Source organism: Poecile atricapillus, chromosome 16 (assembly GCF_030490865.1).
Source record: "Poecile atricapillus isolate bPoeAtr1 chromosome 16, bPoeAtr1.hap1, whole genome shotgun sequence".
In the NCBI taxonomy this organism is placed as follows: Eukaryota; Metazoa; Chordata; class Aves; order Passeriformes; family Paridae; genus Poecile; species Poecile atricapillus.
Genome location: NC_081264.1, coordinates 11,606,473 through 11,747,250, shown reverse-complemented (window position 1 = coordinate 11,747,250; position 140,778 = coordinate 11,606,473). Strand labels below are relative to the sequence as shown.

Sequence of the window (140,778 nt, the reverse complement as noted above, 5' to 3'; positions counted from 1 at the left end):
TCTGGTTTTGGGTTTTTTTCCTATTTCTTATGTCCTTTGAAAGCATGAACCCCAATCAGGCATCGACGGCTCCTCCCCGGTTCACACCCAGCACAGGATTTTTGTGATTTCCTTAGGGTTTCATGATGTTTTCCTTCAATCCATCTCATAGCATGCTGTTAATCTCTCCTGTGTGGAGCATGATTGGATTGGGCACAATGACAGAGATACCTTGGGACACCAAGGGCCAGCCCAGAGGTGCTGCCTTTGTCAGGGCAACTGAACCCTAAATTTACTCCGGGGTTTTACTCTACATCAGAAGAAAAAAAATCCTGGCCCATTTTATAGGCCCATCAGAGGTGACTGGGCAGTCTCAGCTTCCTTTCTCTTCCTCTGCAAGATGTTGTCTCATTCATGAGCAAAATGCAAGTGCAGTGATTTAGATGATTTCCACCTTTGCTGCTGCTCTGGGTTTTTTCAGTCCCTGCTGTGTTGATCTGATTCATACTGATTTCTGCCACTTGAATTTTAAGTTGAAAAACAAAAGAGCAGCAATGGAAAAAAGGTAGAATGTATCATGGTATTTTCATGTTAAAGATTCCAAATATTGCAGTATTCACCTCATTTCCTTACTGGGTTGTTTCTGGTGTATGACCCCCTCCAGCAGAAATGTTCCAGGTGATGACTGGATGCATCTGAGAGATGAAGCCGTTACATTTGTAAGAACATCATGCTTTTATTCCTGCCAAAAAACTCTCTGGATCTGAGAAATGGGGCTCCCTCCAGAGGGTCAGGATGTTTCTAGTGACATTGAGAAGATCAGAGAACATGGGAGGGTTTTTTTGCTTGTTTGCAAGATGAATTTATTAGAAAGCTTTGTATATTGGTGCGTGTTCCTCCCCGATGGACACTGATAGCTGTAAGTGTTTGGCTTCACTTGGAAGGGAACAGCAACAAATGTAATAATAATAACTGGTTTTAGTCAAGGTAAGCATAGCTTTTTCCCTTTTTGGGAATTTAGTACTGCAGATCCTATCCTACACGTTTTGGGAAGGCTGCAACAAATTTTCTGGCATTTTAACATTGTCTATCTTTAATGGAAAATTAATTGAAGAACTGCTTTAGTTGAGGCAGTTGTACTCCAACATCTTCTATCCAGAGATCTTCCTCCTAAAACTGCTGAATTGCCTCACATTTCTCCTTCTTTCCTTTCTGTCCCCAAGATGACAAAAAGATATGTACAGCTTGTTCTAGGTACAGAAACTGTAGCACTCCTATTGGTATAAGGACCTTAAAATCAAGCACAGAATAGATTGAAGATCTCTTAATTTTCAGTGCCTTTACCATAGCAGCTTCCTACCTTTCAACCTCATCTGGACATAAAGAACGTTTTTGAATGTATGTTTGTGTGGTGTTACCATGATAATAGGATACAATGATAATAGGAATATTTTTTTAAAAGTAAAAGTAGAACTGCTGGGAAAGGTTTAAATCTCTTTTGGATAATAACGGTTTTAAAACCAAGTTGCACAGAAGAAGAAACCACAGAAGTACAGCTCACATAAATTCCATTCAGGACTTGGACCCTCTTCCCAAACCTCTCTGCCATAATTCCAACACTCAGATTGTCCTTGTGGGAGGGTGAGTGCATGAGCCATGCCATCAGTTACACAGGCACAAACTAGGAGGGAAACAAAAATCCAAACCAAATTTGCAAACAAAATCCAAAGTGGAGCCTACAATAGATCCATCACTGCAGGGTCCTGCTGAAGGCAATGGCAGCTGGGCAGATCCATTCACCAGCTCACAACTCTGCTGGGCTCCAGGTCCTCTTGCACACTGTCCATGTCCTGCTTTTCAGCCTCAGCCTGTGCACACAAAATCTGCACAGTGAAAGGCATTAACTACATTTCTACACCTTAGCTGCAACGTTTATTGTTCCTGTCTCCTGCAGCATTGCTCTCCTGCAGGTGCGTTGTGGACTCATTTTGGTAAAATCCAGATTATAACATCTGCCTTTGATTTTTAATTCAGTGTTGAACTCTTTTCACTTCAATTCCCTCGACATTATTGGAAATCTCCCCTCACTAAAGACTCCTGAGATCTGCCTTGTTGTAGTCTCTTTTAATGGCATTGGAATTTGCTTAAAGAAATGTTAATTTGAAAATTCATTTGGGGGAAGGAGTGAGCATCTGTCTAGCTAATCAAAACCTGTTTGCATTTATTTGTGACTGGATGGCTCCTGTGGGAAATCAGCCCAATTTTATTGTAACTCCTTTTGATACATGTGCTGCACTGAGCTACCAAATGCATCGTCTCATGGCAGCTTTCATGTCTCTGCAAGAGGATATGGGGGAAGCTTTAGTAAGAAGATGTTAACAGGCTAATCTTGGTGAGCAAACTAGGTGTCACTTCTTGGCCAGTTCATTAATGTTGGATCAAAGCAGAAAAAAGGGTAGGGGATTTTTTTTTTAAATGCCTAAAGACCTCTATAAACAGACAAAATTACATTTTAATGTTTTCTACTTCTTAATCCTGAGGGAAGAACCACTTAGAGTTGTATTGGGTTGTTTTGGTGAAAAGACGTCCCTTTGTGAAAAAAGCTAATTTCTCTGAAAATAGTTGTCTACTTTTTGTGAATACTCTTTTGAAGGCATTACTCAGGAAAGCTGTAACAAGGTGAAAAATCCCTTTTTTTCTCCTATGCTCTGAATAAGATCTGATCAGGCTGAGAGGCAGAAAAATCTACCTTTTAAGCAAATAGCTGTGCCTGGCTGCTAATGCAGCACCCAGAGGGGTCCTGCTGGCCCTGAGCTGGGACAGCTCTGCTGCTGTGGGTGCCCCACCGAGCAGGTTCCTCATCCCTCCTCAGGACAGTGTTCCTAAAGCCCTGCTGGCTCTGAACTCAGCCCACCAGAACTGTTCTGGGTCACATTCTCACCTAAAATGGAACTGGGCTTTTCAGTACGGCAGCAGCAATCTTGCCTGCTTTACAATATTGCTGAGAGCACCTACCACAGGTTTAAGGAGGTTTTTAATCCAAAGCTGTGCAGAGGTGATTGGTAGCATCAGCACCAAAGGCAGTTCCTCCAGAATGGTTTCCCTTTTCTCTTCCCCAGGCCCACAGCTGGGCCTGTGCCTCCAAGAGGGAGAGCAGGAAGATTGCAGCACTGCCATGGAGTGTTAGTGAAGAGACACCTTCCACCCCTCTCACAGGCTCCTCTGGGCTCCCCATCTCCACTTCCAGTTCAGACCAGCCATTCTCTTTTCAGAATATAGTCTATCCATAGTCTGTCACCTCCTTTTCTTGCCTTCACTTACATTTAGGACTCCTATCTGTCCTATCTTTGTCTTCTGGGGGGATTTTTCACCTCTGCTACCACCTACTTGTCATTTTCCCCTACTACCCACTGGTGCACTTAAAATCTTTCCAGTCCTTTCAGCTTCCATTGTATTCTCTTGATAAAGGGTTTTATGTAACCCTGATCATACCAGAACAGTGGACTGTGGCTACCTGCCAGTGTGGGTTTTGTAACAATGGAATTTAGGATGAATTGGTACAACACACAGATCCTCACAAAAGGACCTACCAGCTAAAACCAAACCAGTTGGAAAAGGCTCCCTACCTCTCAGCCTACTAAGTAACAAAAATGCTTTGAAGAAAAGTAGCAGTTTTTAAGAGGTTTGTTGTGGCACAGACTGCCCAGACCCCGAGGGTCAGTTCCCCTCCTGAGTCACCATCTCATTTCTCCTTCCAGACGTGAAAGCGCCGTGTGAGGCCCTTCCTTCCCCCAGCCTGGAGCCCTTCCCACAGAGCTCCATCGTGGTCACCCTTGAGGACATGGGGCTCTGGATGAAGTTTCACCAGATAGGAACTGAGATGATCATCACCAAATCTGGCAGGTAAGGGGCACAGGACAGCTGCCTGCACACACCACACCCCTCTCAGCTGTTGTCAAAGTCTCTAGATGCTCATTTTTTGAATGGTGGCCCTTAAATTGGTTTTGTAGCCAGATATGCCAATCTTCCTGATCCTGGCAGAGGAATTGCACTTTCAGGGTGTTCTAGAAGTCCAAACTGTGAGGTGCAAAAGGTCTTTTGTGGGGCTGATGTGCTGAGAAAACTCCTGTACCCTTATCTCACCATGTAACACTGCTGTTCTTCCTGTCACTTTGAGGTTGCTCTGGGAAGAGCCCTGGGCTCCCTTTGCCCGGGTCACAGGCAGCAGCAGTTGAGCAGTAAATGCTTGGGTTTGAGTCTGTGTTTGCAGACAAGAAATGTGGCCCAGACTTGGAACAATCTGTGTGTGCAGACTCCACTGAAGTATAAATGAGTCATGTATTATGGAGCTTGCAGTGAAAGAAGATGGAATTGTGAAGCTGTAAAGTATTGTGTCAAAGCTGCTGTGAGCTGGAATAATCCCTTTGGGTAGGGAGGTAGCTGTCAAAGCTTTTTTGCAGAGTCAGAAGTTAAAAGTAGTGGCAGGGAATATGGGAACAGAAAGCTGGGTGTGCTCTTAGATGAGAGCATGTTTTCTACCCACACTCAGATTTAATCCATGCTCCAGGGCTGTGAGAGCTGCAGCAGACCAGGAACCATGTACCTCCAAATAGTTCCTTTCAAGTTTCCCACTGTTGTGTTAGAGGAATTGGAAGACCAAAAGCAGTAACAGTGTCAGACCCTCAGTGACTGCTGCCCTGTTAGTGTCTATCATGTCTAAACTCACAGGACTAGACAGTCCATCACTAAGATGGACAAATGGTCAGTGGCTGGCTGGAGAAATACTGCTCACAGGGCTTTGCACAGCAGTGAGTAAATGTGACATGCTGCTTGATCATTTACAGCCACTTCACAGAGAAACCTTTATACTCTATTTTTCATTTCTCCCTCAGACGAATGTTTCCTCAATGCAAAATCAAAGTCTCTGGCTTAATCCCATATGCCAAGTACCTCATGCTGGTAGATTTTGTGCCAATGGATAACTTCAGGTACAAGGTAAGTGCTTTAAATAACAGAATTTATGCTGTCTTTTCATCTGTTTGAAATAGCTTAATCTTTATGCTTCACTTGTCACACTGATAAATAAATTCTCTTTGGACAAAGTTCAGAAGTAATTGATGGATTTTATGCCTCTCTGGAGTTATTTGTCAGTTTTGCTTGGGGAGCAGCTGGAAGGGTAACTAATTTTCATTGTAAGCAGTACAGTTTTAATCATGATTAATGTCAGACTTTTCTGGCAGCCATTGGGAGAAAGGGAGGAAAAATGAGGCCTAAACTTGGAGCTGATTTGGTAACATGATCATGGCTTGTAAAAGAGAATCTGCTACATGTGCTTCAGAGGAGTGCACTGAACTGACTGTGAAGCAAACTTGCTGGGCCTTTTCTATACTAAAAGCATATTTTTTTAAGCTCCAGATTTCTGTCTGTCCCTTCACAGTGGAATAAAGACCAGTGGGAAGTTGCTGGAAAAGCAGAGCCCCAGCTCCCTTGTCGCACCTATGTCCACCCAGATTCCCCAGCTCCTGGCAGCCACTGGATGAAAGAACCTGTCTCCTTCCAAAAACTGAAGCTCACTAACAACACTCTGGATCAACATGGCCATGTAGGTTGTGCTGTGCTCTCTTGGAATTCATTGCAGATGAACTTTGTGGGAAATAGGCAGGATTTGTGAGAAATTAAATGATGTAGAAATCAAAACATATCCAAAACATGCCCTTTATTCCTCCCTCAGCCCAGCCCCTGTGCCCTCTTAGCTCCCTGCTAGGGAAGGTGCGGGTCTGTGCTGTCTCTACAGGGAGACACCAAGCCCAGCAGGAGTCCCTGGTTAGAAATGGGTGTCCTGAGAGTCTCCACAGGCAATCTGCAATGTGCTGGCAGTGGTGGCACATGGAAACCTTGTCCTTTGTCTGTCCCAGATCATCCTGCACTCCATGCACCGTTACAAGCCGCGCTTCCACATCGTGCAGGCAGATGACCTCTTCAGCGTCCGCTGGAGCATCTTCCAGGTGTTCAGCTTCCCTGAGACTGTCTTCACCTCTGTCACTGCCTACCAGAACGAGCAGGTAAGGTGTGCAGGCTCTGCTTCTGACACACTGTCTGTAAAATCCCTGTAAAGGAAGGTGTCTCTTTGCTGTCTGCTCATCCCAGGCACCTGTGGTGGACAGTGGGAAGAAATAAGCACATTGTGGTTCCTGTGGAAAACAGCTCTGTGATGAGATGAGCCATGCACCTTGATGGTATTGAGTGCACTGTCAGTGACACAGAACTCCAAATACAGTAAAAAGTATGGCTGCAGGTCCAGATACAGATGCTCACCCTGTGTATTTGTCAGTCAGATGAATCCCACCCAAATCCCTGCTTGCCCTGGCAAGGTCACCTCTCTCTGTGGGTCAGTTCCTGATCAATGATGGGAGCTGCTGGGAGAGCTGAGATACTGTGGCAGAGCCATGTCCAAAACTCCCACACAGTTATCTGCTGTGATAAATACTGAGGTGAAGGTCTTGGAACAGTGAAGAAGCCAACCAGTCACTGTGATGCTGAGTCTTGTTCCTTTCATTTAAAGATTACAAAGCTCAAGATTGACAACAATCCATTTGCTAAAGGTTTCCGTGAACATGGGAAGAACACTCGAAGGTAAAATGTTTTTTCATTTGAATTTGTTTATAGCTGGAATTCACTTGTGAATTTTACCCAAGGTCTTTGAGCAGGACTCTGCCAGCCAGCTCTGCTGAGCCTCCTGCATTGTGCACTCTGCATTTCCCTGTATCTGGGAGTGATGTCCCTCTCTGCAGCCTCTTCTCAAGAGACTTGGGGAGTGGGAGGTGACAATTCCTACAGAAATGTGGGAGGTGTGACAAATTTGAGACCTGCACTCCCTGGCACGTTGGAGCTAGACTGGAGTCTGACATGTGAATAGCAGTGATAACAGGAGTCCACAGCAGACCATTTGGTCTCTTGGAGATCAGCTTCTGACATTTGGAAGCTCCCTTGTCTCCTTTTCCTGTGGGTGGAAAAGTGTCTCTTCCAGTGGGAGATTTTGTCTGCAAGAGGGAAGATGGATACCAATACCAGTGAGATCTTCTGCTTGGTCTGAGGGCAGCCAGTGGATGACATGAAAAAAGGAGCTTAAATTGTGACCTCAGACTGGCATTAGAGAAGGAAAAAATGGAGGTTTTTTTCCAAGCAGAAAATGTTACGAAAATATCTGAGATTTTGTTTTGTGTTATTTTATGCCTGAAAAAAAAATCTCCTGAAAAAAAAATTCCTGATGAAAAAAGGCCAAATAAAAAAGACTCTTTTTTACTTAGACTTTAAAAATGTTGCAGCTTTTCTTTCTCCTCCTAATAGCATCCCTGCCTATGTATTCAGGCAAAAGCTTACATCCAAGCTACCTCCATGTCTTGTTTCTTTCCAGGGAAGGACGAGCCAAATGCCAGAAGCCCAGTCCAGCCAAGAGCCAGAAGAGGAAGTTGCCTGAGGAAAAGGAGCCTGCTGCTGAGGAACGTGGTAATATTGATCACAACAAACCCAGAGAATGATATTCAGAAAGTTTTTTAAGTTAAATCATTCTGTGCTCCAGCTCATGGTGCTGCTTACAGTAGCAGAGCTAAGGAGAGAGGACAGGGCAGGACTGACCATTACAGTATCTGGGCAGAAAAGAGCTGGAAGGGGCTATTCCCTTAGTACAGAAGGATTGCAGGAGGTGGCAGTGGTTTTCCTTCCACCATCCTGTGATTACTGCAACTGCCAATAGACCATTGTGAGCTTTGCCTCCCTCTTCCCCTTTCTCATTCTTTTCCATTTTTCTTTTCCCTGCTTTGAGTCAGATTTTGAGAAGGATGAGAATGTAGATGTGAAGGAAGAGAGTAACCCAGTGGTGGTGAGCAGTGGATATCCCTTCTGGGGCTCGGAGCAGAACAGCAGCCAGGCCTTCCCTGCAGCCTCACCAGTGCCTGCTGAGCAGAGGGAGGGTCTGGCCAGAGAGCAGCAAGTGCCAACGCCGTCCTACCAGACATATCGGTGAGTCCTGCCTTCTGCTCCAAAGCCACACTTTGGTTGGTGGGATTCCTCCCCTGCTGGGTATTTCCTGAGAAAAACAACCAGTTGGGAATAGGGGGAAGATGCCTTTCTGTTGGACAGCACATGTGGTTGAGAGATGGTAGATTAGTGTGTATAGGTCCAAGGAAAGCCTTTCTCTTCTAGTTCAAACCTGCTGGTTCTGGGCATGCTCATGTCTTTGTAATGTTCTTTATTTCCCAGTCCCAAAATGCTCTCTCAGGCAGCTCTGTGTACTACAGTTTACCTGTCCTTTGGAGGAAGTGTTGGAGGAGTGACAAGACTCCAGTGATTTTTCCTTTCTCATTGCAAAATTGGGTGTGAGTGAGCCCAGACGAGAACTTAGCCAGAACTAAAGTAGTCTGGACTCACCTTCTCTGGCATTTCATTTTTCTGTGAGTGTGACAGTGAGACCTGGGCTAAAATCCACAGCAGCACTAAGATGAAGCAGTAGGCAAGGGGAAGAGCCTTTCCCCAGGGGATCTCTGTGTTTTTTCCGTGGTTTTCCACCCTGCTAGGTCTGACTCTCTCTTCTCTCTGCCCTTGGGCCCAGGTTCCATGAGGCTGGGGACAGCCAGCAGCTTCCCAGCCGCGATGCCGCGACCTTGAACGATTTCCGGGCAAGGTGCCACGCCTTGGATCTCGCCATGGTGCCCGAGCACGACTCCAAACAGCTCCCAGAGGGTTTCACCAACCTGCCCCCGCTGCCCCCACCTCTGCCTCCTCCCCAGGACTACACAGGAGTGGTGAACATGGCTCTGGACTCTGTGGGGAAAGCCGGGGCCCGGGCACCCATGTACAGTCCCTATGGCACCGAGCAGGGCCTGGGGCAGTGGGTGGTGCCTTCCCACAGCCAGTACAGGGCAATGAGCTACTCGGCCTTCTCCACGGAGTACAACACACAAGGAACTCCAGGACATGCCCATGGCACCATGGCAGAGTGGAGCCAGTACCCTCTGTTCCCCTATGCCTGCTGGTGAATGGGGAGGACCCTTCCCAGTGAAAAAAACTGAAAGAAAATTGTAAATGAGATTGACTTTGCTCCGGGGTGTTGGACTTGTGAAGCTTTGCCTACACTAGGCAGAGGTATTGCTGCAAGCAGTAGCATGGGACACCTTCACTTCCTTGTCTCCTTGCACAACCACCCTCACCATATTTCACAAGCAGTGGTTGCCCCAGCCATGTCATTGTGGGTCAGGCTCAATGTGTTCTGCAGTGGTTTTTTTATCCCAGGAATAGGAAACCACAGGTCTGCAAGAACAGTATTTAAAGAGCTGCTGAACTCACAGTCTCAGTGTTGGCACCTCGCATTTGGCAGTTTCCAACATCCCTTCCTCCTGGGACTTGGTGCAAGGAGATAGGGGCTGAGGACTTTCAGTAAGCCATCCACGTGGCCAGAAAGCTGTAGAAAATATTGCAAAGATGAGCAAAGCAGCAATCCTGGTGAACTTTGAGCAACTTCCTCAGTTAGTATAGTCAGAGTAAAGCTAGTCTTGCCTTTCTTCCAGCAGCAGATGAGAGTAAAATGCACTGCAAGGTGTGTCTGGAGCACAGCAGTGGGTTGTGCAGGCAGGGGAGAGTTTGTTCCATGCAGGAGAAGTAGCAGCAAGGCTGTGTGTGGTGTCTTCCTGTCCCTGTGCCCATCCCTCCTCTGTCAGCCGTAGATTCGAGGTCAGTGAAATACTCTTCATTCTGTGGAGGTGGAGGGAGGTTGTTCATGGAATGTGGGGGCTCCTCTGGGGCTTTCCAAGGTTGTCAGAAGCAGGGCCATGAACAGCAGCGCTGCTGTGTCACTTCAACCTCTTCCTGTAGAGGGAAAGGAAATTTTCCACTGTGAACTTACTCCTTCTCCTGCTCCCTGCCACCCTGGAGAATATAATTTATAGTTGTGGTTCTCTGTGCTGCTCTGTGAGTGTGTGAAGTCATCTCACCACTCTTTGGGAGTCTGTAGGGATCTGTCAGGTATCAGAATGGTTCCAGCTCCCTCCTCTCTGGTCCCATCCTGCTCAGGAAGCAGCCTGTGCACTGCCATGCAAGCAGGCATTCTTTTCATCTTCCTGTTAGAAGGGGGAGGCCTCCCTGTTTGCCCAAGTGCAGATGGCCCTGGCTCTGGGGACTCGGTGAGACAGACTCTTTGCTTCTCAGGGAGGATAGACACATTCCTAGGGGTCACTTAGGGAATATTTTCATGTCACACTAAGATCTGCCGTGTGGCCTGCAGCCATCAGTGGGCACTGGGGTGTGTCATTTAGCCTGTGTGCCAGATGGTTTTCTGTGCACACACGTGTGAGTGTGTGTGTGTGTCTGTGTGTGTGTCTGTGTGTGTGTGTGTGTGTGTGTGTGTAGCAAGACATCTCTGAGCAGACCTGGGCAGGTTTGTGCCCAGTGCCTCAGGACCCCAGGACCCCTGTGCAGGGACACTGGGAAAGGCTGTGCACCAGGTTTTTGGGGCACCAGCTCCTCACTGTGCATCTGCATAGCCTAGGGATGTTGAGCCACGTTGTTATTGTTAAAATTACTGTGAAAAGTAGCCCTGTAAATTTGTGGACTCAGCTACAATGACTATTTCCTTATTTAAATTGTATATTGTGAGCTGCTTTTGTATCAGTTATTATATGTACAGAGCAGCTGAGTACTTCCCCTGGGCTTCCCATGATTTGAGGATGTGCAGCATTGAAATAAAGGTCAGACTTTGCCACAGTACATGTACATAATGCCCTGTGAGCCTCCCCTCTGATGGCACCCTGGCCGGTAGTGATTTGTACCTGCTGTGCACGACACACATGTGGATATGAACAACTCACTTAAAAAGAAATCTGGCTGGGGAAACAAAACGTGGAGCAGGCTTTTTTTAATGCCAAAATATCGTGATTTCCTGCTGTCCAAATGCCAGCTGTGTGAAGGCAGGTCAGCTGTAAAAGGCTATCTCTGGCCATTAGCAGTTAATTTTGCCACCAGTGTCCTTCACATTTTGGAAATGAGATGAGCAGAATGGCTGGGGAGCTGAGTGAGTGCACCACGGGCAGGGAGCCGGGGGTACCTGGTGCACGACACAGGATCGCTGCCAGCAGCATGCCCACGAGAGAGAGAATGCATCTCCCACAGGCTACCTGCCTGTAGCTGGGATGTGTTTCCCTGTCACTGAGCGCTAATGAGGATGAAAAGCTGCAGTGAGCACGAGTAACTGAGGACAGCTGAGCAGCACTGGGGAATTCCTGTGAAAATACGCGTGCAATGCTGTTTCTTTCAAACCTTTGCAGGTGCTGCTGCCCCCTGGGCCTGGCGGTAGAGCTGGTTTGGCAGTGGCTCTGCACCGGGTGAAAGACTCAGCTTTGTGCCTAGAACGAGCCATCAATTACTCACCAGCCTTCTGTTGCAGCAGGACTGCTTGCCCTTCTCCAGTGAATCATCCAGCTTGCTGGAGAAGTACCTATCCTTTCTCTCTGATTAGAGACTGCGCTCGGCTTGTTTGGGAAGCCTTTGGAGATTTTGCCTGTAGGTGTGCTCTGGACTCTGCTCCCGCCCCCTCCCTTTGCAGTTCCCACTGGCTTGTTTTCTTCAGCTGTGGCATTTAAAGTCCGTATGAGCTCCACTGAAATGCTGGTTTTGCACGCATGTGAGATAATGTAATGCCTCTGACAGCTTCAATAAAAGGAAATGAGACATGTGGAAATCAGGCCATTAAGACTAATAAAATAAACTCCAAAGTGTAGGTTTTGTGCATCTTTCTCAAGCACAGTGTGCTCTGCTTTAGTCATGTTACCTGGGGCCAGTTTGTACATGCATGACATGCTGTTGATCTCAGCATTGTTCTCCACGGTGTGTTCAGTGAGCCTCGGGTTATCTGCTCGCACTGCTCGATGTGACTCAGGCTCTTGCACCAATTCTTTGCAGCAAATTGTTTATTTTCTCTGTGTTTTCTGCTCCTCTCCTGCAGAGAAGTTACATAAGGAGGAGGGCAAATGGACTATAAATGGGATCTAGGTAAATTTCCTATGGGAAATCAAGATCTTGATTTATTTTGGTTTCTCCTACTGGTTTTTTGCAGCCTTAAGCCTTGTCTGACACTGTTTCAATGCAGATGGGAATGGCAGAAAAATGCTTTCTTGCCGATGCTGCAGTTCTCCCGCAGGCACAGCTGCAGGTTCGGGAGAGGCGGCTGTTCCCTGCAGAGCTCCCAGCTCTGCCCACAGCCCCGGCCAGACATAGCGAGCTCCCCTCCGGGCTGTGGCCTCTGCACTCGGCTCTGTACGAGCAACTTCCAGCTGCTTTCACGAAGAGCTTTTCTAATTTCCAGGTGCTGCAGGGACAAGGATGTGCCGGGCTGGTGCCACCTGCCGAGCTCCGGCCCCGGGGCCGCGCTGCTCCGGCACCGGAGCGGGCCGAGCCCTCAGGCACCGGAGCGGGCCGAGCCCTCATGCGTGAGGGGCGATAGGGCCCGCCCGGCCCGCGGGGCTCCCTGGCTGCGGAGCGGCCTGAGGCGATCCTGGGGAGCAACATTTCCATGCCCTGCTGGGCTGTTGCTCTTGAAACATCTGGTGCTGGACAGCCAGGCTGAGCAGGACTTCTGCCTTGCTTTGGGCTGACCCCACTGCCCGGGCCGGGGTGTCTCTCATGGTGCTCCTTGAGCCTCCCGGGAGACCGCAGTGCATTTCCTTGGACAGCCTAACTACCGGCTCACTTTAAGGTGATCCAAGCAAGCAGCGCAAACCCCCTTCCAGGAATAACAACATTCTTTTATTGCAGAGCTTAAAATCCACTTAATTCCCGAGCCCTGGGGTGGGATCCAAAGGCAGCCTTTGGTTGGAGCAACAAGCAGTGCTGGTCACCCTGTGGCCGCAGCTGCCCGCAGTGCTGGCCCCTCTGGCCGCTCCTCAGCGGCTGCAGCTGTCTTCATGTACCTGCTCGGCCTCCAGCTACTCGGTGAGCAGCCAAGAGCAAAGAGAGAGGGATAAAACTGTGCAGGGCCGGCTGGGGAATGGAGAGACTTCTCTGGCTCGTGGTGGGGGTGGCCTGTTCTGTGTCCCTCAGCTGCCCTGGGCACAGCCGGTCTCAGAGACACGACCTTGCTGCAGTGTCAGTGGCTGTGAGGGAGGCCTGTTCCTGTCTCTGGAGCTCTGTTCTCAGCCCTCTGCTGCTGGCCTGGCTCCCTGCCCCTCCAGGTAAGCTGCTTTTTATTGTCCTGCCTTGCAGAGCTGTAGTGAGGTCTAAATGTTCTTTCTGGACATTAGAGCAGGAGGAACACAGGGAGAGGCTTACAGGACACAGTGAAGGAAATAGGAACATGACATGCATGTCCCAGAACAAACCCAGAAGCATTCTTGAGACCTGGGCCTGAGCAGAAGTGTCAGACAAAATTTTAACCGAGGAGGAAGCAAACCTTTGATGGAGGGATGAGAAGAGGTGCTGCAGCTGTGCTGAGCAGTGTTGCTGTTCAGCTCAGTTTAGTGTTATTCCTTTTTTGTTTTTCCAAGTCTTGTGGGCTTGTTTTATGACCTGAAGCACTTTGCTGTGGGGCGCTGGATTGCCTCTGACACTTCTCTAATACTCAGTTTCTTTTCTTTGAACATGCAGGTGTACAACTACAGTGTTCCTGCCCAGACAGCGCCCTAGTTGGTGAGTGTAATGGATAGATTTAATTTTAATCTCCTACAGTTCTTTAGGGACATGCTGAGATTTTTATTTCCTCCTCCTCTATTTTTACTGAAGAGGGTAAATCATGTGCCTCCATAAAGCAGAGTGGGCAGCCAGTGATACAGGATGGGCACTCCCATCAGTCATGCACCAGGCATAAAGCACTGCTCACTTTCAGTATCTCTGCCTCTCGTTGTACAAATATGACTGTACATGTAAAACAGCAGCTGTTCACAGGAGAGACTTCCTGCATACTGGCACTGTCACTCCAGCTCCCATCTGTGGGGTCTCAAAGCACAGGCACCTGTGATCTCTGTAACATCCTTGCTGGGAGATGGTGCATTAAGGGTAATCTGTGTGGAAGTGCTGGTGCAGAGTAGACAGGGATGAGTCAGGCGTGATTCCTGTCACACCCTGGGGTCTGTCCCCATGCTGAGCCGACAGCCCTCTGCTCGCCCACAATCTGGTTTGGGCTCTGCTTTGCCATCTAGAAGGGGCTCAGTGGAGACAGAGCTCTCCAGAGCAGCTCCAGCTCTTCCAGCATTCGGGTGAGGGGGAAATGGGAATTGCTTCAGTAAGTGTAAGTCAGCCCTCCAGGGATAAAGGCAGTGAACTAGAGCAGTGGAGGGGATGTGATCAAACCCGCTGCTCGCCAAAAGGATGTGCTGAGCATTGCACTGACGTAGGCTGAATGACACTAATGTGTCCCTTTAGAGCCCCTGGGGACATGAGGGCATTTTGTAAATCCTGGATGAGAAAGCTCGACACGACTGCGGTGTTCTGCCCCCCAGGCTGGGCCGGCGCTCCTCCTGGAGCCACCGCATGTTCTTCATCCTGCCCTTATGGCTGTTAATGGCCTTGTCCTGCCTCCATCCTCAGGGAATAATTGCCTCACACTTGAGCAAATGTGCTCGGTGTTTGAAAGGAGTCTATCGATTTGTGCGTATTCCTGAAAGCCTCACAGGGCCCTGTTCCCTTTGAAGTGTAAAAGCATCTGTCTGTCTCTGCTTCTCGAGCAGTCTCCTGCTCCATTTGCATCTCCCCTCCATCCCATCTCCAGGAATCCATGCCTGGCCCCATGCCGTGCTCCCGTTTCAGCTGCTGAGAGGGCTCCCTGCCACGGGAAGATGGGGCTTGGAGACAAAGGTGCAAAGCTTCTGTCTTGGGAGGGGGTTGAGCTTAGCTTGCAGCTGGGGGTACTCAGCATGGAGCTGTTCCTGGAGGCCAGTTTCAGTAGACAGACTGGGAATGTTCTCGTTGGGCATTTATCCGTGGTGGGTGTGTTAAGTAGGAAGGAGAGGAAATAGCCTCTGGCTTCTCACGGTAGGACTTCACTTCCCATGCCAGACAGCACTGGTTGGTAAGGAAGGAGGTGAGACCTGGACTGCCTTGGATAATCCACCATGTGGGAGCTGAATTGCACAGGAATTGATGGTTCTCTGATGTGCATTTGAGCAAATACTATTGAATTGTCGTGGAGTCCCTGGTCTGTGTGTTGGAATTCAGCCTGTGATTCTCCCCATCCCATCTCCCTGGGACAGTGGGACTGGCCCTGGATGGGCTGCTTGTCCCTACCAGGGCATTTCCATGTAGGCACAACCTTGCAGGGGTGATTATTCCTGGAGATAGGACTCGGAGCTCTGACACTCCTTGGTCAGTGGTGGTGGTGCGAGCACAGTGCAGATAACTCCAGGCTGGAATTGCAGCCACTGCCATCCAGCACCTCCCAGATGGTGTGCTGGGTTTCCTATTTCAAGGGGGCCCCAGCAGAGCAGCCATGGCACCTCACTGCTGGAGGCAGTAAATGGGCTCCCATCTGGTTTTAATGATCAGTAGCACTTTGGTGCTTGTTTATTCCCGTGTTTTATGCTTCAGCAATAAAATACTGCTTCAGTTTGTTCAATCCATTCTGGTGCTGGATGCAGATGAGTTCACAGCCTCTGACAAAGAGGTCCCAGCGGTATACAGGATGTTGTCTGTTTTGTTTTTGTTTTTTTTTTTTGGATGGCTGGGCAGAATAAGATGATGTAGTGCCTTTTGAAATACAAACATCAGTGGACAGTATAGAAGGCAGGGCACGCAGCTTATCATGTCTAGCAAAGAAATCATGTCCTTAGACTAAAGAAGACTTGGTTCTGGAGCTGGAACTGTCTGCCCTTCTATCCTCCACAGGGCAGCACAGAGCTCTGGTGTGGATACTGAATGAAGTCAGTCCCAACTTTAAACCAGGTACCTAAGGAAATTTTAGTCCGAAAGCGCTGCCTGTGGCAGTCACTGAGCTTAAGCCATCCCACCACAGCCCTACAGTGGCAGTAGCAGGAGCACTGGCAGGGCTACATCTCACCATGGGCACACACCAGCTCTGTGACAGGTTCCTGGTGCCACCATGCTCGGGGCAGCTACAGGGCTGGGAGCTGTACAAAATTCTCTGGGGTCATTGCAGTCATCTATTAAATTAATCTAAAGGGGCAACTGTCTGTAAAGGCTGGTGAGGCTTTCTTCCTATCCCCAGCACACTCGTGTTCCCTGGCTGGTGTGCCTGGGAGCAGGGAGCAGTCTGCTGGCAGCTCTGGCACCGAGGGGATTGTCCTCCCAAGGGACAGGCAATAGCACCTGGCACATCTCTGGCACATCTCTGGCACATCTCTGGCACTCAGTATCTGGGATCCTGAATCAGTTCTGCAGGAGCCAGTTAAAGCTTTTCAGCGCCTCTGTTGCAGGATAGGTGGGGACACTAAGGCAAAGAGATAAAAGACAGTAAACTGCAGGGGGAGGAATGTGCTCTTTGTCTCCTTTCTGACTTTTATGGAAACTTGGAAACATTTTGCTTTCCCATCTAACATTCATCTTCTACCCTAATGGTGGAGAAACAGTCTTTATTTCCTATCTGTATGCTCCTTGGAGGATCTTTAACTCTTACCTCCAAGGAACATTGATTTTCTGCAGAGACCCTTTTCCCCCACTGTTTGTCAAGGCTTGGAGCTTTAGGTGGCAACTAAAGAGAAAAGGTTTTTAACAAACTAATTAACCTCCCTCCAAGTCAGTCAGGGTGTGTTCCCTCGGTGCCACTGATGTTGCATTTGTGCTAATTTCCCTTGCAATGTCTAATGTAGGGGGAGCGATTAAAGGAGGCTTTTCTCGGGCAGTTTTTACACAGCAGGAAGAGGGAAGGTGGCAGCGGCTGCTCTGTTTGGTTATTGCTGTCTGCAGGGTCCTCCACCCATCCCCTGCTGGAGCCAGAGTCCAGCTCCCTGCTCTAGGAACACTTGGAGTGCACCACCGAGACTGGCCAGGTCCCAGCAAGGCAAAGCTCACCAGGTACCCTGTGAAATGGGGCTCTGGGTTACACCAAATGTGTCACCCCAGCTTCCCAAACAAACGTGGGCTGTCGGTGTAGAGGGAAGGATCTTCTGCTATGGAGCTGAGCAGGTTTTGCCATCACAGTGTTAGAAGGGCTCTCTGCTTCTCTGGCTTTCAACTGCAAATGAAGCAAATGGCAAAGCATTGACAAAGGACCTCCCTGGCCTCTGCCCTGGCCCAGTGCTGGGTCCAGCCTCCCGACCCTGGACACATGCTGATGGTGTCAAGTCTCCTGGAATCAGGGCAGAACTGTGTCATGGTGCCTTGGAGAAAGGAAACCCTGATTCTTATGGATGCTCCTAGGAGCCTTGTGCTGCTGGAATCAGGTGAGGCTCTGGGTGGCAGGAGACCAGTGAAAGCAGGTGTGGGGGCACCATGCTCATCCTTGCGCTGCTCCCAGGCTGAACGTGGGGATGATAGGGAGAAATAACGCTGTGATTCCTGGGATGTAGGGCTGGGACAGCTTGTGAGCTGTGGCACGAACTCCTCGAGTCTAGACTATAAAGTACTTCACAGGCCTGTCCCAATTGCCTGGCCTATTAGTTTTATGGAGGGGCTATTGTAAAGATGCAGTTGGTCTCCTTTTGCCACAGTAATGAAAATATAACTGTGGTGGGGAGAGAGAGACCCTGGCAGGGAGGCAGTGGGAAGCCTGTGTTTGTTTGGGCATTGGGGTCACAACCTTGTGGGCTCCTGGGGTCCCCATGTATCAGTCGGTGCCACTGTGGGTGCACTTCGGCGAGGGGAGCCTTTGCCCCTCGGCCCAGCCGGGGTTCCTCCGGGCACCGAGGAGGCAGAGGAGGAGGCTGGAGCCGGGCATGCACAGGCAGGGGCACAGTGCCACCCAGTGACAGCGTGGGACCTGCGAGGGGACAGCTGGGGCTGCCTGCAGGGGGGTTGCTGCAAAGGTGCTGACGCCTGGAAGCTGCAGCAAGGGTATCCCAGGGCAGCATGGAAAACAGAAAGCCAAGAAAACATCTACGTTGTTGCTTTGTGCTTACAGTGCACAAGGGGCAAAGCTCTGGGGCTGTTGTGCTGTGTCTGGAGTGAGGGTTTTGCACAACTCGCTCAGGTGCTGACAGAAGCCAAGTGTTGGGCAAGCTGGGGCTGAAGCAGCTCATGTTTTAGGAGGCCCCTGGCAGCAAAACAAGGGGAGGAGAAGGCGGTTGCCTGGGATGAGCTGCTCTCCGTGGGGAGGATGTGTCCCTGCTTTGAGAGGTGCAGGCAGCTCTGGGGCAGCGTGTCTGGTCCCAGAGAGACGAGGCTGTCACAGGGGCTGCCTTGGAGCCCCTCAGCCTCTGCCAGGAAGGGATCCCTTGTGTCTTCAGCAGGTGACAGCCACATGTGGTGGATTTGTGAGGTTAATGCAGGACCTTTCCTCCCTTCTGCCCAAACCCTGCCTACATTCTTTGCTAGCTCAAGCTCTGTATCTTGTGTTCCTAGGCTGTAACAAGCATCAACAGGCAGGGGTGGTGGGGGAGAGGGAAAGGAGTCAGGTACAGTGGGGCATGGTGCCGGCATCTCCCAAGGTGGCTCCTGCAGGAAATCACTGCCCCAAGCAATGCTGGAAACATATCGGGGCATTGCTTGGGGCAGTGATTCCATATGTTTCTGTGTCTCCTGGAGGAGGCACAGACTGTGGCTCTATTTTGGGTGATGACTGCAGAGCCCACGGAGCATTTGGCAGCAGGGAGGGGTGTTAAATCAGCCTGTCCTTCTCCAGGTACATCATCTCCACCCCCCTCCATCTTCCACAGCTGTTCCAGTGCGGTGCTGCCGTGGGGCTGCAGCATGGGCTGAAATCAGGGCACTGCAGCGAGGAAGGCGTGAGCCCTGCATGGCTGATGGATGCAAGTCCCACGTTTTTACTGCCCTGCACACACTTTCTGTTCCTAGGCTGCTCCCCAAGGTGTCTTTATTTTTGTCTATTTAAATTTGCCAGTGTTGATCCACAAACACCACTGTGGGGGCCTGTGGGCTTCTGCTGCTGTACAGCACAAAGCCTTGCTAGAAATCCAGCACCAGCTGGAGAGCTGTTTCCATCCCATTGCCCACCTCTGCCTCGATCAGATGGTCACTAGTGACAGTGAGGGTGGATCACTGAGCCTCATACAGGTAGGAGCTGCTACTGAGTTCTTGGAGTAACCTTTTTGTCACTGCTGGGGTACATCCTGCAGTTTGGGATGATTTTGGGCAGCGATTTGCAACAGTGCTGCTTATCCTGCATGTGCTGGTCAGACCTGTGTTACAGCATTCAGCAGAATCCCAGACCTGAGTTAATTTTAGCCTTTCTGTTTCAGACTCCTGCTGATGTGTCCCATGTCCAGGCCAAGGTGCTATTTCTTGCAGGGAAATGATCTTTGTTAATTTTAGATCTAGTTCTCCAAAGTGCCGAGTAGGCACAGCTATTGCAGGTAGTCAGGCACAGTGGGAGGCATTCGATCTTTGTGGGATATGGCTCTTCCCTACACAACGAAGGCCAAGCCTGATGAATTACATTTCCTTTGTGCCCTGCAGAGCATGAGGCTGATGCTCAGCAGGAATCCAGCCCAGAGCTGTGTATCCGTCGTCACTGCAGACTCGGAGCCAGAGCACCAGCTGCGATACCTGGAAAGAGAAAAGCTCTTTCTCTTCAAGGTCAGTAGATTAATTGTATCACTGCTCACAAGAAGAAGGGAAAGAAGAGATGGTCTAACGTAACAGAAATGGATTCAGCAGGTATCCTGAACCACATAATCCAGATCAAAACAGAATAAAATAAAGTAAAATAAAATAAAATAAAAGTAAAGTAACAGAATACATTTGAAACTGTGGAAATTGAGTCTAGAAATACAGGGGTCATTACTTCCCAGTAATGAAAAATGGGCAAGTTTGATTTTTTTATTTTTTATGGCAAGGATAGCAACAGTGCACTCTAAGCCTGGCTGTGTTTGTCAGTAGTCAGGAGCATCCCTGGGGGTCTCCAGCTTGGCTGCTGACTGGAGGTGGGCTGAACAGGAGTCGAGTGCCAAGAGTTTCAAACCAAGTCCTGTTGTTCACTTATGTCAGTCCCTTCTGTCTGTTCAAAACACCATCCTCTCCCTGGACTTGCCACTCCCCCCAAAGCAGTTGGATTTTGGGTGCTGGGGCAGCTGGGGGAAGGCAAAGCAGCACATCCAGCAATTCCCTTTTACCCTTGCTTCCCCCTGACAGCCCAGCGAGAGCTGCTCATGCCTGAGGGTCTGGAGAGGATTCACTGGATAGCACAGACTGGGAATCTGCAGTGGAGGGGGATTAACCATCCCTTGGGATCCACACTTTCACTTCAGCTTTAGTGATAAATTTCTAGACCAAATGCTTGTAATGGATTTCTCAGCGCTGACTTTCAGCTGCCCTTGTTGGACCAGCCAGGACGTACGAAGCAGGAGCCAGTTCCCTGTGGATACCCCAGATTTAGCTCTGATCCCAATTGTCTGGTGTGCCAGCGGCGGGTTAGACTAATAACTCGTGCAGGGAGGGTTCTAGTTACAAAATGCCTGGAATGAAGCAAGCAGGTGCTAGGAAGGTTAACTGAGGGGAGCACTGCGTTAATTCCCCGTCGCCTCTCGCTCCCCCGCCTGCCTCGGCAGCAGTGGGATGGATCTTCCGCAGGTGAGGCTGCACCGAGGGGCTGCCAGTCCCCGGTGAGCACCGTCACACCCCAGAGCAGGGGTAGCTCAGCTTTCAGCTCCCAAGGTTGTGCCAGTCTGGAGGGGCTGAGTCCCGGGCGGGGCGCTGGGGGTTCCCAGCTGCTCCCGGGGAGGGCGAGCAGCTGGAGCGGTGTGCGGACAGCCTGACTCAGGCCGGGCTCACAACACTCGGCGTTAGTGAGTCACAACAATCGGTGCCGCTGGGGCTCTGGCAAGCTCTCAGGGCTTGCATTCGGAGCAGGAGGCTCACTCTGGGACAGCTGGGAGCGTCTCCTTCCCGCCGGGACACGCGGCCCTGCTGCAGCGGGACTCGGCTGTTCGCACAGCCACCGCCAGTTCACAGCTCGGGGGATGGAGGGTTCCTGAAACTGGAACTGCTTCACCTGTCCCTGCTCAGCTGTGACTACAGGAGCAGCTGACCTGTCCTCTAGAAAAAAGGCAGAGGGGACAATATGGGGGACAAGAATCAGTACGGTTGCTCCGAGGTGAGTGTGGACCTCAGGAGCTTTCATCTGTGTACAGTCCACACTATGGAGAATCATGGAGAAATGGAACTGTTCTGCTGTGGCTGCAGTTTATTTGGTGCATTTAGCTGTATTTCCTGCTGGTGAAAGCTCCAACAGACACACCTCTGGGCATGTCTAAAAGGATGTTTGTCATCACACTGGTTTAGAAATAAAACCTTTTAAGTAAATTTTTTAAGTGACAAACTGATGAACCCAGCTGATCCCAGCTTGCACTGAAAAATGGAGGCTTGTGCTGCCTGTTGTTTGACTGAAGTAACTGAACTGCTTCAGATCTGCACTGGTGGAAGCCTGAATGCAGGTAAGACAAATAAACCCACCCTGAGTTACTGCTTGCTTCTTGTTACCTTTTTCTTTCTGCCTTTTAGCTTGAAGCAGGATTACGAAGCCCAGTGAATGTATGACCTATTCTCATCTTTAAAACACAACTGGTTTTCTCCAAAACATAACTTGACAATTGTGACTATTTGATGATAAGACACTATGCAGAGTTGGCTATGAATGTTTATTAACATCACATGGAAATCTGTACTCCAGAGAAGACAAACACGAGGCTGTCACCATACCTACAGAGTCCAGGGAACCAATACAAGCTTTGTAGGCTTCTCCTTTGCAGCAGTTGAGTGGCTGATGTTCTTCTTAAGTTTTCCTCCCATACAGCATCAGCTCGAGTATCAACACCTTGTTAATGATTTAACTGAAAAAACCCTTTAGTTAAGTTACTATTGATTTGGATTGACTAAAAGACAGAGGATGACCAGGATGTGGGTTCTGACTTCAAAACACAGACGGTTCTGATGTGTTGCACCAGCACCTCATGGCAGGGGCCAGAGCTGCAGTCCCTGCTCTCCAGTGCCTGCACAGGTCACACCTTAGTTACTCAACCAATAATAAATGAAATTCAAACCATTGCATAAACCAGTCATTCTTACAAGCACAGTCAAGGGCATCACAGTAAACAAAGGTCACGGTTTCCAGAGACCTTTAAAAGCCTGGGCCAAAGAGCACAATAAATACAGTGGTGGAAGAGCAGGAAGAGCACGGACGTGTCGGGCATCAGGGTAGAGGAGACAGTGGTAATCTGTATCACCAGAGATGCATCTTTTTCATGTGAACCTCCAGAGCCCAGCAGCATTGTCTGAGAAGAGGCACGAGGATGGAACAGGAGAGTATCATTCGACCTGGCAACAGCATTTTCTGCTGCTTAATTCTTCCTTTGATTCTGGAAAACTTCAGTTGGCACACTGTTCACCCACAGGGCATTGTAAGGACAGAGTAAGGGCTTAAACATTCTGCTGTTATCCTCAAGGTTTTCAGACTAAAGACGACAAATAATACTGTAAGTTGAGGCAAGTTTTATTTAGACTGTACAAACAGGGCATTGGGGAAAAAAACACAGTGGCTTGATGTTGGGACCAGTTCTATGAATTAAGTGGAGTAAGAAATTAAAAAGGCACTAATCTTAAGAAAAGACACTCCGTATATTCTAAGAATATAATTCATTTAATACTGTTAATCTTATAGCACAAAAAATAAAACAAGCTATGATCCCCAAAATAAATTTTAAAAGCTTACACTTAATATTATTGCCTGAAGATCATGGTCTTTAAATTACATATTGTGTTTAAAAGTTTACACAGTGAAGACTGTCTCAAATACAAGGCCACCTTTCCCACTGCAATAATTGTATCCTTGTCCCAAAATACATTTTAACACAAATAAACAGAAAATGACAACTATACAGGAACGCTTTCACTGGTCCCAAAAGGCAGTCTTTTAGGCAGGTCTCACTTTCAAATGCAGGTATTGAGGAAAATGCTTGAAAACTGGACTAGAAAACAAAGGCAGCCCACTCATTCCCAGGATGTTAATACAATATAAAAAATTACTTTACAGGCACATGAAATGGCACAAAGAATGCTGTTTTTCCCTTTACAAAAATAATGCTCAGGCTCTTCAGAGCCTCAACCCAAACAGGATATTCCCTTTCTGTTTATTCTTTCCCAATTTGTAAACAATCATGAATTAAATAAGCGCTTATCCAGTGATGGACACTGATTAAAACAGTTTTCATTTAAACTTTCAGACTGGTCAGAGGCTTCAATGTCTATATACACATGTACACAGCAGGAGGAAGCCAAGCCTTTCGTGATAGTTGACTACTGTGGCACCAGGTCATTACACCAGCTCCTAGTTCCAAAGCAAGGACAACTTTAATGGTGCATAGATTGAAGCCATCACTTGTAGGCTCTCATGCTTCATATCAAGGTTACCTTACACGCCCAAGAACATTTACACTGATAGATTATCACTCAGATTTAAGAGGTTTCATAAAACGATAGCACATGTGTAAGCGAGCGACAAGCGACTGAGAACCCAGAGTCCTTCAAAGAGAAACACACACTGATCCAATGCAGTCTTTATATGAAAATACTTGTCTCATAGTAAAATAGCCAAGACACATTTTGAAGCAAGGTTACAATCAGCTTAGGCTGGTCAGTATGCTACATTGAAACCACATTTTACATACCGGAACCACACCGCTGCTACTCGGAGAAACACTGTTCATTCATGGCCTAAAACCAGGTTCACAGAAATTCAAGAATTCTTGTCTTTGCATCAGATACCAATACACACAATTTTTGCATAGTTTTGAAGGTAAAATACTTTGCTTTTCTGCAGTATTGGAACATAATTAAACCTAAAACGGTATTTGTGTTCAAAGCGTACACCTTATTCAATGAGGGGATGAGTCAAGATGTTTATTTCAGTGAAAAAAAATCAGGTTAAAAGTTATGTTCAAGCTCTCAAATCTCACAGTATTTATTTATCACGCAAAGGAAGAATTCTACAATCAGTCTTCTGAAGAGCTGCCTGTAACTAGGTCAGGCCTGAAATAAGATTTCTCTGCAGCAGACTGAGTTTAGTGCAGTTTGTATTCAGAAGATGACTTTCAGTAGTACAATCTGTGTAGTAAACGTGCAGGTATTGTTGGGGCACAGGAAAAGCATGACCTTCTTTAGTTAAGAGAACTGCATAGCTTTTCTTTGCAAGACAAAATGTCAATGCCTATTGTCAAGAATTACAGCACCAAACACTTCAGTCAATGCTACTCTACTTCACAGTTAATTTGGTAGTAAAATGCTCTACAAGAACTTCCAGACTGTCAGCCACTTGATCAATACTACAGAGAACAGTTAATAGATGAACAGAGAGACTTCTTTAAAACTTGGCATTCTGAATGTCTGCTTGTGAATGCCATTTCTGCAGTTCTTCAGTGCTAAGGATCTCATGGCACTCCCACAGGAACTACCAACAACGTGCTTTTATTAGGATCAAGCAACACAAATCAACAAGAAAACATGCTGGAACTTAAGACAATGTTTATATCACTAGACATTTGTAAGATCTGATGACATTCTGCAGGTGTTTGAAGTTTCTCGTTTTGCTACAACCAACAGCCTTCCAAAGTTGAAAAATGGGAGCTGCTGTTTTCCTGCCAGCTTCCACACTGGACATCTGCCTTAACCAGGCTGTCTGAAAAGGGAGGTTTTGTAGCTGTATCTTTGCAGACATGTATTCTGTTAATTCAGTGTTCCATCATTTTGCAAAGAGCATTCCAGTTCACCTACAACACCCATTTGAAGAAGGTGGCCCAGGATTCCACTGTGCCTGCGCTTTCAGATCCTGCACCCAGGCTCAGGCTGAGCACCCGCACGCAGCAGCTGCAGCCAGGAGCTCCTGCTGCACAACTGTCCCAGCAGGAGAGCTCAGGAACACAAAGAGACAAGGAGCTACACTAATAACAGACACCCCTGTGGCCTCCTCCAGCCCCAGCGTTATCACAGGGGGGAAATCAGGCAGCTGACTCTAATTAACCATTTTCTAGAGAATGCTGGGAGGGGGAGGGACCTGGGTCGTATATAAACCAGAGCCAATGCCTTAGGAAGGGTAAAAGAAAAAAAGATGTCAGCATGCAGAGGGCTTGGGATACGAGAGAGGAAAAAGAAGGAAGGGGAAAAAGAAGATGAAAGCAGCTCTGGAAGAGAAGCACAGCAACACAGACACCCTGGTAAAAAGGTACTGTGTTTGAAAAGGAGCTTTTGATGAGCTGGGGCTGGCATAGCTAGGAAACTTTGGAGAGAGCAGGGAGCCTGCAGAGAAATAGATATAAAAGGTCTTTAAATTTTTAAATAAGAGGATTTTATCGGTGTTTACCAAGTTCTTCTGTCCCATTCCTACCTCTCCTCATGGCAATCTGATCTGTCTGCCAAATAACAGCTTGATGACAAGCACTTCTGTACTAGTAAAACTACACTTTCAACACTGCAGAAGAGCTGTATGTAGACCAGGCCAAAGTGTTTCCCCTTAAAGCTCACTTTCTACAGTTAGTGCTTGCAAAAATCAACAGAAATGCATTAAATATGTCAAAACCAAGTTACAAGTATCAACCCCTCCTAGGTTTCCTTATAAATAAATGCCTCAGCTTCAATGCAGCTCAATCAATGGTTATTTGCATTTAACACACACTGTTTCAGGAAGGTCAACAACAAGCTTAGGAGTTAACAGAAAAGAGCAGTGTCTAATACAACTGCTTAGAATACATAAGCTCCAATTATTGTCCTTTAAAGAAACCATCATTTTATATGTACTACCTTAAGACAGGTAATTTCAAAACTAAATTTTCTTCAGTCCTAAAATTGCATTTTTGTTGTTGCTTTTTGTTGGACAGTAATGCACAAGTTGCACGTTTGATCTAAGATTAGGGCTCTTCCTACTGAGCAAACCAGAAAAAGTCCACAGAAGTCTCAACAGGAAAAGTTATTTTTCCAATACCTCTCTGCTATATTCTGGTTCAGTCTTCTCCAGCTTAAGGCCCAATAAAGTTTTAGAAGTGAAACTAAATTCTGGATGACACAACTATGGTCTGAAGGTCAGGCAGTGACTTCAGTTGTATGTATTCCAAATGTATATTAAAAGAACTGTCAAACTGCAGCAAGCTGGAAAATGGGCAATGCTAGCAATGTGCCATTAAGTCATCATCCCACCTCAAACAATGCTAATGATAGCCAGGAAAATGAAGCAGCAGTGTAAATTGGGCAGAGGGAGTCATTCGTTCTCATCTGGGTTTTGAGGGTCAAATATTTTGACATGCGTGAAAGGGAAGAGCCCTTTTCGACCGTTGACTTCTCCTTCCCACTGACCGTTTATATTCATCCTCGTAACCTTCACAATATCTCCAACCTGCGGAATTAGAAACAAAAAAACCCCTTGTCACACATGGGATTCTCACCTCTGATACAAACACAAATGAAATGAAGAACAGCACAAACAAGCCCATCATAGGGAAAAGATTCCTGTTTGCTCTCTTCTTGGCAGAAGGTTCAGTGGAAAAGTTACTTTTACTGAACTGCAATACCAACACTTTGTTGCTAAACATAATAATGTCATCTGCACTCTTTCTGACACTCTTAAGTATGCATATATTTATAAAGATTACAGAACTACACCTCTTTTTATAGGAGAGCTTACAGCTTCATGCAACAGTATCTTTAGCTTAGATCCAAATTCACATCAGTAAAGCTACCATCAGTGATGAGTCACGACATGCTTTCAAAAGAGCACCATACTGGGACTGGTTTTAGCAGCAGCTGACTTAGAAGAAATGTAGTTTTTCAAAGAGAGATTCCTAAAGCAAAGAAACCATAACTTGAAGCTCTAATTTTGATGATCATAGTCTAAGAACCTTCTGTAATTTCTAAAATAATGGTACACTTCCTAAATGAGGAAAAGCAATCTCAATTTTTTTATTTTTTATTTTTTTTAGTAGTAGATGTAGATTCTAGCTTTATTGGTGGTTTTCATGTCTACTTCCTGTCAAAGCATTTGAAGCAGGAATGATGACATGCCAGGCCTTTCCTACCATAACTATTCTCTTCCTATCTGGCAGCGAAAAATGAGAGAAGTTTAAACTATGATCAAGCTAGAAACAACAGCCCAAATGATGATAAATTATACTCTTACAGTTCAACACCTGTATTTAATCTGGACTAGGACAATTTACAAAGGGAAATATCCAAATTGACAAGAAGCATTTAAGACAAGCTAAATACTCATTCTCACTGAGCTGCTTCTGGAGACCTGAACACGTGGTCTGTTACAGCAGCTCTCTAACTTTCCCCCTCCCTTCCTGTTTACTTATTTGACTCTATGTGGTAACTACAGTAAATATTAGAAAAGTGACATTAGCAGCTAAAAACTAATTTCACAAAAAGCAGAACCAGCCTATGACCAATGCCCAACAGTTTCTAAGTTTCTTTCCCAAACTAGGTCCAAGCTCTTTGTAATTGAGTTTCAGTTATCAAACCACTGCTGTGAAATTCAAAGGAAACAAGCTTTAATATTATTTAAGGAGAAAATAGACATTGATACAAAATGTAAAGCAATTTGTCTATATTTTCTAAAGAGTAGAAATAGGCCCTTGGCCAACATCCTTAAACTTTTGAGGTGAGATCTGTATATTTTATGTTAAAGAAAGCCCTGAGTTTACAAAATGATGTGGATGTCACTCAGCTGATTTGAAGCCCATTAACCAGTTACCACTATTGTAACAGATATTTGTGAAGATCACACAGAAGCAAGAACCCTTAAGTGAGGCTGAAGATACTATAATAAACTCATTGGCAGTCAGTCACTCAGTGTTGTCTTGTAAAATAAAATTTGTTGAACTTTGAAACTGTTCTCAAAGATTTCAGCTTTAGGTGTTGCTCTGCCTTCCCTACCTTTTCTCCACTACTTTGGTTGTCTGTGTCCTGTCTGCCCCCCACATCTGACACTCTCACTTGGAACAATTGTAATCTTGTGCTTTGGAGAGAGGAGAAAACCCTTGGAGGTCCTTTAAGTTCTGAGGATATATCTGAGGCCCTATCACTTTCTTAAATGGACATTTTTATATCTGCTGTTCCTAAACTCAAATATCAAGCCAGAATTAAGCAGTTAAACTCTGCATGTACACACAGAATTCATCTGACTGCTCCTCATCTCTCCAGGGCCTGCTGCAGCATGTTCTAATTGTATATTTGCTAAAAAGCACAATTTGTCAGACTTCTCACTTGAGAAAGCTTTAAATAGTAACAAGATGACCTAAACAGGAACCTAGCAAATGTCTCTTTAGGAAAAGGCTGATAACATCTATAAATACTCAGTGTTACATTGCTACATTTAAATAACCCTTGAAGACAGATCTAAGTTCCAAATTCTAGACCCAACCTGAGAAAGATGCAGCCAACATCACAACGGTTTAATGAGTTGTATTTTCACTACACTGTAAACCAAACCCACTCTCAAACCCTTTAATCTTAAAAATAATCTTTTGAATCAAAAAGATGGACCTGCATTTACTGAGTCTGATAATGCAATTCTGTTCATAGAGATCAATCCATTATTCATTCTGAAGCTCTAGAACAGATATTCTTCAACTTGGTTCTGAAAGACTTCACAATGTGAATAGGTTTGGAAATGCTGCTTCAGCTGAGTGAAAATAATATTTAAAATATGTCTCCTATTGCACTGCAACAAACTGCCCTGTAGATTAATGATGTAAAATGTCCTTTATGCTGCTAGGTGGGCAAAGCTGCTGCACACCAGCATCAGCCACTACAGAGAGACAAAAGCTACTCAAAACATACTCCTATATGCTGAGAATCACTGGAATAGTAAATTAATTTGCAATCATTTTCTACTATTTTTGGGAGGGCTTTTTTTAAAAAAAATGAAATCTGCTTAATATTCTCTTGTGCTGTATTATTTTAAAAATGTAGTTTCCCTGAGAAGACTAAATTAAACAGCATGTTGAAATAAGATTTTTGGCACAGGAACCTTGATTTCATGCTATACTAACTCATGGATATTATCTTAAAGACCTTTATTTCAAAAATGTCTAGAAAAATCTGGTCAACTCATCTCTCAATGTATTTTTCCCCCAAGAAAAAGCATAAATGCCTTTTAAAGCATCCATAACATGGTCAGCTGAGGTGCAATCCCCCACTAAAATTATTTAACACACTGTTTTTTTTCAGAGAAGATTTTAAGCCAGTCAAAAGAATTGTCTTATGATTAGGCACAGGACAGAGTCAGGAGACCTGGTTCTATTCTCATCTTTTCCACAAACTTCCTGTATGACTGTGGACAGCTAATAGCCCTTATGTTTAGATGAGGAGAACACTTCCTTAGACTCAGCATCTCAGATAAGTCAATTGTTGTGAAGCAGCACTGCTGGAATGAAGTATCACTGCTGAAATGAGTAATACTTCTGAAATGCAGCTATTTAGTTACACCCAAATGATAAAAATCAAAATGTATTTTAGATCACATCTTTCGTTATGTCCTTGTTAGAGCATGAATTCAAAGCCCTGGGGAAATACAAGCTGTGGAACATGCCAGTCAGAAAGGTTACTTCATTCACTCTAGACTCTTCTATACCTGTCTTCCATTTGAAGCTGATTCATACTCTGCAAATGTTTCCTGCAAGCCATTTTAGTCAACCAATTCAATGAGTTTTACAGATATTCCAGCAATTGTATGTTAATAGTTCTATGGCTGATAAAGTTCTGTAATATAAGTTTAAGGAGATAAAAATGCATTAAAATTCTAAATCATCATTTTAGCCCACTGGGTCAGTGTTATAGAAAACACTGCTCTCTGGAAGCTACAGGGTGTTGAATCGCAGTCATTATCCTAATTAGTGTCACAGCTCACCTCCTTTGGTAACACTAATACCAAAACCAAACCAGTTGTTCAGGCCAGCTGCCTGTCTGGAGGAGAACAGACAAGATCCAACACTGCATGTGAAAATACCTGATACCCCACTGTCCCCAAAGTGAGGAGCTACACAAGAGAGGCAGGGTTCAACCACTCTGCTGACAGGACAAAAGGACACTGAAGGAGCTGGTGCTGGATGTACTGGAAGTTCCAAGAAAGCACCAGGCTAAAAGCACAGTTTAATTATCCTTCATTACTGATGTTCTGGGCCAGAACACAGTTGGTGCCCAAACCAGAGAATCAAACAGTTCAGAGGAAAAGCTTCATCCATTCTTGAGGCATGAAAGGAGGTTCAAGGGCAACACAGAAATGTGGAAGTGCTAGATGCCATTAATCTGGCCTCACCTAGGCACAGATTAAAACAAAGGAACTTTACATTTCACCAAGAGCCAGGAAAACTGTCAGAGTATGTTGCAGCATCAAAAAAGGGCTGCTTTTCAATTACATGGTGGTAGCCTGTCTCCTTCAGATGAAGCCACTGTTGTGACCGTACAAAATCTGGAGAGTTCATTTTCAGTTCAACAGTTACAGTAACTAAAGCTCCCTGATCAACAATTCACACTACACAAATACAGGATCAATACTTTGCTTGAAATCCAGACTTTGTGAGTTAAATGCATTTTAATGTTTAACACTGCCAGGCTAAGTTTCCTTGCCTTAAGAAAAACACAATGCTTGTTGTCTACTGAAAGAAGTAGCCTAATTTCCTAATTAAGAAAGTTCTACTGCTAGCACATTTTGGCCTACTTGTCTCAACTTTCCTTTGAAGAGGGAAAAAGTTAACTGTAACCTAATTGTAACAAGCTCAAGAGAAATACTGTAAGTCAGTTATATAATTACGATGGACAGAAATTTATTTCACCAAAACATTGCAGTGACAGGTTAACTCTGTAATAGCAAACATACACATCTATAAATTGCTACATCACAAAAAGATAAACTACTTAACACTATAATGCTGGCATGAGTCTATAAAAAGCCAACACTAGTATAAAAACTTCTTAAAAAATATAGTACAACTCTTGTTTAAAAAGAAAATATAAATCTTTGATTCTGTAACACTGTCAAGTTAAGTCTGGAGATGAACTCTAGAACCACTGCTGCCTTCAAAATTAACTGTGATACTGATTAGAGCATTGGTGATGTAGTGGAGAATCATTTTTTAAACACAACAGGTCTAAATCTGGTGGCTGCTGCTGGTCTCCATTGTCTGGTTCTTTACCCTATTTAATTCCATTTTATAAGTGAATATAGAATTTGTTGTTCATGTGCTGGTTAGAGCTTGCCAGTTTGAAACAAGGCTTCATTAGCACACTATTGCTAACAGACTGGCTAAAGAATTACTACAAGTTTTTAAAGGCTGGGAAACTTTCAGGTAGACCTTGCTGCTCTGTATCACAGTAACAGTGCCACAGAATCTCTGCTCTTACCAAAGCCATCACCTTCCTAGGGTGTAAATCCTCAGAACGTGGGCTTGCCCTCCCAGTTTTCCCACAGCATTCAGCAGGAGTGAAGAACAGCAAGGCATAACCCTGTGGTGCAGAGTTTTGGTGCCAGTAAGCACAGGGCACTGTAACCCTGTCCTTTGTACCCCTTCCTCCACAGCACCAGAAAGGAAGGAAATAGCTTCTTGGCTACAAGTGCACAAGTACAGAAACAGACCTGGCTTTTCGGTTAGGGGTTTGGTTTGGTGGTTTTTATTTATATTTTGTAGCTTGCTTGCTTGCTTAGTGGTTTGGGTTGCTTTAATGCAGTATCCATAAAATTCTACACATATTAGTAATGAAGTTAGTTGTAGAGAGAAGCAACAGACTTCAACCTGGAGAATGTTCATTAAAAACATTACATCTGATCTGCCAAAGTAACTCAACAGACAAGAGCATATGTAAATCTTAGAAATACATATAATTTATTGTAGGCTTTACTAACTGTTCCCTTGTGCAGGGAGATGCACAGAGTTACATGTACCACCAGCTGGTAAGCTTTGAGATAGTGTCCATACTTACAACTACCATTTTAACCTATAAACAATTAAAATTTGGTTTTTTTATTTTAGAGATCAACAGTGGAGTATATAACACAATAGGATTGAGTCAACACTTACACATCAGTAACTTTAATAACACCAATCCTGTTACCCAGAGAGACTGTGAATTCCCCATCCCTGGAAGTGTCCAAGGACAGGTTGGATGGGGCTTGGAGCAACCTGAGATAGTGGAAGGTGTCCCTGCCCATGGCAGGGGATGGAATGAAATGAGCTCTAAGGTCCCTTCCAACCCAAACCATTCTGTGATTCTATACAATGCTAAATAAATTTTGCCCAGCAAAAATAAACACCCTATTGACTAGCATCCTACAGAAATAAAATTGTAGCTGCTCTTAAATTGTCACACTTGTAAATTCATCAGTTGAACCCTTCATCTTTATCCAAACTATCAGACCTTGTTTCAGATTTTCTGTAGAATAGTCACTTGGTCACTTATATTTTTCATGGAAGAAATTTAAAAAAAAACCAACAACAACAAAAAACTTGCTTACAAAACAAACTTCTCTGTAACAGGCTATAACCTTTTACCTTTTCTTAAAGAAAAATTCTGTCAGGTTCTGTAAACAGCAGTGTACAGCAGAAACACTGGACTTGCAGGCAGGGAGCTTGTCCCATTTTCAAGCTGAAGCAAGAAGAATGACATTGCTCCACTTGAAAGGAAGTTGAGCAGATTACTGTGCCATGGCTTTATTTACTCCAGATGCTATTCTCTTCCTTTTAAGCACTGTCTGTGTCCTGACCACACAAGGCTACAGCCAGCAAACAGATATTTTGCTTTCATATTGCTTTATCAGTTTAAATGAGATGGCACAATCAGCAACCATGTAATTACACTCACAAGGTGTTCTACCTGTACAAGCTGAACTGTCACTTAGGATACAACTGTACTGAGGTGGAGAACTGTCAAATAATATTTTTATGAAAGAACATCATTAACTTTCTTCCCCAAAACAGTCCCATAAACTGTGTTTTGTCTAACCCTATTTTCAGTGGTCTTAAAAAAGAAATTTCAAATGGTTCAGTTTATTTAGTAATGTGTAGAGCTGGGATTAAATACTTTATCAGGGTCCTGCAGGTGTTTGGCAAACTAAAGGAAAATCATGAAAAGAAACTGAATGATTTTTTTCTTTAAGATTAGCCTGTGTGACAAAAAAAATACTGCTATAATGAAGTTGCTTAAGTTCCTTATGCATGGATAGATATGGAGAAGCTGCAATTGCTGATTTGAAATGAAATGTAGAACAGTTGCCAGAATTCTGCTTCTGAAGCCTCTTGAGAAGCCACAGTGTGGATGAGGTACACTTGCAAAGCAAACAGATTGCATGGGAAGATAAAATAAGCCAGTGTTGAGATACACAAAAACATGAGGCAGTAAGTGATTAGAGGATGAATCTCTCAAACAAAACTTTAGTAATTTGAAGGTTCAAACCAAGTCAAACCTATTTGTTGGCCAGAGAATTAAACCTACTGGTATCCCAGAGTAGCTAAACTGATGGGGTTAACTAGGTCACTTAAAGGGCAAGTCAGGAAAGTCTGTATGTAAGGACCAACCTTCCAAGTGGTTCTGCTACCCTGCAGCAATGCAAGTTTCCTGAAGTAATTCCATGACACATTGATAACATAACAAAATCAATCACTTGCCTTGCCTTGCTTTCAGAAGCTTGAGTAGTTTTGGCAGGAATCTTCTGTACAGTGCAGTTGGCAGTGAATTTACACTTTGTTCTATGATAATTTTCACATACTGTTCACAAATAACAAGCTACTAGATCTTACAAGACAAAGAAATTCCAGTGATTCATATTTAACTTTTAACCCCATAAGAGTAACCACCTGTAGAAGCCTTACAAATACAGGAGTAAAACAATTAGGGTGAACACTCTGAATAATGGGAAGTCACAAATATAACCTTCCAAATTTCACCAGAAGTATCAGCCATAGGTAACAGCTTTAACTTGCAAAGTAACTGAGCAAAACCAGGAAAAGTTCAAAAGTATTTAAAAAAACATTATTATTTCATTTGCTAAAATGTTGTTGCTTCTTATGCTTGTTTGCTTGCATTTGTTCCTGGAAGTATTGCAGCACGCTCAAATTTCACTTCTTCCAGGTGAGACATTTTTGAATTACAGGTTAATTAGCCTTCAGTATCATGTAAATGCAAAAGTAATGAAGTTAAGTCTTCTGGACATAGCTTTAAAAAACATCTTCCAGTCAATCATTTATTCCTGTTAAACTAGAAGTATGATATTAATTCTTTACTACTTACAGAATAATAATCAAAAGTTTTACAAGATTTCTCTAATAAAATTAAAACTGCAATAGCAAGCACAGGAACTTGCAGCACTTGAGAGATTACACTCCTCACCCCCAGTTGAGGTGTTAAGGTTTCTCAAATTCCACTTCTGAAAACCAAAGTAAAAGGGACTAGAGTATTTCTGATATATTCTGCCCACATTTCAGCTCTCAGCACAAGATCTTCAAGTGCATCTCACAGCTGATGATCAGAAACACTAAATGTATCAGCCAGCAATCTCTACCTTTCTCTGGATGATGCCACTGTCAATTCTTAGCCTGGAACTCCACAATGATTAATGAAATACCTCTTTCCTTCCCCAAGATTAGGTGGAGAAGCAAAGCCATCCTCAGCACTTCTTCAGCATGTGTACACTCTGCTACTCTTGTAACATTTGCAGTTGAACAAGCAAGAAGGGAGGGAAAATACAGGTCCTAAAGTTACTTACTAGGTCACTTTTCTCAAAGGAAGTGGTATAGATGAAGCAATTCTTGTGGATGTTTCTTCAGAAGGTAACCTAACTTCTCAGTCCCTCAACACAAATAAGCAGACTCCATATGAAGTCATCCACACCAACTTCACCATAACAATTTTTAGTTTCTTCTTTTACAAGGCAATTGAAAACTCTGGGACTGGAGGAAAAACTTACCTCTAATGCCAGCGCAGTCTTGTCATAAGCACAGGGTACTCTCTTTTGGACAGCTTTGGCATAGACTGGTCCATTCTGTGTGGATGGCAGAGGATTGATCACTGCTCCAGGTGTGCTGGATACTGAGGGCAGGGGAGTTGCGGTTTGAGGCTGAGCATAAGCATGGGCAGGTTCTGGAATACCATAACTGTTGGAATTCCTGTTTCCATGCTTCCCAACAGAAGATCTGACTAGCTTTTCTACATAAGGAACAGGAATCATCCCAATCCGACCATCCTTGTTTCTGGCACTCCACCACTGTTCTTCTGGCTTCTCTACAATTACCAGTATCTCGCCCTTTTTAAATGGAAGATCCTCGGCATCGTTGCCAGGAAAGTCATAGAGAGTCCGAACATATTCCACATTTTCTTCTGCAGTGGACATAGCAGGGGCAGATCCAGATCCCATTGGAGGACTTGGATACCTGAAGATTTGGTAAAAGTAATAGCTATTGGTTTGTATTTCCAGTAACAAAGGCAAGTAGCAGGTTTGCAGTAGGAACATCAATTAGAGAAGAGTTACTTACTTGGATTTGTAACAAAATTATTGGCTTGGTAGCACTGTAAGGCATTTCATGAGTAACTCACACTCTCAATTACTTAAATACCCAAAGCAGCTTCTCCAGAAACTCAAAATAATCTATCATGGGATGCAGAAAACTGGGAAAAATAATGTAACATCTTCATCCACCTGTTCTGAATTGTTGTGAAAATCTTAGAGTCAAATTCTATAGCTCAAGTTATGAGAGTAATGATACAGAAAACCAAATTAAGACTATTTGGGTGATTCAGGTGGAAGGACAGCACATAAAAATGTAGCTGTGTATCTCTCCAAGAGTCCTCTGCCATCTTCAAAGTCATCCAAATAATTTTAACTTCAGCATCCACTTTTAAAGAATCCAGTAAGTAAATGCTAGACTTGAAGCACCGTAGGGGAAAAAGGGAACAGAAGTAAGATGGTATGACATCTTTATAAAGACAGTATGAAATACTTGCATCCACTGATAAGAAGGAACTAAGGGGAAAAAAAAAAAAACTACCCTTCTAGAACTGTTCCTTTGCCTATTAGCCATATTATCTTTATTTACATAATTGTTTATTACTATGTCAGTCATTTGTCAAATACAGTCACTTTGTTGTCTGTGATAATATATAAGATTGTCCATCAAATGAGAATGCTTTCACTATTTTCATCATAAATGTTATACATTTTATTCAAAGCAGCTGTCAAAAAAACCTTAATGGATATAGGCCACAGCAGATACTTATTATCTAAGCTATGATAGCAAGAATGCATGTCATTAGCCTACTTCAATTCTCTTTTGCTACTTGCAAAATAGGATGTAAGTCAAATCCCTGTGATTTTTGCAAGACATGCCAGAAGCCCTGAAGAGAAAGATATTCCACCTTTCAGAGACCCTGCTGCAGCCAAAGCAGGGGGACAGAGAGAACCCTTCAGGGAGCAATTGCTCTGCATAAGCAAGAGCTCAGGAACATCAGCAAGGATGGTCAGAGCTCCCTGCTAGAAATGCAAAACAAAGTTTAAAATGGTCCATTTACAACTGTTTTAAAAGTTTAAGATGTCATCTCCAAGATCTAGAAGTACTGTAGAGCTCTACACAGAAACCACCTTTCAGACTGTACTTTATGAAATTAAAGAATGAACAGCTCTCAGAAGCACAAGCATCTGAGAGCAATGTGCCCAAGAAAATGCCAGAGAAATAATTAGCATAACAGATCTGAAGCACATACCTGGCCACCCCTATTCTAAATCTACTCCATTAACTAAAAATAATAAAAAAAAAAAATAATCTGGAAATGCTACCTCTCATCTCTTGAAGCAGGAAGTCTCCTTTGCACAGAATTTAAAACCACCAACTACATCATTGATTTTTCTAAGAGTTTTAACAAAAATCATGCTAAGTAAAAACACCTAGTCGATCCCATTTGTAGTTCTGTAAGTTCTCAAGTGTTTTGAGAAAGCCAAGTTAGCCATGGACATAAATGATTAAGAACAAGTTTTTGCATCCAGAAAGGTTCAAGAGTATCCAGGTTGGAGAACAGAGATAAGCATAAAGATTGCTTCAGCATAAGACTTTTTCTTCCCAACTCTCCACAAGTTTAAGCATGCACATAACACTGGGCAGCTCCATTTAAGCATTCCTGCAATGGTGAAAATTATTTTATCTACTCATCTCTCTAGCCACAATCACTACCCAAAAGGCTGCCAGCAGCTTCAAGAGTTCCTGAAGGTTGTGCTTTCTGTCACATCCTGCCCATCACTTGACAGCTTTTCAGAATGACTTTTGAACACTTAAGTTTTTCAGTTTAACAAGCTATTGTCAATCTCTGACAAGTGACTGACTGTCATTAAGTACTGGTCCATGCCCAGGTTCAGCTGTGATTATAAACCTCAAAGTTATTCTTCCCTCCTAAGAACTTGCTAATCTGCAAAACACAATACATTAAAATGCAGAATTCAGAAGTGAACCAATTTAGACTTATTTATTTAATATGTCACTACTTTTCTCTTATTTAATTTCATTTCATTCTATCCAGGAATCCCAAAAGCTTTGACAAAAGGCACTGATAAAGGCTTTATTAATTAGAAGTAAGGAATACGTTCTGGGTTCTTCATAAGCAGTTTAGTGATGCATGTTGCAGGTACGTCCCATGCTGGGACCAGGACAAAGAAGGAGCTCATAGCCAAGTCACATTTTCCCATCCTCCTAGAACAGCATTTCTCAGTGAAGTGTATGCTATATGCAGATAAACAGTGCCATAAGCAAACCGTGAGAAATAAGCGGTTTACATTTTTTGGCGCAGAAATGCCACTCTAGAAGTTTGGGAAATGCTGCCCTAGAATGTATTAATGCTGACTTAACAGGGCAAAGCGGTCTAATCACAGAAAAGCCAGTTCTATTGTAATCAGTGTGGGTGCAGGGGTAGACAGCAAACTAAGCTCAGGGGCTGTACTTGAATCACAGAGAAGACTGGTGAGCCAGCTTCTCATCCATCCTTGGAACGGAGAGACAATACTAGAAGGGTAACACAAAAACCGTGACGTGCGACCACACCCTCTTTCAAGGCAATTATAGCCCGTGGTAGAGGTCCATGGTACCTCTACACACAAGGTCAGCACAGGGACCGTGGATGTTTTGACTGAAAGAGCAACACTTTTCATTGTCAGCGAGATCCAGAGCGTCATGAAGGCCCAGTGTTAGAAGCGAATGTTTCCTTAGTATTTATTCATAGCATCTACATGCAGTACCAGGCTCCCAGAGTTACTCGGCTGGACTATGGCACCTTTACAGGTCTCACCTCCTCGCTCCACTCGGAGCAAAGGTGGCGGTGGGTGTGGCGGGGGCGGGGGGCACTCACCTGGGCGCGGGCTCGATGAGGGTGGTGGTGTCCAGGTAGTGGATCTTGTAGAACTCCAGCAGGGCGGGCAGGTGCTCGAACTCCTGGTCACCGATCTTAAAGCGGCGGTTGGGCAGGGAGTTGATGATGTAGTGGGAAACGCGGGAGTTCTCGGACACCGAGAGGACGTAGTCCCCCGGGCAGGTGGACGAGTCCCGCACCAGGAACATGCCGTGCCGCTGCCCCTGCAGCCGCGTCTGAGCCTCCGCCCGGGACACCGGCCCCACGTACCAGCTGGAGCGGTCCGACGAATCGAAACGAGCGGCGGAGGACATGGCTCCGGGCGGGAAAGGGGAAGGAAAGGGAGGAAGGAAGGTGAGGAGCCCGAAGGCCCAGGCAGAGGAAGAGACCGGGAGGAGGCCTGGGCAGAGAGGCCTGGGAGGCGGAGCGGGCTGGGGGCGAGGGGGAAGCGGCTCGTGCCTAGTCCAGGAGAAAGGAAACCCAGGGAAAGGGGAATAAGGGAGAAGGAAGCTCCGTGCCGCTGGAGGCGAAGAGCCGAGGAGCGGCTGGGGTGGGGCTGGCCAGACGCGGCGCGCAGGGCCCCCGAGTCTCCCTCAGCGGCGGGGTGTGCAGGGCATCCTTCCCGCCTCTCTCAGGCCTGCGGCGGGCCCGGCCAGGCGGGTGACGAAGAGCAGCGGCGTCTGACACAGACAGGCGGCCCGAGAAAGCGGCGAGCGGAGCCGGCTCGGGGCGGGACGGGGGAGGCAGAAGCGCCGGGCGCCGCGTCCTCCCGCGGGTTCCTCCCCTCCCGAGCCGAGCTCCAAAATGGCGGCGGCGCCGGGCCGCGCGAACGCTCCGAGACACCGCCCCGCGCACGCGCCATGGCGCCGGCGCGGGGCCGCGCCCGCCTGAGGGGCCGGGCGGAGGCAGGCGGGGGGTTCGTGCCCCGGTGTCCCGTCCTGGCGTCCAGGGCAGCGGGAGAGCCGCCCCTTCCCCATTTCTCCGCCAGAGTCACTCAGGCCGTCCCCGGCGCACCCCCGGTCGGTGCGGTGAGTGAGGCGGGGGTGACCCCGCGCCTGCCGCATCCCCTCACACGGCAGGGCTCCCTCGCTGCTGCAACCCCGCTTTGACGCGGGTCACCGTCCAGAAACTCCCCAGCCTTTGACCTTAAGGTATCTGAGGGGGACCCTCCATCTTCTCTCCCTCCCTCCTCGGTGCCGCCCAGCCCCAGGCTTTGCCCCGCGGTGTCCCGGGACTGCCTCGGGCCGCTCTCGGTGCTCCTGGATCTGAGGGGAGCCAGCACCCTGACCTCGGGCGGTTTGCAGACAGACAGCACCTCCTTTGAGGTTTTGCTGCTTTTTACTAGTTAACTAATTTTCTTTTAAGGAACAAAACGGCCCGCTGTGATAATCATCTCTGATCTCTAGATAAGTTCCTACGTGCTCTAAGGGGCCGTTTCCTGCCTCCTCGTAGCCTTGTTCCCAGATAACGGGGTCAGAGCCCCGTCTGGCCCGGGCGGGAGGGAAGGTGGTGTCGCAGCCGCTGAAGAGGAAGGAAACCCCGGAAAAGACTCAGCAGGGCTCGGGGGCAGCGCTTGGCACATGGTGCGGATGAGCTGTTTGAATTTGAGAGGGAGGTTTGTGCCGTGAGCCCAGACAGGCACCGAGCTGTGACTCACGTCCCGGGGGGGCCGGCAGCGGCACTCGGCCTGTCCCAGTGCAGCGGGCAAGGGCGCGACAAAATAACTGCACTGGCTCCCTGGACGTGCTAGAAACCTCTAAATGGTGTGATTTTAGCTCAGTCTTGTGACATTGTTTAATTTGTGCTTTTGGTTTTCATTTTGCTTCAGGGCTGGCAAAGTGAAATGAAGCAGTGCTTGAAAGAAAACAAAACAAACCCAGTTCAAATGGAGAAATAGATTTAAGATGTCTGTCTTGAAGCGCTTAACTCTGGACTGTTATGCAGTGTTATTCCAGTTTTGCTGTCTTTCTTTCACGCTCTGCCTTTTCCAAAAGCTCAGTCATCACACAGTCATTTTTTTCCTCTTTGTTCCTCATCCTGCGCTGGCAATCAGTGCCAACTGAGGTGTCTGGATTGGAACATATGGGCTGTGTCTCTGCAGACATTTAGCAGAGTTCAAATCACCTAAAATGGAAGATTTCTCCAGTGTCATGTTTTAGACAAAACCATCCAGGAGAAGTCTCATCATTAAGATGAAAGGATCTTAAAGCAGCCCCTGAATCCATGTACAGGTATCATTTTACCAGCTGCTGACATAGAGCCATCTCCTGTGGAAAACAACAGCTGTTAGTCATGTACAGCAAAACAGTGACCCAGAGATGAATGAAAATTCACATCTATGCAAAAAAATTTCATCCATTACTAGGAAAGCTTACTCAGTAGTTATACCTCTGATCCATTCCTACTGGTTTAAGTGCTTGTATCTGCCAGTTAGAGTCAGTTTTAAACACCTGTAGACAGGCTATGATTGAATACAAAGGTTATGATGTTTTCTTGTGACATTTGAACAGATCTGGCTTGTTTTCTGTTTGACCATGGCCAAAATACAGATTAAAAGATAGCACTTGGACTTGTAATAATATGCTAAATAACATTTAAAAATAATTGTAAAAGCCATAAGTTAGCAGCAGATGTAGTAACACCTAGGATATAAAAGGAAATAAAAATTCCTGCTACTTCATTTGATTGAATTACAATTTTTGTTAAAATAAAAATCAAATACATATCGTGATTTTGCTTCCATTTTGTATGGCTAATACTAGAATCTCAGAAGAGTTGGAACATGTCAGAAATAAGTAGTATTAATTATAAACCAGTTTTTGTGCAGTACTGCATGGGGCTGGACTCCTGCTGGAGAACCAACATACCCACCTTCCCATCCAGAAAGGATTCTAAGGCATGGAAAAGTTTTCAGTTTGGAAGGAACTTTGAAATTAGATGTTCTGAACTCATATGTATGCATCCTTCAAGTAATTTCCTCCTCAGTTTTAGTAACTGTGGTTAAACAAGCCAGGTATTTTGGGTAATAGATCCCACATTCTATTTCCATATGAGAAAAAGGTGACTCTTTAATCACTAATGTTTTCTCATAAGACTGGGCTTCAACTTCCTAGACTACAGACAATCATGTCAGGTGTATTGTATCCCTACAAATGCATTTGGTTTAGGAAGAATGGATGAATGTCTGGCACCACTTCACCTTTTTAGTACATATAAATACCTTTATGCTCTTTGATTTTACCTGTTGGCAGCTGACACCCTCAGAGCATGGCCAGCTGTAATGCAGTGGAGGAGGTGGGGAGTTCAAAAGTGCATCAGCTGCCCATGAAATAAAAGCTCAGTTGGCAGAATATTCCCTTGGGAAGTCCCTGTACCTCTTTCCACGTGCCCAGCTGTTCCTTCTTCCTTTCACCAGAAGCTTTTGACCCCATCAGTTGGACTGAGTGCCAAATAAACTCTACATGTGGCTCGTCCCTAAGTAAGGAGAAGTAAATTTCTGTCAAGGGTACAGAATAAGAATCCTTATTTTATTTCAAATCAAGTACTGGGTATGCTTCCAATGGAAAATTAACAGCCCTAATTTAAACTATGAGGAAAATGGAAAGGATATGTTGGATTTGGAAGTAGACAGCTGGAGAAGAAATGCAGTAGTGAAAGCAGTTATGAAACAAAACAAGCAATCACAATCACTTCTGCAAATGTGGAAGCCTGAAATACTTCAGGATACAAGTCCACTAATTACAAATCTGGCAAATATGCCTCTACAGCTTTACCTCTGTGCTGGCAGGAAATAGGAAAATAGATCATCAAGAAACCTAATTACTATTCTTCTGGACTTCCTAATGTATCAGCAGTTTAAGTGCTGGTATTTTGATCACTCAGTTCTGGAAGAGCTGTTTGATTGTTCTCTCTCAGACCAGAAATAACTTAAAGCTTTCTTAGTTCATTGTCCATCTGTCCACAATGTCTTGTTTTACACTGGCTCAGAGAGCTTACTGTAAAAAAAAAAAAAAAAGCCTTTTACTTTCAGATACAAGACTGACATATTTAGGACATCAGAGAATTTATAAATAAAAAAGATACAGAATCAGCTGGAAATCCCTATGAGTACATGTTTCTCTTGAGGTAACAGAAAGCTTAAGTGGGCTCGTGAAAGTTCAGTTCCTGAAGCATCATTCTTGATAGGAAAACCAATCAATAATAATTACAGCTCTGTGTATCAACAATAATCATTCAATAATCTTTCCTGCAATCTGTTTATATAGGTAATGGTAGTAAACAAGAAGTTCTTTGTCTGCTGAGTAAGAGAAAATTGACATTTTTAAAGCAAGGCAGTTTTATTATTTAGCCTGTGTGCTAGTTTGAAAAAAGGACATGCTGGCCTAAAATGAGCTACTGCTAAAAAAATGATTTAGATGGTTTGAGCTAAACTCCATGGCTTTTTGCCTAAATGAAATTAATGCAAGTAAGGCAGTACATACTGTAACTTTCAACAATCACATTATGCTCAGATGTAAAGAAATTTTGGGGCTGAAACCAACAAATTTTTATCAAATATTATCTGCCCTTAGGTTTAGTTCATGTAACTTGGGGTTATTACACCAATAAGTTAAAAAAAAAAGAAAATAATGTAATACTAAGGTAAATAAATGATCATCTGCTTTAAGTAATTTCCTTGCAACTGCACTCTAAGCCTTATATTCATTAGCTTTGCACAGCATCTAACTGCAGCATTTAGTGAATAATGCAATCACAAAATTGCATATGCTGATAAATGGAATAATGGATGAGCTCTCTAGAAATCAGTACTCAAACACAGAAGGAGTGACAGGATAGAAGCTGGAAACCACCCCCCCAAAGTTTTCTCAAGATGTTTCTTTGGCTCCTTAATTACTCATGAATGTCTTCTATTCTCCTATGTAATCTAAGAATTAGCCTCTCAGGTTGGCTATTTGTAACAGTGAGTAATACCCTCTAGTGGTACACACTGGAAAATGAGCTGGACAAAGAATGATTATTTCTTTTTTCACTGTTAAAGAGTTAAGGTAAGATTTCATCTCAATAACATAAATAACCCTCTATCTCTGTATAACACAGGACATCACTGGTCTGTCTAGAGGTGCTGGTTAAAATGGAAAATGCACTGCACTAAGTTAGATGTCAGTTAGAAACAACTGGGTCTTTAATCACTTGTTTGCAGAGGAAACAAATTGCCACCTGCAGTCTGGAAGGAGTGGTTCTAGTGATACCCAGGTCAGGGGTATGTCCTTACATCTGAAGGCTACATTTAATTCCTACACATTACAAGTAACTCTGTAGGCAAAAAAGGAATATTTATCAGTCTCTAATGTTGCAGTGTAATTAAGTCTGTATTACCACACCCTGTGTGCAGTCCAGAGTTCACTATCAAAAAATATTTTCTGGAAAAGCTCATAATCAGGGCTTCCTGAAGTTGCCAGCTCTTTTATCTGCCAATTGGCAAAGATTCAGAGATGGAGGTGAAAATTGACAGTGCTGAAGAATAGAGTCCAACAAATGCCCCTCTTATCAAGAAAAATATATTGAACTTATTTAAACAAATGTGCAAATACTCTTGAATCTTTTTCCAGAAGCCCAGTTTACCAAAGCAGAGTAATCTAGGTCTGTTCTGAAATCCTCTTTGCTTCCATAAACAGAATACCCCCAAGTAGGGGGAATATCCAGGAACTTACTGCATTTCTCTGAAGTAGCACATCCATGTGCAGTATTTGTCACGATGTCACTTTACTAGGCCCATGTCATTTTGATTGTCACTGGTTTGGCCTTTCAAACCCCATTATTGCTAGAAGATTTAAAAGCTTTTGGTAGTTTTTCAGGATTTTCTGGTGGCACTGATTACTCCACCCCTCCAAGAAGAAAGATCTCATAATGTTCAGTATGACACTGGTTCAGATTTTAAATCAGCTTCTAACCTAATGTTAAGCAAGATGGTAGTCAGGAACCAATTATTTTAAGGCCCCATGAAGGAAGGATTTACTGTGCCTTATCTTTCTCAGCTGTAGTTCCTGGCATTAGTTCAGCTACTGCAGGGTCTTGAACCAGTGCAATTGTCCATACTTCTTGTTATCCCATTATTTTTCTCTTTTGCTGGGGCAAACTAATCTCTGTTCTCTTTATTCTCTTCTAAAGCATATAATAGAAGAATGAAAAAATTGCCCATCTCCCAGGCTGGAGTAACTTTGCCAGTACTGCTGTAGGATATAATGAAACTTTCAGCCACCACATCACTGTTAATAAAACGGAGACAGCAGTTAAAAAAGTTCTGACAAGAATTTATTAATTTACGGTTGACAACAAATGTGTCTGACAGTGGAATGATGAGATTGCCATATTCTGTACAGAGAGATTTTTCTAGAAATCTTCTTTCCACTGTGTTGACAGAACTTACAGTATAGAAGTTCAGGAGTGGGTGTCAGTTCACAGACTCTCAGCCAGTTACAAGGATGGCTGCATGCCCAGATGAGATGAAGGTTCAGACTTTCTTGCTACTGTTCCTGTTTCTGTGTGTTCACTCTTGCTGAAAAACTAATCAAGCTGTCTGACACCTGGCACAGAAGGGCAGCACTAGGTGTTACCTTCCTGTATTAAGCTGGCTAGGAAATTTTATTACCCAAAAGAAAAGGAAAAAGAAATCTCAAGGAGCTATTTCAAGCTAAAAGCTGGAAGGAAAGAAGCTAGTCAAGCTGAGCCTTCTGTGCTTTTTTTTTTCTGTCCATGCTGAAGGCTGAGAAAAGCCTCCTTCAAACTACAAGAACCTCTATACAACTGGGGGAAAATGGCAGTTGTGTGGTTTCTTTAAAACCACTGCTTTCTGGCAGGTGGGCAGGTACTGACTAGGTGCATTTTGTGCAGAACACTTGCAGATGGATAGATATTGACTGTGAATGGCATTTTGTGCGGAACACTTATTTTTAAAACCTTTAAATACTTTTATGTATATAAGAAAGACATATAAAATCTCTCAAGTACTTTTCCCAAGCCTTAGTTTCCTCATCCACTGGCAAAAAAAAAAAAATAATTAAAGTTTTCTAATCTTCACTTGAGTTGTCAAATTCCTCCCAGTCTGATACGCTCATAACTTCTGATGGAAAGTCAAGGTGATGCTTCATTCGATCTGCGTGCCATTCTGAGAGCCACTTCTCTGATTCCATTAAAATAGCCCTGGGCAACGTGAGGACACAGGCAGCCATCCCAGAAATATCATCCTCCAGCTGGGGTCCTTCCTCCCAACAGTCTCTCTCTGCATCATAAATGTGGACATAGTCCATGCGGATTCCCCTGTTGTGGGATCTGCCTCCCAAGACGTAAATCCTGTTGTCTAAAACCGCGATGCCTGGCTCTCCATGTCCTGCAGGAAGTGGACATACATTTGTCCACTGGTCTGTGCTTGGCTTATAGCAGGCAACCTGTAAAACAAAAAAGAAAAGAGAGAAGCTAAAACTGAACTTGTATCCTAGTGACAGAGCCTGGCTGTAAGGTAAACTGTTTAGGGAGGAATATCATCAGTCTTTTTTGCCAGAGTGTTGATAATGGAGACAGCATATGACCATCTAATACAAGTACAGTGCTCAGCAGAAAATTGTGCATAGTTGCCACATAGCTCTGGAATCACAAATTCTGACCCTGTTGCTGGAGTAACAGCTGTATGTCATTCCAAAAATGTATACAAAAGTGAGAGAGATGGGGACACGTGCTAATATAAGCCCGGACATAATGCACCTGTTTGCATTAGAGAAAAAATGCTGGAACATACAAATATGATAAATCTGCTAAGCTGCCTCTGCACCATATGTTGGAGAGTTTTAGATTTCGTTGGCTACCTACTTGGCTAACTGCTTTTGTTTCTAGGCACCTTCTTATCATTCACATACACTCTGCAGCTAGATTTAATTCTGCCATCTCCACTGGCTCTATAAAAAGTTACTTTTTGTCTCTTCTTTTCAAGTCTCTAGTAGTTCTAGAGGCTAGAATAAGGTTCAAGAGAATTCTCTCCAGACATCCCTTACCATCAGATACCACACATTTTAATTGCATTATACAACTGCCATCCAACATATCCTTAACAGCCTTGCCCTGCAATTACACATTGGTAATTCAAAAGTTCTCCACTTAGAAAAAAAGCACATAAAGACAGCATGAAGTAAATTAAACTGATGTGCTACTTACTGGGCATATGCATGCCAATGAAGCTATCCATCAGAGATGCTTTAAAATTGGTAAGAATTTCAAGTGCTAGAGCTTTAATGCTTTGTGGGTGAGACAAAGTGTTCAAGACAGAATAAATAAATCATTGCCTGTTCTGCAGGTGAGTGGGGGAGAGGTCATCCAACAGCCATTGCTGAGCAGCCAGTTTTATTTGCACACTTAGCAGGAGAAAGACATTACACCTAAATGCCAGCATCCATGAGAAAGCAAGAACAGACACAGGTGTGACATGGTCTCACCTGGTGAACGTCCCTCCTGTAGCCAGAATCGTTGTTGCTTCCCCCGATGACGTAGAGCTTTCCCAGCAGTGCAGCCATCCCGTGCCACGCCCGTCTCACTGGGCCGTCTGCCAGGACATCCCAGCGGTCAGTCCTTGGGTCATAGCACTGCAGCTCCTTCAAATAATCCTCTCCTCTCCTCCCACAGGTGATGTACATCTTCCCATCCAGCGCTGCTCCTGCATGGGCGTACACCTGCACCACCACACCAATGGCAAAGCAAGAGGTTGAGGTCTGGATTTATGGACTTCTCCCAGTTTTGAAGTAGGGAATAGACATGAAGGGAGTGATATTCCTCATGAGTTACACAGAAATCAGAAGTAGAAAGGATTTTCTTATGGACAGTTCTAAGATAATATTACAGTGGATTTCTGAATGAAACACAGTAGAATTTTGGAAACTTCCAGAACAGCAGCATCCTCTGTCTTTATTGTTCCTTGATTAGAAGATCATTCATACTATAACTTTACTCCCTAATCTACTTAGAAGCCTTTTTAATTGGTGATTTTTCTTATACAAGCACTGTTATCAAGAATGCAAATTATTCTACTTAGTAGCACTCAATTCAGGCTTTTAATATTTTCAGCACTGACACACATTTATTATTTGTTTTATTAATAGTTTTAAGGATTAACACAATAAAGCTGCAGGCAAAATCAACAAGCAACAGGAAAAATAAGCATTTAACTGGAAAATGTAATTTACATATGCTATTATTTTATTTTCTTGTTGTCCATTTATTGCATATACAGAGTTTACTACTTTCCATCTGAATATCAGCAATTAAAAGTTACACCTGAGAAAAACATCTAGCAAGATTAAATCAAGAACTGGGGAATTGTGGTAGCGTGTGTGGCTAATGCACTCCTTACCTCCTTCTTCAGAGGTGTCACATATTCCCAAGTGTTGGTTTTAGGATCATACCTCTCCACTTCCCTCAGGTCTTCATGGTAATCTCGGCCTGCGACAGCATAAATATAGTTGTCCACGACACAAACACTGAGGTCAGCGTGCTCTTGCTGCAGGGACTGGATCTGGAACCATCTGTTGTGTCGTGGGTCATACCTTGGAAAAGAGTGAGACCAAAGAAAATTATTCCTGCAGCCAGAGAATCACTGCTGGAATACCAGACAGTTCCATGAATGTGGGTTACTGCACTGTCTTCAGCTGAAATTGAGCTCATCTGTAAGTGATGTGAAATTTGGCCTTGCCGGCATTTTATTATTAGCAAAGTTGTTTTATTCTATTTATAGGAGACAAATTTAAACAGCATTTTAGCTGACACCATCATGCTGTAAAAGCCTAGGTTTTCCATTATCTTGTACACTGCTGTGTATGTGGGTTACATATCACAATCTCTATTTGCACAAAGCCATTCTACGAGGTAACACAGTCTAAAAATAACACAAAGACTGAATCTGGATCTTCAAAAAGGGCATAAATATGTGGTGGGTTCTTTGATTCTTTTCCCCAAATATCTGCTGCTCAAAGTGAATCTCATTATTCACTTTCACATCAAACTATCTCTCTCATCTGGAAATTTTAGTTACATAGAAAACTGGTGGAGAATTGAAACTATGCATGCCATAAAATAACAGCAACTCAGCTAAGACTTGTAAAAATGAGCACAACATAAAGGCAAAAGGGTTTATATCTGTTTTTGCAATGTAATGGGTGTGAAGATCTAAACTTGATCCTTCCTCTTGCTCTTTTCCCTGTCACACAGTAATGTAAAACGACTCTGGAATGTTGCTGTTGTGCACACAGATTTTTGAAAATCTGTTAGCAATAGCATTTTATTTAAAATGCTTTTGTACTGGGACAAGAACTATACATAGAAAACTTCCAAAAAATGCTAGTCAGAGAACATCTAGACAACCCAGAGTTCAGGTTCATTACTACTTCCCACACTTTTAATACTTCCCTCCTCCAACAAGGCAGAAAGAAGCACGAGTAATACTCTTGAATGAGTACCTGTTTCTACACTGTCAGGCTTGGCTTGGTCTCATAAGCACTGCTGGGAGCTGCCTGTTACTATGAAGCTCAGTTCTTGTGTTTTCTTTCAGTAAGGCTCCTGCTCAGTTCCTAATCTTTGGGCTGGCAAGTGTACTGACTGTCTACTGGCTTACTGACTCAGAAATGGGCAATGGTGGCAATAAAATGAATAGCAGGATTATCCTTATCTTACCTCCAACATCTTGACTCCGCTCGAAAACCACTTACATTGTTGTCTCCACCAATTAAATATACAAAATTATTGAGAACAGCAATCCCTTGGTTGGACATTCTGGGGGCTAGCGCAGCTGTAAAGTGCCTCCACTCCCCCAACAAGGGGTTCAGATATTTGGCTTGATCACTGAGGACAATGGATGGAGTAGAATGCATCCCTCCAAATCCCACTACACACTGGAACTCTGATCTCAGCTGTGTCTGGGAGCTCTGAAGCATTGGCTGAAGACATTCATTCTTGTGGTACATTAATGCATCTGCAACTGTATCCTTTAAAGGACATGGACTTAATTTGTCGTGAAGCCTTTGCAGGATCTGGGGTTCCATCAGAGGAAAACGAACTGTCTCAAGTAGCTTAAGGGGCTCCATCAGGGAGACCTGATCTGTCTCCAGTTCCTCTGGAGAATAGTGATAAAAAAGTGCTCCATCATAAACTTCAAACTCATAGTTAACCTCCAAACGGTTGCTGCTGAGAAGGGAGTAGACCTTCTGCAGGGGTAGCTGTCGGTACACTTGTGTCCTTGAGAAAGCTGTAAAGTTCTTCAAAATGTAGGAGTCCAGCTGCTCACTCAAATGCCTCAAGTCATAGTGGTCAGCTAGTCTGTACACATCAAGGATGTTCTCTTCATCTACCCAGGACATGAGGAAATCACAACAGAATTTAATGACTTCTGGAATCTGCAAGAGAGAGAGAGAGAGAGAGAGAGATATTTTTCATTTCAGATACCACCTGCCCCACGCTTGAGGGACAGGGGACTGAAGCCTGGGATGACTTTAAGGAAATGATCCACAAAATGGCTGCTCTCTTCACAGTCTGACCACCACGCTCACTTGTGCCCTGTTCACCTTTCTCCAGAGAAACAGAACTCAGTGTGGCTATGAAGATGAATGTAATACAGCTCTTCTAGCCACACTGTACTGCAAGACTGAGTTTGGCTTCAGGTGCAGCAGCAGTGTGTCTTCCAAGACACGTGGGACACTGGGCAGCAGGGCTGCCTCTGCAGCCTGCCCTGGAGCAGTCAGCAAAACAGATACAGAGGACATGGTGATTCCATCTGTGTTTGTTTTTTCAGAACACTACAAACACACTATATCAAAGATTGTAACAAATACATCACTCAAGAGCTTAGGAAGCCATTGGAAAGGAAAATGAGTATTTAGTATTGTCTTCTGAACACAATTTGAAGTTGTATCTGGCAGGAGGAACTACTGGCAAACAAAGAACTAACTGCTGTCCAGGAGCCTCTCTGCTAATAAAGTGTGTAAAAACCAACCAAAGCAAGCACTCACAAAGTTTAAGATTTGGTACTAAAGCTTTGTGCAGCAGTTAGCTGCAGGGGAAATTAGGGAAAAAACCCTTGTCTTAAAAGCACATGAACCCTGCACTTAGTGCAAACCATAGTGGCAGGATTTCCTGTAGTGATGGAGTCAGGAGAGGTCATGTGCCTGTGGACTCACTTGGGGATGACCTTGAGCAGCACAACAATTTCTGAGCCTCAAACCCTATTCTTTACCATAGGCCAGGGATATTCTCTTTCAGGGAAGCTTTCATAAGTAGCTCAGTGAAAGTGGATGCTATATAAAATGCTCCTCTAGATGAAATGGGTAATGTCTTAAGTAAAGAAACCATTGGCACAAATGAGATGTACACCCATTCATTGTCCCTACCCTTCCACAGTTAGTTCCAGTGGATACAGCATCCCAAAAATCCTTCTTATCGTGTCCATGCTCCTGCTCACCTCTTAACCCTCCCTCTAACCAGATATCCATGTTTTCTGTTTCTTTCATCATTGCTTTTGTTTCCTGTTTCTTTTTTGTCACATCTCCCAGTACCTCACCTGAAGTTGACAGGCTGCAGCTAAGGTTTCCTGTACACTGTTCACACTGAGTTCCAGCTCAGAAGTGTAAATGAAGTTCAAGATTTTACACATTGCATTGTAGGAGATGCCATGAATATGAACTTCTTCTTGTTCCATCTCTCTCAATCCTCCTGCAAACATTCCTCTGCAAAACAGACAAGGGCACATGCTATGGCAGATTTGCAGTGAAGCAATTTCCAGTTTGCTGATCTTATGTTGTCCTGGGAACATAAAAAATATTCAGAAATACAAAAACCTAGCTAGACATTTTAATGTGATTACCTCTTCTCTAAGTTAAGAGTACAGGCATTTAGGAGCTAAGAAAGTAACTCTTCATTGTGCAGGAAAACAGTAGGGGCAACCAAGAAGGTACAACAGGTGAAGGACTTAAATACAGACCCATTATATATGGATAGTCAATGGTCAAAGGCACATACTCTGGGTGTGGGGAAAGAGGAAACACAGAGGAATTGGGACAGTGGGAATTTTTTTCTAAGGTAGAACAGATCTTCCTTGAAACTTAGAAGTTTGTCTGGATTGTCTTGGGTGTTTGGTCTATGAAAACAAAGGAACTGCTAATCAAATTGATTGGGGACTGCCTGGTTTAATGGCCAGTGAGTCACCTCCAGTGAGTTTTTGTGTATTATGCAATGGTCTCCACAAGTCTTACAATGCTAAGGATATGTTAAAAGCCACTTAGAGTGCTCTTAAGCAGAAGACACCAGTTCAGACAGTCTCTCCTCTTTATAAACCTCCAAGTACCACAGTGAATTTAGTGGAGGTAAGCTCAGTGTGCAGGAACAAGAGCTCTATTTCTGCAGAGAAATAACAGAGAGATGAATAAAGCCATAGTTAGTACTGTGAAACAGCCTCAGCTCCATCTTACAGGTCCGATTTTAGATTCAGAAGGAGTATGCCCAGACAGAAGATTTGGATGTTGCTGTTTTGACTGACAGTCACACTCATGCTTGTTACTGAAGCGTACCTGAAGTAGTCACAGGACGCGGCCAGAAGGATGCGATGAGCCTCGATGGGTTTGTCTTCCACCACCAGAACCACATCGAAGAGGATGCTGCTGTCCCGGAGAGACACCAGGCCGCTGAGCAGCGCCTGCGAGTGCTCTGCACTGCGGTAAGTGTTGCTGCTGCGCTGCTGGAGAGAGGGCTCCAGTGGAGCTTTGTGTGCCTGAGTCAGCTCCTGATCCTCCGCCATCCCAGGCAGAAGTGCTCAGCCACCAGCTGCAGCAGAATGAAATCTGTGAGACAACAGAATCAGCAAAGGTTTGTGCCTTTTGCTTTACAAACGCTCCTCTGACCCTTGCCTGTCACTGAAAATAAAAAGCAACTCTTCAGTCAATGGAGAGATTTCTGTCCTGAACAAATTATTCCAAACTATACTGAAAACAGACAGATGGACACCAGCACACCAAAGTGGCAGAATAAGGTTTTCCAAAAACAAGTATTCTGACTCCTGGGTTTTCAGACCAATATCAGAGTGTGTGTCCCATGGGTATTTTTTTTTCTTAGCAAGAGTTTCACTTCCCAATCCATTATCAAAACCCCCTGTTTCTTTTGCACTTCTGCATCATCTGCAACAAAAAATGGACCAAATTTTTGCCAAATTTGAAATTGCCTAATATTCTCAGGTAACTTTTCTGCAATATAAACTGTACCTTCCATCTTTCTCGTAATATTTTACCAGAGAATCAGAAAGATCTCCTCTCTCAGTGTGTTTGCTTTTTCCATTTTCTGTAGCTGAGCACATTTCCAACCATAATTGTACAAAACACTGTATGAAACTGTATGCTTCAAAGTGAGTTTCTTTATTTTGGCAACTTCAAGCTAGCTTGCACAACTACTTTCCTGTGAGTCCCTGCAGAGAGGAGGTATTTCCTCCAGAATGGGCACTGTCCAAGGCTATCCTGTACCTTTTTCTAGTGCTGCCACTGACACACTGGGAAGGTCCCCTAATTGGGAAACACCTGTAAAAAGCTATCTGGAAGTGACTGTGTTTTATGTCTATGGTTAAGCAATCAAAATCTCATGAATCCTGTTCTACCATCCTGTAATTTACCCTGTCCATTGTCTCTGAAGAATGTCAGAAGTCGTAGCAGTCAGAACTTATAGACTCTATCCAGTTGTCAGAGCACATTAAAAAACACCCCCCATTAACAAAAGGAAGTAAGTGAGCTGATATGGCTGCTAACACATTCATAAGATCCTCTCTTCAGCAGCCTGGGAAATAGCTTAGTGCCACAAGGGATAGTCACAAGGGGTTAGCAGCAGTCAGGGAAGCAAAAGAGAACAAACTCAGCAAATCCAAACAGTGAAGCAATGGAACCATTGTTTAATTGTGCCAGCCATAGGCAGTGAGTGCAGCACCGCAGATCTCTCAAAATACTGCAGGTATTCTGGGTATGGCAGCAAGGAAGGAGCTACCCAGATGACACCAAAAAATATGAAAATGTTTATTAGTCTGCCTGAGAAAGTTACCCTACAAACAAAAGGAAGGTGGTGTTGCATGGTGAATGGGATGGAAAACCCCTGAGAAAGCGTATAAATGTTTATCTGCTCTTTATCTGCCAGCAAAACCAAGACAGCAGCTGAGAAGAGGAGCTCTGACAAGACAGCCTTCTGAGGAGCACTCAGGTCGATTAGAGAGGGAAAACTATCCATGATCAGCTGAAGAGATGAGTAATGGGTTATTTTTCATGACAGGCTGATGCTTTTCCTAGAAATCAAATGAAAGCAGACAAAACATTACTGTATCATTGCATTTGCTCCTGGGGAATACAAAGAGTGATGGATTGAGGCAAGGGAAATAATCTAGTAAGAAAGGCAAGTAAAACAGTGAGTGTTACATGATGTTGATCAGAAATTTCCCATTTCACTGAAAGGAAATAAATGCAGCAAAACCAAAGTAGGGTGATCTATGGTCCAAATGAGGAACTGATTAACTCTGTTAAATGTGGTTAAAGCTCCAAAACAGGTTACATCTTTTCCTCTTCTTAGAGAGATGTATCAAAAGAAGTCCCTATGGAAGTAAAACCACTGTATTAAAAAGCAGAAGAAAAAGCAACAAATTAACTATTTTCTGAATCCAAAAATGGATTTGAAAATCCATTCAATTTGGAATCTCATGGAGAGGGGAAACAGCATGACCTGTGATACAATCTTCTAGTGTATCATATACTGCAGTCACTGGAGAGAGAGAGGCCAAGGCAAGGTGAGAGAAAAGAAAACTACACAGGCCACTGAAGCCCTGTAAACAAGTGTTAGCAAAGAAATGTATTTTAGGAGCAGCAGGTTATAGAGATACATGCAGGGTAGAGTGGGAAACCCATATAATAATGCAAACCTTTATTTATTTAATTTTAATTAATATGACTGTAGATACTGTTCAGAATACACTCTCTATCTGAATAATCTTAAAAAGTAACAGAAAAGGGATGAAGCTTTCAGTAAGTAAAGCGCCAGAAGAGAGCTGATCTTACAGATGTGGTAACTGGAACCAGGAAGATTAAATGGTATTAAGAAAGAGAGAAAATATAAATAAATTAAAGGATAAATCATTCAGTGATTCTGTAGCCAGAATGAGCATTAGTATCTGAATAGCTCTCAGTAACAAGTGAGGGCTGTCTTGGAGATCTGCAGGGAGTTTATCTCACATTTAGTTTGAATAGATACAGACTTGAATTATGCCACAACTATTAACAAGAGCTGAACAAACCTGCTCTGCCATGACCACCTAGTGTGGGCAAAAGAGATGCTGGGAGTGCAGCTGAACCATCCTCCACAACTGATTTTTGGCTGGTTAACAGTTGAACCTACAGATATTTTGCTACGCTCAAATTTCTGAATTCTGGCAGTCCTCACCTCCTGTTTTCAGCTTCTGCCCCTGGGTTGTACCTCGGCTGTCACTGCTGAGCTGGACTGTCCCTCAGGGTGGTCACTCAGGCTTGCACATCATTCTAATGAACTGCTCCCAGCCTATAAAGGTGAACATTTGTAGTATTAGTCCATAAACTCTGCCTGACATATGTGGTTAAGTCTTCTTTGAGCCAAAAGCCAAGGAAAGCTTCCTAACTCCTGCCTAGATAGATTCAGGAGCTGGTAGAAAAGAGGTGTAAGACCTAGAAGAGTAGAGAAGAGCACAGGGTTGCTGTGGGGGATGTGGCCAGAAGGATTCCCTGAGCTGAGTGTGCTCAGCTCTGGAACAGCTGCACCAGGAGCAGCTGGGGTCCGGTGGGCAGGAGGGTGCAAAGAGCGGCTGCTGAGGCTGGGTTAGTGGGGTTCTGTTGTGTTCTTCTTTGAAAGAGAAGTGGGATGGATTTGGCATTTGAATTTTCTGGATTAAATGCAGTGTGTTTGCTGAGCTGATTGATAATTTTGTGTATTTCTTTGGGTATTGTTGTAAATGTTGATTACAAAATTGCTGAAGAGGGATATTGCTGTTAGCACAGCACCCTGCTTCTCAAACTGTGTGGTCTGACCAGTGTGCTTTCTGCCTTTGTTACTGTCTAAAAATCTCTTTTGCTTAATCTTTTTTAAAAAAAACACAAAAAAACCCCAAAGCTGCCTAAATGTAATGTAAGCAGGACAGTTCTGGATGGAGAGACAGAGCAGGTTTTTTCCCTCTATCCTGAGCTTCTCTACTGTCAGCTTCTTGTTTGTAGGATGTACTCGAGGCCTCTCTGCTCTCTTCTCTTCTTGTGAAAACAGCTCTGTGACTGAAACAAGTTCTTAGAAATTTGAGTAATATGTTCTTTCTTTTCCTGAGATAGTTTCTCAGTGCTGGTCAGCTGTTAGCATTGGGCACCAGTGGCTGAGTACTGCAGAACTAACCCAGAAGGTGGGGAAAATGAGGAATCCTTTGAGTTCACTGTGCTTCTTTAACAGCAGCAAAGATTAAAAGTGTTCTCTCATGTTCTGTGAGATCTTGTCTGCAGAAACAGGGGAAGGCAAGTGGTTCCAACTTTGAAATTGCAGGGAAAATCAAGCTAGACATTTGCTTTGCTGGCTGCACAATGCATTTGAGCCTGCAGTTATGTTAGTTTGTCTTTTAGAGGATGTGGGTTAATGTAGTGATTAATTTTAAGGTATTATAACTGAGTGTCCAGTACATAAAGAAGAAAGCACATGGGATCAGTAATTGTATGTGCATGTCTACAAGCAAGTGTAGGAAGATGCTGACTGTCACTTTGAATCAAAGAGACAAAAAAACTACAACAGGCAAAAAAATCCCCTATAAATGGCAAAAACCTCAGGGGTACCTAGAAACACAAGACTGCTCTTTTTCAGCAGACTGAAATCTTACACATTCTGTGCCTGGATTCCAACTGAGAACCAAGAGAAGGCAGCCATGCCTTGCAATGGAGGGAGCATGAAAGAAGTTGAGTATTTCCTTCTGTTTCCTGTGTTATATACCAGTGGCCTCTGGTAATAAGCTGTGGACACAGTGAAAGTTACAATGTCTCAGTGACTTGCAGATAACTCTGTGTGGTTGTCTTGTATTCAAATTCTATTTTTACAACATGCTTCTGCAGATTACTGGCATGAAGAAAAGTAGAGGTCTTAGGTTTCTAATTATTCAGCTGAAATAATTCATTAACCACCCATGAAGAGTTGTGGTAATTTTTAAAAAACAAAATCCCCTCTCTGATCAACAACAGAATACTTGCTTTCACAGTAGAGGTATGTGGCTTATGACTGAGGAAGTTGTCACTGGGACAGGAGGAATTTAGGGAATGCACTGTAGTTTGATCAATGGCAAAATGGTGAGAAACTGGTATGGTGGTTTGCTCTTGTGCTTACTGAAAATCCTTATCCTTTTAAGAACACAAGGTGTAGGAATGGAGTAACTCAACTAGAAGCAGAGAGGAAGGGAAAAGTTAAAGGTATGGCAAACTGGACATGGTAGAGGAGAATGCAGTGTCTGTCCTAATGACATTTTTCAACACAGATCAGTTGTCACACCATGATGTCCCTGTGCTGCCAGTACAGCTAACTCAGCCTCTATTTTCTGGTGAGGGATGCTGTGCTTTCATGTGGTGGGGATCATTTTCAGTGCTGAAGTCAGTTGTTGGTGTTGTGTGGTAATGATACACACCTAGCCAAGTATTCACCCCTTGTTTGACCAGCATCCAGGTCAGAGAGATGCTCCCACTGTGAGGTGCATGTGTGGATTTGGGGGTGTCTTTTTGTAAAGTTGTGCTGGCAGCCTTGAGTCTCTACTGTAGAGAAATGGCTGGATGCAGGAAGGATTAACCAAGTTAGTTTCTATGGAAACTCAGACATTTTTGTATTCAAGAGCTCGTGGCTGTCAGTTACATCACTACAAAGAGGTGTTTTACGCAGATAGTGATATTTTCTCGTGCATCAGCTGTGCCCAAAATAAACTCGAGCTTGCTGGTGTCGGGTATCCAAATCTGTTTAGCTTACTGCCATATGGACAGGTGGCTCCAGCTTGGTGGGGGTCCCATGCTTTCTTAGAAGTGTGGAATAATTGAGACTGGAAAGAAACTTGGGAGGTCTCTGGTCCAATCTGTGCTCAAAGCAGGGAATCCTTTAAAATCGGGTCAGGATGTGGACAACCTTGTCTAGTCAAGTGCAAAATCTCCATCCTTGTCTTTAGTCAGAAAACTGATGGTTTAGCCACCAGATTTGTTTCTTCTTTAGCTGTCTGATTTTTTTTCCTGCAATTTGTGACACTTGCCTCTCATCACTGGCAGGGATGACTCTCCACAAAGGAGAGTTTGGCTCTACATTGTCCTGTGCCCATTAGGTAGCTTAAAAAATGTCAACTGGCTCTGCCTTATTCTTTTGCCCTGTGCTGAACAAATCCAGTGTTCTTGCCTTGCAGGTGCTTGTACCTTCTAAGTGCTCCTGCCCTGTATGGTTCCTCCACTGAATTCTCAGGTTTTTCTTTCAGTATTGAGCTCAAAACTGGGCACAGTATTCCAATTTTTGGGGATTATGAGTGCTCAATAGAATGGGAAAAAATAATTTCACGTGACCTACTGGCTGTGCTCTTGTTAACACAGCCCAGTATGAAGCTGGACCCCACTGGAGAAATCATATTCCACTAGCTGCTTGTCAGAACCCCCAGAGTCTCTTCTTCCAAAGCTGCCTTGCAGCCAGGCTTGTCTTCTACCTGCTGTGATACCTGGAGTTACTCTTACCCAGCATGACTTTGCTTTTGCTGTTAAAAATGATGTATTTCCTCTTGGTCCCCTCCTAGAGCTTGCTGTCCTCTTTCTTGCAGGCCATATTCACCAGAGCTTTTCCCTGACACACAACAACCAGTGTGGTGTGCTGGTTGGGATCCAAATTAAATAGGCCCTTTAAAGTCTTAATGCATTGGAGGAATCTGAAAATCTGCGCCCTAAGGCTTCCCACACCTTCCTCTCTCCCTAGGGAGTAACAAGGATTAGGATTTAAACCAGGCTTCAGCTGCAAGCCTGACAAAACAAGATACAGGGCTGGAGCAAAATGCTGAGCCTTGGGGGCTGCAGATGCCAGCAGGCAGAACCTGGCTACAGACCAGAATTTTAACGGGGCAGAGGACACACAAACAAACACATCAACTAAATCAGGGAGTGTGCAGAAAGGGGAGGCAGCTGGCTGCCTGCCAAAATAGTTGGGAAAACAAATGTGTTGCTACAAACAACAATAAAATGAAAAGCTAAACTATTGTTCATTCTAACTGGAGTGCAAATACCAGAATAATTCATCAACTACGTGATAATTTGTAATGGGCACTTGTGAGATTGCTACATAGAAGACAATTGAGTTCATATTAATTGGAGACAATACTTAAGCCCATTTCATGCTTTTTCAAGGAAAAGGGAAGAAAGGTAAAGGGGAGGCAGAAGCTTTTATCAGTGATTCTTTCAGAATCCCTCTATGAATTCACAACTGTGCAAAAATAAGTATTCTAAAATACTCCATTTTAGGAACCTTCTACAAATACAAGAAACAGCCCAAACAACTCCTTTTGACCGAGGTCCCCACAAAAAGAAAGAAAGGAGGATATCTGGTATTATATAATAGCTCAGCATTATTTTTGAGCACCCAAATGCTGATGTGTTTTTGCCTGCTCTGTACACACAGCCTTGCCTTACGTCGCTGATGGAAATATGCAGAAACACACTCTGAACTGACTTTCTGAGCCATTTTCAGTTTCTAGCATTAGTAGTATACTTGAATTGTGGGAGGAGACCAAAAGGCGTGGCTCGGGAAACAGCTTTTGCAAACTATGCTGGCTCACAAATGTTGGCATTCATTCCTTTCAGCAAACACCTTGGGGGGTTTGCTGCTTTTCCTCCCCCCAACACATTACAAGTTATTTCTAAGACATATCCAGAATCAAAAACCTCATTTAAAATGTACATGACAACACCACCATGAAGTATATCTATATTTAAATAAATGGATGTTTAAAAGTATTTTTTCCTCCCATGAATAGTAGTATGACCTAACGAATATGAGCTTTCTAATTTGAGTGTTTTACCTTATCTGTAAAAGATTTGCAACTTACCCATATTCACAGAACTGTAATGTTTTCTGTTGTGTATTTTTTGTGTAATTTATAAATTAGCCAATATGCTCAAAGAATTTTGAGGAACTCAGGTGTCTGCCAAGACTTGAACCTGATTTATTGATTTGCTTACATCACATAATGACTTTTTAAATCTTCTAACAAACAAGGAGGAAAAAAAAATAGAAAGTAATTATTTCTATGCCAAACACAACACTTAAATGACCTGGAAGTGAGCAAGGGCCTCTTCCAGCACTTTCCAGCTCCAGTTTCTCATGAAGATGAATATTTTCATACTATTCACCACATTAATTTTGTTCTGGCAGGCGTCTGTGGGGTTCTAACCCGTGACTTATACATTTCCCATCAGTGACACGGAATGAGTTTTCTCTGCAGGGGAAGGTGACCTGGAATTGCACAGCACTCAGTGAGGCAGCCTGGCTCTAGAGCAACCCTGTGACCAAGAGGTCAAAGGCAGGTGGAGCACAGTTCTGGTTTTATTTTCTGTTGCCGATCTGGCAATGCCTTTGCCGGTGCTGACACCGCCGAGCTCCCCCTCCCGTGCCGGCAGCCCAGGCACCCGGGCCCGCCTCCACTGCCGGCCGCCCTCAGCGCCTCCTGCCCCAGGGCTGCCCGGCCCGGCCCGGCCCGGCGCTGCTCCGGCACCTGCTCTGGCCGTGTATCCCTCCCGGTATCCCCCGGTGTCCCCGGGCAGCAGGACACGGCCCGGGCCCGAGGGGTGGGGTCGGCCCGGGACACGCTCCCACGCGCGGCCCCGGGGAACGGCAGCGCCGGTGCCGGCAGGGGAGCCCCGGGCAGCCCGGCCGGGGCCCGCACTCCCTCGCCCCCGCCGCAGCACCTACCGAGAGCGGCGGCGGCGCCTCCGCCTTCATGTGCGACCCGGAACCACCGGGCGAGGGAGGGGCGGTGGCGGCCGGAACCGAGGCGGGCGGCGTGGGCGGCCCCAGCGCCGCCCGGGTAGGTGCCGCGGCTGTGCCCGGTGAATGCCGGGCCAGTGACCGCCGCGGGGAACCCGGGGCTGCCGCGGCCGCCACCCTCGAGGGCAGTGCGGGGCTCGCCCGGGGCGCCACCGACGAGTAGCTCTCCCGGGCCGGACTACATTTCCCAGCGAGCCTCACGCTGAGCAGGCAGATCCCGCGAGAGTTGGAGGTGGCTCTCGCCGGGACTCCATTTCCCGCGATCCCTCGCGCACCGGAAGCGGTGTTGCGGCGCTTCCGCAGCGGCGGCCCAGGGCAGCAGCGGGAGGCGGCGGCGGCGGCGGCGGGAGGCGCTCCCGGTGGCGGCCATGGACGTGACCGGGCCCGAGACTGACTGGCGCAGCACCAACTTCCGCCAGAAGCTCGTCAGCCAGATGTGAGTGAGAGCCGCGGGCTCGCTGCTGGGTAGGCCGCGCGGGGGCCTCGTCCCGCCCGTGTCCGCTCCTCCCCGAGCCGTTCCGGCCCTGGCTGGGCTGGGCTGGGCTCCTGCCCGCTCCCCGCTGCCTCCTCTCCTGAGGGGAGCCCTCTCCTGAGGGGGCCTCGTTAGCAGGATTTGCTCGGACCCTGTGTGGGGGTAACCGGGACTGTTCTTTGATTTAATTTTTCCGATCCTCCTTCTCTTTCACTTTCCTTTTCTCCGGCAACGCCGGCTTCCTACCCTGCTTGACACCATCTGTTTTAGGGATGTGATTTTGTCAGTGTCCATGATGTTGTGAAATTTGGCATATTCAGCTCTATGAAAATCACTGTTATGGGCTTGCATCTGACTTTTGGGAGCAAATATGAAATAAAAAAGCTGGTGATTTAATGTGAAGTTTAACTTGTTGCCTTTTCAGTTTTCCTTTCTGAAACAATTGCTTTCCTTGAATTATGTTGCTGCTCTGCAGGCTTTTTCTATTTTTGGAAGGCTCTTCTGCCCTGTGCAAGGTGGTGAGCCCAGCAGTGAAAGCACTGCTCATTGTTTCTAAAGTAATGTTGGAGTGCTAATTCATGAGTACTTGGAAAGCTTGATAGTCCCTTGTTGATTTTAACAATCAGTATCTAAAATGGGACTGGTTTTTTTGTGTCATATAAGTAGTTTGAGTGTTTGTGGGTTTGTTACAATTAGGGTGCTGTCCCAGAATGAAACTGTTGCAGTATTCATTGAAGAAGTGTTGATGGTGTTTGTCTGTCAGAGCCGTACAACTGATGCTTCACTTTCTAAACTTTCTGTAAAGTCATTAACCTTGTTAGATTAATCCTTTCTGTTCTTCTACTGCTTGGTCAAAACAAACAGCCAAAAGTGTCCTTGAGTGCTGTGTAGCTGTGAGGAAATAAACATGAGTAAGCACGTGCAAAACTAACAAAATAAAACTTCGAGTTTGTACTTACCCTGCAAACTGTAATGTTTTTCTCTGAGCAGCAAACAATGCTCACAAATGTTTCAACAAGGGATTAAAAAACTGCTATTACTGGCCAAAAAATCTTTAAGGTTAATGCCAAATGAAGGGATGACAGTAATCCTAAACTTGTAATAAATGCCCTCTGTCTTCTTTTACACAGGTGCACAGATGTCACTGTCCATGTGCTTTTTATTAGAGATGTAGTGACAGGGTTTTTTTGTCACTTCCTTGTGCTCCATGCAGTGTTAGAGTATGGATCACATATTTGTGTTCACAGGCTTGTTTAAAAAGCAAGCAGAACTGTTACGAGGATGACTGGGATGGGTTGTTACAGTGACTGCAGCAGATTTTTTTAAGCAGTTACTATGTGTTAGATATCCAAAAGCAGCCTGGCCTGGTTTCATGTGACACTTAGAGTAAGATGAAGCTAGCCAGAAGTAGAGTTTGTTGAATGAGAAGTAAATGCAATTTTCTATGCAACAAGTTCCTATTTCTTTCCAGAAGCTCCTGGTTTTGTCATTAGAGGCTGACATAATAGGTGGAAGAGGGAGATAATTAAATATTTGATGAATAATCTGAAAGTTTTTATAATTTTTGGGAAGGTTGTTCCAAGCAGTTAGGGAAATACAGTCTTAAATGTGTGTATATCTTCCAGTTCATCCTGCAACCAAGAAGTGATACTTGTCAAGATAAATGTTTATACTTAGTCCTGACCATTAAAATCATGAAACCATTCACATAACTCATTTCACATAACTCTTTATAGCTGCTGGGTATAGATGTCTCAATATGTTGCAATTCCATACTTGGGTTTTCATTACAATCCTGAATTCAAGTTTTCTGGGCTTTGGCTTTGTTTTTCAGAAGTGAAATGTTATGTGCCACATTTCAGTGTGGGCAGTGGCCATCCTGAGGAATGTGTCAGTGGTCCATGTGCATGATTTGGTTGTGGATACTTGAGAGAATTGTGCTTTTGATGTCCTGAGAAGCCTCTTCCAGTACCAGGTTCTGTGTGACTGCAGGCCTAAGCAGAACTTCCATAGATTGAGGAATCCTGAGCTCCGATGGCTGAGGCTGAGAAGCAGCTTTGGCTTCTCCCGAGGTGATCCAGGAGTCAGCAGTGATGTAGGAATGTGGAATATGCTTTTGTTGCAGGGCACCACTGTATTCTGGCCCTGACAGAGAGCCAGTACACACTGATGCCTTGGGAGTCTCTTTTCTAAAGGCCTCTCCTTAATGTTTTTAGGTGTTGGTATTGCCTGAAGGACAGATCTGATCTGGGCTGTAAACTCAGTCTGTTGCTGTGTCCAGATCCTGCCCCAAGCTGCTTCGTGGCTGTGTTAGAAGGGAATTGTGCTGAGTGTGGGAATGGGATGTAATTCAAGTTGTGTATTGGCCCTGGACCTCCTCTGCTTGGTGTTTCACTGTGGCAATTGATTCTCAGAATCACAGCGTGGACTGGGTAGGGAGCAGTTTTGAAGGAGAACATGTTCTGCAAGATTTTTCTGTTAGACCAGCCTGAGTGAGAGGTTGCACATATTTGGGCTGGAAACAAGCTTCTTGAGAGGGGAGGGGGAATTCCTGAAGCTGGTGTTGGTGTTGAACACTTTGTCTTGTGAAACCACAACTCTGAGTGTTCTGCATGAAGTCAGGAAGGCAGATTTTTCGTGCACATCTGCACATTTACTAAAGATACGTGTACAAAGTGCCTACAAGGCAGAGGAAGGTTGAATTGGTTGGTCCCATCTAGTTCCCAAAGTTTTGTAGAGTTGGGTGGTCTGCCAGGAGTGTGCTCTGTGCTAAAGCTGACTTTTTTAGCTGACTTCTGTAATCTTTTAATGTAACTATTTTTATGTTGATTGTAGTTAAATATGTGAACAAGGAACAAGTTGTGTGTTTTTGTTTCTTCCTAGTCTAAACCTTTATTGGAATGCTAACAGATATGGAGAGCTTGGAGTAGCATTTTCAGTAATGCAGGTGTAGTCACAATAATGCATCTTTCAGGTTCTATAATGTCAAGAGGAAATGATCAATATAAAAGCAGATAATTTCTTTGCTGTGGATTTTTTTCGGGTTCCTGATACCATATTGATCACTGTCTCTGTCACATCCACTAAGTGCTACTTCGATGTTACTTTCTTTAATTGCCTTTGTGCAGTCTTTGTCTTCTCTGCTCAGTTTCAGTGCTCTCAACATGAAAGGCATTGTCATTGTGCTAGGACTGGAAAGTTAAAGAGGATTCAGAGGCAACATTTCCAATAGTAAAGTGAAAAAAAAGGACTTGTTAATAGAGAATTGGATATAGCTTTTTCCTCCACAGCAGAGCTCCTTTATGAGCAGTTCACTTCAAGGCTTGTTTTCCCATGGAGGAGGAATAGTTACCCTGCATTATGTTCAGGTTCTGTTTCAGTTTAAGTAAGCTTCATATATAAGCAGCATTGTTTTGGTGGCTGCCAGACCCCACAAACAGGTTCCCATGAGATCCTTCCAGCAGGTACAATATTCCACTGTGTTCTGTGTTAAAAACTGCAGCAGTTTAGCTGTGAGCTGCTGGTTTGCCAGGTAAGGGTGTGAGTTGTGGCAGCCTAAGCTCCTGCATTTTAAAGCTGTAGCATCTGCTCTTCTCTTCTGAGACTGTCATTGAGTTAATTGACAAAGCTGAACTTGTTTTGTTTTGTGCAAGCACCGTTCCTGCTGCATGGCAGGTCACAGAAATTCAGGGAAAAAAGCCAGTAGTGCCTCTTCAGAGTGGCTGAAACTTCCAGGGGTCACTGCCCTGACATGTATTTAATGTAGGGTAGCTGCTGATGCAATGGCAGTCACCGAGAAATAACTTTCTGAGATGTTAATTACAAAGCAAAAGTATCTCCTGATCACTTGTTTGTGGAATTTAGACTGTAACTGCCAGGCTGCTTTAAAAAAGAACAGATTTTGCAGGGAAGTTTCTAAGAACAACAGTATCTAGAGAATTGGAATAGGGCTTCACCTGGCTGAACTCCTTGTTTTAGGATGTCTTTCTTTCCATGTTCCATAGTTAAATTGGTTGCTGCTCTTTGATGTACTGGGAATGTCCCTTTTTTTCCTCTCATGTCCCCTCCCACCCTGCCCATGGCTGCACCTCTGCCCTTCCCTGACCCTCATCAATGCTCCCACTCATTGTCCTCACTCACTGCTTAAGCCTCTGTGCCTTCGGGCAACCTTTGTTTTTTGTTTTATTATTCCACCTTATGTTTAGGGAATTCTTTTGGAAAATCTCGATGCTAGGAAGCTCAATCTCATTGTTTGCCAACCATGGATTACATTAATCCTGTCATTCAGTTTTCCTCAAATAAACAAGTCCTGTTGTTCATTATTATTGGTATTTTGTCAAAATAATACATCAGGCAGTAAAATAATGACTTGTTTAGCAGTTGGTCTTGAATTTTTGCAAAGAATATTTGTGTTGCCTTTTAGAAATTAGTTGACTTTTTTCTCCATTATTTGAAAAACATTAAAGGGTGGCAGTTTTAAGTAATATGTGGTGCTGGTTTGATTTGGTTTTTTTTTTTGTGGTGGGTATTTGGATTTTTTGTTTAACCTATAAATGAGAGAGGGGTAAAAAGCTGTTTCACAGACCTTTCTAACGGCAGAAAGTATTTTGCAATGTCCTCAATTAATACCCAGCCTTGTTTTTTCCTCTTTTTTTTTTCAGTGATGAAGCTATGAGGAAAGCTGGTGTTGCCCATAATAAATCTAGCAAAGATATGGAGAGCCACGTGTTTATGAAGGCCAAAACAAGGGTAAATCTTTATTTGCTTCCAGAAGTTATTGGGTGTCAAAAGAAGTTTGGAACAAATTGCAGAAATAGCAAAGCCAGTGCACTTAAGAGCACAGAGTTTGAAATCTGGATTTCTATGTGCTGCTTCTTTTACCTTGAGGGGAAGCAAGGAGTTCTGCATCCAAGAGATGCATGAAACTTACTGCAAGAGAGCTTTGCTGATGCTGCAGTGTTTCATGCACCTATGGAACCACACTTTTCTTACCTGACTATTTGTGTGCAGTGAATTGCATAGAATTTCCTTTATCTACACTGTAGCACCATTCCAGTTTGATGGCCAGAAAAATTTAGGATATCAATGAAAAGGCTCTGTCAAGAATAACCCCAAGGGAAGAGCCATGGTCTCTGTGAAAGTCTGGCTATAATGGACAATTCTGCACTCCAACCAAATCATCAACTTCTCTGGAGCTGTGGTGTGAGGTACTGGATACTGTTGTTTTCTCCAAGGGAGAACTTGGTGAAAATGTTACAATGCTGATGTCACAGATCTGTGCCCACTGTTGGCATCCTCCCTGGTGAGTTGTTTCATGGGCAGGAAGGCTGTCTTAAAAAAAAAACCCCAAACCAGGAAAAACTTCCTACAAATTATTTAGCACACTAAAAAAAATGTTTTGAAGAATATTTGTCTTTCCATTTCTGACACTTCTGTCATGTTACTTTTCTGAGTTATAAATTTACTTGTATTTTCTAACATAAATTTAGCTTTCAAAAGAGTTACTGTGGTACAAATGTGACATCATTCAAGGACTTAAATAATTCAGTGTGCCAAGGAAGCAGGTTCTGTCCTTATAAATAAGGAATTCTAGTGGATAAGAAGTGGAAAATGTATGTTGGTTTATAATGTTTGCTTGTTGTGGTCCTGTTAGTGTGGCTGTCAGGGAGGTTCTTTCCTGTGAATTTTGTGTTTTCTTGGTGTTCTTGTACCGTCAGCCACAATGACGTATTAGTAAAAATATTCCTAGTTAATAAACAGACTGTTTCTTGGAAGTAAACTGCTCTGAAAAGCCCACACACATTGTAAAGTAAAATCCAGTATATTGAGGAAGAATACTGAAGAACCAGAAAGTAATGGTTGTTCTGTTTTCATTTCTTATGCTAAAATACTCATTTTTCACCTCTAGGAGGAATATCTTTCTCTTGTGGCCAGACTTATTATCCATTTCCGAGATATTCGTAAGTAATTTTTTAGTTTTGGTTTTCTTTTCTTCTCAATCATGGTTACTCATTGAATCCTCAATAAACAAAAAGAAAAAAAATAAATTAAATTTTAGGGCTTCTATGTGTGATTCTGCATGTGATTCTTAACAAGTTGCTTTAAAAATCTTCCTGTAGTATGCATGCCTAATTTATAAATACTATATCTTTTACACATCCTCTATAATTGAAAATTATTTGAGAAACTATTTAAACCTGCTACTTTTCCTCCTCCCTAATTTTTCCTGTATCTTTGCCTTCTGTCCATTTTTTATATAGCATTCTGATTAGCAAATTGGCTTAGGTTAATGTATTTTATTAGAGCTACAGTAGATAGTGGGATTTGTTTTATTTTTTAAATGATGATGTGAATATATTTCTTGTAGAGAGTATATCTGAAGAGTCAATGTGACAATATTAGCAGAGGTGATTAATTGTTTCTTCTTTTGCAGACAATAAGAAATCTCAAGCCTCAGTCAGTGGTAAGAGTTCCTATTCTGTTGTTTTCTTCCTTTCCCCCATACTCTCCATTTCTAAGTAGAACAGCTCAGAAATCAGGGCTGTGATGTACCTGTGAAAAAGCATCTGTGTATTTCCTAGCTGGGATATTTAATGCTGCTGGAGTAAAGGAAGGGGAGCAGGACATTCTTGGAGCTGTTCAGTGATCCAGAGTGATCAGTGCTTTGGATGTAACACAGCAAACTTGTTTGTTCCCTTTTGTACTTTTGTTAGCTCACAGCACTGAGGTTCACAAAGCAGAGAGTGATTGAAAATAATCTCCTGAGCAGCCCAGGTTCCTGCCTGTTGCCAGCTGTGGCTTCCTCAGCTGTTGCACCAGAGGCAGAGGTATTTGTGGGGCCATTTGGTGACCTTTGATCTGATCCTCTGTGCTAATTCTCACTACAGTGGATGTTAGGGACATAGTATGGTCCTGTGGTTTTATCCCTCTGTAGGGCAAATATTCAGTCTGTGATTAATTAACATGCAGTCTAGACTGCTGGAAATTATTTTATAAATATTCTTAAGAAAGAGGTGGTGTGTGTTCTGTACCTGGTTAATATTGCTTCTGCACCCCATATTGTGTTTTGACCTCTTGAATTCTTTCTGTCTTTAACTTCACTTTCCTGTGTGCCTAGGATTCAGATTATGAAAACTGTCCTGAAAGGCATTGTATTTATTCAGTGTATAATAACAGTGATGTTAGAGAGGGAACTGTATAGCAAAGTACATCTCTGGCCTGAGCATTGCTTCTGTCTCGAGGAGGAAGATCCACAGTGGGACTCTCTTGGTTTTTGAGGTTAAAAGCTTTATATCCTCATGGAGTTTCTTTGGCAGCTTGTTTTGACTTGTGTATGAATTTGGAGATGGTTAATAAGTTCTTTTTTTTTATGTATTTCAAATCTGTGAAGAACTTCACAACATTGGAGCACTTGAAATCCTCTCTACTGTCTTTACAGAGAGGCAGAGATGTGCTGGGAGCCTTGTCTCACAGGCAGGGCAGTGAACCCGAGTTCGTCAGGGTGTTGGATCTAGTCATGTCTGAAGTTGCCAGATCAGAGAGTGGCTGATGGAGAGCAGAGCTTTCTAGAAAAGCAATTGCATGGCTGGCTGCATATCAGTGTCTGTTTTCTCTGCAGATCCGATGAATGCCCTGCAGAATCTAACTGGGGGTCCCACGGCAGGGGCGCCTGGGATGGGCATGGCTTCCCGAGCTCAGGGAGCACCAATGAGTGGGATGACAGGCCTTGGTCCAATGGCACAGCAGATGAGTCTCCCAGGGCAGCAGCAGCCCCCTGGAACCTCAGGAATGGCCCCTCATGGCATGCCTGGTGTCTCTACAGCTACTCAGCAGAGTAAGTGTTCCGTTTGCTTCAACCACTGAAGTTCTTAGATCAGCTTTTCAGTAATAAGTCCTTTCCCCAGGGAAAAGGTGCTGAAGAGATGTCATGCTGGCTAAACCAGCCAAGTCACCTGGGGAAAGAATTGATTCCAAGTACTGCTACCTAATTGGATAAATGTCTTCCTTAGTATAGCCAGCTGTCATATGAGCAAATTCTTCTTTCATCATGTCAACTTCAGAACACTGTTTTTGTAGACCTCACCTGTGTTTTCCGTGGTACCATGATTCCTGCTGGTGACCTTGGTGCATATTTCTTCCTGCACATTTTTACTCTCTTTACTTAGGTTGCTGACTCCATGGAGGCAGAGTGAATTACAAGTTAGCAGTACAAAATGTAATTAATTCTGTTGTTAATGTGCCCCATCCATTTGAGGAAGCAAAAGTATATACTGCTAAGGAAGGACATGAATTAATCTCACATTATTTGGGTACTGTGTTTTAAGTACAATCTTTCTTCTCTTTAGCTCAGCTTCAGCTTCAGCAGATAGCTCAGCAGCAACAGCAGCAGCAGCAGCAATTCCAGCAGCAGCAGGTGGCCCTGCAGCAGCAGCAGCAGTTCCAGGCGCAGCAGTCAGCCATGCAGCAGCAGTTCCAGGTGCAGCAGCAGCAGGCGGCGGCCGCTGCCGTGGCCCAGCAGCAGCAGCAGCAACAGCAGCAGTTGCAGGCTGTCCAGCAGCAGCAGCAGCACATGCTGAAACTGCAGATGCAGCAGCAGCAAAACCAACAGCAGGTGATGACAAACAGCTACGATGGCAAATGTGGTGATCAGTGTGCTGGTTTGAAAGCAAGCCAGTGGGAGATCCCAAGAGCTACAGCTTAATAGGAAAATTAAAATAAAATGCAGTAGTACAAAACCACTGACAGAGTCAGCATACAACCTGACACCCTGTTGGTCAGGGTGTTGGTAGCAGTCTGATTAAATGGTGTCTGCAGTCCTCCTGGAGTGACACATGTGGTTCTGTTGGAGCAGTGATCCTGTAGAAGGCTGAAGTTTTCCTCTGAAGGTCCTGTGGTGGTGATAGGTCTGTTCTTCATCTGGGAATCTAATGAAAGAAGGCTGACTGGTGTTCCAAATCTCAGATTATATCCAGGTAGGAATGCTGGGTGGAGCACCTCACAATGGGATGATGGAATTTTATCAGTCCTGCAGTGAGACTCCATGGCCCATTAACAGAAGCTATCCCCCTGGAGGGAGGATGGGTTGTGGAAGAGATAAAGGACACTGCCCCACCTGGTTTTAACAGATGGTAATAGAATACATGCTTTTGGTTGAATCTTGCATTGTAACCTAAGACAATCAGTTACTTGTCAGATGAGTCTTGCTTGTGTGGAAGTATCAGCTCTGCCTGTTACTAACACGTTTCCACTTCAGAATATGGCTTCAGGTTAGATTGGCAAGTTAATTGACAGCACTGTGATAGAGGAAAGGCTTTACAGATGTTTTGTTGCTTCCTTCTGTCATTGCAATAGTGAATTAAAATCTTTCTCTTTTTCTTTTTATAAGTGTCAGGATAGTCTTTTATTCTGACAGACACTGGGAAAGAACAGAACTTTAATTACTCTAGCCATAGTGGCTGTTTTGTCATTGTGAATAACGTGTTGCCGCTTTAAAAAGTTTGTGTATAAAACACAATACCCAATTGTATCTTACAACACAATACCCAATACACGTGTGTGTGTATATATATCAGCCTTAGCTACAAAGGCAGATGAGGAAACTGCAGCTGTCATTCTTGTGCATTTTTTGGTAAGGGGTGATTACATTTGAAAAACTGTATCTGAGCCCATTTGTACAGGAGAAGCTGATAGACTTCACCTTCGCTTTTGAAAGTTACAGGAAAGCTTGTAATGTGGAAATACAGGCTATATCATCCCTTAGGGTTGAGATATGCAAGGGATGAGTAGATCCAATGGTTGGCCTTCTCTTGGGCTTAAAACATCAATCTGATGTATTAGGATGCTCTTTACTTTTGGTTTATGCTATAAAAGTAAGTCTGCTGTTGCATTGCTGGAAGCTTTAACACCCTGGCTTTTCCTGCTTTTCAGATACAGCAGCAACAGCAGCAGCAGCAACTCCAGAGGATTGCTCAAATGCAGCAGCTGCAGGCAGCACAGGTCATGCAGGCACAACAGCAGCAGCAACAGCAGCAGCAGCAACAGCAGCAGCAAATACCACAACAACAGATACAGCCACAGCCACCTCAACAAGTCATGCAACAGCAGATGCAACAGATGCAGCAGCAACAACAGCAGCAACAGCAGCAGCAGCAACAACAGCAGCAGGTTGCTCAGGCACAACAGTCTCAACTTCCACCACAATCCCAGCCTCAACCCCAGCCCATGGTATCTCAACCTCAGGCAATCTCAGGACAAATTCCCAGTCAGGTTATGCCTGTTACTCTCACACCACAGCAGTTAAAAGCTATGCAGGTAAGGGCTAGGGCCCAGCTGATTGTTGATTTGTTATGACCATCTAGAGAAATAAAAAATATATCTGACTTTTGCTAGTAATGAAATAGGAAAACCATAACTTGTTAAGAGTTCTGCAGTCAGCAAGTTATGAGTACAGGGTGTTTAAACATTTATATCTGGGCCTGCCAGTAGAGAACAGTTCTGAGTAAGAGTAGGAGTTCTGGAATCTGTGAAAACCATTCATGCAGCTAATATTTAAAAAATAATTTCTTGTCTCACTTTGACTGGACAAGCAAAAAAAAGAAAAAGAAACATACTCTGGTTAAAGAGAAATTACCTCCATGCTGTTTGCTTTTCTAGAACTGAAGTACTTTGAAGTGTTCTAGACTGCAGCCAGTGTTAGCTCTCTACCATGGCTGGCTTGGCTTCTGCCATATTGGGAGGTTTTGGTCACATTGGTTAATATGTTGGTTGTTCATGCCTTGAGGAGAAGGCAAGACAATAGTTTTACACTGTTAAATGTCTTGCTGAGTCATCCTCTTTATGGTTTTTCAAGTGTTACAGTCATTTTTATCTGGGCTGCATAGATTACTGTTGAGCCAAAGCTCAGACCTGCTTTTCTCCAGGCCTTGCTGGGGAGGAGTGTCAGCCACACTTCAGAAATGGATGAGTTGATACCTCCACTTTGTGCTCCTGCCAGCTAAGCTAGGAGTAGTTAAATGTCATGATTGTCACATTGACAGGTGTAATTAATATATTAACATTTGCAGTGCTGGTCATTGGTAGGCTTGCAAAACATTAAAGTGTTTGTTATTTTTATATAAGTACAGGTAAGAAGTTGCAAGAAATTGTTGAATTGGGTGTGCAGTCTGTGGGAAAACTATTCTAAACGTTTTAAACATGGGAACTTATTGTCACAAAAAACCTCAAAAACTTTATTTTAATGAACATAGTGCAGTAGAAACAGGAGTGTCATACCCCACTCAGGTATGTTTACCTTGGGTTTTGTTCTCATACTCTAGGTAAGAGCTCAGCTGGTCCAGCAGCAGCAGCAGGCAGCAGCAGCAGTGCAAGCAGCTCAGGCCCAGGCTGCTCAGATGGGAGCTTCAGGGCAGGTAAGGGCCCAGGGCCCGGTGTCACAGGTCACAGCAAGTGCATGCTAGAGATGAGCATGGAGTTGGGATTCTGGTGGTTTCTGGTCAGGGGTCTGGCATTGGTCATCTCCTGTAGAAAGGGGATGTGGTTTTCTCTGCTGTTTCTCCTTTTCCTGGAGTCAGAGGCAGGATTTCATTGCCAAGCTCTCTGTGCATGCTCTGTCCCAAGTAGGTTCGAGTGTTGCCTGTACTGACACAGGAATGCACATGAGTAAGACGGTCTCCTGTGGGCACACTACAAGTCTGACTGTTGGTACCTGGAGTGTATCACCTCTTCTTTCATTAAACTCTCTTAGGTGACTGCTTTGTTGTGTAAACTGATTTCTGTACTGTGAATCTTTGCCTGCTATCTTTAATCACATGTGATTTACCTTCCATCTTCATGTATCGATTATAAAAAAAATAGTATAGATGATGAAATCTCTCTGCACTCCCCTTTCAGTCCTTTCATCTTTCATTCTTCTGAGTGAAATGGGCAGTAGATCTAGATGCTCTTGTTCTGGATGTGAATTGTGAAGAACAAATGGCGTGTGTCACAAGTGCGGAGTTACATGAAAAAAAGTAAAGTGCTGGGTGAAAGCTTGTTATCTAACACGGTTTTTTTATCCTACAATACACCTGCAGCCCCAGTGGTTGTTTCTTGATGTGTGCCTGGTATGAAGGAGACTTGGGGAAAAAAATGGGGAATGGCTTGAGCTGAACTTCTTATCCCATTTTCCACAAGAATATGAAAGTCTTTTGTGGCTTACCTCTGTAGTGTTTCATATTGAGGCATTTTACAGACATGGGTAAGTACAAATATCACCATGCTGTAGATGAAGGGAGAGACAGACAGATGAAATGAGGCTGACTAGGACTAATGGCAGAATTCTTTTTGTATACCCAGGCATTCCATGTTTTTCAAGCACCATTTTCCATTCAGTGCACGAATAATTTTACAGATTCAGTAAGAAGCTTTTTATATGGACTGTGATAACAATTGCTTCTTCAATGTACATCTCCCAGACTTGTCTCAGGGATAGTCTCTTGTGCCATGGTAACTCTGACGTGGCCACATCCTTGTTGGTGTGGCCAAGTTCTGTTTCTGAATTGCTCCTTTGGCTTGTGTCAGTGTAACACAGGATGTAAAAGCTGAGCAGCGGTAAGTACAGTTGGGACAGTACTGGCAGCAATGCACAATTCTCTTCCTACAGTTGGAATGTGAATTAAAACTTGTTTGTTTCTTAAATAATTTCCAGGTGGGGGCTGCAGGGACTTAGGCTGACTGGAAGGAGACACTGACTTTTTTTCTTGTTACTGACTTTAATGGTGCTCTTTCCAACTCTGAAGCAGATGGATTGTGTTTACTTGGAGTCAACTTAATTCTTGCCCTTTTAGTGACTTCATGTGCCAGTGGCTTAACAGCACAGTGCATTTGAAAAGCTTTGGGTGATAACATGGTTGACAGCCAGTTTTGTATTGCAGCTTTATCCAGTCATGTGTAGTAAACTTGGGGATTGCTCTTTATCTACCACATACAGAGTTTGGAATATTCCACATACGAGCTTTACTCCACTTGTGTTCATGCCACTGCAAGATGAGTCTACTAAAATTCACCTACCACTATGAGGTCCAATAACTAAATGGGTTTCTCATACTTGTCTAAATATTTTCTGTATATAATAGTTTTAAGATTGTGGCTCTATATAATATTACAATGCAGCATCAGTGTTGAGAGTGCATAAGGATTTTCTTTAGAAGAAGTCTCTTTTAAGACTAGATTTTTGCTTTCTATTTAGTACATTTTTCAGTAGCATCAGCATTTTTAATAAATCTGCCTTGATTTCTTTGTTTGGTTCAGAGAAGCTTTTTCAATAAACAAACCCTCTCCTAATCTTTGCTTGTTACATTTTAGCTTAGTCTTTAAGGGCTTTCAAACTGGGAATTTTGCTTGCTATGTCTGCATTTTTCCTTTTCCGTAAAGTTTCTGTAAATCCTTCCTACATAAAAGTAAAAGCAGTCCCAGGTTCAAACATGATTCCTGTGAGAAGTTCTTCTCTGAAGTTGTAAAGGCAGCACACAGATCAATGTTTCCCTGCTCTAGTCTTTGTGAGGAGGTAACTCACAGGGAAGCTCATAGCAGTAGTGTCCTAGAAACCAGAGCCCTACACAAGATACTTGCAGCACCAAGGAAAAAGACCTGTAATCAACTGCAGTTAAGTATTAGTAAAGTCAAGTCATTGTTCTGGTGCAATCCCTTCAGGTGCTCAGAATGCAGAATGGCTGATGCTGATTGAAAACCTGAGCTGCCTTTAGTGCAGTGTATGTACATGTGCTCACCAGAAGCTGCATATTTATGGAATGCTGAATGTTTGGATGTTAGATAAAAGAAAGTTACAGGATCTGGTTTCTAATTTGTTCTATTATGCTTCATTTTTGTTAAATAATGGGGTTTGTAGCTTACTGTGGATGGAGATCCTGTTCTTGCTCTCTGATTTATCTCAATTTACAGGGTCTGGGATTTTACCTCGTAAGAATCAATTTCACTTGTGGAGGAATATATGTGTTCAGTTAAAATCTTTTTCAGAAGTACTTAAACATTTCTGATTGTGTTCTTATTTTATGAGAAGAGTAACTCCTTTATCTGCATATTGCTTTGGAACCTCCTTTCCTGACTCCTTTGTCAAAGGGTCACAGATTTTGTAAATATAAATGTGGTTCCTTTCCAAAACCCTAACCCAAAATTGTATGCTTGTGCACTCGTTTGACCAACCACAATACTACAAACAGCTGAAAGCCTTTGAATTGGAGTTTGTCATGCTGGTGTCCATTGGTTTGCCAGACACTTAACCTGTGAATATTCTTCCAATTTCCTGTGTCTCGGTGGAAGTAATCTAAATCCTCACACTTTGGTGGTGTGGCTTCAGAAACACAGCCAAGATGGGACATGTGGGTCACCATAACATTCCTGGGATTCCCCACGCTCCAGAGATCTGTGTGCATTCACGAGGGTCTAAGATGGGGTGATTGTGCCTGAAAGGATTTATTTCCCCCCTCCCACCCCTAGCAATTTCCCCCCTTTTTTTTTTTGGTTTTGTTAGGGTTATGTTGCTTCACCAGCTCTCATGTTGATACTGTAGCTCTTCACTGCACTTCATAGCATCCACCTGTGCTTTGTGGCAGTGCTGGGTTGTTGTGTTTGCTCGTGGCAGCTGCTGCATGCTGTGTGTGCACGTGTGCATGTGTGTGTGATGTCTGAGGCGCTCTCATCTCTTCCCCTTTTGAAATCCTGTCTCTGACCATCCCTCTTTACCTGGATGGAAAGGGACTGCATTGCTCTGATGTTGTGGACTAACAGCTGTGCTGAATTTGACACTATTTTCTTTATCAGTTATTGCTTTCCTTTTTCAGTCTTGCTATGTTGTATTTAATTTTATTTATTTTTAACAATTGTAAGCACATGCATTCTTTGACTCTCTAGAGATGTGTTGCTGGCTGCTTCAGTCCATTTACATAAACACCAAGCAGGAGTGCCCCAAACCATTTAGAGGGAGGAGACTACATTATCTCTTAGGTTAGTTAGGATTGTGTAGGTTCCTTGGTAACATGTAAACTAGGAAAAAAAGGTAGCCCAGAGAACTTTAATGTAGATCTTTGAAGTCCCAAACAGAAGCTCTTTTACTGATAAGTGAATCTGTCAAAGATACCTGAATACTACCTCAAATATATGCTGTTATATAAATTCTCAGTATGTGATGTAATATTAGATTTTAAGTAGCAGAGGGCTATACAGATATAAAAATTTTAATCTGAGTGGCTCATGCAGGCTGATGGTTCTGAAAGGTACTTTCAGACACTGCAAAGCAGCGTAGTCCTAATACTATTTTAAAATAAAAATTGATTCTAATGCTATCCTTTATAATTTACCCTAAATGATTGTACTTGAGGGTGTGCTCACTCTGTACAGCTGGAGAATCAAAAAGCTTGAAAAGGCTTGAGGAAGATCATGGACTCAGAATAATTTAGCATGCCTTAGTTAGTCATAGAGGAATAGGAATAGATATTTGTCAAAATCATAGTAATTAAAAAGGTATATTTGACTTATTGTATGGGTTATAAAAGGAAGGAAATAGATTTTTCAAACCTGGAAGTCCTTTTTGCTTTCTTTGGCATTGTTATACTGGCATAGGTTATGCTGGTGTGAAATTTGCTCACTGTGGAGCATTGTGCTGCCAGCTGCTGTTGAGCTGACAGAATGTTCTGGAACAGAGGGGGCATCAGCCAGTGCTGCTAAAGCCTTGGGTCCACAGTGGGGGAAAGCACATCAGAAACCTATGGCATCATAGAGCTTCTTACATGGAGCATTCCTGGCAGCAATCTTTGAGTACTTATCTCCAAGAATTTTAGCATTTCAAGATGTCAGGAAAAATTTAAGAAAGGCCCTTCATGGAAATGCCAGGATAGTGAACCCTAGACCCACGAGTCTGAGCCTGCATGTCGGATCCCAGGAATTCGTTAGGTTCTGTCTGAAAAAGGATAGAAGGAGTGTAGAAAGGAGTTTGATTTCCAAGCCAGCACGTTAGGTTAACCCTTAGAGAAAAGCTCACTAACCTTCCCTTCATGCTCCCCCTCCCCATGGAGGCTGCATGTGCTTCTCATCCTGCCAGTGCACTGCATTTCTTGTTTTGCGATTACTTTTGTCTGTTGTCCCTCTGTCCTCAAAGATGATCACCGCACCTATGGCCCGAGGTGGGATGCAAATCAGACCACGGTTCCCGCCTACCACCGCGGTGTCTGCTACACCACCAAGCTCCATCCCCTTGGGCGGACAGCAAATGCCACAGGTATTTACTGGGTCACAGCTCATTGTGTCATCAATGAGCAGAGCTTCACTGCCTGGGTCTCTAGCGCTGCCCTTCAAGCGAGGGGAGGACACTCTTGCATCAAACAGTGAACTTGCTGGTGTTACTCAGGGTGTTGGTCTGTTCAGGTTGTGGGTTTTATGGATCCTTTTTCATTTTAAGTAATATTTTTATTTTTTTTTTTAGAGCTTGGGGTACCAAATAAAGCATTTTTAAAGTGGGATAGATCTTTATTTTAACATTTAAAACTTTTCTGTGTTCAGAATTGATTCAAGTCTCAAATGAAGGTTCCACACTCCATGAGTGTGCATTTCTGAGTGTTGCAAGTCAGCACTGGAGTGTACCTGGCTGAGTTGTGTCCAGGACCTTGCTTGGTGTACATTCATGCTCTGTACAGGTGCTTCATGTGTTATTAGTAAACTTGGCTCATTTCAGTTTAAGCAACTTCTTGGCATGGTATCAGGGACCCAGAAAAATTTGAGCTGGTTTTTTTCTTTCATGGTTGTGTAGGAGGAACTGCCAGAAGGATTCCACTTGTACCTGCATCAGAGGTGAGCCTGTGTAGGCAGGCTGGCAGCTCCTATCCAGCTGCTGCTGGGAAATGCATGAGGTCAGAGCACTTCATTTGTTCTCAGGAGTTTGCAAAGGCAGTGACAGAAAGATTCTGCAGTCTTAGGCAAACACATCTGTTGTCATTTCTGGTTGAAGATGGATGTTCATTTCAATCCATGGGTGTATATATTAACTGACACAAACCCCAGCCATAGCTGTGGAGTCAGAGGGGAATTTACTTTGTGCTTTGGTCACTGTAGCAGTTAATAAATACAGCCTGAGATAATCATCACCCATTTGAAATATCCACAAGATCTGAGGCTTTCCCATGGAAATTTTAATATTTTGCTTCCATTTTAGCACAACAGACTAGGAAGCATTCAGTGCCATAGGGTGATCTTTCATCACTGTCATGGTAACTGAGGAGCTTTGATTTCTGACATTGTGAAAGTGATGTAGAAGGCTGAATAACTGGTTAAAGCAGAAGAAGAAGAGAAATTTTTCATGAGCAATGATTGTAATGAAAATGGCTGCAGAGCAGGTGTTAGGATGAGTGAGTGAGTCACGGTTACTGGTGGCTGAAAATGTGTTTCAAAAGCAGTCTGACCTGCCATATACTTGACAGCTCTGGACCAGCATGAATCTCCAGTATTGTCTGCCAAAACATTTTATTCAGGTTCTAGGTAGATTAAAAATCAGGAATATTGTCTTAATCTTATAAAATACTAAACTACTGTTGTCTGTTGGGTATAACTTCCTTGTCAGCAGAGCCCTTGGAGCTGTTCACAACAGGAGTAAAGGGCTGTAGCAGATATGTGGTTATTAATCACTCATTTAAGAGCATGACTGTAGTATCAAAATCCATTTAGATGTGGTGATAGGTAGTTCAGGGTGTATTTTCTCTTTAGAAAAGAATCTTGGTATTGCACTGAAGAGTGCTTTTCAACAGAAGGACCAGATGTGATATTGATACCTTGTGGCTATTTATTTTTATCCCATATGACAAAACAGTCTGGCCTTTTTTATCATAAGACTCATTTGATTCTGCAGTGAGTTTATTTGTCTGGTTGGGTTTTTTTGCTTATTATAGTCTTTTCAAACAAAACAAAACAAAAAATATTGATATTTTTTATTCCTCAGTCACCTTGTGTTTTGATTTGCAAGAGAGAACTGGGAGCCCTTACCAGCCTTATCTCCTGGGTGCTGTTCTGTGCCTGAGACTCAACAAACTGCAGATAGAACTCATAGCTGGGTTTATCCTCCAGGACAGTGTGCTCTAAACAGTAAGAATAGCTTTGATTTAGTGGATGTAAATGCAAACTTTTATCATGCAGGCCTGAATAGCTTTTGGGCAAGACTTCAGAAAATTAGAGTATGGTGTCATGATCAGGTCACTGGAGAGTCACAGAGCAAATTCATGCTCAGTGGGCTGCTGTAGCTGTCCATGGACATCCTTTTATGTGCAGAAATTAATATCCCTCAGTTAAAAAATATGTGGTTGGATTTCTTTGTATCTGTTGAAGACACAGCATATACAGAAGATCAGAAACCATTGCTTAGCTTTGGAGTTGAATTAATTCAATGGAATTAAAGCTCCAGTGAGGAAGGTTTTTTTGTGTTTTGGGTTCATTGCTATTTTTGTGGTTTTTTAAGCCTTCTTTTTACTCAGAGTCAACTGCAAAGAGCATTCCCTAGAAGTTGAAATTTCATTAAATTGTTACAGTCTTAATCCGTATCCTGCAATGTAGAAACCTAAACCTGAAATCATCTTTAAATCTGTTCTATAGAAAGACATGTGAAATTATGTAGCAAATGAACTGCTGTCAAAGAAAACCAAGGCAGGAAGTTCAGAACTGCACACTTCTGAATGCATGTTTTTGAAAATGTCACAGTTTTGCTTACTATTAGACATTGGCCTTTGCTGTTCTGAAATGAAGCTGGCAGAGAGCAGACCTGGAAAGGAAGAATTCTGTTTGTCTGTGCAAGTATTTGAGGAGGGGTAGTGCAAAAAATTCAGTTCATCCAGTGCTTCTGTGCACACTAAATGCTGCATATCCTTTTCTTCACTTGTCTGCAGCATTTGTAAATTAACATAAAAAATGTCCTTGATGCTGAATTACACACTTAAAAACCTAAATCTGCTAGAAAATCTAATGAAATCTTTCTCCTTCCCTCCTTCCCAAAGCACAAGGATTGAAGTGTTCAGAAATACTTTTTTTTGTAACCAACTTGAGACACTTAACAGGGGCCTGATTTTCAGGAAGTGATGAACCACTCCAAGTGGTCTTAGTCTGACTTGATGAAAAACGGGTGCAGTATCCATATGGGTAAGTTCTAAATCACTTGCTGTCTAATAACACATTAAATAGCCTTGTGAAGAATCAGGGAATGCTTTTTGCAGTGTCCATCCTACCTTCCTTCCAAACATGGTGAACTGCCTGGTGTGTGCAGGAGGCAAACTGTGCTTTTCCATCTCAGAAATGCTTTTCCAGCTGTTGAGGAGAGACATGCTGTTAAAGAATCCACCTCCTTTGGAAAGCAGTAAGCACAGAGTCTTTAGTTGCTGGTTATGGAGAAAAGGAAGATATTGTATCATTTCAGCCTCACTTGTTCTATGTATTACCTTTGTGTCAGAGGTTGCAAAGGTACTGGGGCTACTGAAGATTAAAGAAAAATCTCATAGTATGTCAGGCTGCATTTGGTTTTGAATATTCTGTAATAGATAATAAACCAGTATCTTCAAGTTTAGTAGTTTTGCACTGAGCTGGGGATTGTTTGTGTCTTTTTTGGGGGGAGTGTGACCTTTTGCATAGCTGCAATGTGAGGTACCAAGCAAAGCATTTCCTGTTGCAGTCAGTGTGTCCATGCAAAAGCAGACAATGCAATACTTTTCAGTGTGCTAAATATCGTGTCCTCTGCATAGTTGGATTATTTATTGGATAATATTGGATTATTTAGATGGATATTTAACAAGAGTGAAGGGAAACACCAATTTGCAGTGACTGTGATGTGTCTGGGACTTCTGGGTTTAGTGGAACCTTCACTTAAAAATGGTTTAGACTGAGGGAAAGAGTTGCTAATTCAAAGATGCTAATCAGTGACTTACAGAATGGACACATGGGTTAATAAGCCACAATATATTGCCTTTGCAGGCTAATTCCTCTTGTGTTTGTATGTACTTGTTTATAGCCTCAAGTCATAAGAACTCTGTGCCTTAAACAAATGTGATCACTTACTATCTGCATTACTACCCCTGCCATTGCACAGGTTTTCTTGTTTGATTTTAAGTGATTAAGGGGGAAAATGTGTATTAGAACAAATGTGGGAAGTTGCTCCAATTTTAGTGTCATCTGGGTGTGGCACTGTAGAGTGTACAGAATGAACTTTGTTTCCACCCAGAGTTTGGTGCTGTTCTGGAAATGCTCTTACTTGCCTTTTTGTCCTTTAGGCACACCTCATCATTCTCCAAAGGTCAGAAAGCAACTTCATTTTTTTTTTTTTCCCACCCAGCTGTTCAGTTTGGAGTTTCTATCTCCACCCAGATTTTCAGAACTCAGTATTTAAACAAGATGTTGGTGATTTGGCTTACCTAATTTTTTTCTTCCTTCTTCCTAAAGAAAACCAGTTGAGAAGCTGCAGCTGAGTATGACAGACCTTTGAAGAGTGTAATTAAAATGTCTTAATAAGAAGGGGTTTTTGAGTCTTAATTATCAAGTGGGAAATGTCTTTTCTTCCTGATCTTCTTTAGTTCTAATGAAGTACAGGTTTTTCACATGGCACTTCCGACATTTTAATTGCAACATGATGGTTTGGGCAGTGAAAAATAATTATTATACAGTTAATTCAAGTTATCTGCAGTTTAAATGGTCATTTCTACTGAAGTTGATAAGATTTACTGCCCTGAGAGCTTCAAGAGTGATACAGGTGGGGGTGTCCTTCTGGGGGAGGAAGGAATCTAATGCTTTCATTTCTTGTAGGCCTGAGGATATACTTCTCTCCACAGGTAAAGCCTTTTAGTTAGGTTCCCACCCTCTGCTCCCTTCTGCTGTTATTGATGGGATCTTTTCCCACATTCCAGGTCAGCCAGAACAATATTACCATGATGTCCTCCCCATCTCCTGTCCAGCAAGCTCAGACTCCTCAGTCGATGCCTCCACCACCGCAGCCGCAGCCGTCTCCTCAGCCTGGCCAGCCGACTTCTCAGCCAAACTCAAATGTCAGGTGAGCCACACTGCAACTTCTCAGCACTTCTGCTCATGCCCTAAACAGGAGGTTTTCAGAAACACTCAGTAATCCTACTCTGTTCTCATTGAAGTGAATGAATTTTAATGCCAGCTCCACTGGGAGCACAGGTGAGACTGTGTTGAACTCACTCTGAAAACTCATATGTTGCATAAAAGATCTGTGTATGAAATTTCCTCAAGTCAGAACTACAGACTGCCATAATGATGCTCACTAAAATCCTATCTGCTTACAGGCTGATGATGCTTCCTTGTCAGATTCTGGCAGGTTTAATTTTATGTTTATTTTTCAGCTCTGGCCCTGCTCCATCACCCAGCAGCTTTCTCCCCAGTCCATCTCCACAGCCATCACAGAGCCCAGCAGCTGCACGAACACCTCAGAACTTTAGTGTCCCATCCCCAGGTCCTTTAAACACTCCAGGTAAATGATCTGAGAGCCACACTGCACACCATGGGTCAGGCTGTGTTTTGGTAACTGGAATAGTTTCTGGGAAACCTGTTATTTTTGGTACAGTGTAAACTTGCAAGAGCTCTACATAGCAGCTGGCATTGCAGGTAGTGACCATGACACATTCACCACATAACACAACAGCTTGGATTCCCAAATCAAAATCAATTGAAACCTCTTTTCTCATTGCTGAGCTATGCAATGGGTTTTTCTAACTTCCCCAGTCTTTGAAAAACAAGTGATACTTAATTTAATGGAGCAAGTTTATGGAGGCAATAATGATTCCTTAGTTCCAACAGGAAGGAACCCTTAGTGACACTGTGCAGCTGTAAAGGACATAAGCACTTTATTCCAGGCACCAGGCTTGGCTCCAGAACACCTTCCCAGGTGTACTCTGGCACTTTGCACTTCCCTACCAGACAGAATAAGCAGTTTGTGATATTGTAAATGGAGTAACTTAACTGGCTCCTTCTCATACCAGTGTTGGGTGCTTTGCAGATAGAAAAGGACTCACTTCACAAAAACTGCTGTGAATTTATGGTATTTATTTAGTGTTTAAAGCATCAGAGTGAAGGCAAAATAAAGACCTAGAAATGGCTATATGGAATTTTGGAACTTTGCAGATAAAGTGAGAATTGCTGCTCTGCCCATAGAACATGTTATTTCTACACAAAGACTGGCAAGCACTTGAACTGTGGAGGGCATCCAGCTGTGGATTTGGATATTTGACTTTGAGTGCCACATTTCAGATCAAGATTCTGAAATGTGAGAATAATGTTCTGCAGAATCTTTTATCACCTCTGACATGCAGTCTTCCTTTTTGCCAGGAAATCCAAATTCTGTCATGAGCCCAGCCAGTTCTGGTCAGTCAGAGGAGCAGCAGTATCTGGAAAAACTCAAACAACTATCAAAATACATTGAGCCACTCCGAAGAATGATCAATAAAATAGATAAAAATGAAGGTGAGGTTTCTTGTATTTAGCCATGCATTTATCTGTGTCAGCTCTCTTACCTACTGAAAGACGCAATACTTTGTCTTTTGTGGTGACTTCTTTTCCAGGAATTAAAAATGTCAGAGAAAGTTAGCTGCTCTTGCTTCTAACTAAAGATTTTGGTGTGAGGAGTGGGCAAAATTCTTATCCTTAAATTCTCATTAGTGTTTTGGGGTTTTTTTTAACTTCTGATGGTTTTGAAACATGTAGCATTTATGCTTTGGATATACTTAGAATTAGACAAAAGGTCTTTAATCCTCACTGCTTTCTTTAGTATTGGTTCATGTTTTCATTTTTGACAGTGTGCTGTGTTTCTGTCTCCAGGAACAGATTCCATTCTTGTAGTCAGTGTTTGTGTTTCTCATACTGTTTCAGACAGGAAGAAGGACCTGAGTAAAATGAAGAGTCTCTTGGATATCCTGACTGACCCTTCGAAACGGTAACTCTTCCTGTCAGTTTTCCCAGCTATCCAGAAATCTGTTGCTCAGCACCCAGCCCTGTTGCCATTGAGGCTCTCTGGGGCTCAGCCAGCAGAAACTTCAGCTGAGGTGCCCATTTGGAGGTGATGTGGGTGAAATTTCTCCTCTTTCACAGGTGCCCCCTGAAGACACTGCAGAAATGTGAAATTGCTCTGGAGAAGCTGAAAAATGATATGGCTGTGGTATGTAATGTTTTGTGCCAGCAGAGACCCATCCCAAAAAAGACTTGGCAGGATCATTTTTGCAGTTTTTGTTACTCAAACTGTTAAAACTTCAAGTAAGGTTGGACAAAGAAAGCAGGAAAAACTGGGCAAGCATTTACTTCATGTCACCTGTATGTATCTTTTAACTGAACTTTCAATTTCTTGTGCTTTGTGCCAAGACTTGAATAATTCTTTCTTTGGACTGTGGCTGATTTAAGGACAGCCTTCCTAAACCAAAACTGCATTGTTTTTGGTCTTTTTTTATTTTTTTTTTTGCTTTCCTTACTCCCTTAATGTTATTACATACAGTTTTGAGAATAATTTGCATTTCATTCCTTGAAAGTTTACAGCTATAAAATTTTTCAGAATCAGCAGTAGATATTTCTGTTTTTGATGATGATTAAAGGAAAAGGGGATTCTGTTGTGTTTCAGCCTACTCCACCACCTCCCCCAGTGCCCCCTACCAAGCAGCAGTACTTGTGCCAGCCCCTTTTGGATGCTGTTCTGGCCAACATCCGCTCCCCAGTCTTCAACCATTCCCTGTACCGGACGTTCATGCCGGCGATGACCGCGATTCACGGGCAGCCCATCACGTACGTACCGGGGGCTGCTGCCTGTCCTGAGGGCTCAGCACTGGAGGAAAAAATGTCTCTGTAGAAATTGTTAAAAAAAAACCAGATGCCTTTATGGGTGGGGATAACTTACAGCTTTTTGTTTTTCACGTGTGAAATGTTTAACAAGTCCAGGGTTAGCTCGTTTTCAGCTGGTCCTCTTGTGGAATGTGTCCTACGCAGGGCCCCCATCGCTTCCCCTCGAAAGCGGAAATATGAAGAGGATGAAAGACAGACCATACCAAATGTCTTACAAGGAGAAGTTGCAAGATTAAATCCTAAATTCCTGGTGAACCTGGACCCTTCACACTGCAGTAATAATGGCACAGTTCATCTCATATGCAAGCTAGGTAAGAAGAAAGGGGGAGAGTCTGGTTCCTCCTTGGGCTTCACAGGCTAGAAATCAAGCTCAATTATGCACTAAAAGCCTCCTGTCTGTCAAGAAATGCTCTGATGGAAGTGTTTGCCTTCTAGATGACAAGAATCTTCCAAATGTCCCTCCACTCCAGCTCAGTGTTCCAGCAGACTATCCAGATCAGAGCCCTCTGTGGATAAAGAACCCCAGACAGTATGGTACGAAGATGACATTTGTTGGGTGTGTGTATGTGGCAGTAGTGGGGAAGTGTGAACACTTAATGTTGCACTTTTAATGTTTTTAATACGATTTTTATGACAACTGCCTTTATCTGTTCTCTTTTTTCTCCAGCAGCCAATCCCTTTTTGCAGTCAGTGTATCGATACATGACTTCAAAACTATTGCAGCTCCCAGACAAGCATTCGGTCACAGCTCTCCTCAACACCTGGGCACAAAGCATTCGTCAGGCCTGTCTCTCTGCTGCATAACAGCTCACCTCCTAAATCATCAAGCAACAACAGCTGGCCTCTTCCACATGCCACTGGAAAACCACACTATGGGGAGGTTTACTTCAGAAGAAAGAAGCCTTATGGTGTTTTGTTTCTAGGTTGTCAGGTTCAGTAGAGAACCTGATGTTAGACTTAGTTTTTCATGCTTTCTATCTTCTGCCTCTGTGGACTTTTGCCAGCATTTTCAGATATACAAAATGTGTATATATGGTTCTCAAGACTGTATTTAGGGTGAGTTTTTATTGTCTTCTTAGAGAAGAAATTATTTGTGGACTTCCATCAGGGAGTCTGGTATAAGAGGGGGTAGGGAAAAATGTCCTCATTTGCTTCAAAATTTGCTCAGTGCCAGTATTTCTTTCACATTTTGTTTTGTGACCTGATACTGCCCCAGAAATAAATGAGCTGTAGCACAAATGTGCTTGCAAACTTCCCAGAGGGTGCAGGAAATCTTTTTGACTACTAGCTTTGCCCAGAGATGGGATAAATTACATCCTTTTAAGGCATCCCTCAAATATATGACATAAATCTGGATAATTATAGTTGGGGGGTGGGAATTTGGAATAAAACAGAGCAAAAAAAGGTATTTTATAGCTTATTTTAAATGCAACTTTGTATAAATGGTTTTTGGTTAGCATGGACCACGTTTCTCACTCCAGAAGAGTAAGACTGATGAGAAAGAAGAGATACTAATATGCACACTGACTTCCTCTATAAATTGAGTAAATTGTGGGTAAAGATGGGGGGGAAACCAACAGCATAAAGGCCAAGTGACAGAAATCAATCCAGCAGGTTTGTAGCTGCATTTCTTCTTTTAAGAGTCTTTCTGAGGCATGTGGCTTCCAGTGGCAGTTAATGCAGTGCACTGAAAATGTTTCTGTGCTACATCAGTTTGTTTAAACAAAAAAGGCAAAAAATATCTCAGGAGTAGAACTGACAACTCATCCATTGTGCCTTGAGCAGTGATGGGCACTCAAGTCAGTCAGCAGCTGCCTTACTGTTGGCACTTTGAATGAAAACATTTGCCACAAGGAACTCTAATGCGTTTTTCATATTTCCCCACGTGTCTAAATTGCTCCTTCTTCAATTCCTGGTGCAGGAGAATTTCAAACAGTAGATGTTCCAATTCTGTCCTGCCCCATCTCTCTGTATTATGCAGCAAACCTTAAAAGAGTAGCTGGGCTCTCTTACAGTAGTGTCAAGAGACTGCTGTGACCTCTGTAAATCCATGTGGTGTCATCAGTTTTAGGATGTTCTTAAATGTGGGTACTTAGTAAGCACTGACTGAGGCAGCAGAGTGCTGTCAGTATTTTGTACATGAGCTACTGCATTATCTGTTTGTTTCTACTGTAATAAATTTATTATTATTCCTGTGTTGGATGCTAACATTGTACTGCTCTTCCCCTGTCAGGATACCATGGGATGAGGGTTACTGTGGTGTGTGGTAAGTGAAAAGCCACAGGCTTTGAAGGGTGGGGGACAAACCCATAAATGGCTCTGTAGCTCCTGCACCACATCCTTCCTGTCCTTGGTGAGCTGGAGAACTGGTTAGTGATGGGATCTACCTGTGGGATGACTGCAGTTTTATAAATATTCATGGCTCATTCTTCCCCCCTCAAAAAAACAAAACAAACACCATATTCACTAGAGTCTACAGGAACACTTTTATAAAAATAAAATTTACATTGATTATCATCTCTACAAGGCCACATCAATGTTTATAAAACTCCATTAAGTTTAGTATTAAAAAATATCTTAGGAAGATCTGATACAATTAAAACATTTTAGTCATAATCCCAGGCTCATCCTTAAAGCATTTATTTTTACAAGCCAGGAAGAGGAAACTAGTGTTCATGTGGTTTCCATCCTTCAAAGAAAAAAGTCATTATTACAGCATAAAGAAAATACCCAGTTAGGATAATGAATGTGCAGCCAACTGGCCCAACATAAAACCAGGATGCAAGGAAGTAGATCATCAGCAAAGAAATCAGAGTCCTGTAGCTGGCCAGAAACCTCAGACTGATCCTGGGTCCCCAGTTCTGGCTCGTTCTGTCCCTCACCACAGGGCTGTACCTGATTTTCTGTACGAGCTGGGGGTTGGTCAGATGATAACGACACAGTCTGCCAACAAAATCATCCCTGGAGCAAAGCACTTCCATCTGATCAGCAAACTGAGGGAAGATGCATTTAAAAATTAGTGTCCTCTTGCAAATGCTGTCATAAAGTAATTTATTTTATGATTTTCTTCATTTAGAGAATGAGGATTATAGGAAATGGGGGGATAAAACTACACTTTTATACAGCAGAACTGTCTTAGTGCTGACTTGCCTTGTGTTTTCACACTTAAGAAAATAATTTGCTTTTCCTGTTTAGAAGCATTCATTCTGAATGTTACTCCACTGTTCATCAACCATGAGTCCCTTAATAAATGACATTTGCAATGTTTTGTGTAGGAAAAGCAGAATTACAGGTAGAGAAACAGGCCTCATACCACTAGGAAATGCCATGTGGACCACAATAAAGATGGGATAAGAAGAAGTGAAGTGTCATCCATGTGCAGGGGGAGTAAAGAACAGAAATGTGCAGTGGAGGAGGCAGGGCTGTGCTTACCCTCTCGTTGAGCAGCGAGGACAGGCGGAACAGCAGCCGGACCAGGGCGGCGTTCTCGTAGCTCCGGATGGGCTGGAGCTCGGTGTCCCCCTGATACTGCAGCTCAAACCTCCGTAAGCCATTGATGATCTGGAAATGGGAAAATAAACACCTCACCTTGCAGCTCCCATCTGAAACACCTTTTTACTGGCACCCCTCTTAGTTGCATTTCTCTTCATCATAGAAGGAGAACTTGTTTATTCAAGAACAGCCTAGGCAGTGATATGGAATTGTTTTTTCTCTCACCTGGTACCTGCCAAGAGGTGTAAGAATGAGGCCATTCTCACTTGCAATGCAGTCTGGAAGCTGTTTTTTTCCATTCTCATCTTGAGCTGTCCCACACTTCATCATCATCTGGGTCAGCTGGGCTTCACTCAGCTACACAAGAATAACACAGTTCCAAAGCAGCTGTTTGATCTGCCCCCATTTCATTTATTTCTCACTTAACAAACTCATTAGCACTAAAAGCCCTTGACAGCCAGCAAAAATACCAAGAACTGCTTAACAGCACCTCAGTTAGACATTAAAATGAGATAAACCTCTCCAGATTTGTCTGTGCTTGTCCAGTTCTAGGAGTGCTCTGGTTTATATCTCCCTTAGCTCCCAAGGGGTATCAATGAGCTGTCTCCTAGGGCAATTCTGTACAAGGGAGTGTGGCTGCAGAGAAATTTATCTGTTATTTTTATGTTTAACAGTTCATCCTTAGCTGCAAGTTGTATTTTTACAGCTCTACATTAAGAAGAGGCTGGAGAGATCTTAAAATTGCCTGTTTGGAAACATGAGGACAGGCTTGGTATAAACAAGTTTGGTATAAATGATAGTCCAGAAGAGTGGTCACTTAAAGTAGGTTTGATACTTAGAAATTCATAACACCTAATTCCATCTGTATTGAAAATGGGTTTTGAAGCAGGTAAAGTTGAGATGTTAGAATTTACTAGCAAGGTCTCTGGACAGCTCTGTGACCCCACAAGGGACACAAACATACATTGATGAACCCTGACTCTTGTTCTCACTGCACAAGTTCTTAGAAAGATGTTACTTACCTTAAAGATCTGGCACAAATATTCCAGTGCCTTCTCCAAATATTCATCTGTTTTTTTGATGCTGTCCTGCCCAATTTCATCAAGGTCATTGCCTGTGTAGGAACCATTCACCTCAGATGGTGTGAATCTAAACCACGAGAAGAAGGACTGGCTGGCCATTGTCTCTGCAGAATGGTCTGATATGGACTTTGCTGTTTGCTGTGCCTGACAAATCAACTGAGCCAGTTTTAACACCTAAAACAAACAAACAAACAAACAAACAAAAAAGTGTGTGGGACAAAGATGAAGGACTACTAAGCATCAATACATGGATAAAACTCTGCCTTGACAGCTGCAAGTGAGAGCAATCCCAGCAAACTCATTCTCTTAGTGCATATGGATTTGTGCTGACTGTGAGCTGGATTTCCAACAGGGCAGAGGCAGTTCTCTTGAAGCTTTTAAGAAATCTCAGTGCTGCTTAAGTTCTTCAGCTGCCTTTTTTCTTTTTCCTGCTGCTTTTGTCTGGACTTGCTGGTAGGTACTGATCAATCAGAAGATCACAGTAATCATATTTGAGAGGAAATATCATATACTGCTCCAAGGCAGCAAGCTGTTACATTAACTTATTATTTAACAAAGAGAAGCAGACTTTTACAGCTGTGCTGAGCTGAGACCCCTCAGGGTCCAGAAGTCACTCAGCAAACTAAATTATTCAGTAATGCAGGGTGTGAAGTTTTCCACTGTTAACTTCTCCTGATATGAATGCTCAGCACTGAGAATACATCTGTCACAGTAGAAAGGCAGGTGACAAGGAGCTTGTTGCTTACCAAATTCCTGACTTCTGTGCCAAACATCTGTTTGTACTGGAAGTCCTGTCCTTCCAGGCTGTAAACATGACTCTTCACCTTAAATGAGGCATCTGTAACAGCTGGAGACCGTGATGACAAAAAACTCCCACCAAGAGTGGGGCTCATAAAAAGTCGGTGCTGACGGTGAGGAATGACAAGTTCTGGCTCCAGGAATAACTGTTCTCCTAGAATTTGAAAAAAGCAGTGGAGATGGTTACATAATACTGGTCTTGCTGGGGAAGATCCAGCTGCCTTAAGGCTGCTTTTTTTATTTAGAGAGTGAGTTCTGAGGGGAAGGAGGCCTTAATCACTGTTCATTATTTACTTCTCTCTGCCCAGAGCAGAAAGTGCCTGTGTGCATTTAATGCAGACCATACAAAGCAGCATTTTAATTTTATAACATTTTTTAACAAAAGGCAGTGGAGAAACATACTTCAGACATTGATACCAAATCTCACCACACCCTAATTATCCTGAAATGCATGCATGACTCTTTTACTAAGTATAGAGACTTTCAGAGATATATAAAGTTTAAATCCTGAAGTATATAATGAAGTAAAACAAGTGTGAGAAAAATTGACAATTTTTCATTGTTCTTTAAAAGGAAGTTGTGGAATGCAATCTATGGTGATTAGAAGAGAACTACAGACTCACTAAACCAATTGACAAACATTAGTGAAGACAGACTGCTGAATGGCAAAATAGCACAAAAAATGGGAGAGAAGTCCATTCACCCCAGTGCTTCTGAGATATAACTATTGTGAAGAAAGATTGAGACAGGACAACACAAGATGTCAAAATATCCTTTTACCTTTCAGGATCATTTCAGCTAGATTGGGCTGAGCAAAGACCTTAGCTACTCGGAACACCATGAGGGCGTTTTTTGGACTGACCAAGTCTGTTCGAAGAGCTCTGTTCAGAAATCCCACAAACAGCTTGGTATACATGAGCAGGTTTTCTTGAATGAAGGCAGCCCTGTCAAAGTGAGAACAGGATTTGTGAGTACAGCTATTTAAAGAACTGTTGTCTTCTACCAAATAAACTGCTAAGGATTGTTTTATACTGTCTCTGGAAAGATGGCAAATTTACATGGAGAAAAAAGAATATTCTCAAAACAAGTACTGGTGTTCTAAGAAATCTTTCTCTAGTCTTATATAAGTAATTAATTCAGGTTGGTGCATAGCTCCTGAAATCCTGCTGTTTTAGTCAGGATCTCCTTGAGGTTTGGCTGAGATCAGTCCCAGCTGCTCCTCTCCTCACCATTTCTCTGAGACGCTGCGAGGCAAAGGCTCCGTGCTTTGTGGGGGCTTTTCGGGCGCGTACCTCCAGGGCTGCAGGTAACTCAACCACATCTCAAGAACCTAAGCAAAAGCACACATAAACCCACATGAGTGCCAATAAAAGACGGCAGGAAGGGTTTTTTGTTAATTTATTTGTTATATAAAGAATTCCACTAGAAAAGAGAGACGTAAAGGCTAAGAAAAAGCTGCTGAACAGCAGTAATAATAACTATTTCTAATAACTAATAACTAGTTCTGTTGAGTACAGACTTAGGGGGAGAAGCAGGTACATACTGCTCTGAAAGAGGCATCCAGAGGCCAGTGGCCAAAACAGTGCTGCAGAAAGATATAAAGCTTCTCCTGGACAAACCGAGGAATCACAACCCTGCAAAAAGTTTCAAAGACATTCACGTGTATAAACTGGCAGCAAATTTTAAAAACAAAACACTCAACCATACCAAACAACAACCCAACACACTTTCACAAATGCAAACAGAGAAAGAATTGAGCAAAATTTGTTCTTTTTTTACCTGGAATTACTTCCAGCCATTGAATTTCAACTCAGATTAAATACCAAATACTAAACTAACCTTGGACAGAATCCTCTGGTAGCATTTTCTTTTCTCTATAGACTAGTGCAATAGCTGCTGCTGAACCCCCTCAGGGGCTTTCCTGGACTTTTAATAATGTACTTCTGTATTTAGCATCAAAACAACATAATTCAACCTCTCAGAGAAAGCTCAGCTTTTCAGTTCTATACATTTCAGAGATGTGCTCATGTACCAACCTTTTAAACTCCTCCAGTGGGCTGGCTGTGTGGGAATGGGCTGAAGGGGAGAGAGGCTCTGGTTTCAGGCTGTTGCTGAAAGCATGCAGATGTTTCACAAGCAGTCTTACCACTAGCACGTGCTCCTCAGTGGGCTTGAATGACTCCTAGATTTAAAGCAAAAGAGAGGCAACTAATGAGTGTCATTTGCTAAATGTCCAAGGAATTCAGGAAAATTATATTCTCAGATCCAAATACAGGAAATGCTCTCTTCCTTCTAGGTTCTTCACCATAGTTTGGTGCCACCTGATTTTGGACAGGTTTGCTCCCCAGGACAAGCTGCATCAATCTTCTGCCACCAGTTCACTAAGAAACAGCAGCAGCATATTTGGATTGTAAGAAAAGTTATCTACAGTACTCTAATGAACTGAATTTTGGGCTGGCTTTAAAGAACAGAGTAACTTGCAGATTTTTGACTTACCCCTTTCTGAAAAAAGAATATTCAGCCTTTCATTATGGCTGTAAGTTCATTGCTGCAGAAGCACAGCAGGTCCTTTGTTTATGCTCATGGCTTTACTGAGTTCTCCTTCCTATGCTGGTGCTCATCAACCTTACAGGAGAGAATAATCCTACACAGTTACAGTCAGAATAAGAACTGTTTGGAGTCCTGTGAGATCCTGTTGGGTCTAACATCCTCAGGGGGAGAAGCAGCCTGGGTGGGAGCAGCACAAGGTGAGCCACAGTGATGTTAATAATGAGAAGTGTGTGTTTGATAGAGCAAGGAGGTGAACGAGGCAAAGATGTGCTGGTTCCCCTGGCTGCTGAATGTGCAGCCAAAGCACAAACTCCTCTTTTACTGCCACCTGCTTTAACAGTGAACTAATCTCAATCCACCTCTGAAGGCAGATTTTGAGATCTGTACTCTCACTAAAGTTGAAAAGAATAATGTACATGAAATGTAAGTTACAGCTGCAGATATAATGGGAAGTGCTGGAAAGGTGTATTGGATTAGCTGCAAGAAGTTTCCAGTGCTTGAGGCAGGGAGGGAGGGTGTGTCTGTGTCTGCCTTTATGTCCCTTCTCAGAAATGCCTGAGGCAGAGCAGATGTCCTTTTACACTCTAAGATTCTGAATACACTGTGCCAGTCACTCCAGGCTCGATGACAGACACAGCCCTGTAGTGCAGCCAGACCCGAGACTCTCCTGACAGAGGGATAAACCTTTACCAGTTCTAATGAAGGCTGGGCTTGCTTTTGACAGCTCCAACTTGTATCTCCATGTTTTCTACAGTCCTGATGAGTCTGTGCAAGAAGGCAGAACTCCTGTGTGGTCCCTTGGAGTTCACACCAGGATCTCCACAGCAATTAGAGAGGCTGAGTACTCTGCTACAGTCCTTGAAAGGGTGTCATTTTAAAAATCCCAAGACCCCTTGAAGGTACCTTTGGAATTTACAAAACCACCCTATTTCAATACATCATTTGGGGTGATGTTAGCAGTTTTTCCACATAGCAGCTCTTACAATTTCCTCTTAGCCTGGATCACCACCATTATGAATGTCACTGCTTTAAAAACTGCTTTTCCCCACAAGTGTTTTTGCTGTAAAACCTTTTCATACAGGATGGATGTGTGCCATTCTTCATTCTTAATACAATAATTAAATAAAAGTTACAGTAAAAAAGATTTAAAGTAGTACTTTCTGTGTTCCTTTCTAAACAGCACCTTGAGATATCATAGTACTTAATTAAAACAAAACAAAAAAAGGATTAAAGAGCAGATTAAAGGGAAATGCCATGTAGTGCTAAAGAGCTTTACAGCACATAAGCTTAGCCCTCCCATTCCCAAAATGAAGACCCAATGAATAAAAGGGCTGAAGTAGGGAAAGAGGAATCAGCAATCTGTTCCAACAGGAATGTTTTTGCATGCACATTTCCTGAACAATCTGCAAATGTACCACTTGTGCTTTTGCAAAAGTGGAGTCAAGTTGACATTGCCACCAGAAATTTAGCATTATCCAATGACATTTCCTTGGCTAAAAACCCCCAGATGTTACCTACCTTAATCTGGGTGACAGCCATGCAAATTCTGATCTTTTCTTCCACGCAAGGTTTGCTTAAATGACTACTGTGTGAGAGGCAGAAATCTGCCACTGGTGAAGACAGCTTTGGTGCCAAAAAACAGCATAGCTGGTTAAGTCTTACACTGCAAGAATGCATCTCTAGAAACAGAGTTTCCAATTAGTCCTCATAACATGCTAGAGTTTAACTCTTTTCTCCATGACCTTTGCTAATATCTCTCAGTATCTCTCACTGAACAATTTTAGTGAATTTCAATGCAGTGTTCTCAAATTATAAAACCACACCTTGGCAGAAGAAGCTGCTGTACAGCCAGCACCAATACACTTGGCAGATTATATGATGGAACAAGATTTTTAAAAAGGAAACAAAATGAAAAGATGGTAATACTTGGTATGCGTGGAGGGCCTGGTAGCTGGATTGGGCAGGACTACCGTGGTGTTTACTGGAGATACTGAGTCGGTAGTGGAGAACCTCCAGCTGAGACAACAGAAACAAAAAGGAAGGGGGGAGGGAAAAAAGGAGAGAAGAGAGCAAGAGAAAAAAAAAGTGAGAATGAGCCCAAGGAAGAAGGGTGGGGGGAAAAATGAACATCACAAATACAGTCAGGGACAACATATCACAATAACAACTGCAGCCACAGTATCCTCTTTTTTTCTGGTGTTCAGTAGATTGATTCCACGGTATTTCTTACCCTTTATCAACCTGGAAATACAGCAGGTGTCAAAAAAGTGGCTGTTCTCTTTGCTGTGCTCAGAGCAAGGACTGGTGGGGAATATGGAGCTTTTACCAAAGAAATTCCCTGTTTCAAAAGTGAATTGAACTGCAGCAACAAGGATTTACACACCCTTACAGTGTTTTATTAAAAATGGAGTAAGCAGTATTCTGCAAGAGTTTTTACATTGAAAAGTTTGTCATTTCTTCCTATTCTGCTGGAGAAGCACAATTTGTATGAAGAAGAAACTCATATTGGACTTTCCTGTCCAGAGAAATCCTATGTCTTCTCTCTACCTAAAGGCCATTTGGGAAGGCTGCAGGTCTTGTGAATTTCCTCAAAAGAGGAAATTACTTTTTACTATTAGAGAAACATTACACATCTAAAAAGGCAAAGACATACCTAGCACAGTGTTACATGCTGGTGCAAAAGGCATCTTGCCATAACACTGAAGTCTCTGCACACCTCAGCCAGATCCCTTCTCAAAGGAACAACCTGACCAGTATTTTCTGACTATGATAGTGAAGAGGATACTGTAGCAACAGTGACACACATGTATGAAATTAATGAAAAAACATAAAACAAAAAATGTACACTACACAGACCCCAATGACTGTTGTCAGGCATCTAAACTAACTCTCCAGATCACACCTCTGCTGTCTTTAAACAGCCTCTACCCCGTCTCCTCCGCTGTCAGTTTGGCAGCTTTTGGTTTCACACCCTTGGAGAGGCAGGATTGTTACTGCAGGCTCCCCAGGAGCTTGGGCAGATTGTCTGCTTCCAAAGTGACTCCCAGGAATCTGCAAACCCCTGGATTTTAATGGGTTTTCCACATGCAGTGCAGGGGCTGAACACCTGGCACTGGAAGGTCAGGAAGCATGACAAAGTTTTATCAAACTACTTATTTTTAAGGGTTTCTTGTGGTAACAGCAGAAGGGAATAGGAAAAAAGATGCTGCACACTTGGACTCTAGATCATCAGAGAGAGAAAAGACAGACAAAAGAATTGGAAAATAGTTGAATTAAAAGGGAAAACAGTGACAGCATAGCAAATAGCATCAATCTCAGGTTCACAGCAGACCCAAAAAGAATTCAAAGCTGTAATATGTATCTTCTCAATAGAAATTATTTACTATTCATTCCCATTCCACTGCCTTCTACCTATGAAGGGAAGTCTGTGATGACATTAACATGGTTCAAGGAAAAATCCATGATTCTGCTTCTCAAGAAAGGCACTTATCTGAGATCTGTCTTGGCCCATGAAAGCAAACGAATCTGGCTGCTGGACAAAGAGTGAGCAAGCTCTGCAGAACCTCATCCCACCTTCCAATACAGATATGCAGCCATTTCAAATCACTGATGCTCAAACAGCTTGAAATCAGGACTGAGTGGTCTCTAATTCCCCTTCCTCCCAAACACACAGAAGGATAAATGGAATCAAGTGAACCTGCATAATTATCAATCATTTTAAGAATAAGGTATAGGACCACCTTGGGTTTCCAGTCAAGGCCTTTAAAGCTTGTGTTAAAACAGAATTTACATTTCTGGATGTTCTACTTCCTCATCTGAGGAACCACAAGGCAGACTGCTCTCCTTCAGCCCACACAGTCTACAAAGTTCAGTTTAAGTATCACAGACTAATGAACAGTCCTGCTGCCAACTGATCTGGAACCTTTCCTCAGTCCTGCAGGAGAGATCCTGCATCCATTTATTTATCTCATGGGGAATTCCAGTCCCCCATTCCACTCTTCCACCCCTCCCCCCAAAGAGGAAGACTTCCTTCTTTACATGTTCATGATTACTTCCCATCAAAGATGAAACTAAAATACCACCAGGGAGTTATGGCCTCAGGCTGTGGCTCAACACACCTTGTGGAGGATCCTGAAGTGCTGATTTCAGAGAACTGTAAGCTCTACCTAGGCCCTACTCCACCACAAGGTGCAGAGTCATTGTCTGCAACTGCTGCTCCCTAGTGCTAGAAGAGAGCATCTGAAATACAGAGGGTGAACAGAGGAGAGAAGTTTAAAGCAATCATCATTTCTGGCCTAAGCACAGCGCTTGATGCACAGAGACTGGACAGACAGACAGACCAAAGGTACTTCAAGCAAAGCCTTTCCATCACAGGTGCACAGCCATGCTGCTGGGAGTCCCAAGTGGAGACTTTGCAACATTAGTGAGTTTGCATTTTGACCTCAACTTTGAGAATGAAAGACAAAACCCATCACATTTCAGTTCTCCAATGTTTTTCCCTAACAAAATATAAACGTGTTTTATTTCATATCCTGTGGAATGAAGGATTAGGATTTTTCAATCAACTCTTGTATTGCACTTCCACACAGGAACAAATCTTGAGTAGCTTTTATTATTTCTCTCCCCTTCTATGAAAGTCCCACTGTGACCCAGAGGGAATTCAGAGGATCAACATTTTCTCCTTCAAATTCCCTTTACATTTATAATGCCTTCAATCTTAGCCTCCCCAACATTTACTTACTCCTTACATGCAGTAGTTTGTTACTGAACAGGCCACCACAAACTGCTTTTAATTATCTGAGCAAGAGCTTGTCAGATAATCCAATTCTGTAGCTACAGAACTGCTTCTGACACCATTAAGGTGAAAAGCATACTTTGGAACATGAAACAATACAAATTGCAGCTTAGTAAGATTTTTTTCTTTTTTTTTTTAAATTTGGATTTAGGCTAAAAAATGGTTACAGATGTTAGAAATTACTAATTGGTATTTCAGTAACAGTTGCTGTCTCTGCTGGAAATCAGTTTTAGCTATTTTTAGCAGTCATGTTGCCCCCATGGGATTTAGCACAATGGTTTTATAGTGGCATCTTCTCAATCATTAGTACTTTGATACTGATGTTCAGATTGTTGTGACCATCCCACAAACTCATCTTGAACAAAAAAAAAGAAACAAAAACCAGAACAAAACTAACACAACTTCTGCAATGAAGGCAAATCTGGATGACACACTTATTCACAACATTTTTTGTAACTGGATTATCAACTTTGGCACACTTAAATAGATACTCTGTTAAATTATTTCTTTCCTTTGGACCAATATACAAAAAAAATTCTGCACAGAATAAGAGATTTACCCCAAGGTAAGAGCTCAACCGCCAGGTGATGTTCACAAGTGCAGTACAAATTATTACCTTGACATGAGGGGACTGCATTTTCTGATACATTTCCAGTGAATAATGATGAAGCCACATTTCAACAAAAATCTGCAAAACAAATATTTTCTCAGCTAGGGAAACAGAAAAAATCCTGGACTGTCAGTCAGAAGACAAGTAAAAGGAAGACCACAGTAAATAATTTAAAAACTAAGCTGTACTGGTAAATAGACAGCACCTATTGAAGATGTTTCAGGTTATCATACCAATGACTGAGATGACAAACTCTTAGCACCTGCCAGGCATCAATTAGTTCAGCAACTTGGTTTAGAACAACTGCTAAATCCAGAGGTTCTTTTCCTCCCCTTGATAATGAACAAAACCAACTCGGCTGTATTTAACCTCTGCCTTTGCACAGAGCACAGAATTATTGTAAGATTTAAAAAAGAAAATCAGATGCAGAAACTTTTTCAGGAAAAAAATATTCAGATGCCTGAGGTCACTTGTTAGATCCTTAGTCTAAGAAAGGACATTTAGTGCCTTTCTAAGCTACAACTCCACAGCTTCACAGTGGTTCTTTGTTGCATTAACCAGAAGCAACAGGTGCACTGCTCAGTTCCAAAAAGAAGAGATCCCTCAGTGAGCAGAAAAAAAAGTTGCAGGGCATTTTCTTCCCTTAAATGCAAGGTACCTGAAGCAGTGTTTCTGATCTCCAGATCTCCTGGGAGGCTGGGTCAGCGTTCACAGAGGGCTGGTGGGCAATGTGCCGCTTCAGCAGGCTGGTGTGGTGCATGCCATAGGAGGAGAAAGGCACTGCTGGGGACCTTGGAGGAAAATGCAAAATAAAATACAGAAATCAGGAAGCCTTGGTGCACTACAGGGGGATGTAGGGATGTATCACTGCTTTTAATCAGTGTTTTATAAAATCAGTATTTTATAAACCTTAAAACAAGTCTTTCAAACTGCAAAATTGATTACACATTTCAAACTTCTGCAATGTACTGTAATTACTAATCACTTCAACTATAACCAAACACTGCATCACTATTCCTATGTGTAAGTACACACAATGGAAGTCTAGAGGTGTTTTCTACTTGTTTGATTTTGTTCCAACAAGCCATATTTTGTGTGCACTGTTCCCACAATTTGCCCCTGACACTGTAGCCATTACCTGGGAGTAGGGGAAGGGATGGTTCCCCCAGGATTTGAAGAAGGTGGGGGAAGGACACTTCCTTCTGTGGGCAGGAAACACTTGAGGTACGTGTCCACCAGGATGAAATAAGCACTGTTGGAAGGGCTGACATGATGGGTGACAGGTGAGTTCTGTAACACACACAGGATATACCTGGGGTTAAACACTGCTGCTTTCAGCCACTCCTGGGGAGTGCTACCAGACCCCCTTAGCATAAAAAAGCAGAGGCCCAGTGGTTAGAAATGGCAGCAAAGACCCCTTGGAGCAAAGGAAAATGAGCTGCCAGAAAAGGGTTGCTGCAGCAATGATTGTAACCAAGCAGGAGAAGAGAGATAACAACAGGCAGAGAGGAACCAAATAACCACAGCCCACAGCACCAAGCTGTGGTTCTGACTGTAGAGAAGCCCTTATTGGATAGAGGATTTCCCCTTACTGGGGGAAAGAAACCATTTGGAATCCATTGCCTGCTCCTTCTAGGCATGAGACTGCTTACTGGTGTATCCAAGGTGGGAATTCTGTTTATTATCCAGTCTTGGATCATCAAGTGAACCAAAGCATTAACAAATTCCAACAGAACAGATGCCCCTGCTGTTAATTTAGCTGCACAGCACCCCAGCAGGCCCTTTGAGCATTATGGAGAAAGGCCAGTACTATTTTAAGGGAAAAAACACTACTTACCCTCTGTGTAATCAAACTAATTGCAAAGTAGAACATGTAATATTCAAATGGATCTGGAAGAGCAGAGTTAAGGATCACATAATAAAAACAAGGTACAGATGTCAGATATTGGGAGATGCTGAACAGCCCCTACATTTGTACTTTGTCAGTGCTGAAGTGCCTTGCTAGAGCTTTTGAGCAAATTCAGCCTTGGATTCTTGCTTTCCAGCTGACTGAAACATTGGTAATTGAGGTGTTTGTGCTACTCTTGGCACATCTGACTATTTCAAACTGAAACCAGCACAGATACACTGAATCCAAAAGTACTCTAGCTGTAAAATGAATGTGCCCTTTTCCACCACGTTGCATAAACTACAAGTAGGTACAAAAAAAACCAACTGTGAAATACAAGCTCTACTGAGAAACACTGGGAATTTTGTTGTTGACTTGATTAAGGCCAGAAAATTCTCCAACAAGGGTTTATAACAGGACACATTTATTTCAAATTGTAATCTAAACATTTCTAATCAGCCCAAACTCTTCAGCATGGCCATGATTTACCCCACATACATAATAAATGTAGAAAAGAAACACTCATGATCTCTCAGTTTTGGATATTTTACAAGGAATTAGATACTCAACTGTTAAAGGATACTAAGAGCCAAATTCAAGCCCACACCACCAGATGAAGGAAACTGGACTTTGTTGTGGTATAAGGAGCATTCTGGTAGAACTTGCTCTTGTATTGAAGCCTTCACAGGGCCCTGAAAGACAGAGTAACAAAATATTAACCTGGCTGCTCAGCATATTGCAAAGTATGTTTTCAGATATTGAGATTCTGCATTCCAGCTTTCTGGGATGATCTCTACATTCAGCTCTGTGGGATTTTATTGCATTGCAGTAGTTCTGTGTCTAAATGCAAGGTCTTTAAAGAACTCTCAGCTCTCTCTCTGAAAATGAGTGTTCAGTATTTTTTAAAGTTAAATTCAGTATTTTTTGAAAAAGCCTTCACCGTGACTTTCCCAGTTGGAGTGGGAGCAGCAGAGTATTGGTGTTTGGCTGCTGGTTTTGTCCAGGTAATTGAGCTGTGGACCAGCAATTACCCTATATTTAAATGAGGTTTCCCTTTGTTAAAGACTGTAGGACTATCTGAACCAATTTCTATGCAGCATGTAGGTGGTAGCAATGGAAGAAACAACAAAACAACTCTGCAGATGAACACATTTGCTGGAAATGTGACACTTCACACCCAGGATAGCAGTCAGACTTCAAGCACATGGGCACACAGCTTAGGCAGGGAAGACACTGCTCTGGGATAAGTTTACAAAACTACTTTCAATCCTGCAACTGCTAATAACCACACAACTCTATCTGGGGACAGAGTAAGAACCACAGCGCAGCTTTCTTGGCTGAACACACATATCCAGCTCCTGAGAACCACAATCTCCTAGAGATTTTATGGCTGGGAACTCTTCCCCAGGAGCCATTTCAAGAAATGGGTCTAAACCTGGAGCACTTGGCCTATACTGAAATGTAGGTATAAAGTGCATGCAAAGTTCCAGTAGCTGCAACAATAATTACATTCCCTTCTTACAAACTGTTCAGTTACTCACTGGAAGGTATGAGACTGGGAAATCATATCTGTACTCTTCTGCCTGGAGTTTGTAAACCAGCTTCATCATCGGGCCACTGCAAACAAGCACCAGACAGTGAATCCCACGGAAAATACCCTCTGCTGCCTCACTTCTGTGAACTTAGTTGTGCACAATGGAAAAAGGTCAAACCCTGCTCATTTGTTCACCAATTCATTTCTTAATCTGTGCAGAAATGAGTGAGTTTACCTGGGATCCAGGAAGTCCAAAGCCACAGAATATTCATTAGGATTTGTTCTTCCTTGCAAGCAGCGAAGATTCCAGCCCACGATGATGCCATCCAGGCTGCCAAAAATGCTCTCCACCAGCCATGGGAAGATGCCATGCAGTTCCTTCAGGGGAAACAGACACAAAGAATTAATGTGCACAATTCCTCACTTGGATAATCTCTAATGCATGTACTAGGACCCACAAAGATAAGTCTGACACTTATTTATGACTGTTTCTGGATTATCACTGGGCAGATTGTCCATCCAAAATACTGCATTATAACACAGCAATTATGGGAGACTATCCTGATTTCTGATCCTACTGAAGTCACAACAGTGCTCATCAGCATCACCTGCAGTTATTTGTCATATTCCAAAATCAAGCTTTCTTTGTAAACTGAGGCTGAAAGGCATTAATGAAGGACAGTGAAATGAAACAATCCTTTAATGACTAGAAAAGGTTCTTAACTCTTGGCAACACTGGCTTCCCACTGTTTCCCTGTTACTCAGGGACCCAAAGCTCAGAAGCACAGAATCAGTTAGGCTGGAAAAGAGCTGAGATCATCGACTCCATGCTGTGACCAAACACCACCGTGTCAACCAGCCCACGGCACCGAGTGCCACATCCAGCCCTTCCCTGGACACCTCCACGTGGCTCCAGCCCGTTCCAGATAAGTTTGTCTTGAAAAGACAAAGAGGAACAAAGAGAACTGTAGTATAAAAAACCATTTCCCCTGAAACTTGCCAAGCAGCGAGGCTCTGACAAAGCAGAGAGCGCTCACCTTGGCGGGCAGCTCCTCGATGACCGTCTCCAGATCGTGGCACCTCTGCGCAAAGGGTTTATTGACACAATCCGCCTTCAGCGTGGCCTGGCACAAACCACAAGGGAAATCCGATCACGGCTGCCGGGCACGACAGCACTTACCGCGGACACGACGAGCGAAAATCCCCCCAAGCGCCGCTCCTCCGGCGCAGCATTGCTGCCGACACCCGAGGCCGCACGGGCCCCCCGCGGTGCCTTCACCGTGTACCGAGACACCGCTCCGCTGCACGCCCGGCCCGGCCCGGCCCGGCCCGTTCCCGCGGGCTCGCCCCGCCGCAGCGCTGCCATTCCCACGAGCAGCAGGAGGACGCTGTGCCCCTCGCACCCACCAGGAGGAAGCTGGGCTGCTGCAGGTGCGGTCCGGCCATGCCGCCGCTCCCGCTCCGGTTCGGTTCGGTTCGGTCCGGCCCACAGCGGCCTCAGCACTCCCGCCGCCTCCCGCGCCCGCGCGGCCCTTCTGCGTCACGGCGCGCGCGCGGATGACGTCACGGCGCGTTGCCACGGAGACGCGCGGCGCTGAGGGGGGCGCGCGGCGCTGAGGGGAGCGCGCGGCGCTGACGGGAGCGCGCGGCGCTGAGGGGGGCGCGCGGCGCTGAGGGGGGCGCGCGGCGCTGAGGGGGGCGCGCGGCGCTGACGGGAGCGCGCGGCGCTGAGGGGGGCGCGCGGCGCTGAGGGGGGCGCGCGGCGCTGAGAGGGGCGCGCGGCGCTGACGGGGGCGCGCGGCGCTGAGGGGGACGCGCGGCGCTGGCGGGAGCGCGCGGCGCTGAGGGGGGCGCGCGGCCCTCGCGGAGCTCTGGAATGTTCCTGAGGTGGAGCCGCCACAGCGACCGCCGAGACCCGGGACACAGGTCACCCGTGGGAAAAACAGAGTTCATGCTTTAGAATCTTTAAAAGCTTAATAAGGGGACAAAGAGGGACAATGTCCAGCGCTGAGGCGTTTCTGGCCATCGGCCAAAGAACACACCGATAGATTAAGACAGTGTTATCTACATACTGTTACATTACTGAGGTTTATACATATTCATGTGTTTCAGACATTATTCAAACATTTTTGGGAGCTTTTGATGTTGCAGAAACTCTTTTCTTTGGCCTTACATGCTGACTTATCTGCATGACTTCCTGTAGACCAGGTTAATATATTTTATTCTGTCATCCTATTGCTTCACACTTCCCTGAGAATGAGGAGTTAACAAGTTCTTCTCCAACTCTTCTCTGGTTTGTGTCACTGTTATCACTTGGAGAGCTCCCTCAGCAGATGTGGGAAAAACAACATAATCGCTTCACACCGCTCTCTTAGTTACATAGAAACATTTTAATATTTCATGTTTTGCTAGGGCTTACAATATAATACATTTATCACACCACTGTTTCTATAAGCTATACGGTGCATACATAGATATATTCATCACACGATTATTTCTATGAGCTATACAGTGCAAAACTAATAAATTGTGTTACAGTAATACGCAGCTAAAAGGAGTTGCAAATTGTACCATATCCAAATACTTATGATCAGTAACAACATTAAACGTGAAAGGCAACATTATATTGTATTTTTTAACACCCCAGCAGTCTCACCCTGTGCTTGCTTGAGGGTGTGATCCAAACACTTTTTGAGCTATGCCAGGTTCGGACCCCTGAGTGCTGCCCTGGGGAGTCTCCTCCAGTGCTCTGCCACCCTCTGGGGGAAGAAGCTTTTCCCAATATCCAGCCTAAACCTCCCCTGACTCAGCTTTGCCCCATTTCCTTGAGTTCTGTCCCTGTCAGCAGGGATGAGACCACTGCCTGTCCCTGCACTGCCCACAATGAGGCAAAGTGCCCTCAGCCACATCTCATAAGGCTTCCCCTCCAGACCCTTCCCCATCCTCATGTCCCTCATTTGGATGCTCTCTAATAGCTTAATGTCTTTTTTTTATACTGTGGTGCCCACAATGGCACACAACATTCAAGGTGAGGCTACCCCAGAGCGGAGCAGAGTGGGACAATCCCCTTCCTTGCCCGGCTGGCCATGCTGGGCCTGATGTCCCCCAGGACATGCTGTCCCTCCTGGCTGCCAGGGCAATGGTGACTCCCATCCAGCCTTCCAGGACCCCCAGGTCCCTTCCCACAGCTGCTCTCCAGCCTCTCATTCCCCAGCCCGTTCACAGAGCCAGGATTGCCCTGTCCTAGGTGCAGAATCAGACACTCTTGTTAAGTTCCACATGCTTGGTTACTGCCCAGACCTTTGATTTACCAAGGTCCTCTGCAGGGCCTCTCTGCCTCATAACCCGTGTTTGGGGCTCTAGGGGTTCTGTCAGAACCAGACATCTGTCAAACACTCGTGGTGTCCCTGGTACCACAGCCCTCCTGACTGCTCTGAAGGACAGTTCTGTCCAAACTACAGCGCACATGTGTGTGTGTCCTGTGCTGGATGTTGTTATAGATGATAATATTAGCTTTCACATTCATAGATTAGCTTTTTGCATCACAAGTATTTTGATATAGTACAACTTACACTTACTTTTAACTGCTTTGTATAATCTGTCAGTTTATGCACTGTTCATATGAATAAAAATGTAATAAATATATTGTAGGCTTTAGAAAAATGTTAAAATAGAAACTAAAATACTTCCATATAACTCAGAAAACAGTGTAAAGCAATTATTCTGTTTCTTACATCTGCCAGCTGGCCTCTCCAAGTGATAACAGTGACAAAAAGCAGAGCATAAGCATCTGAGAAGGATTTATCAATTCTATCAGCACTATTAGGGAGTGTGAACCAACAGGATAAAACTACAACAAGAAATAAAATACATAGACCTAATTTACAGAAGGTCCTGCAGACAAGTCAGAAGTTAAAACCAAGCAAGAGAGTTCCTAAAACATCAAAAACTCAAAAGAATGTTTGAATCATGTGTAAGCTAATGAATATGCATGTAACCCCAGCAATGTAACCGTATATAGAGAACACGATTTTAAGCTGCCTCCGTGCTCTTTGGCCTTTCTTTGGCACCCCAGTGCTGGATTGTTTGTCCTTCTTTTATCCTTTATTAAACTTTTAAAAATTCTAAGGAGTGAACTGTGTTTTTCACAGTGTGCTGCACATATCCGTGTGTCCTGTGCTGGATGTGATACACACACCTGCGAGTCCTGCTGGGGTTCCTGCCGAGTTTTACACGTGCCTTCGGAGATAGAGACCAACTGTGAGTGAACGCGGGTCCTTGAGGGGTCGGTCCGTCCTCCAGGTGGGGATAACGAGCTGCTGTAGCTCCAGAAAAAGCTGCTGGGATTTGATGGCAAAGATTCTACGATGTGTTTATTTGGCTGTAAAAGTTATATACGTGAGTGTCAGGACTTAAGGAAACAGTAGACCTGGTGTATTTTCAGTGGGTGATAGGATCTGAGAAAGAAGAAATAAAGGATCGGGTGAATATGTGGCAGCACAACACTGAAGGTGCTCAGATAGCTGCATGGGAGAAATGTATCAAATTATTTTAAGAACTAATGGAACTCCTGAGGAGAACTGTGGAACAGCAGTTTGGTGTGCTCTGGAGCCCACTGAAATCGATATAGGTTCATTATCCCTCTTACACAGAGCATTTTCACATGTATATATAAAATATTGTATATCTATGTTTTTCCCATTTGGCAGATGCAAAGACTGAAGTCGAGAAAAGTCACCTTACCTAGGTTTCCTCTGATATGCCACTTACGTAGGTTTCCTTTTTCCCCTCCTCCCAAATTGTATCTGCCTTTAAGCCATAGCAACAAGAAAAGCTTGTTGCTGTTGCTGTTGGTATGTTTTTCCTGAGAGAAGTATTCCTGAGGGAGTTGGAGGCTGAGCTGTTTTCTGCAAGTATGGATTCCATGTTTTGGGGCTTGTTTTATGTTTTTATCATTCATTGTCAGAGGTTTCTGACAGGCAAAGACGTGACTAACCAGCCATAACGAAAGCTCTCCTAGGTAGCTTTACATTTTGTCACCTTGGTGTAATCACTAGAGCATCAATCAAACTCTACAGAGGCAATTAAGTTAATGTAATTGTCAAAAAGATTAATAACTCAATTTGTGCATAGAAGATTGAGTTAATACAACACCCAGTTACCAGAAAATCCATGAGGAAAAGAGAGTCTCTAAATCCTCCAATGCCAGCTTGCACTGTTGCTCAGGTTAAACATTTGGGACAAGTAAGGAACTAGACTGTGTGGTTCTGATGCTCACACAGTGTTTTTTTCTAAAAGCAGTATTAAAAACCTTTCAGTTAATTCATATGGGGCATCCACTGCATCATCCACAAGCATTGGTGGGAAGTTTGGGTTCAGGAGTTTTACATCAAGGCTTTAGTAAGTGTCTTTTCCCCTTTAAATGGTGTTTGTAGTGAGAGATGCCATCTTTTATAGAGCTGATGGATATCAGAGGGAGAAACAGAAGCTTTGGGACACTCCAGCTTCTCTTGAAGTCTGACTCAGATGCAACAAACAAGTCCAAGCTGGAAACATGTGACTGTAACTTCAACCTGATTATGCTGATTAATGAAAGGAAAAGACAAATTAGAAATAATCTAATTTAGAGTAATAGCATAGGCATCTGATAACATAACAGACCTTGTTGCTTTTGCAGGATTAATTTAATATCTTCCTGTAAGTGCAGGTTAGACTGTTCTAACAGTTGAGATCTGTCAAATGTTTTCTTTTGGCTGGAGAATTGTTTGGGTGTTGATATGTCAGGGATGGGTGAAATGATTAGAAAATATCCAATCTGTTCAGCTGTGATGGGAACAAAACCAGACTACCAGTTAATGAGAAATAGTCTGGAACAGGGCCTGGATTCATATAGGTGAGGAGAAAAGGGGAATTTTCAGAACTGTCATTATGCTTCTAGCAGAACCAAAGTAACTTCTGTCTCCACAGCTGTTCAGTTCATGCAGATATCAACTTTATACTGTTCCTGACATGCACAGGCCTGCTAAGGCTGTCAGTCAGAGTTCCACATGGCTGGAGATGAGACTTCATGTGTAGTCTGAGAAAACATTAATTCACCCAGTGCATGTGATGGCTTTTCCTGTGAAAGAAATGTCAGCAGCACTGAACCATTGCAGGATGAGGCATCCCCATCTCCACCCAGGTTGAATGTGCAGCTCTTTGGGCTTCCATTGTTATTTTTCCTAATGATTTCTATGAATTTGTTCTATTTTTGCCTGGTTTCTGCAAGCAGAGATTGCTTAAGATATTGCATGACAGCATGGTGTCAGGAGTTCCAGCTCCAGTTTGTCTCCCACAGCCTTGAGAGTACCTTAAGAATAGTCTGATTTAATAAGGAGTGTATTTTGTGCCTGTTTATGGGTACTTGGAGTTTTGCAACGTTGGCAGTCCCATTTTGAAGATTTTCTTCTCCATATGAAGCGCTAGAAATTTGGTTTTAATTAAAATTGGATTTCTTGCATAATCACATGAATTCAGGAGCTTGAGACATAAGTAATCTCAGCATTTCAACACTTGGGATAAAATATGAGTACTGGTGGTAGAGTGTGTGAACATAATGCATTATGCAGAGGGCTAAAGCAACTCTTGGATCAAGAGTCTGAAGAAGCTGCATATGGTGACCATTACTGAGTTTTGCTTTTTTATTATACTGGTTGAGATCCGGGATTGGGCTTTGAAAAGTAAAGCCACACGTAAGGTGTCATTTTCCATTCTAGTTACTGGTGGTCCATATTCTGATTTTGAGTAAGGTTAGCCTGGGCAAGAAAACCCTTTGTGCCATTTATGAGAAACTTTTCCTGTTGATTTTGAAGGAACTAATACTTCAAGCTGATAACTATGCTTTCATTTCCAGTAATTTCCCTGTTTCTAAAACTAGGTCTTGTTGCAGTAAGATAAGGATGACGTGCTCAGCTTTAACTAATACTTGAAGCGTGCAGTAGGAGCTCTGCTTGCTATTTATGCTTTGCCAAATTGATGTTCCTATTTCTCAGTTCACCAGGTCTGTGCAAAGTGTCACTGACGGCAAAGTCACCTTCTCCTCACGAGCTGCACTTCTGCCCGTGGGGCTATAGAGCAGGGGCACTGTGAAGGTGGGGACTGCCTTTGGTTGCACCCACATCCTGCCCTGGCTGTGCACAGTGCTCCACACAGCCCTGATGGCAGGAGTGGGCTCCTGATTAAATGCTTCTCTGTCTGTGGAATTTGTTACAGAGCCCTAAATCAGCCTCTAAATTCTGTGTATTTCCAGCTGTGCAGTCTGGGCCTTCCAGAGAGAATCTTTATTTGCCAGGTAATTACTGCTCTCACTTAGAGCAGAGACCTCTTTGTGTTCCAACACATTTCCAAGTGTCTTTCCAACCAGTGTGATGGACAAGCATCTGTTCTTTTGCAGAGAGACAGTGACATTCCAGTGCTGGAATGTGATCACTCTTTCTGTGTCTCTGAAAGGCAGCTTCTCTATCTACAAGATTTGTGTTAGGTGAGTGTTCCCAAGGAACCTGCCAAGCTATCACCAGGCAAGATGTCCTTGGATTAGTTTAGCATCCAGGTCTTTTTATAACTCCAGTACTAAAAAAAAAAAATCAAATAAATACAGTTCTAAGCTGCTTAATAAAATGAAATACAATAAAGAAGAAATAATAGTCTTAGGAAGGGAGTCAGTTCAGAGCTATAATATGAATGGAATAAACTGTAGCTGGTTGGTTTTGTAACTGATACAGTATTTCATGTTATTTTTATCCTTCCAGTTAAAACCACATACTGCCATTCTTAAAGAGCAGTGATTCTATTTAATGATACCTTTAATAATCTCCGCTTTCCTTTTGAAAGCCATATTTTGGAAGCAGAATGTCTCTCCCACTAATGGCTGTCTGCCAACTGGCTTTCATCTTTATCCTTTCTGATTCTGCAGTCTTTTACCCATGTGAATAATTTGCTCTCAGAGCATGCTGTTTTTAGCTCCTGGCAGTCAAGAAGAGAGAAATCAATGTAGATTGCTGGGGTGAGTGACCAGGAGGTGAAACTTGAAAGCCTTGAATATTGGCTGCTTCAGCCTGACAAGCACGATGAAGTGTGCATGAATGGGGAACTGCATGGAGCCATGAAGGAGGATCAGTCACAGGACCTCAGAAAAGACTACAAAAAAGAACAAATACATAAGATCCCCTGAGGCAGAAAGTAGAGACTCATGAAAGAAGCTTCTGTGAATACTGAACAACTTCTGATGTAGATTCACATTTCAAATCTTTTACTCACATTTATGGGCCACTTTGTTTTTTTAATTTGGCTTAATGTGGGAGGCCACAGGTTTTCTTGAAGATGCTTACAGACATGGTATTGACATTTGTATTTAGCCAAATAGACTTTGAAATATAGTTTGGATTTATATGATTTTTAACTTCCCAGAAGCTGACACTTTCTCGTTCCTTGAAGATGGAAGATGGATTTGTTTCCTTGCAGTACAAGAATTGAAGTTGCTTTTCTAATGTAACAACATTTTGAATGCAACAGATTTACCACAAACCACTATTTGCTTCTTTAATTTTATTTCTCATTCCAAGTGCCCAATTCTGTAACCAAAATTGTCAAGATAAAATCTTCCAGTCATACAGGAGACAGAATTAAGGATGGAATTAAGAGTTTCTGCTTTGGATGCCGAGCCAAGCGTTCAAGAGCGTTTGAAATGTTGAAATGAAAGAAACTGTCTTGGAACAGGCTGTTCTTATCCTGAACCAGATTTCTTGGCATATTTCCAGCAGTACTGAGCAGAACTGAGAAATGGGCCCCAGAACTAAAATTTGGGACCCAGTAGGACAAGCCCTGTTCTATTGCTTTGCTCCCTGGGGTGTTAGAGCCAAGCTAAAGCAAACTGTGTGCAGGGCTCCGGGCTCATGCCTGATGTGTGTTACAGTGGGACACAGAGCAGATAGATTACCAACCAACAACTCATGTGTGTCAATTCATTGCCAGATTTCCTGGGCTGAAGTTTATTTTGTTTCATGAGACTGGATTTAAAATAAACCCTGCAGTTCTTCATTGTGTGTCAGCCTGTAATACACATAGGGAGGTCAGTGGGATTATATCTGGTGCAGGATGGTATCTAAGGGCTTACAGAAATACTATAAAAAACAGAATATCACATTGTTCTGTTCTCCAAAATACCAAAACTTTATAATCTTGTATTTAAAGACAAAATATTGAATAGTGCATGTCACAGTAGGTGCCTGTAAATCATTCAAGTTTGGTGAATACGTAAACATTTCTCTGAGGGGAAATTAAGAATTTTTATTCCTGCTGTGGTAGGAAATGAATGTGATTTGTAGGATTGCTGTTGGTTAAAATGAAATGCAGTTTATTGCATAAAGAGGAAGGGATTCAGACAAGTGCCATCTGCAGGGTTATTTCTGTTGTGCTGTGTAATATATGGCTTAACTATCAACAGCTCCTGTTCTAGGGAGCTCAGAGACTGACTGAGAGTAGGAATCGTGCCTGGATGGGGCTGTCATTCAAGGATAGAGTGCAGATTGTGTGGCAGGTACCTTATGCCTCCATATCCTGTTCTTATATCCTTCAAGTTCAGAAATTAGGAGTTGCTGGATGAGCCACAATAGAGGAGAAAAAGACATTGGCAACCTTAGGTATCTCAGGTGATGTTAACTGAAAGTTATTGAAGCACATAAGCAGGAAAACCCAGAAATTTCTGAGTGTTGGTCAGCTCCAGGAGTGAAAAAATCACCACCACCAATGCCAGAAGAGCTGTTGCTGAACCTGGAGCCCTGTCAGTCATCTGCTCCAGACCCATCAGCTGTTTTGTGTAGCACAAAACACGATGCCATGTCAAGAACGTTATTGAAGCAATGCTTCAGGAACAGCCTGGGGAAGATCCTTTTTCCTGTAGGTGTCCTCGTCTCCCAGTCTATTCACTAAATTGTGTATTAGTTTCTAAATGCCCTGAGGCAATGATGGATTCTGCCCAGATGTTTCTCAAAATACAGCCCACCTGATAGGACAGATACTCATCAAAGCATCACTGGAGAACAGCAGTAGCTCTGCCATTGGGGACAGTTGGGTCTATTCCCACCTAAACCTTCCCAAGTTTTGTGGTGAATTCCACTGTATAAGTCTCATCCAGACATGGAGTTACAGTTAGGAACCAAAGAAAGAGAAATCTAGATGTACAGTGAGAGAAGGACACTCGAGAGGGGTTGTCAAAACAGTGGGAAGACTGTTGGTAGGGTTCACTCACCACCACATGACCTGGGATGGGACTGTTGTCCTGGCTTAGAGCCCAGTCAAGGTTCAGAGTCAAGATTATGGCTCTGACAATGAGAAATTCAACCATATGGCAGGAGTGGAGTTCAGAGGTGATACCACAATAAAATGAGGCTCTTTTACTTGGCTCTCCCCTGAGAGATCCTTTGACTGGGGACTGGAGTGCCTCATGGATAAGGGACATCTTAGGAGTAGGTGAGGGGTGGGATCTAGTGGCTCTTTGGCAGGGACAATGAGGTCAGAGTCATGTAAGTTGGAAAAGGCTTTTAAGATCATCAAGTCCAGCCATTAACCCAGCACTGCCTTTTCAGCCAGAGCCTTGTTCCCCTCTGCCTCCTCCCGAGCTGTGTTTGCTGGACTCAGTGCAGTGGTGCCCCCACCAGCAGCATCCAGGCCCCGCTGTTCACTGGGGGTATAACAGAACCAGAGGTGTGGAGCCTGCACAGCAGCCCTCAGCAAGGCTTCCACTCATGCTGAGAGCTCTGGGGCTGTCACTGCCAGAGAGGAAAAGAACCATGCCATGAATTTTTCCTTAGCACAGCCAGGGTTAACACAATCACCCTCAACACCCCCTTATTTTTCTTGGGACAGAGTTACTCTCCTATGTAAATAGAGATTAAGTTCATTGCATCCTTCTAGAGGACCTACTATCAAATTGTGTTTAGAATTGCGCAGAGGTCCGGGGAGAGGGCAGAGTTCCCAGCTTCACTAATGAACTTTGTTTCCAAGCCTGTATCTTTTTTTTTTTACTTTTTTCTATTTCCCAGAAATGTGTTCTGCTTTTCAATCCTTAGAATTCATATCTCATATTTCTAGCATGCTGAGAGATTCCAGCTCCATACTTCCTTATTTTCTGTCCATGATAATTTAACCTCTAGGCATTCACATTGCTTCCCTACCATCATCAAGCTGGAGCTGTGCAATTCCTTGCCCATTGCTGTCCATTTCATACTGCTCTCTTGCTGGTCTCTGAGTGTTTGGATTTGACATTCCTATTCTAGTAAAAGGAAGTGACTAAACACCAACTTTTACATTGTTTTACTGTTACTGACATTATATGGCTGATCAGAAATGCCAAATCACAACCTCAAGAAGAACAAAACTTTGGTTCTCTGAGCTGTGTAGGATGGGAATTCATGCTATGCTGTCACAAAGGAGCAGGAATCAGCTTGGAGCAAGGGGGTGCCTGAGGGCTACTTCCAGCATCTGGCCCTTTTATTGACAGTGACAGTGACAGTGACAGTGACAGTGACAGTGGGGTACTGTTAGTTTCACAAACGTAGACACCTGTCCTCTGCAGCAAGTAGTCACTGTTAATCCTCACTTTGCTGAGTCACTGGGGAACCACCATTGGAACTGCTTGGACTCAAAAGCAAGTTCCATCTTTAGTTTAATGTGGAAATTGGCTGTTATGGTGAAGAGCTCTTAACTGTAGTCTAATGTAAGTATTACTCTGTCATATTCTCTGTTAGAAATGACTTCCAGTCTATCACATGTTCTCAGTGAGTTGCTACTGCCTCTGTTGTGATTGTTGCTTCAACAGTTAAACCCTGAATCTCAGCTGACTTCATGTGTCAGCATAAATACAACCAGGATAGGAACTTACTTTCTAGTGGGGCATGAGAAATGAAGTTTATAATTTGTAAGCTATGATTTGAGGTGGTTTTGTGTTTATCTTGAACTCCTCTGTCACAACATATTTGCATTTATCAGGAGATCTCGTTTAACTGTCCAACACATCCATGAAGCATGAGCTAAATACTGGCTGTAGGTGCAGGGTTGTGGCTGAATGGATAAAGCCTGTGGTTTTTTTAAAGAGTAAGAAGTTACTTAATCTCCCTTTTTCTTTCTTGTTACAAATCCCTTTATAGTTCACATTCTAGGACTCCTGCTGGGCTGTGACTGTACTTCAGCCTGTTTTTCAGAAAAGCCCTGTGAAGTTTGGGCTCAGTTGCCCAAAGGGTCTGAGGACAGGCAGCTCTCTCAGTCTCAGTGGGTTTCTTTCTCTCTGATTGTTCATTTAGGGTAATGTTCCCAAAGCCTTTCTTCGGGGTTGTAGCATGGGCTGCTCCCTGCAACTTCAGGGCTCAAGGTGCTGCAATCAGGAGGATGTCAAAGAGGACATGATTTGCAGTGGGTTTCAGAATCTGCTGCTTTGTGAGTGGCTCTTTCCAGGTCACCTCATTGCTCTGGGCTCACTGGAGGGGCAGCAGTAGGTGTCAGGACTGCCAGCACTAAATCCTCTCCAGTGGTGCAGTGACAGTGTTTCCTTGGGTCAGATAGAGCTACTTTGGCAAGTCCTGTTTTTCTAAAGCAGAAACTCACCACTGTTATTCCATTGCTGGAGTAACAGCAGTCTGGGGGATCAAGAGTGATGAGCCTGAAGGGAAACAGCACCGTGAAGATGTGTTTTGCTCTGAAAACTTTTATCATCCCATAAATCAGAAGCTGGATGACATTGGAAAAATCCATTCAACTAAATTATCAAGGGGTACCAGATACAAAGAGGCACTTATGGCTCAGGAAGTTTCTGAAGTTCAAGTATTTGGAGGCTGAGAGAGCATTTAAAGAAGAATCATTACACATTTATTGTTGTACTCTGCCTGCTGTAGTCTTCCCTGGGCATCCAGTGCTGGCTGCTGTCAGAGACAGGAGCTGTGGGGCTCTCAGTTTGACCCACATGCCTGTTTTTTTTAATTCTAATATAAATACAGTCAACATCTAAGCCTATTGTTTAGAAAGGATAGAAATGTAAGCAAATAAGACATATTTTCTTTAGATGAAACTGTATCTGTGACCATGAAACCAGGACAGGGCTGTGCTGTATGTCTTTGAACATTGAACTGTTTCAGGGGGTATAATTTTTTTTTTTTTCTCTTTCAAAACAAAAGAGAATATAGAAAATAGAAAATAGAAAAGTTTTCTCAATATAAACACTTTTGGTTTTACTGCGTTCATGTTTTAAAAACGGCTATTTGGTTGATTTTGAATAAACAAACCTCCAAAATATGGTGTTGGGCAATCTTGGCCACTAATGTGTGTGTGTGTTTATATGTGTGTCCAACTCTGTTCAGACTGACTGAATTTCATGTCAGGCAAGGAAATATAAAATCTGTACAGTCTGCTGAGAGTCCAGGCTTGGCAGCTTTCTGGAATCCTGCACAGATCTGCCCTTGATCCTGCAGCAAGTGTCAGACCTTGGGGAGGAAGCAGAAGAGGGAAAATCCAAGTTGGCTCCAAGACTGAGATGTGGCACCACTTTAGCACTTGATATGAAATAGAGACTGACATTCAGGAGCTGGGTTTCACTTGTTCTGGGCAGTGGGAAATGGGAATAGGCAAAGGAAGGAAAAAGTGCTGCTTACCTTTTGGCAGGAGCAAAGGGCCTGCTGAGGGTTGAGTCTGGAAAAATTGTTTCTTTGGGCTTTGGTGATGGCTGCCTGATTTGAAGGACTAAGTTTTCCCATTCCAGGGGGTGATAGATGCTGGGAAGAGCTGCTGAAAGAAAAGAATTGTCCCTGTGGCAGAGGCATGGCCAGAGGGAGCCATCAGGGAGAGAGCAGCCCAGACATCAACTGTCCCAGAAAGGAGAGGGATGAAGGTTTAGTAATAAGGCGCTGTCCATGCTCTTGGGCAACCCAGAGGATCTCTGTCACTGATTATGAATTCCACATGTTTTGGGGGTGAAATGCTTTATGGCTATGTAGAACTCAAGAGGCTGAACCAGGAATTGCCAGCTGGGAAAGCTGTATGGACAAGAAGCAGATCTCAGAAAAGAAAGCACAGGCAGGAGGATAGATGCTGATGGGATAATGTGATGGAAATACCTGCAGTCATCTGGTAGGAGAGCTGTGGATTTCTGTAACTCATCCAAGGGCCTGAAGTGACAGAAAGTTTGGTCACTGCTCATGTATAGCTTCCAAAAGATTCTGCCTGAGCTAGGCAGTGAAAATTGCTGGTGCAGACAGAAAGGAGAAGAGGGGCAGAAGGGAAGCAAAGATGCCATCAGCTTTGTGCCTGTGGCACCTGGAGCTGGGTTTTGATATCCTGAATTTCAGAGAGGATGATGTGTGAGGCTGAAGGGCCATGTCCTTTTTCCATTCTGCCTGCTAGCATGGAGCTCTGGAGATGCACACTGTGATCCAGTTCCTGTGTTCCAAAGCGTTCAAATTAATTTAATTTTTATTAAACTAGGACACCCTGTCCAGTCACTGCTGGAAGTCCTTTAATCTGTTGCAAACAAGTCCCAGATGTTTCTGTGTGCATTATTTATTTTGTCCTTTCTACATGGATGCTGGTACACCATGTAGAAACTGTTTCTTTTTGTTAAATGCTACTGCTCCCATCTGCCCTTTGTTATGGAGACCAGCAGCTCTGCTTTCTATGGAAAAATCCCCAAAACAAAACAAAAACAAACCCACATGCCCCCCCAAAAACACCATCAAGCAAACAAACAAACAAAAAAACCCAAATAAAAAACCCAAACCAAACCCCAAGTAATCACCTCCCCCCAACAACCCCAACAACCTCCCAAAAACCCTCAAGGTTTTCTTGAGTCAACCTTTTTCCTGATGCAATTGCCTTTCTTTTGATGACTTCTGGGGAAATCTGCATATTACTGTGTTGGCTTAGGGTTTGAATCCAGAGGAGGTCTGTGAAATGTACTGTGCTGGTACAGCCACTGCCAAATCATTTGGAAAGGGACCACATTATTGTTGAGAACCAGAGTGCATTGCTGACAATAACTTAACTGCATTTTCCAATCTAGTAAGCTGAAAATGTTTTACTTCAGTATGGTAAGAAACTTAACCAGCTGTTTTACAAAGAAAGGTCTTAAAATTAAATACACAAAAGTAGAAAAGAAGGGGAGGATATGCAGAAAATTCTGAGAACTGCTTATTTTCTATTGAAATAAAAATATGTAATACTCCAGCATCTCAGCTCAGGTATCCTTGCAGTATATATATAACACTGATGAAGATAAATATTCAGATTCTGAATGTAGGAAAGCAGGGTTTTTTTCCTTTCCCATTGTTCATGCTTGTGAATGAGCAGCAGTTGACTTCTTGCATTTTCTAGCCCATGTTCCAGCTGAGTAAATTTTGGGACTATAATATCAGCATGTCCCTAGAGGAAAGAGTGTAAAATTTTAAAGGGAGGAAGGAGACATTTACCATGGTCAGAGTGTGGGAAAGTGGCTAATGGTAAGTAATACAACAGCTCCAAAGGGAATTGTGCAACAGTCTGGAAACACCATATTTGAATACCAGGGAATTTCCGAAGTAAAACAGCAGTGAAAGACAAGCAGGGAAAAAGAAAAGTACAGAAAACAATCTCTACAAGATTTCTCTTTTCCTGCTTGCTGCTCTTCCACTTTCAAGAGAAGAAAGCAAAGAGTTTCTTGTCCTCTTGCACGAGGAAAGGGTTACCTCACATGAGCTCCCAGGGCCGTTCAGGAGGAGGGGAAGTTATTATGAAGCAATGCTGTTTTCCCTGGAACCAAGACAGAGCTAGAAGCCTACATATGTAGTTGCACAATACCAATAACCTTCACTTTTTTGCACCAGGACGTGGCAAGGGCTGTCTATGGAGCTGGGTTTTATGCTTCTGTCAGCCTCTCCATTGCTTTGCTTGTGAAGAAGATGAGGATCATAAGGGCAGCTAAGAACCTGCTCTTCCCCCATTCCCTTGTGGAGAAGCTCAGCTTGCTCTGGTTTTCCATATGTGCTGGCTCTCTGAGATCCACTTGCAGCACTCACACATCTGGCTTGTATTCCCAGGAATTCTCCTTTCCAAAGAGCTGGAAGTGCAGCAGGGAGAGGCAGCAGCACAGAGCTCTTGGGCTGTGTTTAAGCTGGGACTCGAGGGGAGTGTCTGAGGCAAGGGTGAGGGTCTCTCTTCAGCAGCTTGTGGCTTCCCAGAGGCACATCCTGCTCCCTTCCCATCTTCCTGCACCCGCTGCACATGTCCTCCCTTACTCTCCTGTTCAGCACTCTGATGCTGGTGGATGTCACTGGATTCCAGTGAGGTGTAGGAAGCTGCAGAACTCCAGTGAGGATGCTGTGTGGATGCTCTCATTTCTCAGAAAGAGCTGCAGGGATAGAGAGGTGGGGCCTGCTGACTTCACAGGAAAGTACAATCTGTCTGGCTGCATTTCACCAGTCCTGCTTATATTGGAGAAGAGATGAAATCCAGATGCTAGTCCTGGTCTTGATTCCTGACTCAGAAATTGCAGCGTGATTAAGCACCTTGAAAGCCTCACTGTGCAAAGCAGTACAGCTCTGTCATTTACCTGGGAATCCCAGAAAAGCCTCAGTTCTCATTTAGGGGAATTTTCAGAAAATATTTCCCATCCTTGCTCCTTTTTCTGAGAGAATGAGGTTGTTTTCAGATGATCTCCTAAGACAAAACTCCCTATTGTTTTTATATACCCTTAACCCAGGAAATTGAAAAAAAAAAAAAAAGTAAAAAGTGAAAAGAAAAATGTTGTAGCAGCTGCACAAACAGCCTAATGCAGACATCACATCTCCATTGCTTGGGGCTCAGTATGTGCAGCCCATGGAGTCTTTGTCCTCACCTCCTGCATGGTGTGAGCTTGCATTGACCGATGGCATGGGGCCAGAACATGGACCAGGGACCCAGAGTGTGGGGATGTTTGGTGGGGGATAGTCCCTGCTTTGTGGAGTTGGAAAGCAGGGTGTTAGAGACTGGAGAAGCATGTAGAGGGCTTGGAGGAGAACACACAGTTAAGCTTGTATGTTTTGCCAACATTTAAATAGTTATTTATCTGGATCCCTCTCCAACACGGGGATCAGCCCATGAGAGAGCCTGTGCTGAGCACATTACTCTGCCTGCATGCAGACCTCTGCCCTGCACCAAACTTCATGAGGTTTCTGTTCAAGTTCAGCAAGGTCCCTGTGGATGATGCTCTGCTGCTTGTCAGCCATTCCCCTTAATTTAGTCCAAGCCAGAGATTTGCTGGTGTTGCATTTTCATCCTCATTGATTTGCTTTTTGACTTCCAAATTGAATTTCAATAGCGCTCTTTTTTGTAAACATCTTTCTAGGGTTTTTGGCATTAACGAGTTTGGGATTTGAGCATATTACTTCCCTCTGTGAAGATCCCTGGCAAAATCACTCCTCAGCTTCCTCAGCTGATGTGCTTCCCTCGTGTGTTCAGGGTGGCTCATGTTGCTCTGTGCTGGGGAGACCAAGGGACTTCCAGCCTGCACAGGACTCAGTGAGCAAACTGATCCAGGCAGCTCTTGAATGAGCAAGGCAGTGAACCAGTACTCACTGGCTGGGGCTCCCTGAGGTCATATAAAACACATGATGGCAGCTGGATAGGCAGTTATATACAGATACACACACACTTTACTAGAAATATATTACATGTTGTACTTTCAGTGAGTTTAGTGCTTCCATGTGGGTTAAAACCCTCCACAGATATCCTTTGGGGTCACTAATGTAATACTCTGGCCTGTTTTAGACAATACAGAGTTCAAGCAGAGTTTGTTGTTGGCGTCTTTGGATACAGACAAAGCTCCCTTTTGTTTTCTCCTGCCAGTACTTTCAGCTGTTATAGTAATTGTACTAATGAGGTTTAGCCAGAAGGGCACTCAAGAGTTAAGGACTGAATCAGAAGGTTTCATTGTTAGTCTAATATTGAGCATAGCTGCAGTGTTACAGAAAGGATAAAGTGCTGATGTTTGCAGTAAACTGTGCCTGAATGTCCTTGCTGAATAAAGTAAATGGAGAAGAGTTTCTCTTGGGCAGTGGTTTGTGCCATGTGTCCCACTAAGAGCTGTGCAAAAGTTGACTTTTACTGGGTCAATGTCACTATGAAATAGAGGCTGTTCTGGTTTGGGGTCCACAGAGCATTTCCAACAGGCATTGCTTTGTAACCAGCAGGAAAGGAGGAAAGAGGCAGCAGCTTTGCCTTTAACCTTGAAAAATTCAACAAAGATAGAGGAGTCCCTGAGATTCTGTGGGTCCCTTTAGGCTTTCAGTGGTGTGAGACACAGTGTGTGTCTTGTGACTGTCCTGTTCAAGTGTTTTCACTTTGTTCATGCTTACAGCCCACAAAGACAGATTAAGTGGGAAACTGGAGGACAGTGTGGTTGAGGAAAACAGTGCCAGAGTAGTATTGGACTGTTGATACTTGCTGTCCTCAAGATGTAGGTGTGTCCTCTCCAGTCATCCATCACTGCCTTGCTGCTGTGCTTCTAAAACATGGAATGCTTGTGATCACCCTCCAACCCTTCAAGGCTCTGTTGGATGGATCTGTTTAACCATTACAGTTGGAGCCAGAAGTGTGTTTTCAAGATTTGAGAAGTACTGCCAAGTTTCTCGGCTAAAAATGTGAGAGTTATTCCCTGGCATGCTTTCAAATTAAAAGGAAAACCAAAATACCCTTGATTCAGAAGGTACTTAAATGTTATGTCAGCAAAACATAAACCTATGAGTAAATTAGGAACATATTTCCCTTTTCTGATTTCAGTAACTAAAGAAGAGTTTGGTTTTCCTAAATCAGGGCAGTTTATGGGTTTAACTCTCATCCTGAATTCTGAAGAGTAACAGAGGGAAGAGAAATATGAATGAGAAATTCTTGAGTATCAGAATTTCCTGATTCCAAGTATCTGTTTTTCCAGATGCCTGAACACTTGGTTTTTGTGGGAGCAGACCCCATGACTCTCAATAAAGTAAACTTGTTTGTGTGCAAAGGAAAACAATGTGCAAAGTTTAGTGTGTAGCAGTTTCTGAAGAACTGTACTGAGACAAATGGATTATGAACATCAACTGTGGAACTCACAGACATGTCTCTTAGAAAATCTGGGGAATAAATTCCCCAAATGTTGCCTATTATGGGGTTATTTGATTATCATATAGAGTTAATTGATATTCCTGGGTTATAAATATGTATATATTTATATGTATATATAAATATGTATAAAAATGACTGAAGAAGGGGACAAAGAGAGTATGAAATACATCCAATTTGGCGTTTGGTTTCATGATCTTGGAAGCTTTCCTAGACTCTTGTCCAACAGTTAAAACCTAATTTAGAGCTGGGAAATGTAAAATGCACTTTTTATTTATTACAGTAAGAGCTTGGTGACTGTAGACAATGCTCTGCAAACAAACACCAGCAGAAAGAGGCATCCTCCTGAGTCTGTTGCAAAATAATTTGGACAGTGTAGAGGCCAAGGCAAATGAGGTTATTTAGGACACTAGTGTGGGAATGGCTCATGAGTTTGGTGTGCATTTGGGGTTCTTTTAATTTGTATTTTTAAAAGATAAGAGTGATAAACTGAGTGTCAATATCTTAGCTTTTTTTTAGTACAAATGTCTGACTTTCTCTCTGTTCTTTACTTCCCCTCAATCAATGGAAAGCAGCACTAAAGGAGGCAAAACACAATGATTGAAATGTCATTTATGCCACAAACCTACTCTTTTGCTGCACACAAAGCTGCAACCTTGTTTTTTTTAGTCTGGCCCTGAACTATCATGTATCCTGCTTCAACATTGAGGTCTCCATCTTCTCTGAAGGTGGCTCCTTGATTTGTATCTCCAGGTTTACTCTGCCAAATGAAAATCATGCTTACACCTCGTGTAGATGCTGGAATCCTTTGGGATTGTCTCCTTACCTCCAGGCTCCCAAGGCTGGCTATGAGGGATGTTTTTCAATCAGCAACCAGTTTTTTTTCTCCTCAAACATGACAGATGCACCCAGCATCTGAAAACAGCTTTACAGTCAGAGCAGCAGTGACTACAGATGGCAGCTCTGCATGTCAAGACGTGTTAAAGCTTAAGGTAAAATTACATTGGCTTAGGGCAATGCACTAAACAGAGGTGCACAATGTCTCCAGCAAGGCTGAAGGAGAAGCTCCTGGTGCTTCCAAAGCCTGCTCTGGTCCCTTTGGTCAGTAGATGACTCCATGTACTCTCCCCACCAACTCAGCCCAATGGCTGAGACTCTTCAACAGCTCTGCAATAACCTGAGAGGAAAATTGAGAAAGAGGCCTGGCCTGAGCATTTACACCCTTTGATAATTTCTTACCCTCCAAAAGGCAGCTGTGGTCTTCACATCAACCTTAAAAATGCCTGTACTTCAAATATTACATAATGTTCAAATTTGATCTTTTGAGTGCAGATTTGGACAAAGATGTAGCAGGACCCCAACAATGTAAAGGAAAATTTAAAGATACTCTGCCTTTTTATAAGTTAATGAATAATTATTCTTTTAATAATTGAAATTCTAGTTAAAATTTCCCCGAGTTTATCTTGGCCTGTAAGGGTCTTTAAATACTTAGTCCCCCTTCAAGCAGCATGTAAAGCTCTTCATGCTGGCAGCAGAAGACCAGAGAGTGAAGGGCTATGTATGGAGATTTCTGCCAAGGCAAACTGTGATCCCAGACAGTGATGGCAAATGTGAAAGTTTTGACAAACAAACAAACAAACAAACAAACAAACAGAAAAAATAGAGGTCAAAGTCCTGAATCACAGCATGTGAACTGCTAAGCAGCTTCTGGCATGGGAGGTCAGTGCAGAGTTTGTAGTATCATATGGTCAAAGTTGAATGTTGCACCAAGATTGTAAAGGTTACACAGTGAAAGAGACAAAGAGGCTCAGCCGTTTTCTCCATATCAAAAAGACAAACAGGTTTTCCTGTGAGAGACAACTCTTAGTTGGGATAGTCATAACTGTGTCTTGGCCTTCCCAGGCCACCCTTGGCCTCTCCCTTGGTCTGGGAGATGACACTCTCTTTTATCTTTTTTGCCTCTTCCAGGTCTCCTCCTTGACTGCACAATAATAATTTTCCAGGTGCAGAGGTTTGATGTGCTGAGTTAAAACCCAGATCTGGAAACGGGGAGCAATTGGAAGAGACTACAGTTGAATTCTCCAGAGCATTTGATAAAAGTGAATAGGCAAAATACACTTGTATTGTTGGTACTGAGTGTCAGCCCTGCTGTGAGTTAAAAGGGAAGAGCTTTCCCAGAAACAGCAGGATGATGATTCTTTAAGTGTTATACTGTAAATTGTCAAAAACGAAACATCAAAGTCATGTAGAGATTGAGACATTCTACAAATTCAGCAATGTTTTGCAATGAAGAGTCACATCAGAGCTGAGGAGGCTTGTTTACACAGGCCAAGTATATTTGCCAGGTGAGATGAGGTGTGGAGACCAAGAAATTATTACCTACAGACCATGGTTTTATCTTGGACAAAACCATGCATTTTTCTTGAACTATTTTCAGTTCTCCAAGGTAACCGTATGAGAAGATACAACCACAACAAAGACATTTTAGCCTACCAAATCCATTTCTTGAGATATGACATGTGAAATAGTATTGCTTAGTTATAAGATAAAGTTTAGTGGGACAGGTTCAAAATCTGCTCTGAAATACATGTATAATTCTGCACAGGTGAATTCCTCTCCTTCCAAACCCAGCAGGGAAAGGATCACAGGTAACATCTGCTGGAAAGACAGCAGGCAGAGGTTGAACTTTAACTTCTGGAGTGCAAGAACTGTGGAATTCAGAGGCTGTTAAAGATCCAGCTGGGATCAGCTGCACTGAGTAGCAATTCCTGCTGCTCATCACTGCTCTGTGAGGGATCAGGTCTGTCCCAGCTCTGCACAGGCTGGACCCCAGAGCTCTTGGTGCTCCGGGCACCAATGTTTGCAAAGTGCTGCTTTATTCCAATTGTTCTCTTGTGCTCATTTACAGGAGATGTATGCTGCAGACACTGGCAAGAGTACATATGAAAAAAGTAAATAAGATTATAATAAACTATAAGGTAAACTAAGAGTAAATACGAAGGTTCTATCTTTGTACAGCGTATTCAGCTTTTATGTCTTTGAGTAGTCTTACAGGACCAAAACACCTCAAGTTTGCAGTGTAGGACTGAGATGATTTTCCCAGTGATTCACATAGGACACATTTGTCAGGTAATTTGTGTGTCTAGAATGGGATGCCCGAGGGGCTGTGAGATGCCCGAGGAGCGGTGCGGACATTTCTCTTTGAAGTGAATGTGTTAAGTGTTTTCGTGGACACAAAAAAAGAGGCGGATTGTGGATCTGCAAGTTTATAAAAGAGAGTGAAAAGCCCCTCACACCTAAGAGAGTAGGAAAGAAAGAGTGCACCGTTCGCTTTTTAGCAGCTTTTAATGTTAGAATAATCGCTGGGGGCAGAGCCCACTGCAGTGGGACCTCCCTCACAAAAGTTCCGGGATAAATCCACTTCCCCCGAGCACGGCAGGCGCCTCCTGGACAGCCCGCAGAGCTGTGCAGCTGCTGCGGGGCTCAGGAAGAGCCATGTCCACGGCTCGGATCTGCTGCCTGCTGCTGCTCACGCTGGGGGTGCTGGCAGTGGCGGTGACACTCGTGCTCCTCCTGGCTCAGCCCAGCTGCGCTCCGCAGCGCTACCTGCACGCTGCCGTGGCTGCTGACACCGAGAGCTGCTCCCTCATCGGCCGGTAGGTGCACGGAGCGCTGGGCTCCTCGGCTGCCTTGGCGTGTGTGCGGTGACTCGGGCTAGCCCAGGGGACAAGCGCTAAGCGCTCCCGTGGGCTGCGCTCCTGCCCCGTCCCCGCTCGGGGGCTGCGCAGCGATGCTGCTCTCGCCGCCGGAGCAGACGGCGCCTCTGCCTCCCTGCCTGATGCTTACTTGCATTACAGTGTCCCAAAAATTTGCAACGGTGCAAACCCTCGGTCTTTCGGAAGTTATAAATATTTGTAGTATACAATGCTGGTTTTAAGTGGGGAAGGAAAAATTTTACTTTTTATGGCGTGGTAGGTCTGTCGGATAAGTGACTTAGAATAAATCAAGAAGTTAGAGGAGCTTGCAGACTTCAGGCTTCATCAGAGACAAGGAAGGCAAGGCAGGGACAGGGGGATTGTCATCTGCCTTTTTGGGGTTGTGTGTGTCTGGACTGAAGGCTGCAGCAAGTGTGTCTGCTATGAGGAAAAAGCAAAGACCAGATTTAATTGAAATTCAGTCAAGTCAGTAGAAGTACAAAAGACATATTTACATCACTTGGAAAGAAAGATGTAGGTTAAAAAATTCTCTAGATGCCCAGGTTGTAAAGCTTCTGTTTGTGTAAAACATGTGTGTCAAATATTTTGACTCCCACGTTATTATTTTACTGTTCCTTCAATTATGAAATGCCTGTATCCATGAAAGAAGAAGGATGGAAGTTTACACTTGATGTTGGATGCTCCAGTGATGGATGCTGGAGCTGTGTGCTCTGCTGTGTGGCTCAGGGAGTGAAATGAGATGTGGTGCCATAATACCACACTTGGCCATGCCTCACCACTGATTCTGGCACAGCATTTGTGAGTAGCTGGAGAAAATATACTGTGGCTGTACATATGTCAAGCAGTGAGATGGGATTTTTTATGTGAAGCCACATGTTCTTCAGAAAGCAGAAGTATTTTTAAAATCACTATTAATGGAAAAAAAGGAAAATATATAGTTGGATTGCCCAAAGAATCTGCTGGGGAAAACCACGGCATTTGTTTATGCAGCTATTGTAAATTTTAACTTGATGTAGTGTATAATCAGCTGGAAGACATTGAAGTGAGAGCCATAGAAATCTGTGGCCAGTGGACAACTGAGCAGCTTTGTCTAGTTGGTTACTGATGGGGGCTCTCACTTGTTCCCTTCCCTTCTCTCAGCAAGAAACTCCACAGGCTTCCCCCAGCCTCCACCACTGCTGCAGCTCCAGCACACTTGCTGACAGGTCTGTGCTGTCCCTCCAGTCTGATGGACCAACTTAAATTTCCTACAAATAGTCTGCCAGTGATCCCCACAAAATCCTGCCCTTGCTTCACGTTCCCATTACATTTTTTACCCCCTTTTGCCCATCCTGGGCCATCTGCACATCAGGTCCTGCTCTGTCCTCCAGCCCTGCCAAGCCTCTGGGACCTCCCCAGCCTTGGCTATTCTCCTCTGCCTGGGCTCTACACTGCTCACCCTCTGCCTGGTGGTCAGCTCTACTCCCCTGCTGCTGCTGCTGCTTTTCCCAGTATCCTTTGCCTCCAGCCATTCTTGGAAATCTTTGAATTGAATCTCAGAATCTCAGAATTTCATGCTGTCCTCAGACTTGGAATGGGACAAATTCCTGTGTTGTTCTCCCAGCTACTTCTGTGCATGTTCTTGTAAAAGATTATAATAAAAGTAAAATTGTTTATAAAAATGTTCCTCTGTAAGAGAGCTTGGGATTGGAAGCTTTGTATAATATTTGCCCTTTTCCTTGTTGTTGTCATATTTCTTTCTCTGTCCCACTGGCCCACAGTGGTAGCTTCATTTTTCCCTCTAGGAAGCTTATTGCATGCTCTGTACTGCGTGTGATCTTGTTAATTTTCTCCCAGACATTTCTATGCTGTTATACCTGTATGTCACTTTTTAAGCTCTCAGCTCTTAGCACATGATGGTCACCACTAAATTGGCTCTCAGAGCAACCTGTGAGGTGAGAAAATGTACTTTCACTGGTGAGGAAGTCACATGGCAGTGACACTGCGAGGATGCCACAGCAGAGGGGCTCAGCCTTTCAGAGCCATCTGCTCTGCTCTGTGACCTCCTGTGTGACTCTGCAGGGCTGGGGTTTCCTCAAGGCTGCCTCACAGTCCCTGACAGGAGCACCGTGAGATGATAAGCATACAGCTGCTTCCTGCCTCATCTTTGCTGAAGAAGACTTTAGCATCCATAGGAATTTTGCCACAGCAGTAGCAATAAAATCCAATTTCTGAGAGCAGTCTCGGCCATTAGGCCCTGGTGTCCTCACCTGAGAGCTGGCAGTTCATGTTCCACTTCAGCAACGAGGGGAGAGCAGGGTAAAACCAAGCAGCCCTAAATTCCAGTCCCTAAAGACACTGCAGGGCTGGTTTCTCCCTGCTCTTCCTCACTGACCTTGCAGACCCTCTCTCCTGCTGTGACCCCAGGCTGTTTCACACAGCCACCCCTTTCATCCTGCAAATCCCTCCCCACCCCGAGCTCACAGGAATCTGTGCAGGGGATGCTCAGAGAACTGGTCTGGTGCCTAAAGACTTGGAAACTAAAAGCAGCACCTAATCCTTGACTGACTTACAGATTTTATTATTTAATCAAAAAATCTTGTTTATTTTAAAGAGCAACTCAAACCACATGCTCAGTGGGCTGTCAGGAATGAGATTCCTGGGACACTACATGATACTCTTGGTTTAAGATTCTTCCATTTGGGAGTCTTTGTGTATTCCTAATAGAATTGTCAGTTGAACTTACTGAGAAGAGCTGAACTAAACCTCTTGCTCAATGAGTGGGATAGTGGGCTGGGAGAAACACCTCAGGGCTCACATGTTTTCCAGCTTTGGAGATTGTGTTAGTGTACTCTGGATTTCTGAAATCCTTATGCAAGTCTTTGGGTCCCTGCAGAAAGTGAGCAATCTCAGTGAGCCTTCAGCCTGTCACTATTCATGTTGGCAGGTCCTGAGCTAAACTTCTCCTTAGCCATCGATGCCCAGCTCCCAGTGCTGAACAAGGTTGGGTCTCTTGCTGTGTTTCTTCTGCTGGAAACTGGGAGCAACTTGGAAAACTGGGAGAAACTGAAAGCAACCTCATACAGCTGCCTGGTCCAGACTAAGACCCTGCCCTGGGAGAAAACTTGTCCCTGAATGAAGTGAAACACTTTGATGAAGAGGGATGGGAGGCTAAAACGAGAATCAGAATAGTTTTTACCCAAGGATGTGGATTTGGTGCCACAGTCCACCTCACTAATTTGTCCTCATGTCAAGAACCCTGAGGAGACAGGAAATTATTGCCCTGTGACTGCAAGAGGTACTCAAACTTCACCTCCAGCTCCGAGTCACTTGTTCCCTCCTGGAAGTGGTTCTTTACATCAAGCATGCAAAAAGCTCTATATTCCCTACCAGTGTGCTGTTTGAGCTCTGTCATCCACTGCTCTGCATTCCTTTTTTTCCCAAATGGCAGAAGCAAGAAACAGCCAGCATAAAGCCAGGGACAGATTCAGGAAAAATGTTCATTCTCAGTGGTGGGATTCACTGCAGGAAGGCGAGCTGACCTGGCCTGGCCCAGCAGCCATCTCTGATTGCACTTCTCCAATGTAGCTTAGCATAAACCCTGGGAATGGCTTTTGAAGTCAACACCCCCCGGGGGGACAGCCTGGTGGGGAGGGTGAGAATGGTGAGACTTTAACAGTCAGAAAACGTCTGCAGCCCTGGGAAGCACAGTTCTAGCCAGACAATCTGATGCAAAAATCCTTTTCAGTGATGGCCCAGCAGATTTCTGAAGTATGTTTACATCCCAAAGGATTTGGTTTCCCTTCTTGCATGTTTTAAATTTGGTAACTGGCCCTTTTTTACAGAAGCAGTTGTTGCTTTTGCTCTTTATAAATCCTAAGGAGGCAGCTGCTGTATAATGGGTGGTCCCCCAGTCCCCAGCCTTCTTTAGCAGAAAAAAAATCCAATACAATTTAATAAGTTTGCATTTCCAGTGTATTCAAGGCGGTTTCAGCGCTCCCTCTGGCCTAGGGCAGAACAGCCCATCTTTGCTGACATTCACCGTTCCAGGGAGGGTGAATCCCTGTTTGCTGCTGCTGAAATGGGACTTGGTTGTTAACACCCTCTTCTGCTCCTTATTATAAGGAAACTCCATTAGTGACTAAACCCTAATGCTGCAACTAAGTGGCAGAAAGGATATGGGACAAAACATTGTTATCAGATTTTGTCAGCCCCAGCACTGGTAAGGTGTCACACTTTGATTAAGCATTTTGTGTTTTAATTAAGCTCGTTGCAGCAGAGACCCATCTAAAGCGAACCAGGTAATGGGATATAAATCCAGATGTAATTTTGCTATGTATAATGGCCCTAAATTCCCCAAGCATCACTTCCAAGGAAGTGGCAGGTCCCTGACTGGAAGTGAGTGAGCCATGCACAGAGAGCCACATGTGACACACCAAGAGCCAGCTCAGTGTATTTTCTGTTGAGTTTCGGTCTCTGGAGAGGCTGGAGAGAAAGGTGTCAAGGCTGGAGGCCAGTGTGAACGTGCTGTGAATCTGTGTGAGAATCTGGTGTTTTTCAGACTTTGGGAAATGTGCTTGATGTAAAGGTCTTAATGCATTGCATTGAAATGTACACCTGCCATCTCCAAGCTTCTTTTTAAAGCTGTTTTTCACCCAGAACCATGCTCCCTTGTCACCAGGCTTTGTGCATGTGTTGCCTCACAGCCCATAATCCAGGGGCTCTTCGAGCACTGAAGTAGCAGCACTTCTTCCCTCTTTTTCCAACTTTCTAACATGCTGTCTGGGTCTTCAGCAGAGGTGACTCAGTTTTTTAGGAAGTCCTCGTGTCCGTCCTTACTGTGGTGAGTAACTAACAGCTTTCATTTCAGAAAAACACCTCCCAGGGACATTGGTGTGGTGAGTCCATCCCCTGCTGCAAGGGGCTGAGCCTGAGCCTCAGTATCCGTGTTCAGAGCTACAGCCATGGTGCTCCTAGAAAGCCAAAACCCATGCAGACCCCAAACAGAAAGCCTGATGTTCCCTACTATTTCTTTTCTTCCCACTTGTCCACGTGTCATTTCCTTACAGGCAGTGGTTCTGAGACATTTAGGGAAACAAAGAAAAACCACAATCAATGTGCCTGCTGGCAGCATCCTGTTCCCAGACCCAGCAGGTCCCAGCCATATCAGTGGATGTGAAATAAACAGTCTCTGTGTGTGCTCTGTGTTCTCATGCAAACTCTGGGAGCAGTTGCACTGCAATTAATGAACTATTCCAATTTCCCCTCTACGGGAATACATGAGCAATAATTATCTGAGTTAAATGTTATCTGAGTTATATGAGGTAAAGTTATCTGAGCAATAACCCAATAAAACAGGTAGGAGCCTTCCTAGCAAACACCAGTGCTAGCTACTGGCAGGCTGTGCAGGAAACACCACCCCATTTCCACTGCAAGGAAAAGGTGTTTTTCAGATCTCTCGAGGGAAGCATGTTTCTCTAACAGAACCTGTTGCTGTCAGCAGCAAGAGGCTGCCTTAATGCCTGTGTGTTTTTCATGTAGCTGTACCTTGGTAGAAGCAGTTGAGGGGTTTGTTTCCTGTTTGCTTTTTGTTTCTTCCTTGGTTTTGTCTTTGGGAATACAGGGGGCAGAATGGGGCATTTTGATGCTAATAAGCCCAGGAAGTCACAGTGTAGGAACGATGAAGTAACTATTGTGCTAACTGACAGGTTGTTTTGGGACTTTACTTCACATGGACCCAGTGTTCCCACTTCAGTGCTCCTGTCCAGTTGACTGGCATATGCCTTTATTGGGAATGGCATTTGGGAAGCTAGAGATCAGTTGTTTGGTTCCTAGTATGTGGAAAGCCCTGTTGTGTGCTCCAAGCATCTTTCTCCATGCCTTAGGACTCCTTGCTGTCCCTTTTAGTCCACAGCATTTGTGAGCAGGTGCAGTTCTCTCTGTCCCATAACTTTGCCCAGAGGAAGTCCAGTCTCACAGAGATCTGGTCCTGGCTGCTCTTTCCTCCTACAGACTCTCCTTTTTTCCCCTCTAATTGTTCCTTCTCACTCCAGCAGAGGAAGGTGCCCCTCTGTGCCCTCACACCCTGCACTGCTGCCACTACATTTCTCCAGCTGCTCCCCTCAAGTTGCAGGGGTCCCAAGGAGGCATTTTCATGTGGTTCCTCCATTCTGATATTCTGGATTTTAATAGTGTCTTTTTCCCTTCCCTTCCTACCACAGGGACATCCTGAAAAGTGGAGGCTCTGCTGTGGATGCTGCCATTGCTGGCTTGATCTGCACTTCAGTGATGAACCCTCAGAGTTCGGGCCTGGGTGGTGGGGTCGTATTTACCATCTATAATGCCAGCACAGGTATGGGCCTGCCCTGGCCTCTCCATGGTGCCTTGTCCCTCTGCAGACACACAACTGCTGTGCAGAAATCAGAATCCTTCCTGTTCTCTCACAGCAATATTTTGAATAAAAGCTACATCACAAACCACACTTGTGCTCTGAATCCAAAGCATCCACCACAGGGTGCTGTGATTGTCATTTCACAGCAAGAACGTGTGTGGAGGAAAGAGCTTTGATATAAAATGAACTCAGTTTGCTTCTCCTTCCCCCTCTAAAGCAATCCCAAAGTACATTTTAAAGTTGCACAGCTGATTGCAGCCAGGTGTGAGTGGCTGAGTGAAGCAGGCAGGAGGGGAGTGCAGCGTGTGCTGCCGGTGTTGTGCTGCCAGTGCCTCAGCTGAGCCCTGGGGATGGCACTTGAGGGGCTTGTGCTGCTCTGGCAGTGCCTGCTGACACTGGGGCTGTGTCACACTGCTGTCCCTGTGCTGGTGTGACTCCCCAAAGCAATGCTGAGCCTTCGTGTCCCAGGAGATGCATCTCCAGAAATCTAAACCTAACAATGTTCAGTGTCTGCTGGGGAGCCTTTCTGTGTTTGGCTTATGCTCTAGTGTTGTTTTCTTGCTTTTTTGTCTTCAATGTGGGAATTTCTAAGTCTTGGCTTCCAAAAACCCCCAGAGGTTATTTATCTAATAGTAATATCAACAATGAACACTAACAATATCATAGTTTTAAAAACCCTTGCCAAATAGTTTCTCGGAGTCACAAATCTGGAAATGTTTGGCTGTATCTTATGCAAGAACTTAATTTGGCAGAACACCTATATTTTTCTTCTTCTTCCTTTTGCCAGAGCCATGCAGCTTCGTTTCCTGACAGCAATCCTTCTCTGCTACCTGAGTTATGCTGCTACACGGACCTGCCCGTGGCTGTGCACAGCTCAGGAGCTTGATGCAGCACTGTGGGCTCTTGCAGCAGAGCTGGCTCTGTAGACAGATAAATACAAGGCAGAGAAGGAGGCTGCTAGACCTGAAATACGAGTGCATGCAAGTGGGGGTTTGGGGTTTTTTTTGTCCTTTTAAGCTCCCTGATACATAGCGGGCCTTAAATATGAAAATTTAAATATGATATAATATTAAAATCTAAGTATGATAGACTTGCCTCATCATCATTTGGTAAATGGCCCTCCCAGGAGCATAAGGCTCACATTATGTCTCTGACATGTCCCATCTGCCGAAGAAGTGCAGGAACCTGCAGGTGTGAGGCAGCATGTCCCAGCCCATGAACCCTGGGGGGAACATTCTCTGGCTGGAGACAAGCCCTGGCCTTATCCTGTCTTTTCAGTACCTTTAGGTAGGCACTGCTTGGTTTGCTCTAAACAAAAGCACAGGAGTCAAGGACAATGTGCTGACACCTGACCCTGCAGGTGCATTTGGCAAAAGGCTCCAGAGCAGCTCAGCTCTGGGCCAGCAGCACATGCAGTGCTACAGCTGACTGAAGTGTGATGTTCACCTGTTTCAGGAAAACAACATTATGCATTTCCCTCTTCTTCTTTCTAGGAGCAGTCGAGGTGATCAACGCCCGTGAGACAGTCCCACGAGTGTTTCCTCACAACTTATTGTCTGGCTGTGGTGCTGGTTTCCCCTTTGGTAAGGACACAACCTGTGCCACAGTTGTGTGCCCTCCTGGTGTGCACAGAGCTCAAGGTGGGGAACTGAGCACCTCACTGACTTGATCTGGAGTTCTGTTTACTTTAACACACTCTACCTGGATTGTCTTTTGCAAAAATAACTAAAAATACTAGGTCCATAAAAATTCCTGTTTGGTAATAACACTGGCAACCTGAGCAGCAAGACAATGGGGAACCAGCATGAGGAGAAATCACAGTGTAACTTCTCTCTGTAGGAAGTCTGCAGTTCAAGACTTGATTTCTCAAAGCTCTCATTCCCCAGAAGTTCTTACAGATAAAAATAAGATCAATAGCTTTCTGGAAACAGAAGAAATAAAATTCACAATCTCACACAATGGTGTATCTGCTTGTGTCCATAGACTGGGGAAGCACACTGGCACATCAGGGGCTGAGTTGCTGCGCTCAGGCACTCTTGCTTTAGCAGCACATCTTGGATCTGTCACAGTATTGTCACAGTACAGCTGGTCTGGACTGGACAAGGTAAATCTGACCATAACACAAATCCAATTCAAATTTCCTGGGCTAGACAGCCACTGGCTGATACTTCTCTCCCTGCCCAGCATCCTGGCCACTCATGTGCTTTCTTCCCATCTTGCATGGGTTTGGCAGAGGTTCTCTATAACTTATCCAGGAACATGTTCAGACATGAACTAGGCTAGCTGAATTGGATTTGTGTTATGGTCAGATTTACTTTGTCCAGTCCAGACCAGCTGTACTGTAACAATATCTTTCCCCGTTTTCGCTGTATTCATTCTCCTTCCCTAGAATGTTATCTTCTGGGGTGTGTCCTAGATCCTGGAGGTGTTCTTATCCTGAAAGCCTGAAAAGGAATCAGGAGCTACTCTGGTTGGAAGGGACAGCTGGAGGTCACATTTTTTTAATTTCTCCAGGGATGGAGAATTTCACTGCTTCCCTTGTTGTGGTGTTTGACCAGGCCCCATGAGCACCATTTCTCCAGCACCCAGCTGGCACCTCCCTTGCTGCAGCACGTGCCCGTTGCTTTCAGCACACCTCAGGCCTGGCTCCAGCCTCTCTATACCCTTGCTGTTCAGTAACAGGGAAAGGTAATAAACAAACCAAGTCTGCTTTTAGAAGTCTTGGTTGCCTCTACCAACTGAGACTTTGATTGGAGAGCTTTCAGAGAGGTGGAACCCCCAAGCCAGTGACTTACTGGGTGTGACACTGCTGTTGTGCTCCTCAGGTCCCCGCTGGATTGGCGTGCCCGGAGAACTCCGTGGGTATGAGGAAGCCCATAAGCGACACGGCCGCTTACCATGGAAAGCCCTGTTTGAACCAACCATCAAGCTTCTTTCGGAGCCACTTGTCATTTCCCCAGTTCTGGACAAAATTCTCCATCACCCAGCCTTCGCTGGTCTGGGGAAAAGCCTGTGGTACGACCCAGGAATGAAACTGCACTGTGAGGGTCACTGTTCCCTCAGCTTCAGACCCTTTCTCTGACATGTTGACATGGAGCACAGGCTGCTGCTGTGGTTTGTTCTCAGGGAATACTTGCTGTAGAGTGGGAGAGAATCACAGAAGTGGGTTTTTAAGAGGCTGAGTGTAGCACTGCCTTGGAAAGTACACAACATGCATAGTCCAGATCAGCTCATGGTAGGAAAAAGAGGCCATTTGCCCTGGGCAAGAACAGGTTCATGCTGTAAAATGGATAAATGTTCTTCTTTAACAGCCCACTGCTATGATAAATGTTCTTCTTTAACAGCCCACTGCTATGTGATGGTCAAAGATTTCTGAAGCGTGGCGAGACCTACCGGTGGCAAGCACTGCAGCAAACACTGCAAGCTGTAGCAGAACACGGAGCTGCAGCGTTCTATGAGGGAGAGATAGGAAAGGCCCTGGTGGAGGATGTCAGGAAGGCTGGTAGGTAACAGCTACAGGTAGTCCTGATACACACAGGCCCTGCTCACAGTGAACCTGTACCAGGGGAAAGCCAACACATGCCATTTGCTTGTCAATTGGAGTGGTGGGGGGCCACCTTTCCCCAGTTCCTATAACTCAGGTCCAGACACAGAACTGGGACCACCCACTGCTCTGGCCTTTGCCCACTGTGCTCATGCATTGGCCCCTCTGACTCCTTGGGGCTTTGTGGCATCCTGAGGCTTGGCAGCACATGGGCATGTGTGATGGCAGTGCTGTGCTGGGTGGAAGGAGTTTGGGCTGTATGGGGATGGATCCTCACAAGCTTTACCAAGGCTCTGATGCAGGCAGCCCACAGCAGCAGCACAAGTTGCTGTGCTAATGGCAGCTCCTGGCTCTCTGTTGAAGGGTCCAGCCTCTCACTGGAGGACCTTCGGGCATACAAAGCAGAGGTGTCCTCAGCTCTGAACATCACCCTGAACAACCACATCAAGGTATTCGCTCCAGGACCACCCATGGGAGGTGCAGTGCTCATGTTCATCCTCAAGGTATTGGAAGGTAAACGCCTAATGGAAAACGGTCAGCAAGAGGTTTTCAGAGAGTTTGGTCTCTGAAAAGTGAGTGAGATAAAAAAAAGTGAGAGTGATAAAATACAATGGGCAGAAATGGAGTTTTTGAGCCAGAATGGGGCCCAAAGCAGCAGTGTGACCATGCTATGCAGCAGAAGGATGAACTGGTTCACTTGTACAGTATCAGTACTTGTACTTGGATCAGTATCACCACAGCTTCTGCAAAAGCCAAAGGATGCATGACTTCCCAATGCTTGTACTTCAAATCAGTACTTGGTTGTTTCTGCATCCACATCCTACTGAAGCATAGGGGAAACCTCGTAAGAACTGGGGTGGGAAGAGGAGGCTCCTTTCAACATTTTTTTCTTTACATTTTTTGAAAAAACATTGCCTTGAGTCTATTAACAAAATAATTTCGTCCTGCTCCATAGAGTATAAATTCCATAAAGCATCACTGGCAACACCTGAGGAGGAGGTAGAAACCTATCACTACATTGCAGAGGCCCTGAAGTTTGGCAACATGCTAAGACCCCGCATGACTGACCCAGCCTTCTCTGAAGCTCAGGTGAGCTCCATGGTGTGTTGGTGCAGTGCTACAGCATCAAGCAGTGCTCTGACATGCTCCTTCTTTGCAGCCTGGAAGGAAAGAAAATACTTAGAGCTGCTGCTAGAGAGCAATGCAGCTGAGTTGGTGAAGGCAGAGGTGGGATCAGGCTGTTCACTCTGCAGCTTCACTCACCTGACAGAGGATGTGCACATGCTCCTGCTAATGTTGAGGTGCCTTGGTGCTGAGCTTGGTCCATTTTCTGGGATGAGAGTGGCGTGGGGCTGAATGCTGCCACTCCAGGGCCCCAGGCTCTGACTACTGGAGCTCAGTTCCTGAGGCCTCTGTGTACCCAAAGCCATACCTGTGCTTTGGTGACCAGCTCAGTGTCCTTGCTGTGCTTGCAGGTGCCTGTGGGGACCGTGTTGTCTGAGCAGTTTGCAGAGTTTGTGAGGCAGCGGATAGATGCTCATGGTGACCACTCACTCAGCCACTACAACCTGCTGGAGTCCCTCTACAATGACAGATACAAAAGTATGGGCACGAGCCACATCTCTGTGCTCGCTGCAGACGGCAGCGCCGTGTCTGCCACCAGCACCATCAACTACCTGTGAGTGACTCCTGTCAGGGAGCTGCAAGGGCTGGCTACCAGCAAAGCCAACCCCCTGGGTTTCATTGGTTTTGGCAGCTTCTGAGCTGTGAATGCCTTTTTCATGTGACAGCAAAGATCTGTGAGCATCAGCTCCAAGGGTTGTCATAATTCAGGAGGATGCGAGAATTTGCTGAGGCTCTGGTTGAATTTCTGTGGGTTGAGCAAATCCCCACAGGCACCAGTGACAGGGAACTTATCACTGTCACCAGCAGCAGCACAAATTCCTTTTGGACACCTTCACTGGGACACTTGCAGGCTGGGAGGAGATAGAAGCTCCTCACAGGGTGCCATGTGCAGTTAATGTCATCCACAGCAGAAGAACCCTGGGCACTAAAAGGCTTCATCTTTCCTCCCTGCAGGTTTGGCTCCCTTGTGTATTCTAACCAAACTGGGATCATTTTAAATAATGAACTTGCTGACTTCTGCATATCAAACAAAAGCATTAAAGCAGGTGAGCATCTTCATCCTTGGAATAAAGCACAGGGCCAGGGGATGGATACACAGGCTGTGTACAAGTGGGCAGGGACAACCTGTAAACTTACAGGTACTCTTTCCTAGATATGGATGAGAGCAAGTTTATTTCAGACTAAAAGAGGATAAAGCTCTGTAGTGTATCTGTTTCTACTCACATATCTCCTTGTATGGAAACATGGGAGTTTTGGGTTCTAACCAGGGAAATCAGAGGTTAAAAAAAATGCTGAAGCCAATCACTGGCTGGCAGGAAGGGGAGGGAAGAAGTGAAGAAACTACTGCTAAGACAAGCCTGCTGATATTTTAGGCTCATCTATGACTCCGAGTGTAGAGCTGCTGCAGGCTTGCACCGCGCTCTGTGACACAGCAGTGTTGCTGCAGACATGGCTCTGTGCCATAAGCTGTCCCTGCTGCATCCCCCTCAGCCTGCTGGGAGAGGACACCCAGTGTGCTGCCATGGCAGGATTTCTGCTAAGGGTTCCTCATCTGGTTGGGTGAGCTGCAGCAAGTCCTGGATACTTGTAGGATGCCCTGTCCTGCATCAAGAGAAGCCAGTTTAGCTTGTGCCATAAAGGTCTCAGCTTTCTGGGAGACAGGCTTTCAGTAGAAGGACATTTTTCTATAAGTCTTGAATATCTTAAGGAGGAGCAGCAACTTGTTTTTCTGTGAGAGACAAAAGAAAGTCAAGGTAGATGAACCTATGCCACTCCTACCCTGTTTAGAGCCACATGGAAAGAATAGTATCTCTGCTTCTGCTCTAGGAGAGAAGCCTCCCTCAGCAATGGTGCCTTCCATCCTCATCTCCAAGTCAGGAGACATGCTGGTGATTGGAGGAGCTGGAGGGGGCTGGATTATCAGTGCTATCACCATGGTAAGTGAAAACCACAGCAAGTTGCCAGGACTTGCAGCCCTCTCAGATTTCTAGCCATGGTCAATCTCTACTCAGCTCCCCTCAGATCTTGACTCCTTGGTGCTTTTTTTAATTTGTAGTTTAGAAGTCTCTAAAGGCTGCAGGCTGTAGGCCAGGGAAAGCATTCTGGGAAGCATTAGGTGCTAATCCTATTTTTCAATTGCCCCAAGCATCTAGTATTGGTCACCATGAAAGCAGGATACCAGGCTGGCAGGACTGTGGTTCTGGCTCAGTGCAGCCTGGGTTGGACAACCCAGGTTTTATGTCCAGTTGGGCAGTGCGGAATTTGTTTCATTGCAGGCGATTATAAACAAGCTGTGGCTTGGCTATGACTTGGAACATGCCATTTCAGCTCCTGTCATGCATACCCAGGGTGACAGTGTCCTATTTGAGGAGTCTTTCAGCAAGGTGAGTGGTCTTGGTGGGAAGCAGATTGCTTCTGTAACTCTCCTGGGTAATCTTTATTTTGCCTCTGGCTTCTTGTTTAAACCTCATTTTCTCAAGCAGACTCCACACACACATCCTACAGTTTCCCACCTGGCAATGTTAAGATCTCAGGCCCCTGCCCCATTCACTCCATTTCCTCTTCTCTCCCCCCACAGGAGATTAGGACTGGCCTGCTGGGAAGAGGACATAAAGAAAAGAAAGATAAATTTGCATTGAATGTTGTACAGGGAATTTCCAAGGAAGGAAAATGCATCTCTGCTTACTCTGATAAAAGGAAGCTGGGGAAGTCAGCTGGATATTAGCGTGAAATGCCATCACAATCCACAAAGGCACAGGAGATTCAGAGCACGCTTTGCTTGGACATGCCCATAATTTCCTGTTCCCATCAGGATGTCTCCTGGAGCATGGGCACAGTCTGTGATTACATCTAACTCCAGTAGACTGCAGGTCTACAAGGACAGGTCAGCTAACCTTGTTTAGAGATACACCTTTCATTACTTATGCGATACACAGAGAACGTATTTCTTGAGCACATCAGTTACTCAAAATGAGAGAATACAAAGTGTGAAAGGAAAATTGGTCCAAACCCCACTGAGAACACTGTGAAATGGTCCAGCTGTATCTCCCATTCCTGATGGAGCCTTTGTTTCTTTCAGGCTGTTCCACAATAAGCTTATTGCTGGGGCTCAGCAATGTGAAATACATAAATATTTTAGCTATGAAAAAGAAGCATCTATAGGGTCAGGATTTTTAAATCTGAAGCATTCAGGCTTAGAGCATGTGTTTGGAAAGGGAAGAGATCAAAATTCCACACTCTTGCTCTGTTTTTCCACCCAAAGAAGCCCAGTTTTCCCCAAGGTGGCAGATGAAGTTACACCATGGCACAATTGCTGCCCTGCCTTCCTCTCTCTGCCTCAGGGTGCAAAGGATCCCACAGGCTCAGGGTAACTGCACCAACACTTCCTCCAGCCCTGTACACGGTGACTGAGGGTAGCTTCCCATGGGGCCATGTGAGTTCTCTGCTCCTGGGACAAACAGGCTTCAGCTGAGCTCCCTGGAGGTGCCTCTACCTGTGGTGAGATGGTTCCCAGTCTGTGCCAGCTCTCCCTCCTCAACACTAGTACATCAATCTTTGGGAAGGCATGTCAGGAAGGCATGGAAATGTTTTTGGAAACTTTAGAACTTTCTTCAAATTGCAAAGTGCATGTGATCAGGAGATGTCACTTGTAGCCCTGAGCTCAGCCTGACCAGGACACAAGGACTGCTGAGAAGTGATGCAGCACTATCAGGCATTAGCAGAATTCTCCCATATCCTTCATGCTCCAAATTCCTGTTTACCACAGCTAGTCCCTAGTGTTCCCTTCAGACCACAAGGAGGGCATTGTAGGACTCTAAGAACTATCACAGAAAGAGAAAACTTTTGGAGAAGAGACCTGAACGCAAAAGGTCCTCGATTTTTCACCTGGATGCAGAGGGTCTTTTGTAGTTTATCCATAATCTCACCCTGTTCAAAATGGCCAAGAGAATCAAACATTTAGGAAGGTAAAATCTAAAACCCCCAAAGCTCTTCAAATATGCTGGGTCAAATTCCCAGAATCCTCCAAAATTCAGTTTTCTGGAAGCTTCTGAGCCTGACTGCCCTATGGGCACAGTGTTGTGTGTATGTCTGAAAGAGAAACCAGAGCCAGGCACTAGCAGAGCCCCCCCTCACACACAGAGCCCACAGGACTTCTAGTTCTCCAACAAATAGAATCCCTCTGTAAACATCATAACAAGCACACACTATTAAAAAACACACAATTAAACAAGGCCAGCTAGATTTTATGCCAATGTTTTTACCCACAAAGCCTGTCCAATAAAGCCATCAACTTACTGAAATCTCAGCCTTCAGTTGCATTTTAGTGATGGTCCCAGTGAAGCTGACCAGGGCCAGACATGTGTTTTCCTTCAGAAGCTGTACACCAAGGACTGTAGCACAGCCCCTGCTGTAACAGTGAATGATTGCTGAGTTACCAGATAGTAACCACAAGCCCTTAATTGTGCAGCTGGAAATCAAATTACTCATGGATTTACTCCATGCACTGCCCTGCTCCCTTCTTGTGCAAGTGGAGCTCATCTTAAAGCTCCCAACTCAGGAAGAACTGCTGGTTTCTCCATCAGAGCTGCTCACTCGCACTGTGGAAGTGGCCTGGCACCCTGTGAGGCAGCATCACAGTGCTGGTGAATGGGAAAGGAAACAGCCCCACAAGCTGAAGAGGGGCAGTTTTTATGTTCATTTGGAAGGGGTTACATTAACTATGACTACCAAAGAAACCAAATCTATCTAACTTGCTGAAGTTTTCTCCCTTGATTAAGGCCCTTGCCCCAGCTAGCAGTTCCTGGGTGCATGAGTTCTGGTGCCACAATGCCACCAGGCAGAGCTGTGTGGGGAAGCACAGCCAGACCCCATCTGCAGCTCCCACCACAGCACCAGGCATGCAGACCACACTGGATGCTGGCTCTGGCAAGATCCGTGGCTCTTTCTAGCTAACCCCACTGAGCTGAGAGTTCACAATCAGCAACTGAGAGTGGCACTGGCTGGAGCCAGGGAGAGCACTCCTGGCTTCTCTATTAGGCTTCAGGGCCACCTTCAGCAGTGCTCTGCTCCCTCTCCATCATTTCACTACAGAAAATCCAAGTCACCAAGTAACTAAGCCTCCCATTACCTTTGCTTCTGACACCCCTTAGGGTGAAGCACCCTGCAGTACTCCAGCCTCTCACCTTTCCAGTGCAGTAGTATCACAGCTACTTCCCACCACATAGACATGGGAATATTATCTTTAGTCCAGTACTCACAGCAGTTTAACTGCTTAGTATTAACTTTG

At 44.0% G+C, this 140,778-nt stretch overlaps 6 protein-coding genes across 13 annotated transcripts in view; 3 read left to right on the top strand and 3 right to left on the bottom strand.

Annotated features, from left to right (window-relative positions):
* Positions 1-882: 882 nt before the first annotated feature.
* Positions 883-11,668, top strand: LOC131585534 (T-box-containing protein TBX6L). Its single transcript, XM_058851782.1, has 9 exons — positions 883-898; positions 3,714-3,882; positions 4,872-4,974; positions 5,417-5,581; positions 5,895-6,041; positions 6,542-6,612; positions 7,394-7,485; positions 7,806-7,998; positions 8,588-11,668. Exons 1-9 carry the CDS (start codon positions 883-885, stop codon positions 9,012-9,014), a joined length of 1,383 nt encoding a protein of 460 aa, XP_058707765.1. The 3' UTR covers positions 9,015-11,668.
* Positions 11,669-22,704: 11,036 nt separating this feature from the next.
* On the bottom strand, positions 22,705-39,250 carry CRKL (CRK like proto-oncogene, adaptor protein). Its single transcript, XM_058851582.1, has 3 exons — positions 38,446-39,250; positions 35,027-35,489; positions 22,705-26,464 (listed from the first exon to the last, which is right to left on the bottom strand). Exons 1-3 carry the CDS (start codon positions 38,757-38,759, stop codon positions 26,330-26,332), a joined length of 912 nt encoding a protein of 303 aa, XP_058707565.1. The 5' UTR covers positions 38,760-39,250; the 3' UTR covers positions 22,705-26,329.
* A 5,390-nt stretch (positions 39,251-44,640) lies between these two features.
* On the bottom strand, positions 44,641-60,602 carry KLHL22 (kelch like family member 22). 4 transcript variants are annotated; one of them, XM_058851581.1, is made up of 8 exons: positions 60,457-60,582; positions 54,931-55,044; positions 52,041-52,293; positions 51,035-51,200; positions 49,156-49,874; positions 47,840-48,032; positions 46,929-47,162; positions 44,641-45,890 (listed from the first exon to the last, which is right to left on the bottom strand). In XM_058851581.1, exons 3-8 carry the CDS (start codon positions 52,265-52,267, stop codon positions 45,513-45,515), a joined length of 1,917 nt encoding a protein of 638 aa, XP_058707564.1. In that variant the 5' UTR covers positions 52,268-52,293; positions 54,931-55,044; positions 60,457-60,582; the 3' UTR covers positions 44,641-45,512. The 4 variants fall into 4 exon arrangements, with proteins under 4 accessions (XP_058707564.1, XP_058707563.1, XP_058707561.1 ...); XM_058851580.1 differs by having other exon boundaries at positions 44,642-45,890; positions 52,041-52,310; XM_058851578.1 differs by lacking the exon at positions 54,931-55,044 and having other exon boundaries at positions 44,642-45,890; positions 60,457-60,602.
* A 177-nt stretch (positions 60,603-60,779) lies between these two features.
* MED15 (mediator complex subunit 15) lies at positions 60,780-86,111 on the top strand. Of its 3 annotated transcripts, none has more exons than XM_058851575.1 (18): positions 60,780-60,967; positions 65,665-65,752; positions 66,912-66,963; positions 67,437-67,466; positions 68,622-68,837; positions 69,349-69,614; positions 70,931-71,314; positions 72,319-72,411; positions 77,154-77,273; positions 81,922-82,064; positions 82,378-82,505; positions 83,360-83,494; positions 83,900-83,963; positions 84,119-84,185; positions 84,639-84,799; positions 85,001-85,167; positions 85,292-85,390; positions 85,527-86,111. In XM_058851575.1, the coding sequence occupies exons 1-18, from the start codon at positions 60,900-60,902 to the stop codon at positions 85,658-85,660; spliced, it is 2,415 nt and encodes an 804-aa protein (XP_058707558.1). In that variant the 5' UTR covers positions 60,780-60,899; the 3' UTR covers positions 85,661-86,111. The 3 variants fall into 3 exon arrangements, with proteins under 3 accessions (XP_058707558.1, XP_058707557.1, XP_058707559.1); XM_058851574.1 differs by having other exon boundaries at positions 85,524-86,111; XM_058851576.1 differs by lacking the exon at positions 77,154-77,273 and having other exon boundaries at positions 85,524-86,111.
* Positions 86,112-87,157: 1,046 nt separating this feature from the next.
* SMPD4 (sphingomyelin phosphodiesterase 4) lies at positions 87,158-103,145 on the bottom strand. 3 transcript variants are annotated; one of them, XM_058851571.1, is made up of 20 exons: positions 103,013-103,145; positions 102,643-102,729; positions 101,841-101,983; positions 101,613-101,688; positions 100,655-100,763; positions 100,021-100,073; positions 99,322-99,473; positions 98,842-98,974; positions 98,190-98,261; positions 94,705-94,794; positions 94,297-94,401; positions 92,265-92,410; positions 91,772-91,862; positions 91,458-91,558; positions 91,009-91,172; positions 90,177-90,382; positions 89,371-89,604; positions 88,574-88,705; positions 88,289-88,417; positions 87,158-87,849 (listed from the first exon to the last, which is right to left on the bottom strand). In XM_058851571.1, exons 1-20 carry the CDS (start codon positions 103,049-103,051, stop codon positions 87,523-87,525), a joined length of 2,589 nt encoding a protein of 862 aa, XP_058707554.1. In that variant the 5' UTR covers positions 103,052-103,145; the 3' UTR covers positions 87,158-87,522. The 3 variants fall into 3 exon arrangements, with proteins under 3 accessions (XP_058707554.1, XP_058707555.1, XP_058707556.1); XM_058851572.1 differs by lacking the exon at positions 94,297-94,401; XM_058851573.1 differs by lacking the exons at positions 94,297-94,401; positions 94,705-94,794.
* A 21,013-nt stretch (positions 103,146-124,158) lies between these two features.
* Positions 124,159-140,778, top strand: part of GGT5 (gamma-glutamyltransferase 5) — a 16,996-nt gene continuing 376 nt past the window's right edge. The window contains exons 1-12 of the mRNA XM_058851727.1: positions 124,159-124,392; positions 130,653-130,783; positions 132,316-132,405; positions 133,648-133,837; positions 134,167-134,324; positions 134,730-134,879; positions 135,322-135,455; positions 135,842-136,044; positions 136,446-136,537; positions 137,319-137,428; positions 137,768-137,875; positions 138,070-140,778. The exon at positions 138,070-140,778 is cut by the window's right edge and continues 376 nt beyond it. Of these exons, the coding sequence (XP_058707710.1) occupies positions 124,232-124,392; positions 130,653-130,783; positions 132,316-132,405; positions 133,648-133,837; positions 134,167-134,324; positions 134,730-134,879; positions 135,322-135,455; positions 135,842-136,044; positions 136,446-136,537; positions 137,319-137,428; positions 137,768-137,875; positions 138,070-138,216 (1,674 nt within the window). The 5' untranslated portion in view covers positions 124,159-124,231 and the 3' untranslated portion in view covers positions 138,217-140,778. The remainder of the gene's footprint in view (positions 124,393-130,652; positions 130,784-132,315; positions 132,406-133,647; positions 133,838-134,166; positions 134,325-134,729; positions 134,880-135,321; positions 135,456-135,841; positions 136,045-136,445; positions 136,538-137,318; positions 137,429-137,767; positions 137,876-138,069) is intronic.

Coding starts and splice junctions, on each gene's coding strand:
- LOC131585534 (XM_058851782.1), top strand. Junction 3,883..4,871: donor ATCATCACCAAATCTGGCAG/GTAAGGGGCACA, acceptor TTTCTCCCTCAG/ACGAATGTTTCCTCAATGCA. Junction 4,975..5,416: donor TGGATAACTTCAGGTACAAG/GTAAGTGCTTTA, acceptor GTCCCTTCACAG/TGGAATAAAGACCAGTGGGA.
- CRKL (XM_058851582.1), bottom strand. CDS start 38,759: ATGTCCTCCGCCGCTCGTTTCGATTCGTCGGACCGCTCCAGCTGGTAC. Junction 35,490..38,445: donor CTCATCGAGCCCGCGCCCAG/GTGAGTGCCCCC, acceptor CCAAATCTTCAG/GTATCCAAGTCCTCCAATGG. Junction 26,465..35,026: donor AGACTGCGCTGGCATTAGAG/GTAAGTTTTTCC, acceptor CTAATTCCGCAG/GTTGGAGATATTGTGAAGGT.
- KLHL22 (XM_058851578.1), bottom strand. CDS start 52,267: ATGGCGGAGGATCAGGAGCTGACTCAGGCACACAAAGCTCCACTGGAG. Junction 48,033..49,155: donor GCGGAGTCAAGATGTTGGAG/GTAAGATAAGGA, acceptor CTCTTTTCCAAG/GTATGACCCACGACACAACA. Junction 45,891..46,928: donor ACAGGAGGGACGTTCACCAG/GTGAGACCATGT, acceptor TTTGTTTTACAG/GTTGCCTGCTATAAGCCAAG.
- MED15 (XM_058851574.1), top strand. CDS start 60,900: ATGGACGTGACCGGGCCCGAGACTGACTGGCGCAGCACCAACTTCCGC. Junction 68,838..69,348: donor CTCTACAGCTACTCAGCAGA/GTAAGTGTTCCG, acceptor TCTTCTCTTTAG/CTCAGCTTCAGCTTCAGCAG. Junction 85,168..85,291: donor TCATCTCATATGCAAGCTAG/GTAAGAAGAAAG, acceptor TTTGCCTTCTAG/ATGACAAGAATCTTCCAAAT.
- SMPD4 (XM_058851571.1), bottom strand. CDS start 103,051: ATGGCCGGACCGCACCTGCAGCAGCCCAGCTTCCTCCTG. Junction 98,262..98,841: donor GATCAGAAACACTGCTTCAG/GTACCTTGCATT, acceptor TTTGTTTTGCAG/ATTTTTGTTGAAATGTGGCT. Junction 91,559..91,771: donor TGGATGCCTCTTTCAGAGCA/GTATGTACCTGC, acceptor GCTTTTGCTTAG/GTTCTTGAGATGTGGTTGAG.